Source organism: Nyctereutes procyonoides, unplaced genomic scaffold (genome assembly GCF_905146905.1).
Source record: "Nyctereutes procyonoides isolate TBG_1078 unplaced genomic scaffold, NYPRO_anot_genome, whole genome shotgun sequence".
NCBI classification, from domain to species: domain Eukaryota; kingdom Metazoa; phylum Chordata; class Mammalia; order Carnivora; family Canidae; genus Nyctereutes; species Nyctereutes procyonoides.
The window spans coordinates 32,022,746-32,135,239 of record NW_026575020.1 but is presented as its reverse complement, the minus strand read 5'-3'; the positions used below and the strand labels follow the sequence as shown (position 1 = coordinate 32,135,239).

The following is a 112,494-nucleotide window of genomic DNA, read 5'->3' as shown; positions in this document are numbered from 1 at the left end:
CCATTTGGGTGGGAGTCATCCCTAGCTCCACCACTCAGGCATGTTCTTCAGCTCATGAGCCTGTGTTTCTTTACATAAAGGAGATAAAAAATGAGATTCTGGAGAGGGTCTGTGGCCTGTGATAGAGAAAATCAGACTAGGCAGGCAGAAACTGATTTTTTCCCTTACGCAGAAGCAGTCCAGACAAGGTAGACTGGGGGGCTTGGTGTCCCACCTTCCAACCCAGGTTCCTCCCCTCTTTAGCATGTGTCTCTATTCTCACTGCAGCCTCATGGTCAAGGGTGGCTGTTAGAGCTCCTGCCATCAAGGCTATGGGCAGAGGCATAGGTTGGCACAGTGCTTCCCCTTCCCCTCCTTACCGAGAGCTGAGGCAAGTAGCCACTCCTGGCTGTGGTGGAAGCTGGGGACTGCAGGACCTGTGCGGCACACGGGGCTGCACTTTTTCGCTGTTACTGTATCCATGGGGTGGGTGACCAGCCCCAGGACTCACATCCGGGTTGTGAGGATAGAGTGAAACTAGGAGCCTGGTGCACAGCTGGTGCTCAGCAAGGGTCATATTTTGTTGCAGACCAGGGAGGCGAGTCCAGATGTTTGAGGTGACACAGAGGGTGTTGAATCCCACCCCAGCCCCAGTTTCTGGGACCCAGAGCCCCAAAGTCTGGCTCACTCTGATGCCCCTGAGAACCAGATAGGAGACCTGCCTTTTCTGGAGCAGCTCCCTCTCTGAGCGAATTTCTCAGGCATGAGGCCCCGAGAGGCCCAGTTGTCCCAACACCACCTCCCCCGAGAGCCAGCTCCAGTTTGAGTTCTCACACCGTGTAGGGGATGAATAGACTTGGACGCTTGCTCAGCAGTCCCTGGGCCAGAGGTCCCTGGCTGTTCTGAGCGGAGCTGAGCAAGCCAGGGAGAGCCCCAGGCCAAGACACACAGAGAGCCATGGTGGCTGGAGGGGAAGTGCGGATGGACATGGGGTTGCTGGGCGCTGGGGAGCTTAAGGGGTGTTGATGGTGTGGAGACCAGGAGGGAAGAGGAGCCTGTCTGCTTGAGGTCACCCCAGAATGTGGGAGAACAGATTGGAGCCTCACACTCCTGGCCAGAGGGCCTGCTGCCCATAGGGCTCTCAAGGCACCGAGGCATCATGCCCTTTAACTCTGACAAAGTGGACTTCCCTGGGTGGGGCCACTGCAGAGGCCGTTGCTTGGAGCTTTGGAAAAGTTCCCTGGACAAGAGATGGGAGCCACTTTCTGAGATAAGACGGATGCTTCTCTCCATTCCTGCACCACAGACATAGGAACACCATCTAAAACACAAGAGAGGGATCCCTGGGTGGCGCAGCGGTTTGGCGCCTGCCTTTGGCCCAGGGCGCGATCCTGGGGACCCGGGATCGAGTCCCACATCGGGCTCCCGGTGCATGGAGCCTGCTTCTCCCTCTGCCTGTCCCTCTGCCTGTGTCTCTGCCTCTCTCTCTGTGTGACTATCATAAATAAATAAAAAAAATTTAAAAAAAAAAATAAAAAAATAAAAATAAAACACAAGAGAATGCAAGGCTGGGCTTGGAACAGGGTGGCCTGTCCTGGGAAGGAGAGACACAAGCCAGAGCACATATGGGGAGCCGACACCAGGGTGGCCGCTAGGATCTCAGGCCCTTTGGGGCTGAGACCAGGGATTCTAACATTCAAGGCATTAGCTTCAGGATCTTGGGAGGCCAGGCCCCAGAACTGGGTTCCTGTACAAAACTGAGTATGTTGAACACCCCTATCATGAAAAGGAAATAAACACACGTGGATAAAAACCAAAGTCACTGAATGGGACAGAGGTTTCAATTGGTTTGTTAACTTTCCAGAAATAAGAGAATGAAAAGGCATAATATATCCCAAGACAAATGAACACAAAATGGTTAACCCTGAACTTTAGAAAAAAATCACAGATGTAGTCAAATTAAAAGATAATGTTACACCAAATAGATTTTAAAGCAAAGCAAAAGGCATCACTAGAGTTTTAAAAGGCTTGTTATGTAATGATATGGTTCTCATTTATTTGGAAACATCACAGCTTTAAAATAGTATGCTCTTCATCATATAACCTTAAAATAAAAGCAAAATTGACAGAACGAAAAGAATGAAACAAACTCACCATCATAAATCGGAGATTTTAATACAATTTTCTCTCCCTGTAACTGGAGAGCAAATATGGAAACAAAAAAAGAGTAAGGATAGAGAGTAGAATAACGTAGTTAGCTGTTGCAGATGCAGAACGTTGTGGCCTCTTGCAGAGTTCACATCATCCCATTAAGATCCACCTCATACCGGCCTGGAAAGATCTCCATGGATTTCAAATCTTATAGTTTAGCTTCTCTCACTCACCATGAAGAATAAGGTAAGAAATCAGAAGTGAAGGGTCAAGCCCAGGTGGCTCAGTGGTTTAGCGCCGCCTTCAGTCCAGGGCCTGATCCTGGAGTCCCGGGATCGAGTCCCACGTCAGGCTCCCTGCATGGAGCCTGCTTCTCCCTCTGCCTCTCTCTCTCTCTCTCTCTGTGTGTGTGTGTGTGTCTCTCATGAATAAATAAATAAAATCTTTAAAAAAATAAAAAGTTTATATAAAAAAAAGTGAAGGGTCACCTAGTGTCCAACTCTTTTTTTTTTTCTAGTGTCCAACTCTTGATCTCAGCCAGGGTCATGAGTTCAAGCCCCACCTTGGGCCCCACTCTAGGCATGGAGCCTACTTGAAAAAAAAAAACTAAAAAATTCATAAGAAATTTACATATGTTTGCAAATTAAGAAATCTACTTCTAAATAATAAACAGAAAATTCAAGGAAATTGTAAACTTTACTTTTTTTAAGATTTTATTTATTCATGACAGACACAGAGAGAGGCAGAGACACAGGCAGAGGGAGAAGCAGGATCCGTGAAGGAAGCCCGATGTGGGACTTGATCCCCGGATTCTGGGATCACGTCCTGAGCCAAAGACAGGTGCTCAACTGCTGAGCATCCCAAAAATTGTAAACTATTTCAAATTTATTCTTAAAATTTAAAAGATAGAGATACTTCATAACACAATGTATAGTATACTACTGAAACTGAACGTGAACCAAAATTGGTCACCTTGACAGCTTGTTTTACAAGAGCCAAGGACAAGAGGTAGGCTTTCCTTCTCTCAGGCTGAAACAAAGCATTGATTTCCTTGAACAAAAGTTCTGTGTCTCCGTTAAGCATGTTCAAATTATCTATTTAAAATGTAATTTTTCCAAGTAGAAAATTACAAATGTATTAAATGTGCGCAAATTACAGGGTTTTGAAATTGCAGCTCTCGTTCCGATGGCTCTGTCTCACCATGGCTTGTCCCCACGGTTGAGGGAGGGGGTGGCGATGGGGAGTTCCCATGATAAGATTTTACATGTGTGAGTTCAACAAGACTCCTGTTCTTCAGTCCTGGCTGCTGTGTTTATATTCCCTGATGATTTCGTTTTGATCCTTTACTTTCCCTAGAAAAGGAAAACCCGCACGTGCACATAGGATCTGTGTGGGAGTTCTGCTCACCTGGATTCTCTCTGGATAAACATGCTACATCTTGACACTCAACGTGCTATTAGGGCCATCATCACCCCCAGTTCTTTGCAGCTCCACACCAATGCCTTGATCTGTTAGGATTATGATCTGGCCCTGAGTGATGAACAGACTATAAGACAAGAGATTCTTGTTCCTTGCTCACCTAACAGTCTGGGTAGTGACCCTGGCACACAATGCCAGGGACCCAGGTCTTTCTGGGTTTTTTTTTTTTTTTCAGTACCTCCCCCCGCCCCCGGGTGTGGCCTCACAACTTCAGGGCTAAGGGTAGAGTTTAGGGGTTATTGGTTAGGGGAAGATTTAGGGTTAGGGTTAGGGTTTGTACTTGGCATCCTGTAGTTCAGAGACCTCTCCAGAGAATAAAACCTCAGACTTCTGCTTTTGGCCCCAGATGGGACTTCAGGTCCGGCCCGGAATCCACATTCCAGCCAATAGGAAGGAGAAGGGGCAGGGAAGGGACATGACCATCTCTTGAAGGACACCTGGAAGTTTCACCAACTCCCATTTGCCATAACTTGGCCATGTGGCCACACCTGGCTGCAAAGGAGGCTGGGAAATACAATTTTTCTTCTCTGATTACCGCAGGAGGACGAGAGATGGTGGGGGTGGGGGGGGGGAGGCAGGGAGGTGAATGGCGGCCGCCTCTGCCCATGAAGACCAATGACCATGAGGGGTCTATGGGGCAAAGGCTGGTGGTCGGGCCCCCATGAGGCATGCTTTGGGGATGGATGGATAGTCTTGATTTGTGGGGAAAAGAACGCTGGGCTTTCTCAGACTCCACAGTCCAAACCTACTTGGAATAATCCTCCAATCACTCACATAAACGAGCTTTACCTGCATCCTGTAGGCAGTAAAACCATGCACACTTGGGAGAGAACATCGGTTTTTGGGTTTGTTTGGGGAACATAGGTTTTTTTTTTTTTAAGATTTTATTTAAAAAAAAATAACGATTTTATTTATTCATGAGAGACACACAGAAAGAAAAGCAGAGACACAGGCAGAGAGAGAAGTAGGCCCCATGAAGGGAGCCCAATGCAGGACTTGATCCTGGGACTCCAGGAGCACGCTCCGGGCTGAAGGCAGGTGCTAAACCGCTGAGCCACCCAGGGATCCCCAAGAACATAGGTTTTTACTCCAACTGCCCTGATGGCTCTTTGGTCTGACATATTTTGTTTCTTAGGAAGAGAAATCTCTTCTGACACTACCTGTAAACCCTAAACCCTAACCCACATGCTGTGTGGGGGCATCATTTTTCCGCCCTGGTTAGTGAACTCTGCGGGCTCCACAGAGAAGGGACACATGGTGCTCCTAGGGGCAGGGCAGGCCGCTGGCCAAGGTAAGCGCCTCCTGTCTGTAGGCTGGGCTCTGCTGTTGTCACCAGCTGTGGAAGGGTCACGGCTTGGTGTCACACTCCAAAATAGGAATGTGCTGGACACCCGTGAGACATCAGGTCGCAGAAATATTGAAAGCAGAGCCATGGGAAAAGATGCACCAAGCAGGTGCCAAAGAAGGCGGATAGAACATTATTAGTGTGGGACTTAGAGCACTTTGGGGCAGAAAGCATTCTTCGAGTAAAAACGGTTCCCTGCAGCTGGCTCTGGCGGCTCGCAGGAGCCGCTCCTGTGTGTTGCTCTCCAACTCCACATTCAGTCTGACTCCTCGCTGGCAGCTTGAAACTGGCCCTGGTGGGAGTATTTACACCAAAGAAATCAGCCAACGCTCCCCACCTCAGGAGCTGATTGTTAAACATTTAGCAGCATCCCACTGGATAAAGAGGTTCGTTATTTCATGATAAAAAGGGACAATTAAATGCTAAACTATAATAATCTCGGAGCTGCGTAGACTTCACAGCATAGCCTTAAAATACATAAAATGAAAACTGACAGAATTATGGGGAGAAATGGACACATCCCACTAGGGGAGGGGTGTCTCACGGCTCCCAGAAACTGAGACAAAGCCAGCAGCCAACAGGAAGGAAGCTTCCTGCCAGGGCCATGTTCCGTGAGAAAAGTGTGAGAGCCAGACCGAGCCCGGACTGCTGGTCCTAGGGTGGACCCACCTTCCGGCCTGCCTGTGGGTCCCCACTCCCCGCATGTCCCTGTCCTGGGGCTGCGCCCTTGCTCTGGGGCCAGCTCTCCCAGGGTGTTGTACTCGTGTGACCACTAGGGCGGTGATGTGGCCTGAGAGGGCTGACCACCCCGGGGTGACCAAGCCCCCCCACCCAAGGTGAGTTGCTGCCCTCACCTAAGCACCCAGAGGGCTTTCAGATCCCAGGGCCAAAGACAGCTTTTCCCAGGCCTCTCACACTCCAAGGCGAGACCCACATTTCCCCAGCTGGGTTCTTGTTTTGGGGTGCTCTGCGCCCCCTCAATAGGAGAGAGGAAGCTGTCTTTACCTCAGGCAATGCCTGGGGTCCCGGCCAGGGATTGAAAAGCAAAGCTCCCAGACATCAGCAAGGGAATGCAAAAGGACAATTTTGCAGGGTGGGGTCAGGGGCCAAGTGGTAAAACAGGCCCACCAATGGGCCTCTGGGTGGGTCCCCAGCAGCCTGTGTGTCCCAGCTTCTCACGGGGAGCTTGCAATTCTAGATTTTTATAGGAAATCTCCAGGGTAGCACCTAGGAAGATGTAAGCACAGCCTGAATCATGGGGGAAAACAGGTTGCTGGGGAGGCCTCCTGCCTCCACCCCCTACCCCCCGGGACGGCTAGGGTGAGAACCTGGAGGGTTTGGCTGACCTATGCGGGGGTCTGGGTGGTGTTTGTGGGGTCTCGTGCCCGTGGCCACTGTGTCTCCATCCTCACCTCCCAACACCCTTGGCAGCAAGATCCTCCGAAGCTGCATTCTGTCTCCTTGCTGGACAGTCGTGGCCTGAAGCTGCACCCCCACCCCTGCCCCTGCCCCAGGTGATCTGTGAAGCAGTGGCTCCCATCGGGTCCTCAGGAGCTCAGCGGAGGAAGCAGCCAGTTCCACCCCCACATTCACTCACAATTTGTGGGACAAGCCACAGGGTGAAGTGGGAGCCCCAGGGCCCTGCACAAAGCTGCCCATAGACGCTGTGGGTGTCCCAGGACTCGAGAGACATGTGGGCCTCCCATTCCTGGGGTCGCCTGCGTACAGGTGGCCACGGCCCTGAGCATGTGCCGAGGGGCCAGGAGGCCACCTGCCTCCGGAGAGGGACCACCACTTAGCCCTGGATGAGGAAACACCCTATCTCCATGAGAACATGGGGGTCATTGATGTAGTGTATGTTAGGGTCTTTATTGGAAAAATAAAATCTTGAAAGTATAATTGCAGCCCTCAAAGTTGTTCTGGAAACTTCCGATTGCTGAATTGCCCGGGTCTGGCTACCCTGGGCTGTGTTCCGCCAGAGTCCATGTCACTGATCATTTCTTCCCTCTGAGGGGACACGTGTGAAGTGCTCAGCTCACTGCTTGCCTCCTGGAGGACCCCACCTCGCAGAGGCCCCTGGGGTCAGATGTCAGCAAGTGCTGTCATGTGGGTATTGACTGTCCCTCTTTTGCAGGGCCTTGCATGGAGCTCTGTGAAGGATCCTCCTCCCTGGCCCACCCCCTTATCCACCCTGGATGTCTGCCCAGTCAGAGGGCGGCCTGCAGATGCCTCCCTCTGTCCTGGAAGCCTGGCCAGCTGCGGGGGTGGAGGGCTGGCCAGGGCCTGTGGCGAGGGCGCGGGGGCGGGGAGGAGGCCGGCCCACCACAGCAGAGGTCCCAGGGCAGGGGGAGGGCTGCTGGGCTGGACGTCACCCCTCACCCCCAGGGGGGCAGCTGTGATTGCACTTTGCCCCCTGGTTTTCTTCAAAGTGCGCTAAAGATAGAAGATGATATGCACAGGAAAACTTAGAAAACTTCCCTAAACCTGACACTGCGGGGGTTATAGTCCGTACCTCCCAGATGGAAACTGAGGCTTGGCCAGAGGAGACCAGCCCAAGCTGGTACAGCAGGTTGGCAGCAGAGCCTGCCTCAGCATCCCTGGCTGGAGCCTGGGCACCTCTGGAGTGGTGCCCTCCACCCCCCCCACCCCACCCCACCCCCCCCCCCCGCCCAGGGGAGACTAGGTGGCCCATCCCCCTCCCAGGCCTGCACAGGGCCTGATGGATCACATACCCTACAATGCTGACCTACGGCCAGGCCCAGCCCCCAGCCACCTCCCCGGGTCCAGAGTTCAGGGCAACTGTCCCGCTCACTGGCTGGGGACGATTTTGCACCAGCTGTTCGTCTTTGAGTGTGGGGCTAGGAGAGGTCTGGGCGGCCTTGGCCGCCACCCTGGGGCTGCAGTGACCACTGGGTCTGTCGCCCCTGTGCCTCCTATCTAGGGCTCTGAGGGGCATGCAGCCATGATCCTCCTTCATCCTCCCTGACCTGTCCACCCCATCGAGTGAGTGCAGCCTGGCCCCGGGCTGCTGGTCAGCCCCCCCATCTGCTGAGGGCGCTGGGCCTATGTCCGGCACCAGGGAAGACTCACATTGCTGGGGCAGCCTCCCTTAGCAGAGTGAGTGACGGACGGTCTCTGTCCATGTGCTGGGGACAGGCCAGAGCCCAGGCCACTTCCTCAAAGATTCTGGAAGGAAGGGCAGCTTGCTCAGGAGCACCAGCGTCGTGGCAGCGCACTCTCACGCTAAATCTGTCTTCTTCCCAAACCCGGAGCCCTTCAAGGGCTCTTACTTGTCTCTGGGTCTTCTAGCCATGCTCTGCATACAGTAGGTGCTCAGGAAACGTAGAGGACAGACAAACTGGGAGCAAGACAGAGAGTTGGACAATTAAGAGTGAAATAAAGAACGAAAATAGGAACATGATTATGTGGTCATCTGTATTAACTACCGTGTATCACTCCTACGGTTGGTTCTTCTGTCAGGAGCCAACAGTACCAATCCTACCTAACCACAGTTTACACTCTAGGGTCCTTGATCCCTGGGAGGAGGAGGTCCCCTTTTATGTTGACACCTAATCTGGTTCTTCTCACACTCTTCTCAGAGGTATGGTGCGGACTCTTCCTGGGTGTCCTCTGGGTGTCTCCTCTGGGCACCGACAGGATGCGGAGACCCAGAGACAGGACGCCCGAGGCCCAGAGGCTTGTGGTCTGGCTCCCCCAACACTTGCTGTGTGGCCCGAGGCAAGCTGGCGCCCCTCTCTGGGTTCCAGTGGCCGGCGGACGCTGGCACTCTTGCCCCAGGGAGCAGGGTGCCATGCGGTGGGCAAACCAGAGGTCAGGGACATCTCACAAAGCACGGCAGGGGGGAGCCAGGAGCTCTGCAGACTTTCCCGCCTGCCTCTGCGGGCAGTGAGCACCCCTTCCGTGGGAGTGAGCAACAGGCCGGTGCTTGCCAACGCCCTGGACCACTTGCCAAGGAGCCCGCGGAATGCCACAGGGCCTGGCACAGCCCGATTGCTTACCCAGTGCTTTCTGCCCACGGCCTGTGCGCCAGGCTCATTTCGCGGCCTGGGGAGCAGGGACAGGCACCGGCAGGCAGGGGTGCCCGGGGCCACCCGCAGCATGAGGGAGTGAGGCACCTGCCCCCTCACCCTGTTCGCGGCCCTGCTCTGCTGCCAGCCTGGTTGCTACCGGGGCCTGCCAAGGCAGAGGCGGGGCGGGGGGCGGGGGGCGGGGGCGGGCCATCCCGCCCCGGGGTGGGCGGCGACAGGGGGGCGGCGGGCGGCCGGGGCGGGGCGGGGTGACGGGGAGGCAGGCGGCGCGTCCAGGGGGCGGGCCGGGGCTGAGAAGGAAGGAGGGGAGGCTACCCTGCAGCCCCTGGGCGGGGCCCCGGCAGCCTTAGGGGCCCAGGTCGGCGGGAGGTAGGCCCCTCGGGAGGAGCAGGGCCCGGGCCCGCCCCCGGGGCAGGCGGGGTTGCCCCAGGGCTTCTCTCGGCCTCCGCTGCAGAACCGTCTGGCCGGGTGGGCACGGCCGCGGGTCCCTGTGTGCGTGGCGGGGGCCTGGGCGCCGCCCTCCCTGCTTCACCGGGCGAAGGCTGTGCCAGCGCTTTTGTCCGCCAACGTCCTTCAGCCCTCAGCCCTGAGGAGGGCTCCTCTGAATCCTCCTGCTGGATTCGCCGCTCAGGTGAAGTCGCTCAAGTCCCCACGGGTCCCTCTGCCCCCGGGCCTGGGCTGTCCTGCGCCCCGACTCCTGGGGACGCGGCCCCGCTGCTGACCCGCCGGCAGGGAGTTGGAGAGGCCCGGGAGCAAGTTAACGTTGAAGCAGCTGCTCTGGCGGGAGGGGCGCCTCCAGCGGACCCCCCACTGCCCAGCGGGTCAGCCCGCGGCCGAGCCGAGCTCGGGGAGGGGCAGGGGCGGCTTCGGGGCCAGCGGAAGGAGGCCAGGCCCGAGGCGGGGCAGGAGCTCGGGCCAGGAGCTCTGGGCAGCTCCCGGCCCGCCCCGGGGAAGGTGCTCAGCCTTGACCCTGCCCTGCAACCACGTGACCCCAACTCTCCGCTGGTAGGGCTCTGCTTTTGGGGGCTCCTGGAAGATTAGGGAACTTCGAGGAAGAAGGATAAGGACACAGACAGGCCCGGGGTGCACCACCCTGTGCCCAGGGCACCTCTGCGGACAGAAGGGCAGGTGGGCTGTCAGACTGTGGGGGTCAAAGGGTGGCGGAGGGACTGAGACTCCCGGTTGCCCCCACACCCTGCTCAGCAAAGCCTCACACATCACAGCTCTCTGGCCCTCCTCTGCCCCCACTCCCCTGGGAGGGGTCTCTTTGGGGGGTGGGCAACCCTGGGGGGCCTGGGTGCTGGGCCCTCACCCCCACGGATGAGGGTGGCCCAGGTGTGGCAGTGAATCAGGCGGGTCCCCACAGCCTCCCCTGCCCCAAACCAGTCCCCGGGAGAGGCTGCAGGCTTGGCCCGTGTATGGACCTGGCCTTGCTGCCCAGTGGGGCCACAGAGCAGTCCTGTGACCTCGGCCATCTTGGAGGGCCTCTCCATACCTTGGTCTCCTGCCCTGTAAAATGGGGACAATAGTCATATGGACTTGAGAGCATCTTTTGTTTGGCATGTGGGACGCTCTTGGAAACAGAGTCCGACTCTTTAGATTAATTAGTTGATTAATATCAGTCCTGACTACAAATGCAGCTGGCCCGGCATCTGTGCAGCTTGGATTCACAACTGAATCCCTCTTACGTGTCCTGCTGACCCTGGAAGTGGGGCCCAGGAGGCCCCTCCGAGGTCATTTCCTCCCCAGGTTGGGCAGGACACACCCTCTGGGAGACACCTCTCTGGCACCTTTGCTTCTTAGGAAGTGGACTTCTTGTCACATTTTTGTAATTACAAGACTTTTCTGGCTTGGGAGGACTTCCTGAAGGAGGAGGGATTCCAGCTGAGCCCTGCAGGCCACTGGGGGACACGGAGGAGAAGGAGGTGGAGGGACAGGAGGGGTCACCCATGAACCCTGCTCCCCCTCTCCCACACTCCCGTCTGTGTTGCCCTCTGGGGGCTGCCTCCTTCCTCGGTTCCTCCCCACCTGTCCCCCAGCACACTACTGTGCCAGAGACGTCCCCAAACACAGATCTGTAGGGTGAGGCACTTGGGAAGAGACCCTGGGCTCTCAAGGCCCCTTCCCCCTCCAGCCCACCCCTCCCACTCTCGCGGTCATTCCTCTGGGTCCTGGGTCTCCCCGAGACCTGAGCTCCTCATCCTCAGCTCTCAGGACCCCTGCCCTCCCCGCTGTCCTCCCTCACTGGTGACCTTACTTCCCCAGGCCTCATCTCAGCCCCTCCTCTCCACCTCCTGCATCCCTGAAAGTGGCTCCCACTGTGGGAACCTGGTGCTGGGCTGGGGGGAGCCAGAATGTACATTCCCAGGACAGGGGGCGGGGTGAGGAGCCTCTGATTGCCCCGGTCCAGCTCGTGGCCATGCCCTCTCGATGACCTGCCCACCCCTGGGCAGACAGGGACCTCTGCCTCCCACCATGGCCACTGCGGGTCCAGCTGGAGCCGATGCATCCAGGGCCTCGTACTGAGTGCAGGCGCGATCGGCGATCGGGGCCCGGGGAAGCAGCGGTGGAGGAAGGAGGGCCTGGGGGCATCCCCCGGGTCTCACCTGTGCAGTGCCCACTGGCTCCTCCACGCCCCAGCCAGCCCCTACTCTCTCCCCAGCTCCCTGCGGTGCCGAGAACCGAGTCCCCATGGCCTGGCTGAGCAGAGCCCTGCGTGTGGCAGCCACATGCCCTCCCCCGGTCCTGGGGCCCCGCGCGCTGACCGGCCGGGCAGGCCCCACCACCGAGAAGAGCGTGCCGTACCAGCGGACCCTGAAGGAGGCCCAGGGCCCCTCGGCGGTGGCCCAGGGCCCAAGCCGGCCCCTGCCCAGCACAGCCAATGTGGTGGTCATCGGCGGGGGCAGCTTGGGCTGCCAGACCCTGTACCACCTGGCCAAGCTGGGCGTGAGCGGGGCAGTGCTGCTGGAGCGGGAGCGGCTGACCTCCGGGACCACCTGGCACACGGCGGGTAGGGGCGGGGCAGCGTGGGGGGGCCGGGAGGGACAGGACTCAGCCAGCGGTCAGTTCCGGGGTGACGACCAGAGGCCAGCTGGAGGTGGCTGAGCGGGAGGAGGAAGGACACGGGGCAAAGATGAGGGGTCATCTGAAGGTGGACAGATGAAAGGGACCCTCCTGTCCCCCGTGTCTCTGAAGAGCCGAAGTGGGGAGGATGGAGCAAGGCTGAGATGAGGGACAGCAGCCCCTCCTGAGATGGAGTCACTGGGGGGTGAGGGGCGTCTGCAGGCGGGTGTGGAGCATGGATGGGGAAGGAGCCATCGGGGTGATGCACAGCGGTGTTTTCTGTGGGCACCAGATGCCTCCATGACTCTCATCCTCCTAAGTAACTGGTGGGCATGTAGTAAGCACCTACTGTGTACATGTCGCCAGCCTTCTGCCTCAACCCTGGGCCCTGGGTTAAGTTTACCAGTTTCGGGGGGTGGGGGGTAAACATTCCCACCTTGGCTAAAATTGTGCTACTGGCATGAGGTCAACGAACAAACGTGGAGTGGGGCAGAGGTTCGGACATCACGCCCTGCACACCACTGCCTCTGCCTTCCCACTGTCCCATGTCAGCGGGGCCGGCAAGCCTCTGCCCTCACTGCCATACTGGCCTCGGCCCTGGCCACCCACTCCCCTGACTGCTCTGAAGGGAGCAGCAGCTTTGTGGGTGAATGGTCTGCATTTGGGCTTTGTGGGTCCTGGCTTGGGGTCCCCGCCCCATCATGCCCTGCTCTGTTGTCTTGGGTATGGGACTGTTTGGTGCCATTGAATTTCACTATAAAATAATCATGCTTATGCCTTGGGGCTGCCCTGTCACCCAGTGACGGGCTCAGGCCTGGGATTGGTGCATAGTAAGTGCTCGATAAATGGGGGCCCTCCCAATATTACCACAGTGTGAGCTGCCTGGGGCCAGGAGGCCTGTGCCCAAATCAGCTTTGACCCTGTGATTTCCTGCTCATCAACCTCTCGGAGTTCCCCGGGGGCTGCAGGGAAAGATCCAGGCCCTCTGCCTCATAATCAGGAGCCCCAGCCTGCCAGGAGGGAGGGGGCGGCACATGACCTTGCTAGGGGCTGATGCCGCCCTGGCCCTCCCTGGCCAGGCCTGCTGTGGCAGCTGAGGCCCAGCGATGTGGAGGTGGAGCTTCTGGCGCACACGAGGCGTGTGGTGAGCCACGACCTGGAGGAGGAGACGGGGCTGCACACAGGCTGGATCCAGAATGGGGGCCTGTTCATAGCATCCAACCGGCAGCGTCTGGATGAGTACAAGAGGCTCATGTCGGTGGGTGTGCCCCTGCCAGAGGTGGGGGGTTCAAGGTGGCGTGTGTGCTCCCCATCCTGCCGGGGAAGTGGGGCAGCACGGCGGGGGGAAGGAGCTCTGACCCATCTAGGTCACCATCAGCCTTAGATGCCCTTGCTGGTGGGCCACTTGGGGCAAGTGGCCATACCTCCCTGGGCCTCGGCCTTGTCACCTTTAAAATGGGACCATACTGGGAAGCTCCGTGTGCCGAGCCCTGGACACAGGAGAGGCCCAATGCATGGAGCTGTCACCGCCACTGTGCTCGGTGCTCACGGGAAACACGATAAATATGAAATTGCAGCCCCTGCAGGAGGCAGGACCCATGCCCTCCACCCTCCCCATCACTGACAGGCCTGGAGACCGGGAGAGAGGCTTATGCTGCAGAGGACCCTTGGATGGTGGGTGCTGTTTCCTGACCCAGAGAGGCCAGACCTGGACCCCAAATCCAAGGACAGGGGTGCACGGGCTCCTCCAGCGATCTGTCCTTTATGGAGGGCTGACTGAATCTGTGCTCAGGGCCCAGCGAGCAGAACCAGCAGACTGGCCAGCAGGAGCTTACTGTCGCAGGGGTGCCGACAGGCTGGAGGCAGGGGCCGCCGGCTTCACCAGGACAGGTCTGGGTCTCTGGGCCTTGGAGCCGGCCCCCATAATGCCTGAGCTCCAAGCTCATTGGCCAGGACAGAGGGGGAGAGTGCGAGTCCTCCAACCTTGGAGCCGGAGTCCCCAGCTGACCAGAGGCTTCCACCACGTTTCAGGCCCAGTTGTCAGACTGAGAATCTGACCACCTGGGCTCCAGTCTAGCTGGGTGGAGCCTGTACTGGTGGTGATGCCCGGGGACACGTGATTGGCTGCCCTTGGGCCAATCGGATGTGACGCTGTGGCCTGTCCTACAAAGTCAGGGCCTGGGACCCAGGAACAGGTTGGTCTCCTGGGAGCTGATCAGATTGGAGGTGCTGATTCTCAAGCTCAAAACCCTGGGGCGGTTATTTGTATTTGTTTTTAGGAGAAGTCCTTATGCACCAGAGACTGGCCTGAGTTCTCTAGGGGCATCAACCCCATAGCCCATTATCACCCCCATCCCCCCAGGGGACTTGAAGCAGCTTGCTGCAAGTCACAGGGCTTGTGTCTTACCCCAGTGGAGAGGGTGGGACAGCCCCAAGCCTGCTCCTGCACACTGGGTCATACTCCTGACCCTAAGGCAGAGATGGCCCGAGGGACAGAGGTGACTGGGGCTCGGTGACCAGCTCAGGCTTCCTGGAGCTCACCCTTGGAGGCCCAGACTGGGAATAGAGTGGCCAGAGGAGGTCTGCTCCCTGAGGGCTGGTCCCTTTGCTCTCGGTCCCTCTAGTTGGGCAAGGCGTACGGCGTGGAGTCCCATGTGCTGAGCCCCGCAGAGACCAAGGCACTGTACCCGCTGATGAACGTGGACGACCTGTATGGGACCCTATACGTGCCACACGACGGTACCATGGACCCCGCCGGCACCTGTACCACCCTCGCCAGGGCTGCTGCAGCTCGGGGAGCACAGGTACCGGTGGCTACCTGGCCCCGTGTCCCCTGCTCCCAGCCCCGAGGACGCAGAGGCTCCGGCCACGTGTGAAGAGTGTGTCCTCTCGTGATCTGTGTGTCTCACCTTGTATCCCAGATATACACATAGTTGTAGAAAGCATTGGAAAGGCCAAATGAGCAAAAAAGAAGAAATGGAAATCACCCAGAGGGGACAAACGTTGATGTTTTAGTTTTACCCCTAAATATTTTTTAAGGAAGACATACATATATATGCATAATGTGTTTAAAGATTTTATTGATTTATTTGAGAGACAGAGAAAGCAGGTACATGCAGGGGGAGCGGCAGAGGGAGAAGCAGACCCCCCGCTGAGCAGGGAGCCCCATGCGGGGCTCGATCCCAGGACCCCGGGATCATGACTGGAGCTGAAGGCAGACACTTCACTGACTGAACGCCCCAGGCGCCTGGGAAGATATATTTTTACACGAAGAACCAAGCCACACTGTTTTTTTTTTTTAAAGATGTATTTATTTATTTTATGATAGACATAGTGAAAGAGAGAGAGGCAGAGACACAGGAGGAGGGAGAAGCAGGCTCCATGCCAGGAGCTCGATGCGGGACTCGATCTGGGGACTCGATCCGGGGACTCCAGGATCGCGCTCTGGGCCAAAGGCAGGTGCCAAACCACTGAGCCACCCAGGGATCCCCCTTAAGCACTGTTATGTGGCCTTTTCACCAAAGATGACTGCTAACATCCGCTAGGGAAGTGAGCCTTGCTTTTTAAAAGTCGCTTTATGAGAACGACCCTGTCCGGTTCAAGGAGTGCACGGGGTTAGGTTCCGGCGCCGTGGTTACCCCACTTTCCTGGCAGTGTTGCAGGAGCAGGGGTCCCGGGTCCCGTGGGACCGGTGGTGGCCGGTGGTGGCAGGGGTGGTCAGCACCCTCACAGAGCCCCCTGCGGCTCTGGAAGCAGCCCCCCTCTCTCCCAGGTCATCGAGAACTGCCCAGTGACCGGCATCCGTGTGCGGACCGATGACTTTGGAGTGCGGCGGGTCGCGGCTGTGGAGACAGAGCACGGCTCCATCCAGACGCCCTGTGTGGTCAACTGTGCAGGTGGGCAGGGGTTGCAGCTCTCGGTGGCCACACTGGCTCCTCCCCCAGCCTGGCCTGTCTCTGGGAGGGGGCCTGGGTGTGATGTGCAGGATGTGCTGGGGTGACAGCGGGTCGGCAGGGGCGCCCTCTGGCCACCTGGCTGGCAGCCCCGCCTGGAGCAGCAGAGCTGACCTGTCCCTGCTCTGCCCGCAGGGGTGTGGGCGAGCGCTGTGGGCCGGATGGCTGGAGTCAAGGTCCCGCTGGTGGCCATGCACCACGCCTACGTTGTCACCGAGCGCATCGAGGGGATCCAGGTAGGTACACAGACGGCCCCAGACCCCACACAGGTTACGGGAGGTGGGGGGACCGGGCTCTGAACCCCGGCCCTGCCAGGTAGCAACCCTTGTGGGTTCCCTCTCCACCCTGAGCCTCAGTCACCTCATCTGTGAAATGGGCATCATGACACTGGGTGTTTAGGGTGGGGTGACCGTTAAATGAAGTGACCCCATGGTGCTGACCCCTGACCTTTGGGACACAGCTCCTCAGTGATGCCCAAGCCTGTCCTGAGTGGTGCAATGCATCTGGTGCTTTGCCATGTTCTGTGTCCCCAGCTGCTTCTTCAGGGGACCCCCATGTGTTTGCACACTCCCAAATATAACGTGGGTGCCAGTGTTGGGGGGCTGATTCCAGACCTTCAGTTCCTCCCCGGGGGCATGGAGATGCCTCTGCCAAGGGAGATGGGGCCTGTGCACCCCTGCCCCCTCCCTTCTCCCCTTCTCATTTCTGCACCACCCTCCCGTTGTGCTGGCTGGTAGCTTCCTGTCACCTTGTCAGTGATCACCCCTCCCTCCTTCTACACATTCATCTTTTTGTCCCTTCCTCATCAACCATCCACTTATTAACCCATGTACCCACCATTCCCGGTAACCCCCCTTCCTCTCGCTCACTGGCAAACACTGCTGTGTCCCAGACTCTGTCCTAGACACAAGAGGAAAGGACCTAGTTCTTGTCCGGATGGGGCTGGGGGGCAGGTTCCAACAGGTGAAGGAGCCGTGCCCAAGCAGGTTAATGGGGCTCTGCAGAGGCAGGCAGGGGGCTGCAGGGTCCCCAAGCCCAGGGAGTGCGGGAGCCTGGCAGCCCGGGACCTGCAGGCACTTCAGAAGGGCCCGAGGTGGTAGGGGTGGGACAGTGTGAGGTGGGACCCAGCAAAAGTGTCCTGGGAGCCGGTGGACAGCAGCGGTGGAGGATCTACGGTGAGTGCCAGGCTCCCCGCCCGCTCCTGCTCCTGTCCCTTGACACCTAGCTGCCCCTGTTCCTGGACGGGGTTCATGGAGCCAGGATAGGCCTCGTGAGCGCTGCTATGTGCCCCGTGCTCCCGGGTTCTGTGGGGCGACCTCCTGGGTGGCCGCCAGGGGTCGCCCTCAGGCCACAGTGGCCTCTGGAGGGCTGGGGACAGGCTGTGCCCTGGGGAGGGATCCTCCTCCGGTGGCCACAGGGCTGTGCTGCCCTAGGAACCCCCAGTTCTGAGGGTCTGGCCCAGTGCTGAGTCAGAGCTGAGCACCGGCCCTAGCAGTGATCTGGTTCCCCCTCCGTCTGTGGGCCTGGTGTGTGTGTCCCACGATGCAGTGTGGCCGGTGCTCTCTGGTAGTCCGCATTCCCGCCGGCCTCTGCCTGCTTTTGTAGACATTGCTCTACTCGGGCGTGAGCGGTAGGAAAGCCCAGGCTCCGGGGCTGCGATTCAGCTCCTGTATTACCCAGCCAGGCAAGTCACAGTGCTGGGTGGGCCTCAGTTTCCTTTTTGGCAAAATGGACAAGAAGAGTATTGATTGCACGGGGCTGGGCTCAGGGAGGAGCCCGTGATGGAGGGGAAGGGCTGAGGGTGGCACCAGAATGCTCCGGAGACGCAGTGGGCACTCCAAGGCAGCTCAGTGTGCTGGGCCCCAGAGCTGGAATGAAAGTCAGGGGTTTCCCCGGCCACCAGGTGTCCCCACTGTCCTGCTCTATGGAACTGCAGTTTTTGTTTTGTTTTTAGAGTAGTAGTGACAATAGAGGTAATGATATCATGATTTATATTTCTGAAGTGCTCGCTTTCTGAGAACTTCCTGCACGCTCCTTACAACAATCCCTCAGTGCAGACGTTCTTATTCCGGTTCTATGGAGGAGCTGGACAACTAGGAGACTGGGGTGGGACAGAGGGGCATCTGCCAAATTACCCCTTTTGGTCTCTCTGCGTGTCTTCAGAGGTGGGGCAGAGGAGTCACGTCCGATGTGCCCATCTCCAGGGTAAAGGTCCAAGAAGGCAGGTCCTCCAGTGCCAAAGAGCTACGGGGAATGCGGCCTCTCCCCACTCCTACCTAGTTTCTAAAATGATTTTGGTTTGTTTTTTGGTTAAATCAGTAGTCAGTGTTCACAGTATATTGACAATGTAAATGTTGTTAAGTCTTGAGCAAATAGCATCCAACTTTTGTGTTTCCTGGAGTTATTGTTTTCCAATGGCTCAGCTTTCTTTTTTTATTTTTAAATTTTTTAAATTTATTTTATATTATTTTATTTTTTTATGGCTCAGCTTTCTATGTAACTGTCAGTAATGACATCTATCTATCTATCTATCTATCTATCTATCTATCTATCTATCATTACCTTCAGCCCCCAAATCCCATGTCCATTATCTGTCACTTCCCATTTCTCATCCTACCCCCAACTTTTGATAATCACTGATTTCTGTCTCTGTGGATTTTCCTATTCTGGACATTTAATAAAATGAAACCTTAACATATATGGCCTTTTGTGTTTGACTTCTTCTTTTTTTTAATATTTTATTTATTTATTCATAGAGATGCAGGGAGAGAGAGAGAGAGAGAGGCAGAGACACAAGCAGGCTCCATGCAGAGAGCCCGATGTGGGACTTGATCCAGGGTCTCCAGATCACGCCCTGGGCTGCAGGCGGCGCCAAACCGCTGCACCACCAGGGCTGCCCTTGTGTTTGACTTCTTTCACTCAGTATGACATTTTCAAAGTTTGTCCATGTGATATGTTATCAGAATTTCATTCTTTTTAATGGCTAAATAATATTCTATCATAGACCACATTTTATTTATCCAGTCATCTGGTGATGGACATTTGAGTTGTTACTACTTTTTTGCTGTTATGAATAATGCTGCTTTGAACATTCATGTACATATTTCTGAGTAGATGTGTTTTAATTTTTCTTGGGTAGCTATCTTGGAGTGGAATTGCTGAGTCATATAGTAACTCTATGTTTAACTGTTTGAGAAACCGTCAGACTATTTCTGCATGTGCACTCTTTTACACTCTTTTTACATTCCCACCCACAGCACGGAGGGTTCTGGCTTCTCCACATCCTCGCCACCACTTGTGATGCTCTCTCTTTGATCCTAACCATCCTGGTGGGTGTGAAGTGGAGAGTATCTCATTGGAGGTTTGAGCTGCATTTCCCTACAGGCTGATGATGTGGAGCATCTTCTCATGTGCTCATTGGCCATTTGTACATCTTCTTTGGAGAAATGTCTATTCAGACACCTTGCTCATTTTAATTTGGGTTCTTGGTCTTTTTATTGAGTCATGAGAGTTGTTGTTATATGTGGGTACACGTCTCCTACCACACTTCTGCGTGCACATATTTTCTCCCTTTTTCTGGCTTGTCTTTTCCCTCTCTTGATGGTAGTGTTGGCAGTACAAAAGGTTGAATTTTGGTGAGGTCCAACCTGTGGATTGTTTCTCTTGCTGCCTGTGCTGTGGGTGTTGTATTTCAGAAGTGCATTTCCTCACCTGAGGCCACAAAGACCTACTCCCATATTTTCTCCTAAGAATTATATAGGTTTAGCTCTTATTCCTAGGTCTGTGACCCACTGTGACTAAGGTTTGTGTATGGTGTGAAGAAAGGGTCCAGCTTTCTTCCCTGCATGTGGCCATCCAGCTGCGTCGTCACTGCGTGTTGAAGAGCATCACCCTTGCATGGCCTTCCCATCCATGGAAAATCAGTGGGTCATAATTGGGAGGGTTGATTTCTGAACTGTCAACCTGATTTCAGTGATCTAGATGCATCTCCTGTGTGAGTGCTTCCCGTCTTGATTACGTAGTTTTGTAGCGAGTTTTGAGATCGGGAAGCATGAGTCTCCCAGCTTTGTCCTTTTTTCCCAAGATTGTTTTAAATATTCTGGGTCAGAATTAAATTTCCCTGTGAATTTTAGGCTCAGTTTGTCAATTTCTGCCAAGAAGCCAACAGTGATTTTAATGAGGATTGTGTGGAATCTGGATCAATTCAGAAAGCGTTGTCATCTTAGCAATAGCCAAGTCTTCATTTTGTAAATGTGGGATATCATTCCATTCACTTAGGTCTTCTGCAACTTCTTTCAAAAATGTTGCCAAATTCTTAGATTACTAGTTTTGCCCTTCTTTTGTTAAATTTATTTATAAGTATTTAAAAATTCTCCGAGGGACACCTGGGTGGCTCAGTGGTTGAGCGTCTGCCTTTGGCTCGGGGCATGATCCCAGAGTCCCAGGATTGAGTCCCATATCCAGCTTCCTACATGGAGCCTGCTTCTCCCTCTGCCTATGTTTCTCTCTCTCTCTCTCTCTCTCTCTCTCTCTCTGTCTGTCTTTCATAAACAAACAAATAAATAAAATCTTTAAAAAAAAGAATTCTTTTTGTTTTTTAATGTGGCTCTGTCAGTTAAGTTTCTGACTTTACAGCTCAGGTCATGAGTTTGGGGTCCTGGGGTCAGGCCCTGCCTTGGGCTCCCTACTCAGCAAGGAGTCTGCTTCTCACTCTCCCTCTGCTTGTGTGCAGACTCTCTTTCTCTCCCAAATAACTAAACAATATCTTTAAAAAATTTTTTTTGATGATGTAAGTGGAATTATTAATTTCCTTTTTGATTGTTCATCATTAGTTAAATGAAAAACAAGAGAATAGCTTTTAGTTGTCTGTTGTGCACTGACCTTGTATCCTGCCACCTTGTTGAACAATTTAGTTCATTGTAATAGTTTTTGAGTGCGTTCCTAGGATTTCCTATGTGCAAGATCATGTAATCTGCAAATAAAGATTGTTTTACTCCTTCTTTTCCAAACTTGATGCCTTTTATTACTTTTTCTTGCTTAGTTGCTTCCCTGGCTAGAACCTCCAGTACAATGCTGAGTAGAAGGGCTGAGAGTAGACATCCTTCCATTGGCCTAATTTTAGAGGAAAAGCTGAAAATAAGTATGTTTTAGCTGTGGGTGTTTCTTAGATACCCTTTGTCAGGAAGTTCCCTTCCATTTCTAGATTGTTGATGTTTTTGTCATGAAAGATTTGGAAATGCTTTTCCCAACATCGATTGAAATGTTTGGTTTTCATCCTACTGTGTTGATATGGTTGGTGTTTTATGTAGACTTGTTTCAGATTTCTAGATTGAAATCTAGATTCTAGATTTCATTTCTAGATTGTTGATGTTTTTGTCATGAAAGGTTTGGAAATGCTTTTCCCAACATCGATTGAAATGTTTGGTTTTCATCCTACTGTGTTGATATGGTTGGTGTTTTATGTAGACTTGTTTCAGGTGTCAAGCCAACCTTGCATTCCTTGGATAAATCCCATTAGGTCATGGCATTTAATCCTCTGATATGTTGCCGGATTCACTTTGCTAGTATTTTGTTGAGGATATTTGCATTCATATTCTAACTGTCACATTTTTCTCCCAAACATTTCAACGTATCTGTCCTGTCAACTACCTCTCAAGAGCATGTTCTGTCCAGCTCCACACATCAGGGAAATCACATACAATCTGTAAGTCCCGTTCCTTTCCCCTGGAAGAACCCTCCTGCTCTTCTGATCTCCTCTGCTCCCAACTGATTGCCTTGTGGGCTCTACTCGCCTGTGACCTTGGGACCTTCTTCACACCTCTTCTGTTTGGATTCATGGCGTGTGCTCTGGTTGCTTATTGAGAAGGGGCATGTGGGGTATAAATATTCTCATGTTCATCTATATCTGAAATAATCTTCATTATTTCCTTACACTTGATTGATGGATTGATTGGGTCTAGAATTCTCCATCCAAAACTGTCTATCAGAATTTTGAACACTTGGCTCCAGGTCCTCCGGCCTCCAGGGATGCTGTTCCATTATTTAGGACCCACTTGTTCATCTGGTGTTCTGATGTTTCACCCCAGTGTGGCCTCAGGGACAGCCTGCACCACAGCCTCCATTCACAGGGCATGGTGGGTACTTGTGGGTCCTTTATTTTTAATTAATTTTTTAAAGATTTTATTTATTTGACAGAGAGAGAGAGAGCGAGTGCAAGCAGGTGGAGTGGCAGAGGGAGAGTGAGGAGCAGACTCCCCACTGAGCTGGGAGCCTAATGTGGGGCTTGATCCCAGGACCCTGAAATCATGACCTGAGCTGAAGGCAGATGCTTCACTGACTGAACCACCCAGGTGCCCCACTGATGGGCCCTTTAATATGGAGACTCATGGTATTTAATCTGAGAAATTGTCCTAGATGGTGCCTCTACTCCAGTTCCTCTCTTTGTCTTTCTGGACCTTTAGGGCTGACCTTGTGATTTCCTTAATTTTTCTCTCCTGATATCAATTTCTTCATCTTTTTTAGGCATGTATCTAGAAGATTGTCTTATTTGACCCTTCTGTTGCATTTTTCATTTTGATAAGCATCTCTCATTTTGAGACATCTTTCTTGACCTGGGATTCCTTCCCCATGGCACCTCGTTCTGTGGACCCAATCTTGTCCTAGCACTTTAGTTGCTGGTGTGTGGTGCAGGTTTTCAGGGGGGGCTTCCACAGGCCGACTGGAGGCTTAGAGAAGGAGGACAGGAGGGCATCTTGCCAGGGGTAAGGGTGAGCTGTTCTCTTTGGCAAGGGGCCCTAGTGTCAGCATCTGGAGCCTTCCACAGACCACTTTGTGTCTCCAAAGTGGAGTCCCCAGGCTGCTGTAGAGGGGGAACAGCGGCCCACTCCTCACTACCCCTGAGTCTGGAGCCTCTGGGGACCCACTTCTCCATACCTTAGAGCTGTCCCCAGGCCTGGCTCTGGGCTGTGCTGGGTGGGGGTGGAGGGGATCTGGGTCTTTTCTTTCTGTTCACACACATACTCTTTCTCTCACACTCACACAAGTGCACACTTACACACATTCATGCATACACATATACAAACTCTCACATTCACACATATGTGTGCATGCATGCGTGCACACGCACACACACACACACACACACACACACACACACACACCATGCACCCTGCCCATCAGGCCCCTGCAGAGGGAGGTGGGTTGCCACAAGCCAGGACGCTACAGATTGGAGGGGACCAGAAGGGTAGCAAGCTGGCCCGCCCTCCACATTCTCCCCTCCCCAAACCCGAGCTAAGGTGCTGGTTTCCGCTCTGTGTCCGGCAGTGTAGATTGAGACCTCCTGTGTGCTCCTGTCTCTCCCTGGTTCTCTTAGCTTTGTGGGTTATACCTTATTCCTCCCTCCCCGTCCTTCCTCTCCTTCTTACATCATTGCTATCACCTTGTGCGGTTTGGGGAAGGAGAGACTGTAGTGAGAGGGGTTTGTCCATGATGTAACCTGAGGCCCCAGGTACACTCTGTCCTCAGGGTCCAGGGAGGAGGCACCATGAGCCACCGCAGGCCTGTGACTGCCCAGCCCTGGCTGACCCCGAGGCCTCTCTGCTCTGCCTTCTAGAACATGCCCAATGTCCGCGACCATGACGCCTCGGTCTACCTCCGCCTCCAGGGGGATGCCTTGTCTGTGGGCGGCTATGAGGCTAACCCAATCTTCTGGGAGGAGGTGAGAAACAGGGCTCAAGAGGTGGTTTGGGGCTGTGTCTCAGCACAAAGAAGACTTCTTCCAGAAAGCCCACCCTCTGGAAGCTAGCTCCTCAGGTGCTCACCTGAGAAATGGCAGGTCCCTTGGCCCCAGAAGGGTCTCACTCATTTTTCTCTGAACTTGGAACACAGGTAGATGCAGACCTGGGGCAGGGAGAGGGCTTGCCTCACAGCATTAGTGGTGAGAAACTACAGAAAAGTAAAATAATAGCATTGGAGGATGAAAACGTTAAAGCCGTGTGTCCACAGTAAATGACCCTGTGGCAGCGTCGTCTCCTCAGGTCTGGCTGCTCCCTTGGCAGCTTCGGGGGCTGTGTGAGGTCCAACGGCCCCCTCGGCCCCCTCAGCCCCCACGAGCATGGACTGCCCTTGCTCCTGGATTCATGCAGAAATGGAATCTGGGTCAGATCCTGTTTTACTTCCTGGGGACAGAGGGAGACCAACATAAAAGTCCCTGTGCCAGGGCCCCTATTTAGGTCGGGAGACCCACGACAGAGAAGTAATGGAGATCTGTGTGCTGAATGGAGCCAGTAGGTTAGGAAGAAGCCTCATAAGGGTGGTGTGGAAGGATGTCCTTCACACTGTGCTCAGGCAGGGTCCCCGGGGAGCTGATGTCTGAGCAGAGTCCTGCAGACGGAACAGGTGGGCGGTGTGGCCCTGAGGTCAGGTCAAGCTTAGCTTTCTTGAAGAACTGAAGGAAGGTCAGTGTGGCTGTGGGTTAGTGGTAGATGTGGACATGGACAGGGCCTGCCCTTGTAGGGCTTTGTGGGCCACAGGGAGTCATGGAGAACCATGGGGGGCTTGAGAGCAAGAGAGGGCATGTCTGGCTTAGGGGAATGGGTGGAAGGCGGGTGGGGGTGCAGGGTGACTGGGTAGAGGCTGCTGCGACAATCCCGCACAGAGCAGGTGGGCTTGGACCAGCATGAGGATGGGGGGCAGGCAGGCCACACCCAGGGGGGTGAATGGTGCAGAAGAGGAGGCCAATGAAGGAGGCCTGGGGGGCCTGGCCTGGCCCTCACCGGGAGCAGGCTTGGCCAGGTTCAGCTCCCCCCTGGGGGCGGTCACAGGCCACTCCTCTGCCGGCCTCCCCAGGTGTCAGACAAGTTTGCCTTCGGCCTCTTCGACCTGGACTGGGACGTGTTCACCCAGCACATCGAAGGTGCCATCAACCGCGTCCCTGTGCTGGAGAAGACAGGGGTCAAGTCCACAGTCTGTGGTCCAGGTGAGTGGGGGGGCCTTGGGCCTGGGGTCTTTGGGGCTGAGAACTGCCTGCATCAGGTGTGGACCTGGGTCGTCCCTGCTGCGTGCAGCTGGAGATCCATCACCCCTGTCCTATTCCCCCTCTGCCTTCCTGGCACACACAACGCCTCCTTAATCCTCAGGGAAGACAGAAGGTGGGTAGGGCCAGCCTGGCCCATATCAGGGCTAGGGAGAGAGGTATTGTCCGAAGGGACAGGTTTGTGTCTGAGACTCGAGTTCCCTGTGCCTCAGTCTCCTCATCTGTGAAATGGGTGACAGAGCACCTGCCCCACGCTCAGTGGGTGTGGAGCAAGGAGGAGAAGCCACATGTAGGGTGCAGGGCATGGCTGGGTGGGCTTGCAGCAGTGAGTCCCCTGAGGGAAGGGGGACAGCCAGAGGCCGGGGGGTGAGGGGTTGTCCTCAGCCATGCAGGGAGTGAGGGGCAGGTTCTGATGCCGGGAGCCTGTGGCCTACAGGGGTCCAGCCCTCTCTGCCCAGTGCACTTGGCATCCACACGACCACCAGCCACGGCTGCTTTCCTCCATTCGGCTCTGAGGAAGCCCAGCCTAGTGGGCAGGATGGAAGCACCCCAGAAAACCGTGGACTCACTGCTGCCCTCCCTGCAGCTTCCCCAGGCTTGCGAGGTGCTGGCAGTGACAAGCTCAGGCCTGAGACGATCCCAGGGGCACGAGTCACCCGGGAACATCCTCTGCTTGATTATACTGGGGAGTCATTGCCCCCATGAAGCCCTATCTGGGGGTGATGTGCATGCAGGGACATCTCGTGTCTGGTTTCCTGCCTGGGAGGCCGGGTTTGTGGGGAAATCAGCCTCCCTCCCCACCAGGGAGGGCAAGCCCGGTCAATGGCCTTTGGCTTCCGGAACAGAACTCGGAAGTCCCAGGCCCCCTTGACTCTGGGGAATCTGAGGGCAGGCAGAGCTCCCAGTCCAGGGCACGGAGGTCCCATGGGGGACCTGTCTGCAAGTCCCATCATTCCACGTCCTCGTGTTGCTCAGCCTTGAGTCATTCATTAAACATTCAAGAGACGCGTCCCCTGAAACCCTCTCCTCACATGCCCCGTGAGGCTGTTCCGAGCTTCCCATCTGCCTGCTGCCACCAGAAGCATTCCCAGCACTGCCGGGGTGCTCAGGGTGACCACACAGGGCCCCCGTCCCACGCCGGGTGGCCCCCCTCCTGCTGCTCCGGGTGCAGCATTCCTGCAGACCCTGCCCTCTCTGCCCTTCCTCCTCCATCCTCCCTTGGCCACCCTGTGTCTTCTTTCTGGCCTCCGGGGTGTCCTCCTTTCCAGCTGTTTGGAAGTTTCTCCCAGATCCCCCAGACTGGTAGCCTCTGATGCCACCCCCAGGTCAGATTTGCCTCCGGCCCCACCCGGGAGGGATCAGAGCTGCACAGAGCTTAGGGACTCAGCCTGGGCCAGGCAACCCTGAGTGGTGCACCTGCTTCCACGATGCATCACCAGCAGGGGTACAGGGGACATATCAGACCCGGTGCCACGCAGTCTCCTCATCTGTGCCCCAGGTGACCAAGGAAGGGCTCCTAGGAGTCCCTCACCGCCCCTTCTCCCACTATGTCTTCTTTTGTTTGCTGATGTGTGTGTTTACTGTGTCCTCTCCCATCGGCTCCCTGAGGGGTGGGACTGGTCTCGTTCAGAGCCGAGCCTGGGCACACGCAGAAGGGGCTGCACATATTTGCAGGTGGGATGACCCCCAGCCCTAGAAGTAAGAGCCGCGACCCCCAGGTTACGGATGAGGACATGAAGGCTCAGAGAGATGAAGCAACTGGCCCAAAGTCACACAGCTAGGAAAGGGTAAAGCAGGCTTCGAACCCAGGACTGTGGCTGCAAAGCTCTGCTCTTCATAATGATGCCTGAGGGTCCCTTGCCTTCCATGCCCTAGTCTCTGCCGGTGGCCCGCCAGCAGCAGATAGGATCAGAAGCCCCCGTCCCTCTCCCAGAGAACCTAGAATCATTCCGTCACCCAATGAACATTTATCAAGCACCTACTATTTCCTGGGCCCTGTGCTGGGCCTTGAGACACGGTGGTGAGCGAAGCCCAGTCCCTGCCCTTAGGGCTTTCATGTCTAGTGGGCAGGATGACCGGCGGTGACGCAGCAAGAGGGTGGCATGGTGAGGGAGAGCCATGCACTGTGATGGGGGCGTGGGGAGAGTCCCCTCACCAGTAGGAGAAGGGTGACAGCTGTGAGACACAGCTGGACCCTGCAAAGCAGACCGCGGTCCCAGCTGTAAATGCTGAGGAATTGGGGAATGTGGCAAGAGCAATTAGGGAGGCTCCCTGGAGGAAGTGGCATTGGGCTGAGTCATGAGGATGGGGAAGGCCCAGATGAAGGAGGCAGCTGCAGACCCTGCTGTGCTCACTGCGCTCTCGAGAGACCCTGCCCCAGGTTCATGTGGCCTGGAGCTTCAGGCCCCACTTCCTTCCAGAGTCCTTCACACCGGATCACAAGCCCCTGATGGGGGAGGCACCTGAGCTCCGGGGATTCTATCTGGGCTGTGGTTTCAACAGTGCAGGTGAGCCGCCTTGCACCCCCTACCCCCCCCAGAGCCCTTCTGGGCAGGTGGAGTGGGCATGGCTCAGAGAGTGGCAGCCCTGGGGCGGGGGTTGGGAGGGGGGAGGCCCTGCAGGGCAGGCTGAGGTCATGGTAGCAGGACCTGGGGTGTGAGATCCAGGGCTTGAGGGGTGATGCTGGCTGCGGCCCCGGGGAGGGGAGGCTCTGGGGCCGATGGAAGACCTCTGGCTCCCCTCCTGCCAGGAATGATGCTGGGCGGCGGCTGTGGGCAGGAGCTGGCCCACTGGATCATCCAGGGGCGCCCGGAGAAGGACATGTACAGCTATGACATCAGGTGAGTGTGCCCCGGGACCCGTGCCCGGGATTACATAGTGTGGAGTGCACGGCGAGGGCTATTCAGACAGGAGCCTTAGCTGGAATCCAGAGGGCTTCTTGGAAGAAGGACCCGTCAGGGAAGAAAGGGGGACGGCTGCCAGAGGGGGTGGGGCTGCTAGGGGCAGTCCAGGCAACAGCTTGGGGGGCACCCCTGAGGGTGTTCAGCTGGCTCTGCTGCTATTGCTCTGCCCTGGACAGACCACTTCCCTGGGGGACCCCAGCAGCAGTAGGGGTGGCATCAGCTTGGTGTCCCCCTGCCCCTCTGCCAACCTTGCCCCTCCCAGCCTGATGAGGACATTACACTCACTGGGCCCGGGCAGGAAGGGGGATGTCTGGCCCCTACAGGCAGACAGATACTGAGGTTCCCTGACTGCCACCCCCTCCGTGGTGCCTGGCACAGCAGTCTACTCTGTCACTGCCTCAGAGCTCGTCTGGGGCTGCGCCCACACTCTCCCAAGAGAGGAATGTTCCAGAAATGATAGCTACAAGGGGCCTCGGGATGGGCCAGTCCTAGCCCTTCCTGCTACAAATAGTGAAAGGAGGCACCGATGGGGGAGGTTGCTTGCCTGAAGTCCCTCAGTGTGGGAGCTGAGGTGCACAGGGATGCAGCTTCCGGCCTCCCTGGTGTCAGTGAGGGCTTTGGCATTCAAACAGACTGCCCACCAGGGCTCACACCAGGCCTCATACCAGGCCTCACATCTGCCCTCACACTGGGCCTCACACCTGGTCTCACCCCTGGCTTCACCCCTGGCCTCACACCAGGCCTCACAGCAGGTCTTACACCTGGCCTCACCCCTGGCCTCACTCCTGGCCTCACACCTGGCCTCACACCAAGCCTCGGTGGGCAGCTTCCAGGTACCATGGCATCCACAGCTGCAGAAGGAGCTGGCATGCCCGTACCCCTCCTGGGCTGAGGGAGGCTCTGCAGGGAGGGGGGTGTGCAGTCCTGGATTCAGCAGACCACCTTAGGTCTGGGCTGGTGGAGACCCCAACGCTGCTCTCGAAGCCCCTCCCCCCCACCTCCCTCCATCACCTACCTTCCTCAACAGGAGTGTTCTGTGACTGGTTTATGGCCAATAGTGTAGGCTGGGGCCTGGGGGTCACAGGTTGGTGGAAGGGCTGGGAGGCCCTAGAGTGGGTCTGGGATCAGTGGGGCAGAGGCATGGGAAGGAACCCCTAGGAGCTGGGGCCTGGGAGTCATAGGTTGGGCGGCAGGGGGTACAGGGATGGAACCCCTTGGAGCTGAGGCCTGGTGAGTAGAGGTAGGGGCCATGAACTAGTCTACCCACCCTCTGGGCAGGTGGTTTCCCCATCTGTGGAATGGGAGCAGTGACCCACCTCTCAGAAGTGCCCTGAGGATCACACATACAATGCTTCTTTGGGTGCCTGGTGTAGGTCCGGAGTACAGGCTGTGATTTCTAGTGAAAGTCCTTGGGGTCCCAGGAACTGGGGAGGAGGAGTCATTCCTTATTTGAGTGAGGAGGGTGGCTCGACCCCAGCCCTGGCCTTGGTCCTGGCCACAGGCCCCCTGCCCACCTGCTCACGGGAGGAACACTATAGCCAGGGCTGTGTGGCCACAGGGAGGTCCCTTCCCCTGCTGATCTGTGGTCATGCTCTGGCTGCACTTGAGCCCATGTCCCTGCCACACGTGCACGTGCAGGTGTGAGCAGAGGAGATAGGTTCTGGCCGGCTGGGAGGTTGCCAGAGGGGCCCTGTCTGCTGGTGTAGGGATCACCCAGACCTGCCCTGGGTCCAGCTTCTCTTCTTCTGTCCCAGAGGGCCTGAGGAAGGAGATCCAGCTCTCCCCAAATCCCCCAGCCGCCCCACCTCTGTCCCCCGACCCAGACGCAGACCCACCTTCCCAAAGCAGCTGGGAAGGTCACCAGTCTCATCCTGGGAGAAGCATGTCAGCTCCTAGTGACTGGGGGTGAGTCTGACCAGGAAGGCTGACCTCCTGGTCTCTGTCCTCCCCACTTCAGCCCCTCCAGAACCTGCCGTGCATTTCCAAGCTCCACGGCTCACTGCTTCTCCAGGAGCCCTCCCCAGACCCCTCAGCCGGGCTCCGTGGCTCCTGCTCCTGCAGCCTGTCCCGGAAGCTCCTGGCTCAGTGGTGGCCAGCACAAGCACAGGCTGGGTTCCCTCTCGTGTGACATGGGTCAAACCAGGGGCATCCGTGGGGGGCCACTCTGAAGCTTAACAGCCAGGGTTCTTGCAGATGGCACTCAGCCCTGGGCCTGGTGCCTGAAAGGGGCTCCGGAGATCATTGTGGTGACTAGTGATAATCTCTGTAATAATAAGCTCAATTCTGTAGCCCTCACCCTCTGCCCCAGTCAGAACATCATGCTCGCTAGAACTATGTGCAAAGTAAGAGTCCATTGGCCCCGTGGGGCTCGGGCAGGCATCAGCGAGGATAAAGCACAGGGGAGGACATAGCTGATGAGGAGGCAGGCCTGGAGAATGCACGAGGTGCCAGCAGGTGGACCGTGAGGGAAGGGACAGACGGGGAGGCTGGTCCAAGCTGGGGATTCGGAGTGGGTTTGTGTGTGGGTGGGGCTGGGGCCCTGACAACCAGAGGGACAGCAGCTGTGCAGCTACGGCTGTCCAAAGAGAGCAGATGGACAAGTCCCTGGGTGGAGGGGCAGTTGCGCTCACAAAAGGCTGGAGGAGACGGCCATGTGGTGGGGGGGGGCGGTGAGAATGCTGAGCTGCCCAAGGCTCCCCAGTGGGAGAGTAGAGCCTGGGACCCCCTCCTGAACCCAAGCCACTGTGGTGGGGAGGACTCTGGTGGAGGGACGGGGGTCCAGTTTTGCCCTGGGTCCTGGGCCAACCTTTCCCTAACAGGCACCCAAGGCAGTGACTGGCCCTTCCCTCTGGACAGGCGCTTCCACCACCTGCTCACGGACCACCGCCGCTGGATTCGCGAGCGCAGCCACGAGTCCTATGCCAAGAATTACTCTGTCGTCTTCCCCCACGATGAGCCCCTGGCAGGACGCAACATGAGAACAGACCCCCTGCACGAGGTACCACACCTGGACAGGCACGGTGACGCTCGGGGAGTCCAGGGTACTGGGGTGACCGAAGGGCATGTGGCACCCCAGTACCCAGGTGGATAAGGCGATGAGGGGGCCCATTCACTCCCAGGGTCTGGCAAATAGAATGTGCTCAGGGCACATACCCAGGAGCCCTCCTCCCCGACTACTGACGGCAAGGGTTCTGAGTGGCAGGTGCAGCGCAGGTGTGCACATGCCGGGGAGACGTGCTCCTGCTTGGGGAACCTGTTTTGGGTGCCTCTCCTCCTGGACAAACTTCTACTTGTATGATGAAACCCGCTGTCAGACGCCCTGCCCAAGGCCTGGCCCCCGACACCCCGGGCACCTGCCCTGTGCTCCCAGCCACACACTCTTTGCTTATCTAAGAGCCCTGGGAGCAGGAGCTGTGCCCCAGGTCTCTCTGGCTCCTGAGCACTGAGCACAGAGCCTGACTCTGAGTATGTGTCCAGGGAGTGTTTGTTGAAAGGGGTGGATGAGGGAGGGGAGGCGGGAGGGCAGGCTGATGGAGCAGGCACATTGAAGCTGAATAAAGAAACCTCCTTCATCTGGGACTCCAGAGCCTGGACCCCAGAGGGACCCAGTGTCCACTGCACCTCCCGGAGACTGGGGCTCCCAGGCTGCCCAACCTCTGGGCTCAGAGGGCGAGCTAGGATCTCGGGCCACACAAGTCTCCTGCTCTCTGCAGCCTGCGCGGGGCTTTATTCACCATCCCCAATCCTGACTGACAGCTCCAGGGCCTCCCCAGCAAACACGGGGCTCGCTTGATGGCTGTGCAAGGAGATGGGCTCGAAGCACCACTCAGAAGAGTACAGCTTTGCCCCAAGGGCACATGGCAGGGACAGGAGCCCCGCCCTGCCCGGGGAGAAATCTCAGTTCACCCGCGCTTCCACTTCTTGTCCACCTCGTCCACCCCGGCCATGACACCTCCCAGCCATGGATTGTTTTATTAGAGGAGCCAACCCCCCCCCTCCCGTCTTCCCTCCTTGGGGAGGTGACTTCTCCCTGGGTGCACACGACTCTATCACTCACTGCGGGGAGGGGCTGGGGTTCTGTATCCCCGATTGCTGCCCCCTTGGACATCCAAGGAGGACATTTCTGAGGTGTCGCCCGTTGGCAGGGTGACCTCGGCCACTTGTCTGCCTGCTCGGGGTCTGGGTGGTCCACGGGAGGCAGCGGACGCAGCTGGTCCGGGCCCTAGGGCGACCATCCGTCAGGCCTGGCCCTGCCACACCCCGCTTCTGAAGCCGCTCAGTCCTGGGCTCTGGGCCCCTTGGCCAGTCCACCAGGGTTGCCGGTGGACACAGGGCCCTTCCAAACATGGGAGCGGAGATTATCTTTTATTTTCCCCCCAAACCAAATTTATTTTCAAAGAAATCTGCCACAATGGTACCTGACTGTCCCTGTGATATTGTGACTTATAATAAGAAATAAGTATTTAGTCTTTGCCTGGTTCTGGGTCTGGCACAGAGTTCAGAAGCTTTGGAATTTCCTAAGGAATGAGATCCATAAAGGTGCCATTTGTTATGTTAATGGATGATTTAGGGCCCAACCTAAGGATAGAGGCTGCCCACCAGGGAACCTGGCTGGATGCTGCAGGATTAGAGGATTAGAATTTCCAGTCCCACCGGGCCAGGCCGGCTGCTGGGGAGGATGTTGGGCTGCAGGTGGACTCCATCACCAGCGGCCACTGATTCCATAATGAAGCCTTTGTAAACACCCCAAGGAAGGGGTGCAGAGACCTTCTGGGCCGGCGAGAGTGAAGAGATTTGATCAGAGCAGTTCCTGGAGCCCGTCCCCACACCTGCCCCACGTCCCCCTTGCATCTGGCTGTTCTTGACCCATAACCTACGGTACACCAGCAGTCCAACGGGTAAAACCTCTCTCTGAATCTCGTGAGCTGCCCTAGCAAATCCATCCAACCCGAGAATGGGGTCCTGACCCAGGGCTGGTCGGTCTGAAGCACAAGTGACAGCTGTGAGTGGGAAGTGGGGATAGTCTCGCGGCCCTGGGCCCCTGGCCTGGGGACTCTGATGCCATCCACGGCCAGACAGTGTCGGAATGGAGCCAGATTCTTGGCCATGGTCCTGGTGTCTGAGAATCATTTGGTGTTGTGTGGGTGGTCCTCGTGCTTGCACGTGTGAGCCGGGCCCAGGAAACCAATTTAGATCTGTTACATTTTTGCCTTATGGTAAAGTACACATAACATAAAATTTGCCATTTTAACCATTTTAAAGCCTAAAATTCAGGGAGATTAGGGACACTCACAGTGCTGTGTGACCATCACCACCACCTGGTTCCGGAAATAGTTTCCTCGCCCCTAAAGGGGACCCTATGCCTGTGATGCAGGGCTTTCTCCCTGCCCTTGGCCCCACCCAGGAAAACCACTGGTGTATTTTTCTGTCTCTGTGGGTTTGCCCATTCTGGACATTTCACGTAAATGGAGCCACGCCACATGTGGCCTTCTTTCCCTCTGCCTGCTGTGTGTGAGGCTGGCCCGTGGTACATGGCGTGTCGGGACTCCATTGCCTCCTAGGACCGAGTCCTACTGGGCCGAGCCGGCATGCTGGCTCGGTTACCCGCCTGTCCCTGTCGGTGGACACTGGCGTGGCTTCCACCTGCCGGCTGCCGTGCACATGGATGTGCCGAGACCTATTGCATCCCTGTTGCCGCTTCTCCTGGGAATACACCAAGATAGCACAGACTGGGGGTGGGGATGCTGAGACCATAGAAACTCCTCTGTCCCTGTTCTGGAGACTGGGCCCCACCCCTATGCCTTCATTCTACCCTAACCCCCTCTTCATAGGCTCCATCTCCAAATGGGGTTCCACTGGGGGATTAGGGCTCTCACATAGAAATTTGGGGGATGCAGTTCTGTCCCTAGCAGATGTGTCGGTAGGTTGGGGGCTCTTGGAGCAGGGCCGGGGGTGCTGGGCTGGGGCTCTGGGGCAGGAGTTGGATCCTGGTTCTGGTACAAGGACCTCTTTACCCTCTGCTCCCTGGGGCATAAAGCGGCTGATTTGGTCACTAGCTGCCCTGCGGGGGGGGGGGTAGTCTGGCCCCGCCTGATGGGTGCTTGTTCCTCACCCCTACCCAGGAGCTACTCTCAAGAGGCTGCGTGTTCCAGGAGCGACAGGGCTGGGAGCGGCCGGGATGGTTTACTCCCCAAGGCACAGCTCCGGTGAGTAGGCCTCCCAGGTGGGGCGTGTGTGGCTGCGCCCCCTGCAGATCGGCCTGTGTCTGCCGTGAGCGCAGGGCTCCTCCCTGCAGATGTCCCCGGGGCTGTCACTCACCACCCCAGCAGCCAGGCCTTCCATAAGCCCGGGGCCCCTGGGGAAGCTGGTGTTTCACAGTGAGGAGGCTGCAAGACCTCCCCCACCCCCGCCACCGTGTGTAGGAGAAATTAGCACATCTTCTCATAATTTCATTCGTATATTTTTGGCAACTGCAACTGTTATTTTATGTTAGTAGGAGGATTCAGGACAAAATTAGGGATTCTGTATTAGTTTGTAAGCTAAGATTTCACAGCCTCCTGGCCTCTGGGTGCCTTCCTGGGGGCTCCCCGACCCCCCAGGGCCTCCCATGGGTCCAGGGTGTCAGAAACAAAGCCAAACCATCCCGCTTGTGAAACTCAGGGGCTGGGGTTCGCTGGAGCAGGCGATATGGTGCTTTCAGCCCAATTGGGGGGATAGTTCTGATCCGGATTTTTGCAAATTGAAATCCCTCTCCTGTTGCTGTGTTTTGCAAGACCCCTTCCCCTGTAACCACCTCCCATCTCCATAGCAACCCGCGGCCCAAGGGCAGTCCCAGGGCATCCTGACAGAGGCCAGAGCTCACTAATGCTCAGAGGTCAGCGTCCTCAGTACCCTCTGTCCTGGTCCCTTCTCCGTCAGCCCGTAGAGACCCTTGCTCCCTGCCCAGGAGCACGGAGCTCCCCTTGAGGTCCTCTTCACTGGAGGGACAGGCACACAATGAGGCCCCAGTGAGGATGGAGGAGGGGGCTCTCTAAGCCAGCAGGGGGAACAGACTGCCCTGAGGGCTGAAAGGCTGAGGCCACCAGGACCCAGGACGGGATGGGGCTTCAACAGAGCCCTCTGCATCCTGCCTGGCCTGTCCCAGGAAGCCCCTGTCCCCTGGAATCCCTGGGAGAGCAGGGGACACTGGATTGGGAACATTCCCTTGGTCTGGAGATGGGCAGGTTCTGCGCCCTCTCACCTGGGAGCCATCCTGGGAGTCCAGGGCACGGGGTGACAAGATGTCCCCCAAATCCCGGATGCCCAGCCAGGCTGCAGAGAGCAGGGATGTCCCTTCTGGGGCCCCAGGGGCCAGCAAGAGCTGTGCCTGTTGGGCAGGGTGACAACTGTCTGCAGAGGCCCCTCCCTGTGGCCAGGGCTTAAGTGGGGCTGGAGAGAGCAGAGCGGCCCCACTCAGAACCGTGCACTCAGCTGTTACCTGTCACAGGAGGCTGGGCTGGGCAGGGGTGAGAGGTGACAGTTGACTGGTTCCCTCAGTAGCAGCAGGGGCGAAGAGGGGCCTCTGGGCCTGTGGGCATCTCAGAGCTGCCAACAGCGTGCAGGACAGGCCAAGGCCAGTGGCAGAGGAGGAGCCAGCCTCTGGGGCTCACCCACCTCCAGGTCTGTCGGGTACTTGCCTGGGACCTAGGGCAAGCTTTAATCTCTCTGCCTTAGTTTCCTGCCTGGAGAAAGGACCTCCTTCCCTAGAAGTTTGAGGCACTTGGAGCAGGGCGTGGTCCTGATTGCCAAGGCAATGGCATTGGCCCCTGAGATGAGGGGCCACCCTCTTCCTCAGTGAGCCAGTTCTGGGGCCTTATCCTGCTTCCTTACCCTTGAGTTGAAAGCCAAACGGTGGCTCTGATGTCTCAGGTGACCCACCCTTGCCTCCCTGTCAGCCCCGTCTCCCCCTATCTTGACTATGCCCAAGGTCTCCATCCTTCTGGGCCCCAACCAGCACAGCCCACCCTCTCTACCGGCCCAGCTCTCAGACACACCGCCACCATGGAGATCACAGTGTCATGTGTGCAAGGGGTTAGAGACATGAGCCCCTTCTCCCCCCTTCCTGCCCCTGCATCCACAGCACACCCCTCTGGAGGGCAGCCAGGTGAGGCTGGACCAGATTGCCTGCTCTATCTTTGCCTCTGCAGGACCCAGCTCCCTGCCTGCCAGGCACACGTGTGTGTGTGTGTGTGTGTGTGTGTGTATGTGTGTGTGCACGTGCGTGTGTAGGGAGGGACAGAGGGACAGAGGGAAGTGAGGAGTAGGAGGGTGGAGGACGTGATGAGCATGTCTTCTTGCAGGTTCTGCAGTACGACTACTATGGGGCCTACGGAAACCAGGCACACGAGGACTACACCTACGGCTGCCTGCTCGGGGACGAGTACACATTCGACTTCCCGCCGCACCACGACGTGGTCAGTACCAAGTGCCCCCCTCCCTGGTGGAGAGAAAGTCAGGCTCCTGGGAGAGCTGGCCCTTAGGGTCCCTCAGGAGTCCTGCCAGAGACTCTGTGGGCTCCCTCCTGTCCACCCCCATGTTGGGCTGACTCCGTTATGAGGAGGAATCAGTAAGGTTTGCCCCTCCTCCCTCTTCTGTACCAAGGCTTGGGTCTTAGGCGGGGGCTGCCCCTCTCTGAGCCAGTGTCCCTCCTGCCCTGGAGCTGCTCTGGGACTTGCCTGCATGAGACTGTGTGTGTGACCAGCTCCTCCCTCTGGGCCCAGCACCGTGGGTTTCCATCTGTGGCTCTTACAGAGTAGATTGAGGACACAGAGATCCCGGGGTGGCCCTCGAGGGGACAAACAGAGAGCCTGTGGCCTGGGGTCTGCTTACCGCCCCTCTGGCTCCAGCAGTGGGCAGGTGAGGCTGTGCAGCGCCCCAGCCCGAGTGTCTGGCCCCCTGCTCCCACTGGGGTGGGGGTGACGAGGTCCTGAGGCCTCGGAGATGTTCTCACAGGCAGTTTCTGCAGAAAACACTAGTGTCCACGCCAAGTGGCCCAGCCATGCAGTAAAGGGATTCACCAGTAGGACACGGCCCAGCCTGTGTCCCCGTGGCTCATACAATCAGTACCCCCCCATGTGGGAGTGGAGCCAAGGCTTCCACCTGCAGGTGCCTGACCCAGGAGGGAAGGCAGCTGGCCAGCTTCCTGGGGGTGTGGCCCATGAGGTCACCTGGGGTCCTGGCTCAGAAGGGCCCTGCCCAGAGCAGCACTCTGCTGTCGCCACCTTGAAACTCCTAATACTTTTGGAACCATGGCACAGGGTTCCATGTTGCCCTGGGCCTCACAAATGCTACAGCTGGACCCATGACACACACCTCCTCCCCCTCCCCACCCCACCCCCAGCCCCGGGCTTGCTCTCGTGGAGGAGTCACTGGGGGAGGGGCTTGGGACGTGGAAGCCAGAGGCACATGCATCCAGAAGCTCCCGGAGTCCCTGGCATCGCATCTCAGGAAGCGAAGGGGGCTCTGTCTGGCACTTCGGCACCCGCACCTCCTAGGGCCTGCAGGACGTCTGGCCCTCGGGGATGTGAGAGCTTGGAGGGGATGCCAACTTGGCTTGGAGGCTTCATCCAGCCTCCGCAAATGCGCCTGAACAGTCCTGAAGCATGAAACACGCATTTGTTCTCAGCGTTGGCAAGCGCCCCAGCCTGGGGAGACGAGAGTCAGCCCCGAGACTGGAGTTTTACTCTGGGCCCCCAGGTACAGCCCCAGCAGCGTCAGCGAAGGTCCCATAGCGCCCTACCAGTTGCAGGAGCTGCACAGAGGGTGGTGGTGTCTGCAGGGGGGTGGGAGTGGCAGCATTTGGGGCTCGGGTGTGACACAGAGACGGTGGGGTGCCAGCCCTCCTGGGGGAGCCCAATCAGGGCCTTGGCCAGTGTCCCTGGTGTAAATACTCTCACCACTCACTCCGACGCACCCACACGGCGCCACCGGATGCGGAGCTAGAGGAGACGTGCCACCAGACAGACGTGGTGTGGGCGCATCTATGGTCTTCCAGCTGGGTGGCGCCCCGGCAGACTGCGTCCCCTCCCTGGGCCTGGGAGGGCACTGGGCATGAGGTGGCTCATGGCAGTTTCCTTGTTGGGGATGGTGGATGAAGCACAGGATGGGAGGAGGTGATGCAGGTCCCTGGCACACAGTGAGTGCTCGGCGAGGGGTAGTTTGCTGCTACAATTTTTTCTTCTCTCATCACAATAAGGCTGGCGCCTGTGCTTGGAGGTTGGGTGACATGTTCCGAGCAAAGGAGCAGGGGCGCCGTGATAGGAGACAAGGGGAAAAACGCATGGAGGGCCTGGCTGGGGCTTTGATGACTACCAGCAGGGCTGTTCCACTCTTTTTAAAACAAAACAAAACAAAACAAAAGCAAAAAAACAACAGCTTTTTTGAGATGGACCTCACATACCGTAACCCATCCATCTGAAATGCACAAGTCCATGTTCATTAGTCACTCCCGGGGCAGGGCAGCCGTCACCACAATCTGATGTCAGAACATATTTGTCCACCTGCCAAGGAAACCCTGGGCCCACTAACCATCACCCCCATCCCCCCACCCTTGGGCACCCACTCAGCTACTTCTGTCCCCTACACATTCTCCTCTCTGGGACATTTCAGAGCAGTGGACTCATACAATCAGTCTTTTGTGACTGGCTTCTTTCACCCAGCTCGGTACTTTTAAGGTCCATCCACGTTTTAGGGCGTATCCATTACATCCTTACTCTGTGTTCTGAGCGGTATTGTGTGATATGGATATATGGCAGTGTGTCTGGTCGTCTGCGGACAGACACTTGAGGTGTCTCCACGTCTTGGCTGCTGTGAATAACGTCGCTAGGATCCTGCCTAGACGGGTCTGCGTGGACAGAGGTTTTCATTTCTCATGGGTAGATGCTAGCAGTGGCATGGCTGGATCATGTGTGAATGTGACACTTCATGGTTTGAGGACCCACCAGCCCTTTTCCAAAGTGGCTGTGCTGTTTCGCATCGCCACCCACAGCACGGAGGGTTCTGGCTTCTCCACATCCTCGCCACCACTTGTGATGCTCTCTCTTTGATCCTAACCATCCTGGTGGGTGTGAAGTGGAGAGTATCTCATTGGAGGTTTGAGCTGCATTTCCCTACAGGCTGATGATGTGGAGCATCTTCTCATGTGCTCATTGGCCATTTGTACATCTTCTTTGGAGAAATGTCTATTCAGACACCTTGCTCATTTTAATTTGGGTTCTTGGTCTTTTTATTGAGTCATGAGAGTTGTTGTTATATGTGGGTACACGTCTCCTACCACACTTCTGCGTGCACATATTTTCTCCCTTTTTCTGGCTTGTCTTTTCCCTCTCTTGATGGTAGTGTTGGCAGCACAAAAGGTTGAATTTTGGTGAAGTCCAACCTGTGGATTGTTTCTCTTGCTGCCTGTGCTGTGGGTGTTGTATTTCAGAAGTGCATTTCCTCACCTGAGGCCACAAAGACCTACTCCCATATTTTCTCCTAAGAATTATATAGGTTTAGCTCTTTTTTTAAGAGATTTTATTTATTTATTCATAGAGACACAGAGAGAGAGGCAGAGACACAGGCAGAGGGAGAAGCAGGCATCATACAGAGAGCCCGATCTCTGGGACTCGATCCAGGGTCTCCAGGATCACGCCCTGGGCTGCAGGCAGCGCTAAACCGCTGTGCCACCCGGGCTGCCCATAGGTTTAGCTCTTATTCCTAGGTCTGTAACGCACTCTGACTGAAGTTTTGTATGGAAAAAAAAATAAATAAAGTTTTGTATGGTGTGAGAAACAGGTCCAGCTTCCTTCCCTGTATGTGGCCGTCCAGCTGCGTCGGCACCGCGTGTTGAAGAGCATCACCCTTGCATGGCCTTCCCATCCATGGAAAATCAGTGGGTCATAATTGGGAGGGTTGATTTCTGAACTGTCAACCTGATTTCAGTGATCTAGATGCATCTCCTGTGTGAGTGCTTCCCGTCTTGATTACAGTAGTTTTGTAGCGAGTTTTGAGATCGGGAAGCGTGAATCTCCCAGATTTGTCTTTCCTTTTCAAGATTGTTTTAAATATTCTGGATCAGAATTGAATTTCCCTATGAATTTTAGGCTCAGTTTGTCCATTTCTCCCAAGAAGCCAACAGTAATTTTGATGGGGATTATGTGGAATCTGGATCAATTTGGAGAGTTGTCATCTTAGGAATAGCCAAGTCTTTCTTCATTTTGTAAACGTGGGATGTCATTCCACTCATTTAAGTCTTCTGCTATTTCTTTAAAAAATGTTGTCAAGTTCTTAGATTTCTAGTTTTGCCCTTCTTTTGTTAAATTTATTCATCAGTATCTAAAAATTCTTTTCGATGATGTAAGTAGAATTAGTTTCCTAATTTCATTTTTGACGGTTCATTGTTAGTGAAATGAAAAACAACACAATCATTTTTATTTGTCTGCTGTACATTGACCTTATATCCTGCCACCTTGTTGAACTATTTTGTTCCTTGTAGTAGTTTTTTAGTGGGTTCTTAGGATTTCCTATGTGCAAAATCATGTTATCTGCAAATAGAAATCGTTTTATTCCTTCTTTTCCAAGCTTGATTCCTTTTATTACTTTTTCTTGCCTAATTGCTGCCCTGGTTGGAACCTCCAGTATGATGCTGAGTAGAAGCAGCAGAGCAAACAGCTGTCCTGTTTCTGATCTTAGAAGGGACATTTTTCACTCTTTCCCTGCTATGTACTATAATATCAGCCGTGGACTTTTTTGTACATGCTTTTAATCAGGTTGAGGAAGTTCCCTCCTATTCTGAGATTATTGAATATTTCTTATGATGAAAGGGGTTGGATTTTATCAAATACTTTATCTGCATTTATAGGGATGATCATATAGTTCTGTTTTGGGTTCTATTAATATGACGCGTTCCATCCGTTGATGGAAACTCCCATTCCCAGGAGAGATCCCTCTTGATCATGGCGTGTATTCCTTTTCATGTGTTGTTCAATTTAGTTCACTAGTGTTTTGTTGAGGGCGTCTGTATCTATTTTCCTGAGGGATATTGGCCTCCTTTTCTTAGGGAGTCTTTGTCTGCATTTGGCTTTAGGGTGATGCTGACCTTGTGAAACAAGTTAGGAATGATTTCCCACTCTTCTATTTTTGTGTGTGTATGTGAATTTTGTGAAGATTCAGTATTAATTCTTCTTGGAATTTTTGATAGAATTCACCAGTGAAGCCATCTGGACTCGGGCTTTTCCTTAAAGGGAGTTTTAAATTACTAGCCCAATCTCTTTTTGTTATGGATCTATTCAGATTTTCTATTTCTTCTTCAGTTTTAGTTACTGCGTCTTTCTAGGAATCTGTCCATTTCCTGTCTCACGACGTGTTGGTGGACGAGTATGCGTGGTATCCCCTTAGAATCCTTTTATTGCCGTAGGGTAGGTAGTGATGTTTTCCGACTTTCATACCCAATTTAGTACTTTGAATCTTCTCTCTATTTCCTTTGTGAGCCTAACTGAAGGTCTGTTAATTTCATTGATCCTTTCATAGAACCAATATGTGTTTGCTGATTTTCTCAACTTTTCTATTCCCTATTTCATTTATGTCCATTCTGGCCTTTATCGTGTCTTTCCTCCTGCTTCATCTGGCTTAATCCACTCTTCTTTTTCTAGTTTCTCCAAGTGGGAAGCTGAGGCATCAGTGTGAGAGCTTCTTCTGCACTGGAGGCATTCATAGGTGTAATGTCTCTGTGAGCACGGCTCTGACTTGGTTCCCTCTCTTTCCATGTACCGCATTTCCATCAGCATCCTTCTCCAAGTACCCCTGTGAATGTTTTCTTTGATCCTTTGGTTATTCAGAAGTGTGCCAGTTAATGTCACTTACATGTGAACTCTCCAATTTTCCTCCTACTATTGACTCCGAATGAAATCCCACTGTGGTCCAATGTCATGCTGTGTGTGATCTTAATCCTTTTGAACGTACATACTGCCTTTTTTATGGCATATGAGTGTCCCTGGAGAACGTTCCCTGTGCTGGAGAAGAATGTCACGGTGTGCCCCAGCTGGGAAGGGGCGGGAGTCTCAGGGCAGGTGTGCAGCAAAGAGCACAGTGCCCCGTGCTCTGGAGGAGGCGCATCTCAGAGCCCTCATGGCATCGCTCATTCCCCGGAACTTTTCAGATCAAGAAGGAGTGTCTGGCCTGTAGAGGAGCTGCTGCTGTGTTCAACATGTCCTACTTCGGGAAGTTCTATCTGGTGGGCTTGGATGCGAGGAAGGCTGCCGACTGGCTCTTCTCTGCTGACGTCAGCCGACCCCCAGGTACGACCTCCAGAGTGCCATGCTCCTTTCCCTCTCCAGCACCAGGAAAAATTCCATGGGCACTGCCCTGGGGACTGACCCTGTCCCCACTGGGCTCCTGTAGCTCATGGCTCTGCCCCATGGCCTGACCCTGGGCTCCCTGTGTCTAGACCCCTCTGCCCTTATTGCTAAGACCCAGCCCTTAGGCCCCTGGCACCTTCCTCCATCCCTCCTCCCCAACCTCCTTCTTTACTTTGTTCCAGAAAGGGTAAAAGGCATCAGGGCCTCAGCAAACATGTCCTGGGAACAAGGAACCCATAGGAAGAGTCTCCCCAAACAGGGTTTCCAGAATTAAATGAAAATACAAGAAGCTCAGATAAATTTGAGTCTCAAGTGAAGAACGAACAATGTTTATGTATAGGTGTGTCCCATGTATTATTTGGGATATTCACCTTCTTTTTTATTTACTACCCTCCACCCACCTGTCCATCCACCTAACAACTCACCGCCCATCCCCCTCTGTATTAGCACTTTGGCGCTCCTGTAACAAAGCACCACAAACTGGACAACTTTAAACAATCAAAACATATCTGACAGTTTTGGAGGCTTGAGGTTTGTGAGTAAGGCGGGGCCATGTTCCCTCTGAGACCATAGGTAGGACCCTTGGCAGCCTCTCCTGGAGGTTCCTAGGAGTTCCTAGGCTATGGCTGCATCCCTGTCGTCTCTGCCCTGTTGTTACACAAGCTTCTCCCTGCTTGTCGTCTTCTTATTAAGGATGCCAGTCATCCTGGGTTATGTCCCACTGTAATGACCGTCTTAACGTGATTACATCTACAAAGCCCTATTTCTGAATAAGATCACATTCACAGGTACTTGGGGTTGTGACTTCAACATATCATTTTGGGGGAGGACACAGTTCAGCCCATTACACTATTTCCCCAGCCAACCCCCTGCCACCCACTTACACAAGCACCCCCTGCCCAGCTCCTCTTAAACCTCATGCTGACCCACGTGCCCCATCTGCCTCCCTATCCATAAACCCCACCTGGCACACCCCTCCATCCACCTTCCCCTTCACCCTCCATTCATTCACCCATCTGTATAGTCATTTGTTCAACAGACTTTAGGAGCCTCTGCTCAGCCTCTATGGGTGCACCAGAGTGAGACAGGAGCCCTGCTCCTGAGAACTTTCCAGCATGGTGGTGGGTTGTGGGTGGGAGGGTGATGGGGAGCATCCAGGTCCCGAGTGGAGGCATTTCAAGAGGAAAGAAGCTCCACTCTTGATCCTTGGCCGCCAGAGGATGGCCGTGCTGGGTGACTTGCCCATCCCTCCCTGGGCCCCTCGGGTGTGGCGGCATCACTGTGTGGAGAGACCTCTCCAGGGCATCCTGTCCAGCGGTTACGCAGACCTGTGTGTACCGGGCTGTGCCGAGGGGCCGCCACACCGAGTGGCTCACACTCTGGCTCTTCCTCCTGCCCCAAGGCTCGACTGTGTACACCTGCATGCTGAACCACAGGGGTGGCACGGAAAGTGACCTGACCGTCAGCCGCCTGGCCCCCAGCCCCCAGGCCTCCGCCCTGGCCCCTGCCTTTGAAGGTAGGAGATCCCCCCGGGCAGAGCAGTGTTGTGACCTCGGGCCCTGCTCTGGTGACCGTGGCCGCTGCGGGTGCCGTGGACAAGGAGGGGCTGATGGGAGCTGCTCTGAGATCACCTATTGGGCCCATGGTGGTCAGGGCTCGGGAGATGAGATGTCTCGGTTCAGGCGGAACAGTGGGCTTTGTTCAGGCAGTGGCGCTGGGCTCTGAGTACTGCATGACTGTGTCTTTGAAACTGTCCAGACTGCAGTGTTGGAGCAGCCACAGCGTGCGCACACTCAGCGCGTCTGCCCAGAGCGGAGTGAGCCAAGGAGAGGGCCATGCCTCCCACGTGGAGAGGTTAGCGCCTCTCTGCCATGAGCATCTGTGCTGCCTCGACTTTTATCTATGCTGAATCCCTGCTCAGGCTGGGGCAGGTCCTTAGTTCAGTGCTCCAGCTCCTGCTGGGTTGCCCTCCATGGTCTCTTCACTTTTGTTTGCATGCCCCCCAGTGACGGTCCACTCAGTACCTGTATTCCCTGTTTGCACAGCCCTGACTGCCTCACTGAGCCAGATCTGCTTCCTGTCACTTCAACTCCCTGCCCCTACCCCCTGGTTCCTGCAGGAACAACCTCAGCTCTAGTCCTGTAACAGTCTCTGCTGGGGGGATCCCTGGGTGGCGCAGCGGTTTGGCGCCTGCCTTTGGCCCAGGGCGCGATCCTGGAGACCCGGGATCGAATCCCACGTCAGGCTCCCGGTGCATGGAGCCTGCTTCTCTCTCTCTCTCTCTCTCTCTCTCTCTCTCTCTCTGACTGTCATAAATAAATAAATTTAAAAAAAAAAAACAGTCTCTGCTGGGGAGGAAGAGAGATGGCTGAGGTTCGCAGAGTGGGGAGAACCCTCTTTCTCTGGGAAGAGGCCCCGTTGCTACCTCTGGATTTGCAGAGGAGAAAGGCATTTCTGTGTGGCTGAACGTGCCAACCAGGGTGAGGGCCAGGAGACCAGAAGTGCTGGGAAGTGGCCCATTCAGAGAGCCAGGCAGCCCCCTGGCTCCAGGCCTGGTTCTGTGCTGCCAACAAATGTAGCCGTGTCCTCAATGTGCCCAGATCTGGGTCCCTGGGGTTAGGGGCCGGGCTCCGGCCTGGGCATTGGGAAAGGGTGGTGCACTTTAGTGAGGTCAGGAGCCCAGGACTAGCTACTGAGCACTCACCACGGGCCAGCAGCCTGTTTGAGGCACCAAGGATATTACCATGAACCAACCTGAGAAGATTCTGACCCGTGTGGCATTTATATTTCTGATGGGGAGGAGGGGTGGCGGGACAACTTCGCTTCACTGACCACAGAATCCTTTGGGGTGCATTTGGAGGCTGAGTGTGGGTGGGCCTCTGGAGTGGCTGTGGAAAACAGTGCCATGGGGTAGCACTGGCCGACAGGAGGCCATGAGCGTGGATGAGTGCTCCTGCTGGGGGGCGTAGGGCTCGGGGGGCCTGTCCCTCCTGCCCCCTGTGGTGCTGAGGCCAGAACAGTAGTGGGCTCAGCTGGAGCACATGTGCTTCATGAATGAGCTCATCTGCCCATTCCTTCTCCCAGTGCTCACTAGAGCCCTCCCTCTCAGACAGGTGTGTGCTGATGGCAGAGGCAAGAGCCAAAGGAGGCTGGCTGTGCCTCTGGGATCCCGTGGTATGGACCCACCACTGTAGAGGCAGACATGCCAGGAAGAGCCCATTAAAACACCAGAGTGGGATGGTGGAGGCCCTGGGAAGTAGCTGAGCTAGGATGGGGAAGGCTTCCTGGAGGAGGTGATGTCTGGCTGGAGCCTCTGGATGGGCAGGAGGTGCCAGCTGGAAAGGTGCCTGCAAGGAGCCGGGGGGACAGGCCAACAGGGGCCATTTGGAGAAGGGCTGGTGGGAGCTTCATGTGGCCTTGAGCAGAGGGTAAGGCCTGACAGACCGCTGCCCTCCCTGGAGAGCAAGTGTAGCTGAGAGTGCAGGACAAAGGGATCCCTATGAGAGTGCAGAGGGCCTACAGAGGTCCCCAGCCGGACCCTGCCACTGCCTGGCTCTGTGGCACACAGCTCAGAGCCTCAGTTTTCCTGTCTGGGGAATGGGGGGCATTGCTAGTTCCCTCTCAGTGGGGAGCTGTGGTGAAAGCACTTTGTAAACTGAGTCACTGCCTGAGGGCACACCCATGATACACCTTTCTGGATGATTCCGGTGGATCCCTGGCCAGGAGGGTTTGAGGAGCACCTGCCTGGCCAGGGCTGAGCGGGGAACAGACTCTGCAGCCGAGGTACGAGGAAGGGGCTAAAGATTCGGGAGACTCTGGGGCCTCCACATCAAATCACAGAGTCTCCCGAGAGTGAGCGAGGGGTCTGCGCTTGGCCTGAGAGGGGGGAAGTGTGCGCCGCGAGGGAGGCACGACAATGCCTGTGTCACATCCCGGGAGGCTCTAGCGCGTGCTGACGGGCCTGGGGACAGGGCCAAACACGAGAAAACCCGTGGTGTGTGGACCTTGTTTTATTTTCAGCCTTCAAAATTACCGCTCCTGCCATGAATATGCATGTCTGTTCAATATGCGTGTTTTAGATGGGGGTTCATTATACCTGTTATATCAGATCACCGTTAAGTCAAGAGGATGAGGTGATTTGCATTCGATCAAGGTTGTGTACACAGCAGCCGTCAGTCCTAAACGTGATCTCGATTGATCTTTCATATTGCAAGGGGAAAACCTGCTTGTAGGAGGTGTGTCAACAACACCAAAGGTGCAGCATAAAACCTGCCGCCCCCAGCTCCGCAGCTGGAACCCACGCCCCAGGACACTGTGCCCGCTGACCACCCTCTCTGTCATGTCCGCTGGCAGGCTGGGCCTGGAGCTGGGCCAGCTGTGGCCTCGGACCTGGCACTTAGGGTCTTTGGTGAGGGACAGCTGCCCCTCTCTTGGACTCCCGGTGGCCTCAGTAACCCACGTCCTTCAGGGACAGGCCTCTGGTGGCTTCAGGCCGCTGGGCCTCCGCAGAGTCACAGCGAGTGTCAGGGCCCGGGGCCAAGGACACAGGCAGTGTCCTGTAACAGTCCCCAGCCCAGGGACTTGGGCCCTTGGGGGGCTGACTGGTCTTTTTGGCTTCTGTCTCCTTTTGTCCTCATCAGTTTTAAGAGGAAAGAGGAAGGGAGGAAACATGATCAAACCTGGCCAGGACTTTGGTAGATATTTTTATCCCGTGGATGCTCTTAACAGCCCTTTGGGGGCAGGTGTGGCCCTGCCCATCTTACAGATTAGGAAACAGGCTGGGACAAGTGAGAATGGAGGCCGATGAGCCAAAAAAGCGAATCTGGGCCAGGCTGGTCTGGTGCCAAAACTTATGTGTTTCCCAAGACAGGGTCCTCCTGGGTGGGAGAGAATAGTTCCCCTGGGAAGTGTCCCTAAGGGGGTAAGTAGCAGGGGTTTGCAGAGCAGCCCTTTCTGCCCAGCCTCATAGTCCAAAAGATCCAAAGGTGCATGCAGGGTATGGTCCCGGCTGTAGGGAGATTGTGGGGTGGGGACAGATGCTGGTCCCCAGGAAACAGGCAAGAGGGCAGGCCACTGCAGTGAGGTGGTGGAGGTGCTCTGCAGGGTTGGGGTAGGGTAGGTAGGGAAATGGACTTCCCAGAGGAGGGGTTTGAGCTGAGTCCAGGAGGGTGAGGAGGCGTGGCTCAGGTCCTGGGAGGGACTGGCCCAAGAGCCCAGCTGAGAGTGCCAGAACCAAGTACCTTATGAGGGGGTGGGGGCCACAGGGCAGGCTCTGACAGGCCGGGGGGACACTGGGGGACCATCCTGAGGGCCGTGGGAGGGAGGGCGGGAGGTGGAGAGGTTGGACAGGCGTGGGATTAGAGGCTGGGGCCAGGAGGGGACAGATCCAGCCATCCAGGCCACAGATGCTGCAACCCAGACGGAGCCCCAGCCGTGGGCACAGAGAGAAGGGGCTCGGAGATGGCTTGGGGAGTGGGGGTGAGGAGACAGCATGGCCGCGGGTGACCCCAAGGTCCAGTCATCTGCCAGGAAGTGCCTCGAGCTCTGGTATTCAGGGAGGGCTTCCTGTAGGCTAAGGCCTCTGAGTCGGATCTGGAGGGACAGGCGGGATTAGGGGAGCAGAAGAGCACACAGCACATGGGGTGATGAGGTCAGGAATGTCCCTGGGCTCACCTGGACGAGGTGGGAGGAGGTGGTGGGGACCACAGCCCCTGCTTCTGCTCCTTTCCCAGCTCCAAGCTTCCAACTGGTTGCCCCCAGCCCAGCCCAGCCCAGGAAACTCCCATGAGAGCCCCGCTAACAGGTACTCTTGGAGAGTGAGAGAAGCCTGGTGCCCCTTCACCCCCAGGCCTCGGCCACCGGTTGTGCCCTCCTTTGCCAGAGAAGGATAGTGAGGCGTGCCTACTTTTCAGTTACAATAGGGGTGCTGTGCGCCTGTTATCACAATGGCTCACGGCTCTGGGGGAGCCCTTGGGAAGGGCCAGGGAAGGGCACTTAGGAGGATTCTCCAGCCTCTAGAGCCCCCTGGCCATCTCCGCCTGTGAGCTACGTCTGAGTCTGGGGTGGCACTGGGCTTGTGGGGACCGATGCCAGAGCCAACAGTGTCCAGGGCTGAGAGAAGCAGCTGCCACACAGTACCCCGAGGAGGAGGATGCCTCATGGGGCAGAACCAGCCTTGCCGCCGGCTCTGGGCCCCTACCAGGGGTCCCTCTCACAGTCACGGTCCCACTGTACAGATGGAGAAGTGGCTGGGAGGTCAGGGATCGTCCAGGTACCACCGCTCTGAGGCGGAGTTACTGAGGAAGGAAGGCAGGGGGCAGGATGCCAGGGGAGGGACAGAGATGGAGGAGGCCCCCACCTCCAGTGACCAGTGAGGCACAGGCCACGGCTGAATCTCACAGTGTCCCTGGGATGAGAGCACAGAGGCTCAGAGAGGCTGTGTGATGGGCCTGAGGCCCCACAGCTGGCCCAGCTCCCGCTCCCCAGGCTGGCAGCTCCCCCAGGACACTGGGCTGAGGCAGGCTGCCCTCCGTTCACCCCTACCCGGGGGGCAGTGAGGCCTAGGCCATGGACTCAGAGCTGGACAGAGTCTAATCTTCCACTGTGTGCCCTCTGTGAACCTCAGGCTCCTTTTCTGAACCCCTGGGAATGGTGATGAGCATCAGCCTCCTGGGGAGAGTGAAGGAGATATTGTCTGTAAAGCCCAGCCCTGGACCAGGCACCGCGAGTCCTGCTATGGCCAATGGGGGGACCTGGAGACCAGGGATCGGGGGAGCATGCAGTGAAATGAGAGCCAGGGGGGAAGAGACTTGTCCGAGCCCACCCAGCATTGATGACCAGATGGAGCAGCATCACCCTGGGGGTGGTGGTGGTGGGACCTCTGCCCCTTCCTGGGTCAGGAGCTCTTTGAGGAGTGGGTGAAAGCCTCAGAGTCTCCCAGAGAAGTGCTCCCTTGCCATGTGCAGCCCTTGGGGGTCCTAGAGCTTGACCCTGACCCCTGCTCCCCAATGAGATCCAGGGCCCCCGGGGAGGGGCCCCCATGCTCTGGCTTGTGTTGTTCACTCTCCATAAAAAAGGACATGTCTCCTCAACCCAGAGGCCTTGGGCCTCACTGCACTGCTTGTGCCACCTGCGTCCTGCTGTCCTGCCCTGAGTCTGCCCTTCTGTTTCAGGGGACGGCTACTACCTGGCTGTGGGCGGGGCTGTGGCCCAGCACAACTGGTCTCACATCAGCACAGTGCTGCAGGATCAGAAGTTTCGGTGCCAGCTTATCGACGGCTCTGAGGACCTGGGCATGATCAGCATCCAGGGCCCCGCCAGGTGAGGACAGGCCCCCACAGGGCTGCCACCCCCATTCCGAGCCCCTGGGACCCAGACCCAGGTCCCTCCAACCACTTGCTGGTCCAGAGTGGGATGTGCTGGTTAGTTAGACGCTCTGGTGAACTCCGAGACGCCACACCGGACAGATCACTGTCAAAGCCCTAGGATGCAGAAAAGCCCTTGATGTGAGTGTCACGCTGAACCGGACAGTGACTCAGCATCTGAGGGCTCAGGGGTCACAGGAGGGTCTGTGTGTGATTCGGTATTTGCGGAACTGCATCCCCACCTGCGAGGAGTCAGAGCTGGCAGGGTCCTCAGATGCGGGCTTGTGTGTGGAGCTGCAGAAGCGGCCTCGGCACAGGGCGCATGAGCTGCTGTGCGCTTTGGAAAGATCCCTACAGCTGGGCTTCTGGGAAGAGGCCTGGGGTTTGGGGTGGGAGGTGGGGAGAGGCCAGTGGGGAAGAAGAATCGTGTTCACAGCACCCACTGGGCACCTGTCATCTGCCAACCCCTGAGCCGACATCTCCTGAAACTGCTACCAGCAACCCTCGGGGGTGGTCCCAGTTGTGCTTGTTCTTCTTCAATGAGGAATCAGAGGCACAGAGTGGCGGAGATCTCTGCCCAGGGTTGCACAGCCAGCAAGTGCCAGGGTGGGTGGGCATGCACCCCGTCCTCTGCCCCCAGCTCTCGGAAAGCTGCACACCCTGAGCAGCCGCCTGTCCTGAGGAATTATAGACCCTCCGCGAGATGCTGTGCCCGGTGCCGGTGCTCTGTGACCCCAGAACCCAGGGGTGCATTGGTGGTGGGGGGGCCCTGCCAGACTGAGAGGTGCGGGAGGGGGCAGGGGAGGAGGGGAACCACTCCTGGGGGCATGTGTAAAAGGAAGGACGCACCCCCCCCCCAGAACGGTGGGAAGCGCTGGCTGCTGAGAGGCGGCGGGAGTGGGGGGAAGAGTGGATGGATGTGCCCACAGCCAGACGGCCCCCCGCCGCACCACGGACCAAGCATGCTGCATCTGGGTCCCGTCCCCATGGCCGGCAGGCCTCCTGGGTCCCTGGCTGCTGTGCCCAAGCCCCGCCACGGGGTATATTCTCCCGGTGCCTTTGAGCCGACCGAGCCAGCAGCTCCCTGTGCTGGGTCCTGGGCTGGCCCACCTCCCCTCCCAGGGGGTGCAGTAGCCGTCTGTGCATGGGCGTGGCTCGGGGCCGCACAGCAGACGGGCAGGACACGCTCGCTGGATGAATGTATAGGACCTGAGTAGATCATATAGGTCACGTGTTGGTCCAACGTGCATTAAGACAACACTTGGGGGCAGCCCCGGTGGCGCAGCGGTTTAGCGCCGCCTGCAGTCCGGGGTGTGATCCTGGAGACCCGGGATCGAGTCCCATGCCAGGCTCCATGGAGCCTACTTCTCCCTCTGCCTGTGACTCTGCCTCTCTCTCTCTCTATGAATAAATAAATAAAATCTTAAAAAAAAAGACAACACTTGGGCCATGCCCTCGAGGAAATGAGGGATCACGCTTTGGAGTGCTCTGGAGGGATGGTGTTCCAGGCACAGGAAACAGCAGGTGCAAAGGCCCTGTGGCAGGGGTGTGCCCATGCATCTGAGGGAAAGTGGTGAGGCCAACTGGAGCAGGGCAGTTGGAGACAGGCCCGCAGAGCAGAAGGGGTGGGAGCCTGTGGGTCTAGGGGCTGTTTCTCTGAGTGAGGGGGGCTGAGCAGAGCAGAGACACGGGTAGACTTGGGCCATATAGCAGGGTCTCTGAAGCTGGGCCAGGCTGCTGTGTGAGGAGCCCCAGGGGCTGGAGAAGCCAGGACTCTGAGGAGGGAGCCATGAGCTGTGTCCAGGGGGTCAGTGGAGAACCACCCACCTCCTGTACCTCATGGGAAGCCTCCCAAGGTGGGTGCAGGTGACAGTTGCCTCCTTCCCCTGGCAACTCCTTAGCTTCCATCCCCGTTCTTGCATGAGCGACAGCCTGGCCGGCACCACCAGCAGGGGCTAGACCCTCGGAGCCATCATGCAGGAAGCCTGTAGCACAGGATCTGGCCCCTGGGCCACACTCAGGGACCTGCTGTCTTGTGGAACTCTCTGGAAGCACTCCTCCATGATCGGGTGGCCCAGCACAGTCACCACTAAGCTGTAGGTGGCCGGTGAGAATGGATATTTGATGGTAATTAAGTTAAACTCTAGTGGCCCACATGTGTGTGGCTGGTGGAGACTGTACAGCAGTGAGCGGTCGCTGTCGCCGGTATCCACGTCCGGGTACATGGCATGTGCTTTCTCACGGATTCCTCACGGGCCCCAGGGGAAGCGTTGGAGGACAGGTGGTGCTAAGGGGTGGGAAGTTGGGGACACGCACACCCCGCATCATCCTCACAACACTCCGAAGGTTCTGTTATGTACGGGGTCCCTCAGCCTCGACACCGTGACCTCTGGGAAGGTCCGAGGGCATTGGGCAGCATCGCCGGCCCCCACCCGTTCAGTGCCAGGAGCAGCCCCAGCCGTGACGACCAGAAATGTGTCCCGAGGTGACCAGGTGTCCCCAGGGGGCCTGCTGGGCCGTGATGACCCTGCATGACGGTCAGGCTGGCGGTGCTCGTGGCCGGGGGTGTGGACCCAGGTCGCTGTAAGCGGGTGGGTGGATGGACAGCCGGGGTGAGGGCCCCGCTCCGTGTCCAGTTCTCTGTGTTTGCTGGGGATTTGGCCCCGGGGGGAGCATCGCTGACCCTGTTAGAGGATGGTGGGGGCGAGGGTGGGTGGGTAGGGGTGTCAGGACTTGAACCTGCATGTCTGGCCTGTGCCCTCTGGCGCTACCTGCTGCCCCCTGGCCCGGGGCCGCATTCAGTAGCCCCTTTGGCGCCCACAGGCCTCCCACCCAGGGCTGCTGAGCCCTGTCAAACCTCGATTCGGGTGGCAACTCCTTCCCTGGGACACCAGGGAGGACGGCCTCCTGGAAGTCGGGGGTAGCTCTCTGGGGGCTGGCACCATGTGGGTGCCAGAGCGGGTGTTACATAAGGTGCTGGCAGGCTGCAGCGTGCTGGGCGCCTCGGGCCGGTGTGGGTGGGCAGCTCCAGCAGTGTGGGGGCAGCGCTAGGATGGGCAGTGCTCTGAGCAGCAGTGCCCCGCGGCCCCTGCCCCCACCGGTGCCCCTGTTGGGGGCTGTCTCCTGCCAACCAGAGCCTGCCCTGGGGCACCAAGCTGGGCTATCGTCAGTCGGTTCTGTTCATGTGTGCTTTCTGCGCTGGGCACGTCAGGCTAGGAGCCCAGGTTCAGGGGGTGGGGAGTGGGGGGGTGGTCCAAGGACAACCCATGTGAGAGGTGCCCTGGCGGGAGATGTATCACAGCTTTACGACCCGCATAAAAAGGGCATCGGACCCAGACTCAAGGGGTCAGGGAGGGCTTCCTGGACAGGTGGCAGCTGAGCCAAGACCCGAAGGATGACAAAGGATCTCACAGGGGCGGGGATCTGGGTGGAATGCCAAGGAGTACAGGAGGAGTAGATGAAGGCCCCAAGGGAGGCAAGGGGGGGGGGGCAAAGTGCCCAGGAAGTAGGGTTTCCATGGATACTGAGGGCTTTGGGCCCAGCGAGGTCTCAGGTGACCCGTCAAGCTCCAGAGCGGGTGGGGGAGGTGAAGGGAGTGGCCCCTGCCCCCAGGGAGCTCACAGACTAGCCCTACCCATAGGACCTGGGGGCATAGGGTCAGGTCGTTGCCCCTGGAGCCCCTGTAGGTCTGGCCGCCCCAACCCCCAGGCTGGGCTCACGGCCCCCATCGTCGCTCCTGCTGACGATGTGGCTTTTTTAGCCGACCGTATTTTTGGGCGTGTGCTCATCTTGACGCACTTTTATTACCCCCCTGTGTGTCATCAGTCTGCCCCGTGAGGACAGGGACCTGCCCTGTGCACTGCTGTACCTGCCGTGTCTTCCTGGCCCAGAGCCTGTGCCCAGGAATGCTCAGCAAGGGTTTGTCGACTGGCTGAGTAACCAACTTTCTTCTCACGCACAGCCGGACCATTCTCCAGGAGGTGCTGGATGCAGACCTGAGCAATGAGGCTTTCCCTTTCTCCACCCACAAGCTGGTGAGAGCTGCCGGGCACCTGGTAGGTACCAGCTGGTTGCTGCCTCCCGGGCTGTGGATGGCAGCAGTGTCCTGAGGCCAGGACCGGGAGCCTGGGTGCCCTTGTGCCAGTGGGTCGACTTCCCTAAGCCTCTGTCCCACGCCCCGAGGGAGAGACGGGCTTTTGGGAGCACAGAGGGGTGACAGGTCAAGTCAGGCTTCCCTGGAGCTCTGCCCAGAGCCTGGCACCGACTAGGGGGCTCGCTCACAGGCTTCTGCCCCAAAAGACAGCCTTGGCCTTGCCGCCTGCACAGCCACCTGTGGTGTCCCCTCCTGAAGGCACAGGGCATGGCCTCTCGAGTCAGGGGTGGCGTGTACTCCCCCCACCACATTGGGAAGCACGGGGCTGGGACGGCAGAGCACCTGGGGCTCACGCAGGGCCCTGTGTTCTCTGAGGAGGTGCTTGTCCTTCCCTAGCGCCCTCCTGCCCCTGCCCACCCAGCATTGTGGGTGTGGGATGAGGAGGGGCTGCTGGGGCAGAGGGGGGGCGCACCCCCTGTCCCCAGCCCCAGGAAGTCCAGGTTGCGCGGACCCCTGGGGACGGTGGGTGACTCCAGGGCTCCATTGGACCCGGGTCTGGTGGGAAGCTTCCTCAGAGACCAGGGGCTGGGGCGGGGGAGGCTCTGGGTCAGCCCATCCCTTCCCTGTCCTCGCTGTCCTTGTTGGAAGTTAAGTGTCCTGACTCCCCGAGGCCAAGGGGAGGAGCAGACAGTGAAGGTGCCCTCGGCCGTGATTTGCTGGGGGCTTGTGGGCACCGGACGCTGCTCTGAGCACACACATGCCCTGCATCATCCTCACAACACTCCGAAGGTTCTGTTATGTACGGGGTCCCTCAGCCTCGACACCATGACCTCTGGGAAGGTGTCCTGTGCTGGAGGCTGTCCGGGGTGTCCGAGGGCATTGGGCAGCATCGCCGTCCCCCACCCATTCAGTGCCAGGAGCACCCCCAGTCCTGACAACCAGAAATGTGTCCCGAGGTGACCAGGTGTCCCCAGGGGGCCTGCTGGTCCGTGATGACCCTGCATGACGGTCAGGCTGGCGGTGGTCGTGGCCGGGGGTGTGGACCCAGGCCCTCAATGGCTCATGATGCAGGAAACTGAGTTCAGAGATGTCAGCAGGACGTCTCTGGCCCGAAGCCCTCAGCTAATGAAACACAAAAGCACATAAATACGTGTCGACGAAAGGGACGTGGCCGTAAGCGGGTGGGTGGATGGACAGCCGGGGTGAGGGCCCCCCCTGTGTGCTATTCTCCGTGTTTGTCAGGGGTCTGGCAGAGAAAGTGCAGAGGAACGCGGGTGAGCAGTGCGATCCCGGGCAGCAGAGGGGCTGCAGCGCCAGGAACCCCCGGGGTCCTGTTAGCAGACAGCGTAGCACTGAGGCCTGTGAAGGCGCTGCCAGGCAGGGTGGGGGGCAAGGGCAGCTCTGCCTAGCAGGGGGCGCTCCTGCCTTCCCTCACCGGCCGCAGGTGAGCCGAGGGACTGAGAGCTGGGGCAGGGACATGGAGGTCTCGTCTAGCTTGCGTCCTGCCTCCTTGGTGCAGGGCTGTCTGTCAGGACCAGAGAGGTGGCTGTTTTGAGAAAGCGGCACAGCTCGACCCCAGGCCCTGGCTGGCACCCAGCAGCCCCTGACCGCCGGGGGATCCTGGGCCTCCATGGGGATGGGGCTCTGGCTCGTGGAGGCATCAAGGCCTGGCATCTGCTCGGCCTGCACATGGCTCGGGGGTAGTGGGAGAGAGGACCAGGTGGGAGCCCTTCCCTTCCCGGCCCAGGCCACTCCAATGATGCACCTGGAATGGGACTTGTGTCTGGCCAGCGGGCTCCAGCTGCCTCCTACCCTTGGGTGCTGGCCCATTGCACTCCTAGCCCGTGGCTGGCTGCTTGTTGGACAGCAGGGCCTGGGTGTCAGGCGGGGTCAGGCCCCGGACTGAGGGGAAGCGAGGCCAGCCTCCAGGATGAACCCTTCTCTAGGGCAATGGGCAGCCCAGGCAGGACGTGAGGTGCGGTGGATGCCAGGTCAGGGCACAGGACACCCAGGGGGCTGCTTGTCCTCACTACCTCCTCTGGGACTTGTCTCCTGGTTTCATCAGAAAGTATTCTATTGCTTCGTGAACCGTGCTCAGTTTCCAACTGTAAGGGTGGCATGGTGGTGAAGAGGGTCGGCTGGAGGCAGAGCTCCCTCTCAGCACGGCCCCTTGGGGTGCAGCCCTCAGCCCCTCTGAGCCTTCCTCTCTCCACATGGGCACCTAGAAGGCTGGTGCACCAGCAGGTCCCTGGGGCAAGATGCCAGCCCCTCCTCAGCCAGGCCACGGGCCTCATTCAGGGTGCCTCACCGAACCTTCTCTCCCCGATCTCTGTCCACAAAGTTTAAAAACAGGAACGAGGCCACCACCCGGCTTGATTCTCTGATGGTGGGTGTAACAGTTTTCTTTCTTTTTTTGAAAAAAGATTTTATGTATTTATTCATGAGAGACACACACATACACACAGAAGCAGGGACACAGGCAGAGGGAGAAGCAGGCTCCACACAGGGAGCCCGATGCGGGACTCGATCCCGGGTCTCCAGGACCAGGCCTGGGCTGAAGGCGATGCTAAACCGCTGAGCCACCCGGGCTGCCCAAATTAATTGAGAAGATTTTCTTTCTTTCTTTCTTTTTCTTTTTCTTTTATTTTTTTTTAAGTAGGCTCCATGCCCAACATGGGGCTTGAATTCACAACCCTGAGATCAAGAGTCACACACTCTACTGACTGAGCCACCCTGAGAATGTTCTTTTTTTTTTTTTTTTTAAAGATTTTATTTATTTACTTGAGAGAGAGTGTGGGAGAGCACAAGCCAGGGGAGGGGCAGAGGGAGGGAGAAGCAGGCTCTGAGCAAGGAGCCCGAGGCAGGACTCCATCCTAGGACCCTAGGATCAAGACTTGAGTTGAAGGCCAATGCTCAACCGCTGAGTTCCCCAGGCACCCGGGTCTAGCAGTCCTCTGAGTCCTCTAAACACACCCTGAGAACCCCTTTGACCCTCTCTCAGCTCCTTGGGCAGCACTCTGGGAATAGCCCAGTGATGAGCTCCCCGTCGACGGTGCTCCTTCTATGAGTCTGATTATTGACCTACGGCAGGTTCCTCAGACCCAGAGAGACAGGTGCCCCAGGTACACAGTCCTGGCCTTCCGGGTCATTCCATGCTGTGTTCTTGCTCATCATTTGGTGTTTTCTGTGTGTCCACCCCCCACCCCACGCCAGCCTGGTGCTCTCCTAGGCCTTTGGGGGAGCGCAGGTACAAAAGCACAGAGCCCCCTATGCCGGGTCCTGCCCTCAGGAGATGGACACCCTCGGCCCATAATGGGTCTGTCCTGGTTCTCATCTGAGCTCTTACCCTTAGTCTAAACCGTGGATCTCTTCCCAGGGCTGGGCGGGTCCTCTTCCCACCTCCGCCCTCCCTGTTTCCCCCCACCCCTACCTGGCTGTGGACTTAATTTGGGACATGTTGGCTGGGAGACCCACAGATGCCAAGCATGGAGCGGGGGCCCGGAGGCTCTGGGATGGAAGAGGTGGGCCCCCTCCTGCCATGAGCTCTCGCCCCAGCTGGGGTGGGGGTGGGGGTGGGGGCAGGTGCGGGAAGGACCCTGCAGCACAGCCTACCTTGTGTGGTAGAGAGGGCCCCAGGCAGCAAGCATGGGGACGTGGAAGGTCCCAAGCATTCACAGCAGGGAGATAGAGTCTTGGCAAAACGAATGTGAGGAAGACAAGGTGGTGGAGAGGATGGTGGCCTCTGGGCTGGGGAGCAAGCATGCCTGTGCTGGGCAGGCAGGAGCTCTGCCCTTGGACGGGGGTCCCCCAATTCCCTGCTGCCTGGCCACCTTGGAACACATGTCCTGGGGTGATCAGCAGAGACGTCTTTGTCTCTCCTGCCGGCTGGAAGCTCATCCGCCTGCAGGGGACCCTGAGAACCAGCGCCCAGGGCCGGGGCACTGCCTCACTCTGTACAACACCCAACCCTGCAAACACATGGATTTACTGTCCTGCAGTGAATTTTACTGTCCTGGTCAGTGCCCAGCTGGAGCATATTTATGCAGAATCCCAACATGGCACCTGGCAGTGTCACACGCCCGTCGTCTCATCCCTCCTCCTCCCCCTGCCACTCTCTGCAGGTTGCTGCTGCCTGCTGTGTGGCCTGCTGGGAGGATCCCGTCCTGCCCCAGGGGGCTGGGAGTCCCCAGGAGCCCTGGGGGCCAGGGGTAGGTGGGAGATGAGCTCCACAAGGGCGGGAGCATTCGAAGATGGGGTGCAGCTGAGGGTGTGGTCAGTGGGCGCCCCATGTGTCCCGGAATCCTGCCCCAGGATACTTCTCGCAGGGGCCAGGGAGCTGTGGGCAAAACAGAGCAAAGGCTTAGTTTCCTTGGTGTTGAAGTTACGGGTTTTGCTGACCTCAGAGTGGGCCCCCATCCCGTGTTTTAGGACCGTACGAGCCTAGGGTGCAGGGGCTTCATGGCTCATTGTCCAGTAGGAGGGGTGGGGATGTCAGCCTGGCTGGGCCTCCGGCTATGGGGCCTGGGCTGCCCTAGGCTGCATGGTGGCCTCACAGGCAGGTGGGGAGGTGGGAGCTGGATCAGCCCGGAACACACATGTTCAGGAACAGAGTCACCCTGGTGCTCAGCAGAGCCGGGGGCCTGGAGGCCTGGCTTCTAGACTTGCCCCAGGCCTTCCAGGACTGCCTCTCCTGGACTCGGTTTCCCCACCTGCAACAGAAAGTGCAGACAGTATCTAAAATCCTTCCTGGGCTGTCTTGTGAGTCTGCCCAGACAGCCTGAATTCTCTCTGAATCCAGGGGGATTTCACATTCTCCCTGATAATATCTTGCACTGGCTTCAGCAAGTCCTGGCGCCGTATCCCTCAGTGCGAAGAGGCGCTAGGGCGGGAGGACGGGCCGGGCCAAGTTTTATGGGAGGTAACTGGATCCCAGCCACCCAGATGCTGGAGAGGAATGTGTGTCTGTGCAGCCAGCAAGGGCCTTCTGGTCGCAACACACAGAATGATGAGGCCCGGGCCCAGACTGCACCCCGGCCAAGGGTTGGGGAGCGGGGCCCTGCCACAGTCCCCCGCGACCCACACTCGCAGCACACAGGTGGGTGCACAACCCTGGCTGAGCAGCGTCTTCGTTTTGCAACAATCTCCCCAAGATGCTCAGGCCCCAAGCTTCTGTGAACCTTGCATTTTTCGAGGAAGAAGGGGAGGAGAGAATTGTCCCCTTGGCAGCCAACTGAGCAGATGTCCTTACCTCCCACACGGTGGCCTTGAGGTCCCTGCGTGGTGTTCCTGGTGCCTCGGCCCGAGGACAGCCACCCCCCTCCCCCCACTGCCGGAAAGTGGCGAGCACTTTGTGAGGCACAGCAACAAAGCAATTTTCTTCTGAAAACGAATTTCAGGTCAAAAGGAAATTACATTTCTTCTGATGGTGTGGAGTCCTCGCCGTGGCACGTTGGGATTCAATTCGCTCAGGGTGGAATGTTCGCCCACCTGCACACGTTGTGCAGATGGTCGGAGGCTCGGGCCTCCCAACAGAGCCCCCCGGGCCTTCAGTTTCCACCACTGCCTAAAAGCGCTTTGTAGGACCTGTGCAGTTTCACAGTGGCTCTAGAAAGTTGGGGGGCTATGGGCGGGACCCGTGGGTGTAGCCCAGAAATCCGTGTGGCCACAGCAGCGGTTCAAGGTGTCCCCTGGGGGATGTCTGCTTGCCGCGCAAGTGTAAGTCAAGGCGTGGCTAGAGTGAGCATGGATGGCCCTGAGGGACCCTGGGGCGTGAGCGTCAGAGATTCCAGAAGTTCCTCCAGGGCAGGACTCCAACCTTTTTCTGCAGGGAACGCTGGCCGTTCTCACTCTGCAGCTGCGGCCTCGCTCTGTGGGTGCAACAGCCAGCCGTCTTCCTCAGGGACCGTCCGTAGCTCTGATCAGTGGTCCCAGGGGCTCTGAACCTGTGGTCCCAGGGGCAGCTGGCTGGGCAGGGTCTGCGGCCTCCCCGACGTGCCCGGGGCCTGGGACCGGAAGTCTGAGGGCCGCACAGTTTCTACGGAGCTTTTCAGATCCTTAGGGACGGTCAAGTTTTTGGCATATGATTTGAGCATCGTACCTTTTATTTATTCTTATTCTTGGAATTGAGTTTCCAGTCATCCCCTTCACCACACACAACCCCACCACCAGCATCCCTACCACTCCCCCTACGACCGCACCACCATCTCCACCATCATCCCCATCACCACCATCCTACCACCACCATCATCCCCACTATACCATCTTCACCACCACCGTCATCCCCACAACCACCACCATCACCATCCCCACCACCAAGCCCACCACACCATCCTTACCTCCACCACCGTCCCCATCACCCCCATCACCCTCATCAACATCCCTGCCTCCACCTCCACTCCCCCCACCAACTACTGCCATCACCACTATCTTTACTACCATAATTACCTCCATCACCACCACCACGCCACCGTCACTGTCACCACCACTGCACACTTGTGGACTTGACCACTGGGAGAAATTGCACATCCCACTAGCAGAACATTATTAGAATCAAAGATATATTGAGAGCCTCCAGGGGGTTTGAAAAATGAAGATCCTTGAACCTATTTTCCCCCCCTGGGTTCAGGGCACCAGGCCTCTGCAGAGGGCTGTCCAGGCTCTTATCCCTGGGATCAGATCCAGCCCTTGCTTCCAGGGCCCCTGGGATCCTCACTTATTTAAGAGATGACTGAGTTGGAGGATGTGCCTGGTGTCAGTGGTGCTGTTACACAACCAAATGCCTGGAAACTTGTAAAACTGCCATGAGCTAATGTGATCTGAAAAGGTTGGACATGCTGGCCTGTGTCCGTGGGCGCATCTGCTTGAGCCCTCCTGCGATATTTACCCAGAAAGTCACACTCCAGGCTTGTCCGGATGACGCACATGCCCAGGGCATCCCACGGGAGCCATGTGGCCTCCCCTGCCTGGGCATCCACTGGGCATCCACGAGGCCTTTGATCTGAGTCCAGGCAGTAACTCAGCATCTCCCTGGATTCAAGTCATGTCCACAGAAAGCTGGTGGGAGTGCAGTGAGGCACCAAGCACGGGGTTGAGCTCCTGAAGCACATCTTACAAAAACCTAAGCACCCAAGATTTTACTGAAACCCAGCCACCCAAAAATAGTCAAATGAGTCAGTCTATGGCAGGGAGCATGCGCATCTTATGGCTTTGCACACGTGCTCTACAGTTGGAAACACTGGTTGAGCGCTTGCACAGCTGCTTACTAGTCCTGAGGCCTCCTCTGGGTGTGCTGGAATGGATTTGTACCAGCTGGAGAGCTGGGAGTTAAATCTGTGGGAAGACTGGTGAGTGCTGGTAAACTCATCAGTGGCCTGAAATGGGCCATGTGGGGGTATTTACACCACAGGAAGTGGTAAATGCTGCAGAATGACACCCCCGCCCCTGGTCAGAGCTGATTATCAAATGTTTCCCAGGACATCAGTGGGCCTGGGGCAAGTGACCGGACTCTCCAGAGCATCCCAATTCCTCATTTGTGAAATGGGCATGACGGTAGCACCGCCTCACCACCTGTGAGCACCCTGCCTGGGGTTTCATGGGGACAATTCTGCTGAGCACTCCCAGGAGCCTACGAAGGACACACCATTATCATGTAGGGCTTGCGGAAGAGACCCAGAGGGAAGCAGTCACTAGGGATGCAGCACTGGGGACTCAGATTTAAACCGGAGCCCACACTCTCAGCCACCACGGTGCCTGCTGCTTCTGCAGGCAGCTGGCGCCTCACCTCCCTGTGTCAGCATCTGCCGCCCGCCCCCCTTGCTCCTGGCACCGAGAACATCAAGAAAGTGCAAATCACCGAGTCCCTCGAGGCTTTAGGCGCCCATCCATGGAGAAAAGGGTGTTCTGTTTTTATCATCTCAACCTTTTTTAAGCATGTACTTCAGTAGTGTTTACTGGGTTCACATTGTTGTGCAAAAAGATTTCCAGAAATTTTTCGTCTTGCAGAACGGCAACCCTATGCTCCGTAACAACCCCCATTTGTCCTTCCCCCAGCCCCTGGTAACCACCATGTGCTTTCTGTCTCTTATGAGTTTGACTAATTTAATTCCATGAAAATGAAATCATGTAGGGTTCATCTCTGTGTTTGGCTTATTTCACTCAGCCTCTTGTCCTCAAGGTCTGTGCATGTTGTAGCAGGTATCAGGATCTCCTTCCTTTTAATAGTCGAATAACATCCCATTGTATGGACAGACCCCACTTTATTTATCTATTCATCTGTCAGCCAATACTTGGGTTGCTTCAACTTCTTAGCTATTGTGAATAACGCTGCTGGGAACATGCGTGTGCAAACATTTCCAGATCTTCCTTTCAGTCATTTTGGGCATCTACCCAGAAGTTGAATTGCTGGACGTGTGGCCATTCTATTTTTCATTTTTCGAGGAATCTCTGTACCGTTTTCCCTAGCAGTTACACCAGCTGTGCCTACAGGTTCAGCTTTATCCACATCCCTGCTAACACTGCTTAGTTTCTGGTTTATTTTATTTCGTTTTATGGCAGCCATCCTAGTGGGTGTGAGCTCGTATCTCATTGTGGTAGTGATTTGCATTTCTCTAATGATTAGGGATAATGACCATCCTTGCGAGTTATAATTGTTGGTCATCTGAGTATCCTCTTTGGAAAAAATACCAATTCGAGTCCTTTGCTCATTTTTTAGTCAGGTTATTTGTTTCGTTTGGGGTTGAGTTGTAGGAGTTCTTTATGTATTCTTGATATTAACCCCTTATCAGATATATGATTCATAGATATTTTCTCCTACTCAGTTGGGTGCCTTTTCACTGTTGGCAGTTTCCTCTGATGCACAGAAGTTTTCACGTTTGATGTAGTCCCATGTGACTAATGTTGCTTTTTGCTGCCTGTACCGTTAGTGTCATATTCAAGAGGTCATCTCCAAGTCGGGTGTCGTGAAGATTTCCCGTTTTCTCCTGGAAGTATTATAGTTTTAGGACTTACACTTAGGTCTTTAATCCATTTTAGGTTAAAATTTGTATATTAGGCAAGATCAGGGTCCATTTTCATTCTTTTGCAGGTGGATATCCAGTTTCCCCAACACCATGTGTTGAAGAGACTGTTTCTTCCCCTGTTGAGTGGTTTCAGCAGCCTTGTTGAAGATGACTTGACCATATATCCATGAAGGCTTATTTCTGGGCTCTCTTTCTTATTCCACTGGTTTATGTGTCTGCTTTTATGCCAGTATCACACTATTTTGATTACGGAAGCTTCGTAGTAAGTTATGAGGTCAGAAACTGAGAGTCCTGCAGCCTTCTTCAAGATCCTTTTGGCTATTTGAGGTCCCTTAAGATCCCCTGTGAATGCTGGAATGCATTTTCCTATTTCTGCAAAAAGTACCTGGGATTTTGAGAAGGATACGTTGAATCTGCCGATCACTTTGGGTGGTATTGATATCTTAATGATACTGTCTTCTGATGTGTGAACAAAGGATGTCATTCCATTTACTTGTATCATCTTTCATTTCTTTCAGCAAAGTTTTGTAGGAGTCTTTCACCTCCATAGTTTGGTTTACTTTTAAGTATTTTATTCCTTTTGATGCTATCATAAATGGAATTTTGAAAAAAATGTCCTTTTTGGATATTTCCTCGTTAAGGTAGAAGAATGCCATTGAATTTTGCATGTTGATTTTGTATCCTGCAACCTCGTTGAATGTGTTTATTAATTCCAACAGTATCTGGCGGGGGGCGGGGTGTCTTTAGGGTGAGAAGAGGCCTTAAATAAAACCCCTTTAAGGCCCTTCCTGATGACCTTCCATGATTTTGTGACTCCATCCAGAGCCTGTGGTTCCTGTAAGAGAGTGGGGCTCTTGTTTTGCAAGGGAATTTGCTTCAGTTCGGGGCTTGCTTTTAAGATCAATCCAATGCAGTCTTTACTGGCAGATGACTGTGTACCAGGAGCCATGTTTCCCATGAACTTGAGGAGCAGAAGCACTGGCCTCCTCTGTCTATCGGATGGGGGCATGGAGGCGGGGAGAGGTTGACCACATGGGGTATCCTCATTCTCAGCTCTCCACTTTTACTACATGTCCCTGCCCAGAGGAAATGAGGACTCCCCTAACTCTACTGCTTTAGTGGAGACAAATGCAGGATATCTCGAGAACCAATAATCCTGTGAATTTAGGAAGGCACCTGGAGTTCCCCAGACTTTCCCTCATTTTGCCAGAAGCAGAGGTCTATCCGCCCCTGTTTCCTTCCATCATTCAAGAAGTATTTCTTTAGCACCTACTGTGTGCTGGGCCCGAGCGCAAGGGTGCAGTGGAAAGCCAGGCTGGCCAGCCCCTGGCCTTTTGGGACTCCTAGGAGCTGCAGGAGGGCCTGGGGTAGCTCTATCCCACCAGTGAATTCAAGCTGAGCCCCAGTGCCTGACCCTCTCACTTAACTGGGAGCATGTATGTCTGACATGAACCTGCCATCCTTGGCCATTAGTGGGAGAGCTTTAAAAATGATTTTCCCTTTTTCAAAGCGAGATTGGCTTTGAGCCCCAAGCTCCTCCGTGGGCTGTCTAAAATTAGAACCCCGTTGACAAGGCAATCTTTGTCAGGGGCCCACGGCTTGCACTAGGGAAGCAGGGAAATGTCAACAGTACATTTTCTGTGTCAATTTTGAGTTTTCTGAGAGGCCTGGGCAAATGGCAACTCAGAGCAAATGTTCACTGTTTCAAAAGCTTTCAGAATCCAGCCCCTCAGCAGCAATGTGATTAAAGTGTCAGGTTTATAAGGAGCTGGGTCAATGTTCGGGAGAGTAGCCTCCACTCCCTCCTGTGTAGACAGGATCCCGGCCAGAGCTGCACAGGTGGGCTTTCCACTCATGGCAGTGATGGGGTAAGCGCTTCTGTCTCCATGAGCTCTGCATCTTGCTGTGCTCTCCTTGTCCCTTTTGTGACCAGGGCAGTCCTGGGGCTGACCTCACCTGTGGGAACACAGTGGGCTTCAGGATTTGCCCAAAGGCCAGGAAGCAGACACCTGTAGCTGGGTCTGGAAACAACAGGCAAGCAAACCAACTCAGCGGGACAAGTCCCCGGCCACCAGCCATCGGCCATTGGCCAGGGAGTTGTGCCCCCTGCTGCTTGTGGCCTCTGTGGTGCTGCTAGCCCAGTACACAGGTGTGCCCGCCACACGTACAGAGAGACCCGCTGCCCCATCCGAGATGTGTGTGCTCAGGCTCTGCATGGCGCCTCTGCTTTTGTGTTGTCCCCTGGATATTGTTTACTTCAGTCCCCACCATTGTGTGGGGCTGAGAAGGGCTCCAGTGACGTAATGTGTGAGAACTTTGCCCAGGGACACTGTGTGAACAGTACTGTCTTCTCCATGGGGTTGGGGGGCCCACCCAGCTCTCACTCAAATGACTGACAAACATCTGCAGCCTAGTGGCAAGGTCCTTCCAACCCCATGGCACATCTTTCTGTCCCACCCTCCCAGGGCAGGGAGGTAGACATGTGGTTCCCAGGCCTCAACTCTTCTAAGTCACTGTGTGAGCAGGTGTCCTGGGGAACTCACCTGCTCCAGCTCTGCACCCTGGACCCTGCTCCCCCGGAAGGACTTTCTGCAGCCTCCAACTCTGCTAACCTTCCAGCCGGGCCTGTGCCTCCCAGACAGGGGCCTTCCTTCCCAGCACTTGCACACTCTGGGCGTGGTTGCCCTAGAACTGGCTTGTGCTTCTGGCCAGGTCCTTCTAAGACTCGGGTCCTGGGGCCCGAGGCTGACCAGGCTGGGGAGCAGTCACAAGGACAACCCAGCGCCTGTCTGCTTCCCCTCCTGGTACCTCTGCACCCCTCTCGGGTGCAGCCATGGTGAGCCATGAGCTGAGCCACCGTCCTCCCCCCAACTCCTTCACCCACATCCTCAGCGCTTCTTAAAACAGACAAGGCCAGGCTCCTGACCCCATTTACAGGTGAGGAAGTTGAGGCCGGAGGGAGTCCGGGACACTCACCAAAGTGGTGATTGAATGGTGGCCTCCAAAACAGATGTCTGCATCTTGGCCCCCCGTCCAGAACCCGTGAACATGGCCTTAGTTGGAAATTGCATCTTTGCAGATGAGATTAACATAAGAATCTTAAAATGGGATCATCCAGGATCAGGGTGGATCCCAACTCCAATGGCAAGTGTCCTGATGACCAAAGTAGAGGAGACACAGACACAGAGCAGAAGCCATGTAACAGAGATCAGAGGGGTGTGACCACCAGCCAAGGAGCACCTGCAGCCACCAGAAGCTGGGAGAGGCAGGAGGGACCCTCTCCTAGAGCTTGCTGACACCGTAATGTGGGGCTTTGAGCCTCCAGAATTGGGAGACAATACCTTTCTGCTGTTTGAAGCCCCCATCTGGTATGGCCACCCCAGGACACTCACTCACACAGAGACCTAGAAGAGTTGAGGCCTGGGCACCATGTGTCTACTTTCTCACACTCCTAGCATTGACACTCCTTATTCTTCCCCTTACAGATTTCTTTTTAAAATATAAATATATATTTTTTAAAATATATATATATATATTTTTTGAAGTTCAATTTGCAACATATAGTATAACACTCAGTGCTCATCCCGTCAAGTGCTCTTAAGGATTTCCAGAGCCTGGAACTCTGTCCTCGGAGACCCCACTTCTTGGTGGCAGGCCGGCCTGGGCCCAGGGCCAGCTAAGGAGAATGGTGACAGTAGGCAGTGTCCACCAGTGAGTGGCAGCTGGGCCTTGACCTGGGTCTCCTGACCCGGGCCCAGGTCTGAGCACTGCCCTGTCCTTCCAGGTGCGGGCCATGAGGCTCTCCTTCGTCGGGGAGCTGGGCTGGGAGCTGCATGTGCCCAGGTCGGCCTGTGTGCCTGTGTACCAGGCTGTGATGACCGCAGGCACCAAGCACGGCCTTGTCAACGCTGGGTACCGGGCCATCGACTCCCTGAGCATTGAGAAAGGTATATGCAGGAGCCACACGGTGCCCAGAGCCATGCTGCAGGCAGGGCAGCTGCCGCCCCCTGCACTTCTTTCCAGCCCCTCTCTGCCTCCCCTCTACCCCTCCGTGTCTTCCTCCCCAGCCGACACCCCCCAACACCCTTCCTGCCCTGCCCATGAACTGCCCCACAGTCCTGGGGATGGCACTGGGGGTCTCTGGCACCTGTGCTTGGAGGGCAAGGGGGGCAGGTGCTTACCTGGCCTTGTGGAGCTGAATTTGGACTCAATGCTTGGGCTTACCCAGGAGGTTTGAAGAATATCTGGGCAGTGCTGCCCAGGTGCCTCTCCAGCGCTTCAACGGGCAGTGCAGAAGTCGGAAGGGGCATCTGTTCCTGAGGGCTTGCCCAGGGGACCTTTGGCAGCAAGAATGACACACACCCCTGGGGTCTTCGGATGAGCCTGTCCCCCACCTCTGCTGGGTGTTGAGCCCGGGTTCTCCTCCCCACAGGCTACCGGCACTGGCATGCTGACCTGCGCCCAGATGACAGTCCCCTGGAGGCAGGCTTGGCCTTCACCTGCAAGCTCAAGTCAGCTGTCCCCTTCCTGGGGCGGGAGGCCCTGGAGAAACAGTGGGCCCACGGCCTCCCCCGGCGCCTGGTGTGCTTCACGGTGGATGAGTGAGTATCCCAATGTCCTGTATCCGTCTGGTAGGGCAGGGTCAGCAAGGCCCCAGGAGATGCAGCGAGGGCACACCCTCCTCAAACATAGCTTTTGAAAGAGAAAGGTGTGCCTCTAAGCCACCTCCCTGCGGGTACATCTACACTGAGGGTCTGGCTTCCCAGTCACTGTGACCTCCCACTGTGTTCTGGTGCAGTCCTCCCCACGCCCTGGGCTGGGGCCACCATCCCCACTTCCAGCTGAAGACCTCAGGTGCCAGGGGACAGGGTAGCTCAGCTCTGTCCACTCAGCTCTGTCCTCAGGAGCTGGGCCCCTGCTGTCCCTGGTTTCCACTTGGGACCAGCTACTCTGAAATGACAGTACCAGGCTGCAGTCAGCACCTCCGTGGCTCCGCAGGACTCCAAGTAGCAAGAATCTCCAGGACGGTGGCGGCCGGGCCTTATTGATCTGCTGCTGACAGGCAGCCGCAAGTGGAGCCACTTCTCCCAGATTTCTGGAGCCATCAAAAGAAGTGTCAAGAGCTACAGGGAGGAGAGGGGGGAGGCAGAAAGGGAGTGGAGCTGTGGCTTGTCATCGTCCTGCTGCTTCTCCCCAGGCTCCTGTCAGGCTGGCCTTCCGCGTGCAGCTTGTCTACCTCCTGGGGAGCAGCTTAGCTCCAGTTTGGGGACGCAGACGGAAAAGGGGTCTGCGGAGCTCCTCCACCCCCGGCCCGCCAGAAAGCACCTGCAGCCTGATGCCAGGCTCTAGGAACAGCCTCGGACAGCACCTGTCACAGCCTGGCTCACCCCACCCAAGGGTTCTCTGCTGGGCTGCCAAATCCACCCGGTGCTGAGGCTATGGATGGTCTCCATCCCGAGGAAGGTCACAGCCAAGGTGCCAGCTGTGGAGCCGCTAGGAGCTGCCCCTCTGCTCTCTGTGGTGGGCCAGGCTGGTGGCCTCCCCGAGCCTGTTTCCTCGCCTGTAAACAGCATGTAGCCTGCAGGACGAGGGTGAATGAAAGAGCAGGGGTGTGCCGTGGAACATCCATCTGTCCCACCGTCTTCTCTCAGACGTCACAGAGGCCCCCAGACCCTGTCCACACACCTCAGCTCAGGGCGGGATCCACACAGCCACATCAGCATCAGAGGACCCAGCCTGGCTCCCCTGGGCTCGTCCCTCTCCTGGGGGGCACGTGGGGCTGTACCTGGTGTGGCCCTGGGCACCCGTCAGGCTCTCCCTACACACCACGAACGAGGCCCCTGGAGGGCCGAGTCGGAAAAGATCCACGTCCAGACTCACCGGTTACTTACGGGGGTGGCGCTGCGGTGACTACAGGTTAATCTGTGTTTTCTGTTCTGAATTTTCAAAGACTTTATAGTCAGCACTCATACCTTATGTTCTAAAGAAAAGGACTTTTGCGAGATTATGCGTCGTACTGTGAAAAGAGAGCCCGGAGGCGGAGGAAAGCAGGCCTAAGGGCATAAGGTTTTACATTGTTCAGAAGTCGGGGGAAACCAGTGGAAGGTGGGCCTTCCCCAATTCCCGGAATACCAAGGCCTGTCTGCAGACTCGGGGGCAGGGCCCGTTCCCGTCTTTTCTACTCGGTCGTCCAGGGCCAGGAGCCTGTGCGCTGGCATCTCCGGGGCGCCGAGCTGGCCCTGGGGTCGTGGGCGGGTGTGGCGCAGCACCCCTCTGGAACTCCAGGGCCCCAGCAGCCATCTGTCTTGCTTTTTCCAGAAAAGTGCCCATGTTTGGCCTAGAGGCCATCTGGAGGAACGGCCAGGTGGTAGGCCACATCCGGAGAGCTGACTTTGGGTTCTTCATTGACAAAACCCTTGCCTATGGCTACATCCGGGACCCCAGTGGCGGGCCGGTGAGTCCTGTCCCCTATCTCTGCCAAGGAGAGCCCGGTTCCTCGCTGGGCGCCGCGCTAGCACCTCTGTGCCACACACACCCCTGCAGCACCTGGGCGGGGGTGCCCGGGGTCACTGCTCATGGGGCCACATCTCTGGGTCGGGAGCACTTTCTGTGTTTTCTGTCTGGAAGAATCTAACTTTGGGATCTCCAGGATTCTGTTGGTCTGAAAGTCTCTAGGCCAGGGACTTCGGCTCCTACAGCCAGACACAGACCTCCAGCCTGGGGTAGACGCTGGGGTGAGCAGAGGCAGGGTTTGGGTCCTCTAGGACCATCGTCTTCTCTTTCCTACCTTCATCCCAGAGGCATCCCAGGCATGGCGGGCACACGCATCAGTGCACACGCCTGTATGCACACGTGTGTAGGCATGCACAGATGCATGTGCAGGCACATGCACATCCTGCCACGTGACCCTTTATAAGCCGGAATAACCCCCCACTGAGCCTGGTTCCTCCCTCCACACCCGGTTGGGGAGCAGGGGCAGAGAAAGGGCCCTTCGAGGCCCGGCAGGGGTCGGAGTCCCAGATGGCTGGAAGCTCTTGCCAGGCCAGCTGGTCACAGGGGTGAGGGGGCAGGGGTGGGAGAGGAGGTCAGGTGGCATGGGCCAGGCCAGGTGGTGTGAGAGCAGAGCAGGAGGAGCTGGAGTCAAAGTACCTTTATGGCCAAACCTGCTCACTTCCCTGAGTGTGCCCCATGAGCCCCGTAATAGCTGGGAAACTGGGGCCCTCAAATGCTCGGACTGCAGGGGCCAGGGCGCCCATTCAGCTGGCGCTGAGCTTTCTGGTTCTCTCCAAGAACTCAGGCTGCATCCCCCTACCTGTCCCCAATAGAGACTCCAGAGGGAGAGCCACCTGGGAGGGTCAGCGAGAAGGAGGAGGCAGGGTGTGGATGTGAGCCCAGGCAGGGTGCAAGGGATGAGCTGGGCCTGGCATATAGGCCTGGGGAGGGGTCAGGGCATAGCGGCTCCCACCCTGGGGGTCCTGGGGAACCTGGGCCCTGGGTGTGGGCTCTGTGCTGAGAGTAGGGTCCCTGAGCGGGGCCAGCATGCCAGGGGTCCAGCACATGGGCTGTGTACTGCTCCCGGGTTTCCCAGGGATTAGAAGTTTCAGGAACCGGAGGTATACGGCCCTGGGGGAGAAACCCCAGCTCTGCTGGGCCCCAGGCAGGCAAGTCCACGTCAGGGAACCTACCCACTCAGGGCAGCTCCCCAGTTCAGAGGAGGCTCTTGGCACAGAGAAGGGTTTGCTCATGAGGAGGAAGTAAGGCTGAGCCTCCCCTTTGGAAGCAGGTGGGCACGAGCCCAGCAGCCACCAGATAATGAGTGACCTGCATACCCTCTTCTTCTATAACAGGTCTCGCTGGACTTTGTGAAGAGTGGGGACTATGCTCTGGAGAGGATGGGGGTGACCTACCCTGCCCAGGCTCACCTGAGGTCTCCCTTCGACCCTGACAACAAGAGGGTGAAGGGAATCTACTGATGTGCCCATGGGGCGGAGTCTCAGCTGGCCGGGAGGTTGAGACCCACTCCGTCCCTTGCTGACCATCCGCACGGGGCCCGGCACCCTGACCCGGGACCTGGACCCCAACCAGACCATGGGCCCGCTAACCCCCCAAACAGGCACAAACCGAGTGGCCACAAGACCCAGAGGGCCCACCCCTCCCCCTCCCCCCTCCCCCCTCCCCCCAGAGCAAACCTGTAAGGCCTTGGGCGCAGGGAGCACGCAGGGAGCGCGGCGTGTGGCCTGCTACCAGCCTCTGAGAAGATGCTCGGTCAACCCTTGGTGAGCCCAGGGTGGATGCAGGGGGCAGAGATTCACCTGCCGTCCCGGCCTTCCTGGCGGGCGGACTGCCTGGAGCGCCACCGGAGAGTTCCCAGGTGCATCCAGAGCTGGCGACCGCGTGAGGCCCGACTGGTGCTGTCTGCCATGAGCACAGTGTTGGAAGCAGGAGCAGACGTGCCAGCGTGGCTTGGTGGCTGCCGTCGGGCCGTGTCCCAGATGCTGGCAGCCGGGACAAATCTAGAAAGCAAGCTCTTCCTGCCTTGACCTGCTTTTCACATGGGAAAGCCTTTTGACCATCACAGGGGAGCAGAAGCCAGGGGTGGGAGGGGCATCACTTGGGTGCCCTCCTCAGCCACATAGGGCCCCACCCAGTGCCTTGATTTCCCCAAGGGTGCCTCATTCACTGGGCCTGTAAGGAGGGCGTGCTGCTGGCTAAGAACTTGACGGGATCCTCATGCCTTGTGGCCTCCATTCTTGCTATTTGACTGGGACCCAGCTCCCGTGCTGACTCTCTTGTCTTGCGGCCCTGGGGAGGACTGTGTACAGGGTCTTCCAAAGGGGGTGACTGCCTTGCTCCCCTTCTCTGGGCCGCCAGAACTCACTAACATTGACCTGTGTGAGCCTCGTCCCTGCCTCCCTGGCTGGAGTGGGTGTCCCTCCTGCTCCACGCCCAGGTCCCAGGTCCCCCTCCCTTCCACCTTCTGGACTCACACCAGCAGGATGTCCCTGCCCAAGTATGCCTGAACCTTTGGGGAGCAGGGGACAGGGAGGACAGGGTTCCTGCGGACACACACAAGAAACAGCGTGGGGGGCGGCTGCGGGCAGTCCGCAGTGGGCCCCGGCTGCTGTCAGATGCTCACATACCACACAGCCCTACTGCAGACTGAGCTGGAACCGGTCAGGCTCATAAAGTCAAAGTCGTGGGAAGACGTTTGGGTTTCAGATGGCCTTTGGAACGCTTTCTGGCCCCCTCGCCAGACCGCAGGTTGGGGAGCTTGGGCCCCTGGCTTTGACATGCCTCAGGCAGTGGAGCACCTGCAGCCTTTCCTGCTGCCCACAGGCAAGGCTGGCTCCTGCCCGAGAGAGTCTGGGGGAAGCCAAGTGGACCTCGAGGGGCCAGAAATGGAGGGGTGGGGAGACAGCTTCCCAGAAAGCCTTGGCCCACTTCCCCAGGCTCTGTGGTTTGGCCCCAGAGCCCTGGATTGGGCCGGCACCTGTGTACCCCCGGTCCCCCAACAGCCTGTCCCGGGTGGGCAGAGGCTGAGGGTGTGCATGGGGGGCAGACCCAGGTTGCAGTCCTACCCCTGCCTCCTGGGCTGGGCCATTGCTGTCATTGTGCATGTCCCTGTGCTGGGGAGAAATAGCCCCGGTCCCTAGGAAGGGGCAGCAGGTCACCACGTGGGAGAGGCTGTGAGCCACCTCCCAAGCTCTCCTGCTGCATCCTCCAGCTCCAGGAAGGTCCAGGTGGCCGAGGCCCCAGGTGTGCTGTCTTGGTGGCTTAGGAACGGCCCCATCACCATCCCCTCCCAGTGCCCCCAGGTCAGTTCCCTCCTTGCCCTCCATCTGGTCACCTGTTGCCCTGCATGATCTTGAAGGTTTTACTGGACAAGCAGCCCTGTGACCCTCACGGTGCCCGAGCGCTGCCCGTCGGGAACTCTGGGCAAGCTGGGCTGAGCTTGGCTTGGGGTCAGACAAGCAGAGAGGAGGCCCCCATGCCCTCAGACTCAGCCTGTGTGCTGGCCTCGGCAGTCCCTGGGGCTCAGAGGGCACAGGGGGCACCCTGCCCCTCTGGAGGGCAGGGTCCTGTCTATGCAGTGGGCTGTCCTGCACTGTCAGAGACCACTCGGGGCCCTGGTCCCTGCACACAGCACGGGCATTTGCACCAGAGCAGCCGGCACGCTGCTTCTCTTCTTCCAGGGGTAAGTGGGGAGGAGCCCGGCTGGCAGGGACGAGGTGCCTGCCTCCCCAGTAAGGACCGACCAAGGGCCCTGGAGGGAGAAAGCACAGGTGAATCCCTGCTCCTTCCTTTCCCAGATGCCTCACATGCCAGGAGCTGCCACGTGCCCTCCTCCCTCCAGCGTGGCAGACAGAAGGGACAATGGAAGCGTCAGGGGAAGAGTGGCACTAGAAACACACCAGAAGTGGTCGTAGACAACAAGTCCATCATATGTTAAGGTCCTGGGGTGGGCCTGACCTGCCACGAGACCCAGTGTCCTACCTCACCTGAGCCTCAGCTGTTTGGTTTGCAAAGGGGAGTGGGGGGCAGAGTCATACTACTCTGTGCTTTGCCTCAGCCTGGGGATGCCCCCAGCGGGAGACCCTTAGGACCCCGTAAGGTCCTGACTCCTCTGAGAGTCCCTTGCCCAGAGTTCACAAAAGGGAGAAAATGGGGAAAAGTCCTGAGGAGGAACAGGAAAAGTCCTGAGGAGGAACAGATGCTGGTGGCCGGGAAGGGCCGGGTGGAGCTTGGCCACCAACTGCCGGGGTGCCATCAGGCAGGGCGGCAGCCAGCAGCTCCACCCAGCGGGAAGGGGGGTGCCCACCATCCCCCTGATTCCCCAATGGAGCCCCAGCACAGCGGCTCAGCACATGCCCCACGCTCTCACCTCTGTTCTGCGGGCTCCCTGGTTAAATGCTTACAGCCCGAGGCTCCCCCTGCAGACGTGCTAACCCTGTAAATGGGGGTGAACTTGGGAGCCCTCTCTGACCAGGTCACCCAGGTCACTCTGCATGAGCACCCAGGCCCCCCCTAGCTCTGCCACCTTGGGCCCTAAGCCTCTACCTTGGGCGGCCCTCCCCCATCCCCTCTTCCTCATCCCCCTCCTCTCCCTCCCCCTTCTCCCTCCTCCCCTCCTCCCCTCCCCCTTCTTTTCTGCCCTCCTTTGTCCTCCTCCTCATCCCTTCCCCTTACCTCCCTCCTTCCTGTCCCCCTCCTCCTCTCTCCCCCCTCCTCTCCCCCACCCAGAAGAGACCCTGTCTGTCAGATGAGGAAGGAGCAGGAGCAAAGTCCAGGACAAAGCCTCCATTCCTGACTTGGGAGAAGGACAGAGGGCAAAGGTCCCCAAACAGAGGCAAAGGTGCTGGGCCAAGGACAGAGGGCGGGAAGACAGAGCATGTCAGGGCATCTGGCACCCTGTCACCCGCCTCCATGGCTACCTCCCTGGGCCACATCACCACCCCCTGCCCCTGGTTATTGTGCCAGCCTCTGTGGGCTATGGCCTCCCCACCATGGCCTCTCCAGCCTCATGCTTGTCCTCCCATCACCCTTGCCCACTCTGCTCAGCCACACTGGTCTCCTCCCTATTCCTTGCTGGTGCCTCAGGCCCTTTGCACGGCCCTTCCCTGTTCCAGAAGATCCTCTCTGACATCCATGGGACTCCCCTCCTCAGGTCCTTCAGGTCACTTTCTCCTTTGTCAACAAGACAGTTCCTACTGGCCACCTGGGCACCCTGCTCCCTCTCCTGATCTACTCGCTGCTCGCCACCATCCACATACTGTGTGTTTCTCAAGTACATGTTGGCTGGGTGTCTCCTCCCTGGCTGGAATGCAGGTAGGAGGACCAACCGGGTCTAATCCCAGCGCCTAGGCTACCCTAGGGCCTGCTCCACAGCTGGGACCGGATGAGTATGTCAGACTGGAGGAAGGAGAGGGGGGTGGCAGCAGCAGAAGACCCAGGACCAGAGGGACAAAGGGGACGAGGGACAGGGGACCCACCTTGGGGGCAGTCATGATACTCCCAGGTCCATTCTGGGCCCATGTAGGTTGGGTTTTCAAGGGGGTCATGACCCAGCCTCTCTGAAGTTCCCGAGCAGGGAGCCAGGGCCTCCTGGATTCTAGTCTAGAATCTTCCCTTGAAGGCTCCCCAAGTCCCTGTTAGGAATCTTCCACAAAAACAGAGGTTTCTGGCCTGGGACTCCTGGGACATCGTGGGCTGCCTTCCATCCCAGAGCCTGCTGAAAATGCAGGCAAGTGTGGAGTGTGTGCGTGAGGCCGGGTGGGTATGTGGGGAGAAAATAGAACGAACAGTGCATGTCCCAGGGAGATTGTGGTTTTCAGTGCGTGTTACCAGGGCTGGAGGGGATGAAAGGAGGGGGCTGCTGTGCAATAATGAGAAGCTTTGTCTTTTGCTGCAGTGGAGACAGTGGGAGCACCCAGGGGTCCCTGAAGCTTGGTGTGTCTGTCTGCACGATGGGACAGGTGGGTGGGGGCTGGGACCAAGAGACCCTTTAACAGCCTGGCGGTGGGAGGGGAGGAGCAGAGAGTGTTCTGTGCCTGTCCATGCCGGGCATTTGCAGGCCCATGGGCACTTCTGGTCACAATGGGGTGTGCTGCTGATGCTTTGCATCGGGTGCAGGTATTGGGGGGCCAGGGGGGCCAAACCATCCGTAGTGTGATGGATTCTAACCATCAAGACGGCTCTTGCCAAAATGCCCCCATGGAAAATCCTGGCACCCCGGCGATGGCCCAGATGCTCTGTGCAGGCCTAGCAGACTGGGCCCCCCACCACCTGTCAGGTGCACCTGTTCCCCGGTTCCCCGCACCCACGCAGCTCAGCGAGGCTGGGGCGGCCCAGCCCGGTGGCAGAGTGGCCACGGCCACAGGTAGCTGTGTAGCGTTTCCCATGTGGCAGGTGTGACCGAAAAACCCAAATGTTCTCTTTTGCATCATTTTAATTCGTCTAAGGTTAAGCCTGAGCAGCCGCATGAGACTAACAGTCACCAGGCAGCACAGCCCTGCCGCGCGGGGACCAGCTCAGGCAGACACCCCTGCTTTGCTCTGAGCCTATGGACAAGAACGCCGACCTGCCCCACCCCCAGGCCCTCTCAACGTGGATCCTGGGAGAGCATAGCTCAGGCCGGGACTTGGGGCACTGCACAACTGATGGGTGCCGTCACCCTAGCAGCCCCTGCCCCTCTGTGGGCAGCGAGGGCGACAGGCCCAGAGGAGGAAAGCAGCTTGCCCAGGGGCCACACAGCAGAGAGAACAGGAACGCAGCCTGCAGGACCCTGGCTCTTTCACCAGCCAACAGGTCAGAAGAGCCTGGAGGGTTGTTGGAGGGACTTTGCCAAGGTAGCGCGCTGGCCCTGGAGGGTTGTTTTCGGATAATAAAGGGTTCCTCCCATGTGCACTTGCTGAGTCCCCCATGGGACCATGCACCTAATTGTAGGTCTGTATGCCTCAGTTTCCCTTCCTGTCAACGGGAGCAGAAACAGCTGTGCTGTGGCTCTGCTGGGCGTGCTGGCCCAGAACCAGTGTGTTCACAGTGGCAGCTCTTAGCAGGAGCAGGGATGCAGTCGTCCTGCTGGGGCAGGGCTGTGGGTGCTGGGAGCCAGGGTGGGCAGGGTATGAGCAGGGGTCCCTGCAGGAGGAGCACAACAGGCTGTCCCCAGAGGCAAGAGGATGACCAGCCTGAGAGGGTGAGAGTGAGTGAAGTGTGTGGGGAGGGGTCCTAGCCCTGTGGGCAGTGGAAGTTTCTGGAACTGAGTGATTCCCCATCACCACTAATCCTTGGGGGATCCTGGGTGAGACATTTCTCTTCTAGGGGAGACTAAAGGCTGCAAGTGCCTAGCGGGGGGGGGGGGGCTCAGGAACAAAGTGATGGTGGTCAGGAAGGGCTCCGTGGGTGGGAGGCTGGCCTACTGTGGCCTGTGGGTCTCCCTGGCACCCTCTCCCACAACTCTGGGCTCACCAGGACCCTTGTCCCAGCTGGCAGTCGTCCCTGTCAGAGGGAAGGGGTCTCGCTGGACCTGATGAAGAAGGCCTGAGGCTGGGTGAGCTCGGGGCCATCCTCCCAAGGCCTGTCCTGCAGGGAGGGGCTTTTCCTGCACCTGTCACCCGAAGCTATAAAGATGACTGAGGACTGGCGGGCTCTCCAGCCTCCGTCAGGGCCTGGCATTTCACAGCGATCATGCACTGTGACTTACAGCGCGGGAAGCCGTGATTTATACGACGCAGTGCGGAGCGTCTGGGCCCGTTTGTCTGCGTCTATAATGAAGTGGCTCTCAGAAGGAGAGGCAGCCGCTTAGCCGACGGTTTCGGAGGCAGGAGGATGGGTGTGGGGGGGGGGGGCATCCATCACCCTCTGGCTCCCCTGGAGGCCGTGCAGCATTTCTGCTGAACTGGCTGAACAGAGTTGCATCTGTTACTCCCTGCAGAAACCATCCAGGAGCCAGGCCTGGCCTTAGATGGGAGGCAGCCCAGAGGGGCGCGAGGTGCTTCCATGGAAGGAAAGCCCAGACAAGGCTTTCTCCTGTGGGGGCGGTGCCACCCTGCACTGCCATCACTGGGCACTGGCCCGTGTATGAGCCTCATGGGCTCATTTCACCCAGAGAGCACAGGCCCTGTTTCATAGGTGAGAGAGCTGAGGGTCAGGGAGGGGGATGTTCTAACACCCCCAGTAAGAGTTGGAGCAGTGCCTCTAACGCAGGCCTCATTCTGGAGCCTGGTCTGCTAACCACTAGGTTCCACCACCGCCAAGGAAAATAACCCCCCTGCCCCAGGGCTGGTACTTCCATTTCCCCAAAGAGCTGGCACCCAGATCCTTGTCTGGGTCTTTGCCGACTCATCTTTTAGTGGCAGTGAGAGTTGTTAGCATTTCCCTTGAGGTGGGCGAAAATATCTATTTACCCTGCAAGGGAGCAATCTCCCCAGGCAAATCTCTAACTAGCTAAATGGTGGTCCTGCCTCCGTGGCAGAGAAGACGCCCACTGTGACAAACGAGCCACTCTGCAGGGAGATGTTTAAGTAGCACGTGTACCCACAGCACACCAACACAGATCGCCGTCGGCAGGGGCTGGGGATGCGGAGGCCGCGTTGAGGGGGCTGCCCCACTGCCAGGCATGGCTCATCTCCCAGGACCAGCCCCTCCCAGCGAGATAGGCAGGGCTTTCGGGGACAGTGGAGGGGCACACTGGACTCCAGACCACCAAGGGTGGTGTGGGGAAGGTGTGGGTCACCCCAGTCCTGGGTGGGTTGACAAGAAACTCTCGTGGGACCCTCTCGGCCTTGCAGGGGTGGGGTGTCCTTGAGAGGTGGAGGCTAGAATGGACCATGGTCTCAGGCAGGGGTTCGGCCCAGCCCATTCATCCTGGGCAGCAGAGCTATTCTACAGGGGTTTTCACAGGATGGGGGTGCACGGAGCTGGTGTGAGCCACAGCCACAGCGTGGATGAGGGAGTGAGAGACAGCCCCCCACTCAAACTTTGCCCCCACCGATGCTGACCACAGTGAGGCTGGAGGAGATCTGATCCCGGCTGGTTGGGCACCTAGGGGTAGGCTCTTCTAGCTTGGAGATGATCTCAGGCAGGGGTTGCAGATCCCATTCACCCTGTATGGAAAGGACCAGGAGGTAAACTGAGGCCAGAGGGGTGAGACGAGGCACTGCCTTCCCAGCTACTTTCCCCCATGACCTCTTGGGTTCTTGGCCCTCACTGTCCTCCCCTCCAGCTGCTACCTGGGTGTCCTGGCCTGGTGTTGTCCTGCCTGCCCCTCGCTTCAATTGCCACCCGGATAAAACAATCAGAGCCCCTGCGTGCGGGCTGAGTTCTAGCCCTCCTCCCCAACAAGGCTGCACCAAATGTCATGTTTTGCACCACATCAGATGTCCCTGCCAGGTCGCCCTCGCGAGCCAGCCTCAGGCCCACCCTTGGTGCTGGGAACGTAAACCGGCTCCCAAATGCCTGCAGGAAGTGTGTCTTCTAGGCCAGCAGGCTTGCAGATCCGTCCCCTGCCCCCCTGCTCAGCACCAGCCCAGCCTCCACTGGCAGCTCCTCACTCGCTCACTCAGGAATAAATGAGATGCCTCTGAATCCCAGCAGGTCCCAGATACAGAGACAAGCCCAGCGACAGCTTCAGCCTGTTTGACTTCTCACCTGCCCCTCCCCCTGCACTCTGTGTTTAGGCCCTGGGGGAGCTGCTGGCCCCCCCTCACACCACCGAGATGAGCCCTGTGATGTGATGTGGCCCAGGAGCGGGGAGCTTGGCCTGCCCGGCAGTATTGTCAGCTCTCCCATCTGCAGGCCGGCTGTCTGTCTGGGCCTGTCTGCCGTCACCCGATTTCTCCAGCCGTGTTGAGTGAGCACTTTGCGCTGGCTCCTTGGGGTGGAGCCCTGTCGCTTGGTGCTGGGGACTTGGGTGAGGCCGGGGGCGCAGAGGGGCAGGCACCCGCGGGACTTGCTGCTGGGTGAGCATCTGGGAGGGCTGAGGGCGGCCTGCTGCTGCTGCGGGCGCCTCCCAACCCACCCACGGAGCCGCGTACCGGGAAGCGGACGGCTGAGGACTTGTTGCAGTGCACGGACACGGGGACGAAGTCATACAGGGCCTTGAGCACCACTCGGCTGAAGGAGTTCCAGGGAACCGAAGCAAACTGCTCGGGGACGGAGGCCCGGGGGCAGGTGGTGCGAGAGGCCTGAGGGCAGGTGCAGTATTCCTCTAGGTTGGACCTGGTGAGGGAGGAGAGACAGCCCAGCTGTGGCGGCGCCGGTGGGGTGGCTGTGGGCGACACTTCCCTGGCCCTGATGCCACCAAAGTGCTGTCTGGGCTGTGGCTCCTCGCCTGCAATGGCTGGTCGGCTTCACCTCTTGAGTCCCCTGCAGGGGCTGGGAAGGGCCACTCTAGGGCTGGGCCGAGGGAGCTTCTTGGGCCAAGTCCAGGCTCGGTTGGAAGAGAGTATGGGGCTGGATTAGCGATGTTGACCTCGGCTCTCAGAGGGAAATGGAGGCACGGCTGCTCCCAGAACTCAGCCTGGATTCCTCACTTTTACCCAGGGACAAGCACCTCCTATGTCGGGGTTCCTCTGATCGCCCCCCCCTCCCCACCCTGCCTCGGGGACAGAGGGCATGGCAGGCACACGCCCGCGGAGCTGTCACCTGTTCACCAGGTGGAAATACTTCTGCAGGAAGCAGGAGTCTATATGGCTCTTGCAGAGCTCCAGCTGTGTCTGCGGGTAGTAGTGGATGTAGTTGACGCACATCTCCTCCTCGGTCCCCAGGCCCCCCTGCAACAGGGGGAAGGTGCCCATCAGGACCCACACTGCATTCGTTCATGGTGCAGGGCCTGCTAGCATCCTGAGCAAGCAGAATGCCTGCCTCCATGGGATCCAGTCTTCCTCCAGAGGGAAGACAGGCAACGAACAAGTCAGCTGACACACAGGTCTCAGGTGGCAACAGTGTGAGGAAGGAAACGACCACAGGGTGAGCTGTGGGGGTTATTAGTGTGCTCATTTTATGGGTACAGAAACTGAGTCCCAGGGAGGGGAAGAGGCACAGCCTCTCAACCCTGGCCAGGCATGGGGAGGCCTCCCCTCACACCACGGGAACCTGGCTTTGAGGGGAGATGGTGGCCAGAGGTCTGCACTGCAGCGGTCTCACGGCAGCCCTGCGCTTTGTCATGTGGGAGGGGGTGGAGTGGGCATTCCCTGGTCCTGGCCCTGGTCTCAGAGCCTAGACCCAGGAGGAGCTGGGTGGAGGACACCCCGCACGGCAGAGGCCATGCAAGAGAACAACAGCCAGCCCAGACCCCAGCAGGGCAGGGTGGGTGCAGGGCAGGTGCAGGGTGGGTGCCTTTGGCCCACCTTTGCTGCATCCTGGGCTCCCAGCTCCTTGTGACCATTGGTGTGGGTCTGGGGGGCTATTTGGCCGGCGGCAGTGTTCAAGAGAAGAGAAGCATCTGCCTCTTGACAGCAGAAAGACAGCAAAGAGCCCAGCTGTGGGCTCACCTCAGCCCCCGTCCCAGTGTAGACGCTGCTCAAGGATGGCCCGTTTAAATGGGAAATGTCCTCTGAGCAGATCTGTCTGGTTCCTGCGTGGCCCCCACTGGACAGTGTCACCCACGTTGTCCTCTGGCTTGCCAGGCCCTCGGAGGCCCTGCAGGTCATATCACCTGGCCCAGCCCGGCCTCAGATGGGGAGGATCTCATTTCTCCTCCTGTTCTGGGGCCTCTTAGGGCTCTGCACCTCGGAACCCAAAATAGAATCCTGACCCCGGGAAAGCTGTGCTCCCGGAAGCTGTCCCTTTGTCTTCATCTTGAGGTGGGAATCACACTGCACAGGCCTCTCTCTCTCGGGTGCGAGGGTTTTCAGATGGGTGGGGGGTGGGGGTGGGGAAGCTCTGCCTGCCTGTTGGGAGCTGCCCAGCTGCCCTCTGCCTGGGTCCCGCCACGCAGGTGTCCCTGAGAGGAGGGAGCAGGGCGCAGCTGGGGCCTCGGCCTGAAGAGCCTGGCATCTGAGACATCGGCGTGCTCACTCGGCCTGAACACCCAGGACAGGAGGCCAGTTCCCCTCCATAAGGCAGGGAGAGTGGGGGGTAGGGCCCCCATGGGAGCGGCGCTAGCTGGGAGTGGGCCCCCCCGGGGGGGTGCAGCAAGCACCTCCCCTCCCGCCCTCGGCCCCAGGGGGCTCACCTGCAGAATGGGGAGACCCTGCTGTCCTGCCTCTGTACTGAGGGGTGGCATGTGTGGCTTTGGTGCCCGGAACTGCCCTGCTGCCTGCTAGCTGAGGGCTTGTGGTGGCTCCACCTCACTGTTTCCCGGTGGCACCGCCTCACAGGGTCCTCAGGAGGCATCGAGGTCCCTCAGCTTGGATAGGGCGAGTCGTTAATGATTAACGAGCGAGTAGCAGGCCTCTGTTAGCCACTGGTCTCTTTGCCAGGACAGCCGAGGCTGGTGCCCACTGACTGACCACGCATGGCCATTAGCAGCGCTGCCTCTCACTCTCCAGATCAAGCCGGCTGGGTGACCGTGGGCAGCCACCTGGGGGGCTAGCCCTGAGGACGTGGTGCCTCCCGAATGGACCCTCTTCTTGGGCTACCCACAGCGCAGCCCAAACGCATCCATGTCACACCCTTGCCGAGCAGAGGCCACCACACAGCTGGTCTTTGTGAGAAGCCTCAAAGGGGATGGTGTCAAGGTGGGGGGCCCTGCAGCCTGTGGATGTTGGCTATCGACAGTGAGCGAAGATCTGAAGATGTTCTGGGGCCTCGGGGCCTTCCTGCATCCTCCCCTCTGCCGGGCACTCACTCACCTTGTCCCACCCCCACGTTGTCCCCCCTTCTTCCTGGCATCTGCACTCAGGTGCTGATGCACTCACTGCAGAGGCTCTCAAACCCAGGCAGGTGTCAGAACAGCCCGGGGAGCTTCTCAGACCACAGACCCACAGGCTGCCACGGGCCACCACCCACAGTCTGACGCAAGGTCTGGAATGTAGCCTGTGAGTCTGCGTGTCTACCACGTTCCCTGGTGGGGGGGGAGGGGGGCTGCTACGGCGGTTGGTCCAGGGACCACTCCCTGGAACCGCTGGTTTATTGAATGAATGAAGGAGGGCACCCCCCTGCCCTCCAGCAACCGACACGCTAGGTGATGACTCAAGACTTGTCTTCATTGGGGGCACCTGGGTGGCTCAGGGGTTGAGCTCAGGGCGTGATCCTGGGGTCCTGGGACCGAGTCCCGCATCAGGCTTCCTCGCAGGGAGCCTGCTTCTCCCTCTGCCTGTGTCTCTGCCTCTCTCTATGTCTCTAATGAATAAATAAATAAAATCTTAAAAAAAAAAAAAAGACATCCTCATGAAAGCATAGGAAGCTCCGAATGGGACCACCGTCAGGCCTCACATACTCTGTAGGCAGGCAGCAGGGAAAAGTCAGGGTGACTTACCACAGTGGCCTCATTCTTGTCTTTCGTGTTATATGTACAGGAAGTGATGAGCACATCCCCCTGGGGAGCCAAGCCAATAGACGGTCATCAGCTCCTGCCCACCTGGGGGTAACAGGTGCCCTGGGCCTGTCCCACATTTGACCAAACTACCGCATATGCCATGGCACGTGGTCACTGGTCCATTCCTGAGGAATCTCGTGGTGGCCTCTGGGCCCCCACATGTGCGGGCCAAAATCTGGGTGTCCCCAGGGACTGATCACTCGCTGGCTCCTGGGGCTCCTTAGCCCACAGGTCACAGGCAGGCAGGCCAGTCATTGTGCAGACTGGTTGGCCATGTCACAGCCCACGAGTGAACTGCATGATCATCAGCTCCTGCCCCACCTGACCTGGGGTTCCCCTTCTGCATGATCAGGGGCCTCACCAGCGACACCCCCCAGGCCCGTGTCTCTCCCTAAAGCTCTCAGGGTTTGTGGTCGGCTGATCAAGTGGGAGGATGCACATCACTCCGGTGCTGCCTGCTGGGTCCCTGGGAGGCCTCTCTGTGACGTCCTGGAGAGTCTCACAGCCCCTGCCTGGCGTGGAAGACCTTGCCCATGGCCTCTGTCATCCCCCACCTCCCTCAGTCTCTCCTTTGAGGGGCTCTCCCGGCCTCCCCATTCCTGAGTGGGCACTCACCGGGTTGACAGACACAATATTCTTCAACATGCGGATCTCCTGGGTGGACAGAGAGAAGACTTCAGAGGTCTGCAGATCCAGCTCCCAGCCGCCTCTCCTGCCCCGCTTTCTGGGGCTGTGCTCCCGGGGCGGGGGGTGAGGGGGACGCTCTTGAGGGGGCTCGAGGGGGAAGCCAGGTCTGGCCGAGCGTGGCCTCTGGCCAGGAAGATATCAGAACAAGAAGGTGGCACCCAGGACAGACTTTACGATCGGGCTGCCTGGGCCACTAAATTCTTCAATCAGCCACATGCTGGAATCTACCCCCCAGAGTCCCTCCCCTTGGATTGAGTCCCCGAGGAAGGAAGAGCTGGCGGCTCTGTGCTCTCAGGTGAGTGTCGGGGCCTGGCCCAGGAGGGGAACCCAGCACAGGGGTGTTCCCAGGTCCACAGCCCTGCAGCTGGGTGCAGGCAGCCCCTACCTGGAAGTTAGGGCTGTAGTGGTCATCCCTGTTCACGATCTCCGTCTCTCGGCCATCCCGGACCAGCACGGTGACCACCTTTGTCCCAGTCAGGTGTGTATGGAGCTGAGAGGCAAAGATGTGGATCCCTAAAGGAGGCAGGGCCTGCAGGGCAGGGGGTGGCAGAATCAGAGCCTGGCACGTGGGAGACCCTGGCTCCTGCCCTCCTGCGGAGGCTGCCGGCACCGACCACAGGCCATGGATACAACACCCAGTTTGCTTCCCCAGAACGTCTGCATTGCCCAGCCTCGTCCTTCCCCCTGGACAGCTAAGTCCCCCTCTGGAAACTCAGTACGGACTGAGCTGCCCACAGAGTGATGTCATTGTCACAGCCCTTGTCACCGTCACAGCCCTGGTCTTCCAAAGCAGCAGCCCTGTCGGGTGCCCCCAGAGGCTCGTAGGGGGTGGGGGGTGCTTCCTTCAGTCTGGAGCCCCCGAAGGCTGCTCAGTCCACTCTTCATTTGCTCAACGGACTTTAAGGGGAGCCCTCCGCGGGCAGAGGCCACCGAGGCGAGTGCAGTGTGACCTCTTCTCTGCAGGCTCAGGTCTGGGACCAGGCTGTCCTGTCCAGCAGGCCCTTCAGCTGCCCTGTGGCATGACCTTGTGTCTCCTGCACACGCCCCAGGAGATCTTCCATTGTCTTACAGCCGTGGCGCTGACCACGGTGACTGTCAGCTGGCTCCGGCAAGAGATGGGCCAGTGGTCACATCAAGACAGACACCTTGCTCCATTAGGGCGTAAGGTGACTTTCCGGGGAGAGGAGGTTCCCCCTTACTTCACGTGAACTTTGTTTAGACAAAACATTCCCTAAAGTGGATCTCACGCTTCAAGAGTTTCCTTCACACCTGTCTCTCCCTGACTGTTCACCACTGCGCTGTGCTCCATGTCATCCACCCCGTTGGCAGCTCAGGGAGCTCCCACCACCGTGGCCCTGTCACTGAGTGGTCCCGGGTGGCCAAGCCTTCTGCACATCGGCTGATGTCACTGGATGCTTTCCCCCGTGCCCTCCACCCGCTGCTGTCCAGCTCCCAGCGTCGCAGAAATGTTGGGACCCCTTGCAACGATTTGAGGACTGGGAAACCATGCAGCCACACCTGTGACAATGGGGAGCGGGGTCTGGGGGCCTCTGCTTATTCTCGGGACCCTGGGATTCGCTGTCTACGGCCCTGGAAGCTGGGCGCTGGCCCCAAGATGCGGGTGTCTGACGAGTGGACAGAGGTGTGCTGCCCTGGGGCCCTGGTCCCACCACACACTATACTTGTCCTGGGATCGTCCATTGTCCCTTTTGACAAGGAAATCTCGACCATGCCAGCTTTTCAATTGCCGATTGCAGGCCCCCTGGCGATCTGCTAAAGGAGAGGCAAGACCTGACTCCATGCTGTCCCTTCAACGAGCATTCCACATGATGCGATTTTCAAGAAGAACTCACTGTTTGACAGGAGAGGAGAGGACGTCGAGTTCTTTTTCTTTCCTCTTGGTAAAGCATTTGGAGGCAGGTCTGTTAGCCCAGGCTGCCTAGAGGTGTTCCCCTGGCCAGGGCTCCCAGCACCATGGGGCCACCTTCCCAGGTGCGCCCTGAGAGGTCCCTCCCCAGCTCCAGGCTGGGACCACGGAGCCTTTCATGTGGCAGGAGGTGTCACATGACATAGGGACATGGGTAAGAGCACAGAGGCTGGCCTCAGAGAAAAGGAGCTCATCTCCTGTGTGGCTAATAGCTCCATCTCTCTTCAGCTCGAGGACGGTCTGCTCGCCCAATGGAGGTGGGGGGGCCTGCACACTTGGGGAGCCCACAGGGAGAGCAGGTCCATGTGGAGAGGCAGCTCACTGGAGAGCCACATCCACTCTCCGCTCATCAGCCTGCGGCGTGGGCAGAGCTTGAGGGGTCACGCAGGGCCGTGCTCTACTCCGCGCCGGCACCTGCCAGCGAGCACGGGTCCTGGGCCGCAGAAGGAGGTGTCAGCACTTACCTAGCGGGGCGCTGTGGGAAGCAAAGGTACAGCGTGGGAAAAAGTGTTGGCACATTCCCAAACACAAGATAAAAAGAACCCCCAGAAGCCGACAGCAAGACAAGGGAAGAGCCTCAGGGAAAATCGGACAAAGGTCATGAACAGACATTCGTAGAAAGGAACGTCCATCAAGAGACGATGAAAAGATGCTCAATCTCTACAATTTAATCAGGGAAATTCAAACTGGACAACAGTGAAATGATTTTCCAGGCAATTGAGGGAATATTTAGAATATTGATAAGGTGGTGAGGGGGTGGGGGTGGGCAGAGGTGGGGCTCCCGGCACCTGCTTGGTGCTGTGTGTGGGGAGAAGTATCAGATGAGCTTTCTGGAGGGTGTTTTGTGAGATTTATTCAAAGGGACACTCCTGTCCTCTTGTGTGCAGCAGTTTCTGGAATCTACCTGATAAAGCGTTTTCCTGGTGTACAAGGAGTTCCGTGCAGCCTTCTCCCCACAGGTGAGAAGTTGGCAGAGGTCTGCAAACTAGCGACGACTAGGGGGCAGGGCAGCAGAGGCGGGGCTGGGTGGGGCAGGGGAGTCCCAAAGGTGCAGACTCTGGGGAATCTGTACTGCTCCTTTGGAAGCTAGAACCCCCATCATTTGCTCTGGGGTTTATGTAACGACCTGCACCCCACCTGCCGTCACAGGGCCCTGAGAACAGTGCCTCACCCCCCCGCCTCAGCGGTCTGGCTCACGGTGAAAGTGTGCTGGGCGAGGGTGCGTGGCGGCCAAAAGGCAAGTCACAGGACAAATGTTTCCTGTTCATTGTGTTTGCTTTTGGACACAACGTGTCAGGAAGGGCACGTAGTGATTTATACTGTGGCTGTCTGGGGGACAGGGGAGTGGGTGCTGCAGGTGACAGGGGCTCTATCTGTAGCTGCAGGGCCTGTGTTGTTGGTGGGGAGTGCGTGTCTATTTTACTCACAGAATGAAAGCGTAGTTTAAAATGCAGCGCGAGAAAGCGCTGGCTGGCGTGTGGTGTAGACCAGGTGGGAGCCAGGCTATTGCTGGAGCAGGAGGCCCATGGAAAGGGGGATGGCCATAGGGGAGGGAGGGCCGCAGTGCAACTGTGGGGTGCGGTGACCAAAGCCACGAAGCTGCCCTTCCTTGGTCACCACCTGTAGGACCTGAGCTGGGTGGCCAGGCCGAGCAAGGGGAGGTGTCTGGTCCAGCCCCACTCACCGCCCGGGTGCACTTGTCCGTGCAGTAGCCAGTGAGGACGAAGGCCGACTCCTTCGGGGGGATGGCCATCACGGGCGTGTACACCAGCCCCAGCTCCATGATCCCCGCGTTGAAGCGCCGCAGCTTGGCCGTGTAGTGGAGGCGGATGCCTGAGTTGTCATAGCGGCCTGGGGGAGAGAAAGAGGGGGGCGGAGGTGACCCCTGCAGGTCAGCCCTGTGTTCCAGCTCCCGCAGACAGTCCCCCAGTGTCAGCCAGGCTGGCACCCCACAGCTGCTCCCACCAGCGGCCCGCCCCCGAGGCCAGCGGCCTCTGCTCCGGCACCTATTTGTGCCAGGCGCTCTGAGGCACACCCACAGGGGAACAAGGAGCCACTGTTTCTATGAAAACTGAGAGGATGCTTTGCAAAGTCTTCATAAGGCCGGTAACTAAAACCCAGCATGTGGACTCAGTGGGGCTGAGCTGCCTGCAGGGGGGTCTGGGAGACCCGGGAAGCCGGCGATACCTCCGAGGGCTTGTTCCTCCCCTCGCTCGAGGGAATCTGACCGGAAGTCGCCTGCAGGGCAACCCATGGACGTGTCTGTGCAAACAGGAGGGCGGGACACCGCAGCCGCCCCGTCTCGCAGGGGAGTCTCAGCACCCCCCACCCCAGCCAAGGTGGGTTGGCAGGCGCATCTGCACGTTCAGGTCGACAAGAGGCACCTACCACACATCCTTCTCTCAGTTCTCCCAGCCCAGACTCCACTTGGTTCAGCAGTGGTATGCTGTGTGCTCTCAGACAAGTCACTGTCCCTCTCTGGGCTCCTCCAAAGGAGAGCATAGTGCTTCTGCCCATCGCAGCCCAGCCACACCTGCTGGTTCTTCTTGCCCTTTTCTAATTGGAGAGTCCAGAAGCTCCCTGCACAGGCCTCCGGGCAGTCACACGAAGCTGATGGCCAAGGTCAGGGATGCTGGCAGCCACACGCACAGCCACGCAACCATGTGGATGCCAGTCACCTGGGTCTACCCCTGCCAAGTCCCTGAGTGCTTCAGGCCAGAGCTGAGGTCTCAGAATGCACAGGGGAGCTGGGGCACAGGCAGGGGAGCCCATGTAACTGGAGGCTCACCCCCCCACACACTTTATAGATAAGGAAACTGAGTCTCTCAGCCTGAGCTGAAGAGCCTGCTCGAGACCACGGGTCCAGAAAGTGTCAGGTCTCTCTGCTCCTTCGCCCCAAGGTGGAGCCAAGAACTCCCCACTCTTGCCTCTGCTTCCCGCTTCCCTCCTCCAGCCGCCCCCACCCCTGCAATGTCCAAACTCAGCCTCTGTATCTCTGGGCCCAGTTACATCAGAGGATAATAATAAAAAGGAGATGCAATTGGTTAAAATTCAGATGGGGATTAAATAATGAAATAATTGTGGCATTTTGATATTTATAGCCAAGCGGCCCATCTCCAGATTCGTGAAGTGACAGAGCATCCTTATATTTGGCAAAGGATCCATAAATATAACTAGATAATCAGGGAGAGCCAGACCTCCCTGACGTTTAAGGAGTTTTCAAAAATCCATTTGCTTCCAGGTTTTAAACGAGCAATAAATCCCCTATCATGCTAAAGCCCCAGCTGACTTATGCCCGTCCCCGTGCACGCTGTAGATAATTCCAACGGTGGCAGAAAGTATTAGTTATGCCGCCAGCAGGAAGATTGTTGGCAGCCCTCGGCAGAGCACATCCCGGTGCCCACATGCAGCTGGGAGCTGCGTGCCGGAGCTCTCCCAGCCTTGGGACTGCTGTGGGGGAGGGGGGTCCCCCCCGCCAGTGTCACGTGGCTTCAGAGGGCCCACCTAGGGCCCAGCGTGGAGCTCCCGTGCTCATCTCTTGAGCACTTTCTGCTCCTTCCTTCTACAAATGAAAATATGCACCCTTTTTAAAGAAAGAGAGAGGGAGAGGGGCCATGTGGCCGCATGTGGTGGAAGAGGCTGGTGTTTTTGCTCCCGAATCAACTGTCATCACCATCCTAAAGATCCACTTTTATTGTCCACCTGCAGGCCCAGGGTGATCCTGCAGCTAGTGCAGCATGGGGCAGACCTCACTAATCAATGACAGCCCCGAACGAACGCTTCTCCAACAGGGAGTCCCAGGCCCCTGCGGGGGGTCAGTTAGAGGAGCCCCCAAGCACAGCCTGTTTGCCAACACTGACACCAAAACACGTGGATAGAAAATCCCATACAGAAGCTCCAACACAAGCATGCAATTGCTCTGTTGTGATGGGTTTTGAGAAGGGGGACGAGGGTGGTGGGTACACAGCCAGAAAGGCCCTCAGTTGAGCTAGGGCTCTTCCTTTGACTTAAAGATAATCCTGGAGGCAGTGCCTCCCAAGGGTCAGGCCATTGGCGGGGGCTCTCGGGCAGGGGCCTCGCTGGCTGTGGGGCAGCCTGCACCTGCCGTCCTTCCCACCGGGGGCCCTGTTCCTGCACAGTCACAGAAGCAGGGATCCCAGGGAACCAGGACAGCGCGTTGGACGTGTTGACCCCACTACAGAGCAGGGAAGGGGTGTGGGGAGGAAGGTGGGCCACGTGGACTCCAACCAAACTGGCATCTAAGTGATTCCTGATGGCTCGGACCCCCAGACGGCTGTGTGACTGAGGTCACGGCCAGCCCAGACCCAGATCTCCTGGCACCGCCTACTCCCTTTGGGGCCCAGCTGGGGGATCCTTCACCCCTGGGCCTTAATTTCCTCATCTGCAAATGGGCATGCAAGAAGCCCCTGGCTGCCTTTTCCGGAAGTGGTACCTGGCAGTGGGTGCTTGCCAGCAAGAATGCCAGGAAGATTGGTGGCAGGCCTCGAACACACGCCGGTGCCCACATGCAGCTGAGAGCTGCATGCCAGAGCTCTCCCAGCCTTGGGTTGCTGCAGGGGTGTGTGTGTGGGGGGTCCCCCTGCCAGGGTCACCCACTGCTTGGGGTCCAACAATGAGCCCGCGGGCTGGGCCCTGCCCCAGGGAGCCCACTGGTGCCTTGGAGAGGAACACGCACTGCTGTGGGTCACATGAGGAGGCTGCACCACGGGGCGGCAGTCCAGTGCCAAGCAGATACCCCAGCCACCTTCCAGACCAGACATGTCTGAGCCCAAGGGCTTGAGGAGAGGATGGAAGCAGGGGCAGATGCACACTTAGAACTCCCTACCTTGGATATTCGTCGGGTTGTGGTAGTGAATTTCCAGAAGGAGAAATCTGGAGGACTCGGAGCCCCCAAAGGCAAGGCCTGCTTCCTCTGGGTAGTAAAATGCCTGCGGGGGGAGGGGGACAGGACACGTGTCAGGTGCAGCTCAGACAGGCAGGCTGGTGTCTCCCAAGGGGCTCCTCCCAGACCAGGATGGGGGATGGGGGGGTGTGGGGGGCCGTGCAATGGGATTAGAACAGTGCTCTCCGGAGGACAGGCAGCTCACTACCGCCCACCCACCAGCTGGGACCCCTATGTGCACAAACCGCCAACTCCAGGGGGAACACAAGTCAAAACTCACAAAGTACCTATGCTCACATTTTGCATTTTTACAGAAAAGCCACAATGGCTCGGAAAAGCCTTCGTGGCCCAAGAGCTGTGAAACAGACAATGTTGGGGGATAGGGTGATGTGGGCAGGATAGGGGGATGGGGGGATGGGGGGATGGGGGGATGGAGGTGAGGTGGAGGTGGGGTGAGGTGGGGATGGGGGTGAGGTGGGGGGTGAGGTGAGGTGGTGGCTGGAGTGAGGTGGGGGTGGGCCCTCTCTGGTGGCTTTGCAAGCACCTTTTGGGGCCCTTGCTTGGAGGCGAGGGGACACAGGTGAGGAGGAGCCGGGGCCCCCAAACTGCAGAGGGGGCATAGGACACGCACCCTGGCGCCCAGGGCCCAGGCGGCCAGCACGTGGCGGCAGGAGTTGAGCTCTTGGGGCTTCTCCTTGGAATCACAGGACCCGCTGAATGAGGTGATGTTCTGGTACTGGCCGGTGCACTGGAAGATCTCTATGTGGTGGACCAGGGCCTCATTCCCCTTGGTGATGATGGGTTCGTACTGGGGCGGGGGCAGGAGGGCACTGAGCCTGGGGCCTTTGATGCCCACCCTCCCACCTGCTCGCCCCCTGGAGGGGGCTCTGCCAGCGGCTCCCCCCACCCCGGCCTCGGCTTCTCCATCTGTAAAATGGGAGGGTTAAGGGAGACAATTTCCAGGGGCATTTCTGGGGCTTTGAAGGGGGTACCACCAACCCAGAACCCCACAGAATCTGCCAGAAGCCCACAAGAGCTCCAGAGCAAAGGGTGTGAGGACCCTGGGGAGCCATTTCTCAATAAGGTGGGGACAGGAAGACAGCTGTCCTCGTGGGAACGTGGCCGTGGCCGGGGCAAGGACAGAGAGGCTTCCCTGAGGCTAGGCCTGAGCCCAGGGGACCGGGTGGCCACCCCTGTGTGACTTTGAGCACTCACACCACCTCTCTGGGCTGCACTTTCTGTCCTGGAAACAGGGATGACAATACTACGGTGTGAACGCGCTGTTGGGGAGATGGAATGAGTCCCCACCTCCCCTTTTCCAGGGCCAGGAAAACAGGGGTATCCGACAGCTGTTGTTCTCGCCTTATATTTAGAGCAATTGAGTGTTTAGAGCAATTGAGCTGTGAGTTGAGCTGCTTTTTCACGGAAGGGGATGTGGCCTGACAGACGGCCCTTCTAGTCCCAAGGAAAGACAAAGAAGTCTAAACATCAGTGTCCTTTGGCCCCATCTAGGAAGTTGGGGCACAAGGGTGCTGGGAATGAGCAGAGGGTCCGAGTATGCTAGTGGCTGCAGGAAGTTGGGGCACAGGGGCACTGGGAGGGTGGGGAGTGAGCAGGGGGGCAGGGGGACGGGGATCAGAGCATGCTAGTGGCTGCAGGAAATTTGGACTGTGCCTCAGATTCAGGTAAGAAGAGGGCCCTGTGTCCAAGCTGGACCATGGATGGCTCTCCAGGTCAGGGACATCTCTCTGGCAGCCTCTGTGGCTGCAGGAGGGAGGTAGAGATGGGATGAGGCCCCGAGACCCGCTGCCCCCCAGGTACCATGACGATGTGGTGCTGGGGGAAGTCTTGTGGAAGCTTGGTGAGGTGGCACCAGTACGTGGTCTTCTTGCTGGGGATCAGGAAGTTGTGGACTTGGATGTCCATGGTGCGCCTGTCTGCCGGCAAGGCTGGGACGGAGATGTCGGGCTTCAGCAGCTGTACCCTCTGCAGCCCCTTCTGCAGCCCCGACGTGTTGATGGCCTCCAGCGACCCAAAAGGCTTCTCCAAGACCCCGTACACCAGGTGGACGGTGCCCTCCTGCAGCCGAGACATGCCAACCCCCCAGAGCTGGGCTCCTTCGTAGCCGGGCACTGCCAAGTCCCTGCCACCTCACCTGGCGGGTGACATGCCTGGCTCTCGTCTCTGTGAAGGTGGGGGCCTTTGAGGCTCCCCCTGGACCCAGCTGAGATTCCATCCCCAGCTACTCAGCCCAGGGCCCGCAGCTGGCACCGGGCATCAAAAACATGTTTTCTTTACAAATACCTTCTATCTACATTTGCAAAGTATCTGCCCAGCTAGCTCCTGCTGGGCTGCCCCGTGAGCCAGACTGGCTGGCCCCCCTCAGACACTGTCCCCTCCACCGCCCCCAGGGGCCCTGGGGACCAGGTGTGGGTCAGCTCGGTGGAGGAGCTGATGCCCCTATGAAGGAAAAACCCCCAAACGGAGGCTTCTCGACAGTAACACAGAGCTTGGACAGCTGAGCTGTCCCATTGATGCTGGACAGTGTAGACACAGAAAGTTCCAGTGGATGCTGTGCTAGAGGTCACAGACAGACCCAAGGACGCAGGAGTCCGGCCTGGCCTTCTCCCGCCGTGCTGCCAGGAATGTGAGCCTGTACCTGTGTGTGGGATGTGGTCCTGAAAATGCCTTTCGTGGTTTTCTGGGCACCGGTGCATGTCCGTGTGTGTTTGTGTTCATGGTGGGCACCCCCTTGGCCCTCTGAGTTTATGGTTGCCCGAACCTGGGGCCCCTGTGACCCCCTCTCGCCAGAGGATACATCTGAGCCTCAGGAGGGAGGCACCCCCACCCCTAGCCCCAAGGCTCTAGGCTGAGAGCCTGTGCGCAGTGGCTACACCCCAAGCAAAATTCTTGGAGAGGGTCCTCTGCCTATCTTTGCCTCATCCACGGGGACGGTGGGTTAGGAAATGAGGACTTTGTGAGCTGTGGGAAGGACACCTGGGGTCTGGCTCTGCCCCATGCCATGGGGCCCCGAGCAAGCCCCTCTGTCGGGCCTCAATCTCCTTGTCTGGCACACGGACAGCTGGTCACTGTCATATTGCAAAAATTACACGCAGTGACCAACATCCAAGTGCACCGGGAAATTAAAAGCATTTTACCATCAAGGCCAAGCTGGGCTGTTTTTCCTGAGCAGGTGTGTTGGAGCAGTGCGGGAAGCCTATGGTCTTTCAGGTCTTCTGTGGCTCTGAATTCCTAGACAGAGCTGCCAGGGCCTTACAGCTCATCCCACTCTCTCCTGCACCTTATAGGGCAGGTCAACCAAGGAGGTCTGGAGGAGGAAGGGACCTGGCCCAAGCCTCACAGCCCGTTGACAACAGGGTAGTTTGCGAAACCAGGCCTCCTGGGCTCTTTTCAGAATTCCACCTGGAAATGATGAACCAGAAGGAGAGTCGGGGGCAAGATCACTGTGGTCCCAATCTGAGAGGCTTCAGGGCAGGACTTGCATCTAGAAACATCTCGACTACATGTCAACTGGGAGTGCTTGGAAAGACCAGATGCTGACAGCAGAGTTGGTCTCTTGTCCCCACCCAGCGCCTCTAAGATCCCTCCCTGGCTCTCTCTCTGTGCATAAGGGGCCTAGGGATGCCGCCTTAGGAGGTAGGGGTGCTCTACAATCTCCTGAGCACACAGGGCCACCACCCACCTCAATGAAGTAATCCTTGGGGTCACAAGTGCCAAACGGCCTCTTGAAGAGTAGACATAGGCCTTTCGGGGTCCTCTGTACCCACAGCAGCTGGTAATCCTGCTGGGAATCCAGGTGGATCTGTCCCCGCTGGTCACTCCAGGCATCCTGCAGAGACAGGTTACAACCCTGAACACCAGGGCCAAGCAAGTAGGGCTGGAGCTCCAGGCTGGTTGCTCACAGTGTGGCTCCCAGCTCTGTGGATCCCGAGGGTCTTCCTGGGGTTGGAGAGGATCACTCTCACTTTCCAAGTCTGTCTGGAGATGGCTGAGTCAAGCTCGAATCCCACTTGCTTCCTCTGCTCCTTGAGGCAGGGCTCTCAAATGCCAGCCAGGATTCATGGTGGCTGGTTAGGGACAGGGACATCTCTCCACAGACCTCTGAGCCCCCAGGCGAGAGGCAGAGCTGGGATGGAGACTCAGCCCTTGGACACGCCAGTGTACCTGGAGAACCCATCCCCAGGCAGGTTCCAGACCTCTGGGCATGACCCAGGAACCTGTATTGCTAAGAAGGTGCCATGACTGGGAATGGGTGCCTTGGACAAGTACCGCTCCCCGTGGTCTGCAGAGGGAGGGGTCGTGACAGTACATGGAGCCTTCGAAAGGGGACTCAGGGAGACCAGGCCAGATGGGAAAAGCCAGGGAGAGACCAGTTGGGGGTTTAAGGTGGCAGTCTCTCCCCAGTGCCCACCCAGACCTTGCACACCCCTGCGAGTGGGCTCCATCATAAACACTGTGCCCCAGGCATCTTGCTCCCCTCGCTTAGCCCTGGCCCTGCCTAGAGAGGGTAAACTGAGGCCCAGGGAGAAAATGCACCTGGGGCGGGTTAGCAGGCAGCGGATGTGGCCCTCCTCGGCCTTCCCCTACCCATCCCCTCACTGCTTGGGCTCCTGCGTACCTGACTCTCAGGCCCAGCTGTCCAGGGCCCTTCAGGCCTGTGCAAGGGATGCTGGGAGGAAGGGAAGAACCCTCCCGATCCCCTGGAACCCCCACCACAGAACTCTGTTTCCCTTCAGGACCACCACAACCCTTTGGCCTTAGAATTTTTTTTAACCCTGTATCCAGGCCTGAAGCATATTTTCTTCATTTCCTTGAGAAAACAAAACAAAACAAAACAAAAAACCTGCAAAAGATTTTGCAAAATTTCCCCTAGAGGAAAGCACGACAGTGAAGCTCCTGCTCCGGGCCACTACTAATTTTCAGGGCTCATTTCAAACAGAGGCAGAAAGTTAGTTTGCTACTTCAGCTGGAAATCTAGAATATATTTGTTGAACATATGGCTAACAGAGGAAAAACAAGTCTGACATTTGTTTGCACAGGAATTTGTTGTGCAAATTAATCTTGCTGTATGCGGGAGGACGAAGTCACCCTGGCTCTCTTGGCAGCCAGGAAAAGCTGCCCCAAGAGGAGCTAGAGTTCCTGATTCAGGGGCCCGGGAGCTCCTCTGGGAGTGGCGGGTGGCTCAGAGCTGGGGCTGCCACAGGTTTTTCTTGGCTGTGACTCACCCCCACCCCCACTGCCAGAGCCACTGAGCGTCCTTGTGTGGGGGGCGATCGTGCTGCCCAGCAGACCAGATCTGGACCCCAACTTGGCAACTGCACCCCATTCTTACCCGGGTGGCCCCAAGCATCGGGCTCTAGCACCTGCTGAGTTGTGCTGGGGGCTGGACAGAGCACAGTTAAGCTCCAGAAATACCAGCCATTGTCAGCTCACCTGAACTCACAACAGCCCAAAAAAAGGTAGAGCAGGATTATTGTCCCCACTCCTCAGATGAAGAAACCGAGTCCTGGGGCCAGGCGCTGACTGCACTAGCCCTGACTCCCAGCTTGAGTCCCCGTTTAAGTCGTGTAAAGAAGAGCCCCTCGGCTCACACATAAAGAAAGTGACCCCAACTTAAAAAGAAAAAAAAAAGTTTAACCCTCCCATGTCTGTTTTTGTGCAGATAGGTGGGTTTCATCCCCAGAGAGGCCCTGGAGGCCAGGCCCATGTGGGGCAAAAGGTGGGAGGGGCGGCTCAGGGCACGTGACTCCCCCCCCCAGCACCTCCCTTCACCCCAAGGCCTCTCCACCTCTGGTCTGGAGGGAAGCTTCTCTCTCTCTGCACTTGGCAGTAAGAAAAGGGGTCAATTTTGGAGGCGGGGAGTGAAGAGCATATCCTGTTTCAGGTCTGCTTGGTATGTTTGTTCTGCATGCGGCGAGGGCACTGGGGTGGGGGTACACCTGCTTGCTTCACCCTCGTGTGCAAATCAGGTGTGTGAGTCCTGCATCCTGGGCAGCGGGTGTGCATGCCAGGTGCTGCGCTTGGGCCTATGAAACCCCTAGGCCAGCAGGGGTGTGCTGGGTGTTGGTGGTGCCAGCGGGGGAGGTGGGGCCTGCCCTCATGGTCAGAGACCACAAAAGGCATCTAGTTCCCACTTTGTCCTAAGATGGGCGTCCCCCAGACTCCCCGATTTCGGAGCACGGATTTCGCTGAGATCAGGGGAAACAGGACCCGAGAGGCAGGAGAGCTTCCCTGGCCAGGTCAAGGTGGGAGGAGTGGGATATAGGATGAGGGCTGGGCAGGGGCTGAGGAGGGACAAGGCCAGGAGCCCCGGGGTGGAAAACAGCTTACCCCAAAATAGGCTTTGTCCCCGTCGGTCCAGAGCACGACCAGGTCAGCGTTCTCCAGCTCCCCACGGTCCGACATCCCAAACAGGACCCCAGCCTTGAGCTTCTGCACCAGGAGCTGGAAATAGATGGTCTCCTGCGTGTAGCTGACGTTCCAGGAGAGCTCCAGGTCCCCCTTGGGGTCCAGGGGGATTCGGTAGGGGAGGGGACTCTCGGGGGGTGCCGAGCCCTGCAGCACGGCCACCAGGAGGACCAGGAAGACGGCCACCGCCGTGCCGTACATGGAGGCTACCTCGCGCGCGCTGGGGCTGGGGACCTGCATGGCTGCGCGTGAGCCCGGCCACCCCACAGGGCCATTTATGTCCTGGCCCTCCAGGGGGTGGGCCCAGGCTGCACTGCTAATCACATTTGTCTGGTGGGGAATTCAATTGTCCAGGTGACCCTCCCACCAGCCTGTGCCCTGGGGCAAAGCCTTTGCCTCTCTTGCTCTCCTAATTGGCACTTATGACACATGGGCATCATCAGGGGGAATTGAAGCAGACTGGCTGATTTCCTGCCCCCGTGTGGTCTCTACAGAGCTGTCTGGAGAGGGGCCCCTCCCCGCACCCAGAAGGCCCTCCAGATGCCTCCGGCCAGGCACCGAGCTGACCACAAGGCAGGAGGGCTGGTCCTGTCCCCGCAGCTCCATCTGCAGACGGGCAGACTGAGGCCCCAAGGGCTTATTTCCGAGGTGACGGTGAGTAATGAGATTTTGCTGCTGAGGGCCCAGCCCAGTGAGCCATTTCTACGATGCTGCAGGGTGGACCGGTTTCAGACTAAAAATAAAAGACGGTCCCCACATAGTCCCTGTGTTTAGACACTCTCTCCATGGCCTGCTGTTCCACTCTGGGCGCCTGTCTATTTCCTCACACGCTCCAGCTGGCACCATGGCTGCTCCAGCAGGAGTGGGTGCATTGCTGGGGGGGGGGGCAGATGGCACGGGATGCATTGCTGGGGGCTTTGCAGAAAAGGGTGCAAGTGACGGGCCTGCTTCCCTGTCACCAAAGCTCCCAGACCTGTGACATCCCTTAGCCTAGCATGGACCCAGCCTGAACTTGAAGGCCCCCAGGCCAGCTGGCCGATAGCACCATTTCTCCCACACCTACCACAGGGACCTTTGCACAGTCCCATGGGGGCTCATAGCCCTGGTGTAGCACCCCGACTCACTCTCATCCTTCTCTGCAGAGAGAACTGACTACTCATGCTGCAACCTCCAGAAAGTTCTCTGCGATTGCCCTCTGCTCTGAGGTCTAGCACCTCCCCCTGGGCACCTGACTCGGTCTCTCCCTCCCCCCATTCCTTCCTCTTCCTCTTCCTCCCCTCTTTGGAGAAACCAAGAACTCAGCCATAGGAACACAGGGATGTCACCGGCTGGCCCCCAACTTTTAGTTCTCAGGTGTCTGCAGAGGCCAGCCTGGAGGAGGTTGCGCTGGGCTCAGGTTTGGCTCCAAACCCTGTTCCCTAGGCAGAAATGACTGCCCAAAGATGGACTTTAGGGACCCTTCCAGCCCTCCCTGGGCCCTGCCTCACAGCAGCTGGGCCACCCTGCAAAGCCAAACCAGGCAAAAGACACAACAAAGGCCACGGAGCCCTCCCCTCTACCGCAGGCCCATCCACGGGCCCAGGCAAGCGAGAGCTGGACACATAAGGCCCTGGGTGCATCACTGTCCACGTGCAGGGCCATCTGCCCCATCCCCCAAAGGGCCCAAGCCCCGGCAGTAGAGCAGGGGCCAGACAGGTAAGTGCTGAGTGAGTGTATGAGACAGGAAAGGAGGGTGGGTGACAGCACAGACCCCCCACCCCCAGGCTTGGGGACAGATGTGCAAGGATGACAGTCCACCAGATCAGGTGCTGTGGAGCCAGAGAGGTCAGAGACACTGAGAGTGAAGAAGAAGTTGGGGCTCAGGGAGGCCCTTGGGCCTGGGAGGGTGGCAGGCAAGCTGCCTGGAGTCTGGGAGGATGGTGTTCTGGTGGTTGGGGGCCCCCGGGGGGTCTGGATACAGGACCAGTCCTGGGGGGCCTCAGGCAAAGTTGCCTTGCACAGAAGACAGGTGGGCCCACCCGAAGGCTTCCCCAAACTGCCCTGTAAGTAGATGTCTGGCATCTGAGATCAAGCTGCATCCAAGACACTGCCCACCAGGATCAGGGAGTGACCATGGTGAGGGAGTGAGGCTGCCTTCTTGGGTGCACACATGTGTCTGTGCCAGCAAAGCGGGAGTGCCCTGGTGGTGGGCAAGCCTCCCAGCGGCCTTGGTGCCACCCAGCAAAGTGGCTCCAGTTGGAAGACAGGCAGAAAGAGCAGCGGCTCCCAACTCTGGGGCAGGGAGACCCTGAGGCCCTCATGGTGCACCTCCCTGGGCACCAGCGCTCTGCGTTCGCATCCTTGGGGAAACACTTCTCCACCCAGGTCACCAGAGGAGTCGGGCACGGCAGTAATTTATCTTCCAGCTGCCTTCAACCCCACGGCCTGGGAGCAAGGGCCCAGATTGGGGTCGGGGGCCCTGGGGACACACTGTCAGCCCCGAGCAGGACCTCAGGCCGCCGAGCACACCTCCATTCCTCCCTGGATACGGGGAGACCAACAGACGCCCGGAGCTGCCCCTCCTCAACAAGGGAAGGTCTGCGCGTCTCTTAGTAAACAGCAGAGTGCTATGTACACACGTTTATTTTTACCAGGATTCCGAAAGCACTGACTTTCTCCAGCTCAGAACGGGGCTGGAGCGCCAGCGTTCCCCATGAGCTGAGGCGGCCGATCACAGAAATCACAATTACCAAGGAATAGTCATCAGCAGGAGCTGGAAAGCATGTCCACGCCCAGCCCACCCAGCTTCCTTGTATTTCATCCCCACCAGCCTGGGGGCCGGGGCTGTGACTGTCCTCAGGCGCGGGGAGCCCAAGCCTCAGAGAGGTCACAATCTGCCCATGGGACCGGCTGGGCCAGGAACTGGGTCAGGGACCCCAGAGTGCACTTCTAGCAAGGGGCAGGGGTGGGGGGAGGGTATCGGACCAGGAGGTGGCCAAGGTCAGGGGCATTCTGCCCGAGTCAGGAGGAAGGGACACTCAGGGACACTGGGGTGAGAAATGCAACCAGGGAGAAAAGCCGGGGAGGCTCCGGGTGGCGCAGGGGGTGGGAGGGAGCTGGGCCAATCCCAGGGCCTCTGCCGCGATGTGCCGTTCCTTGCATTAATGGATTTTCACAAACAAGCAATTCGACCCGAGCTAAGGAAGCAGCGCTCAGCTGTCCTCCGGCCTGGCCGCATCGCATCCGGGGACTCACCTGCCCGCCCTGGGGGGCCCATGGACACCTCAAGTGCTGAGCTGCACAGCCCCCTCCTGCATGCCCTCTGACCCCATGTTCCCATGCCTGCCTGGCTGGGCGCTGGTGTCTCGGTGCCACTTGCCCTCCGAAGGCAGGATGGGTGGGGGGTGGCGCCCAGGGAGTCGCCGGCACCCTGTCAGGAAATAAACACCGCTGGCTGCTCAGTGCCTGGCTCCCCTCCAAGGCGTTTCGATGGCTGACCTCATTTGGAACCAATTTCAGCGTTTTAATAAGCCCTTTGCTTTTCCGCATCTTTCCGACGCTGTCATCCTCGGCGTGTAATCCCCCATTGCCTCTGCCACGTGAGGCCGGCTCCAGCTGGCTCCCCAGGCCCCAGTTGTAGTGAGTGGGGGGATCTGAAGCTGGGTGCGTGGCTGCCGTAAGCCACAGGGGCCAGGCCAGGCCACTTCCCAGTGACCACCGGGCAGCTGCGGGCCGTGCTCCCTCGGCTCAGGGAGGAAGTCCAGCCTTCTAGTCAATGGAAGAAGCAGGACACAGGGCTGTGAAGGGCTCTCTGCGGGCTACCTGCAGACCAGGCTGGCAACCTGGTGACACATCCCTCACGTCCCTTCCTGGTCCTGAGCAGCTTGGTGCTGCCACAGCCTGAGTGACACTGACGACTCCCACGAGCTGCTCAGAACACCAGGGATCGGGCTGGAACCACCCATCCCAGGACTCTCTGGCTTGCCCCCCAACTCCTTTGGCCTCAGCCCAGAAAACACAAGTTGGGCCCCGGGGTCGGAGCAGCCTGCACCCCAGCCCCTTGCCTCCCAATGCCCACATGAGGGCAGGTGACTTTGGAAATCAGATCAGAGATGCTGCGTGGCAGCACCTTGCAGGCTCAGCGCGGACCACATCCAACATCTTGCCCGGGGGGACGATGATGCTGAGGAGCCACATTTGTGTCCAGGGGTACTAGGGTCACAGCTGGGGGATGGCTGTCCCTCGACATTTAGATCAATGTCACCTGCAGGAACGGGTTCTTGCTCCCGTGAGAGTGATAGAGGTGGAGAGGCAGGCACACGGGACTTAACCTCTCTGTCCCTGTTCGCTGCTCTCACGCAGGGGGAGTGACGCCTGCCCAGATCCATCACTGTGGGCTCTCTGTTATTATTCAAGGGCACACGCCCCCAAATAGGTCACAGGGCAAGTAAGAGCCCCCAGAATCCCTTTTCACCATTGAAATAGGTTTTAAACTTTTATTCGTTTTGCACAAAGCACATTCTCATTCTCACTGTCATGCTGCCGTCCCCTCCGGCTGTCTCCTGAACTTCCCATCTTCCCAAACTGAGCCCCATCCCCATGACACACGGACCCCTCCCCTCCCCCAGCCACTGGCCTCACCCTCTACTCTCCATGTCCACGGATCTGACCACTCCAAGGTCCTCAGAATCATACAGGATCTGCCCTTGTGGGGCTAGCTGCCTTATTTCACTCTGCCTCATGTCTTCCAGGTTGGTCCCCGCTGTGGCAGGTGTCAGTGATTTTCCATCATATCTGTGCTCCAATCGATGTGACCAGCTCCCTGTTGGTAAATATTTGGGTTGTTTGCTTTCGAATTGAACTCGGAGGGGCAGTGGTGCACGGTGCTCGTGCAAGGCTATCCTTCATCCTCGGACCTATCATTTTTCAGTATAAATCCCTGGAAGTGGGACCCTCAGTGGGAGGGGAGGGGGGATAGGGCAAGGGCAGCTGGATTTCCTAACTGGAGACACTTCCAAGGGCCTTGATCAAGGAGACCATTCAGCCACAGGCTGCTTTCTGCCACCCACCGAAGACAAAACCGCCTCCCTGGAACAAACAGCTTCTTACAGGTAAGTAGGTTTCGGCCTCGTTGATGGGCCAAATTTGCTATTGGGCCAGGCAGCTGCCCTCCGGCTACAATCAAATGCATCACATACACAAACACAAATTCAATAAAGCCCAAGGCTCGCCATCTGCTTTTCAGAGAGGAAGCTGTAGAAATGAGCAGGGCTCCACGCCTGGGGGCCTCTGACATTCACGTGGTAAGAAGGGGACAGCGATCTGCCCACTCTGATCCGATTTTCCCACCGCTGATCGAGTTAGGGACAGACTCGTCCAGTATCGCATTGGAGTTGTGGGGGCGAGGGGAGGTGAATTAAAACGACCAAGACACAGATCTGCCCCACGTAGGAGGCGAGGGGGCGGCATGAGCTGGAGGGCATGTGGAGGGGGCCTCTCTCTGGTGGCGCTTGGTCAATATGTGGAGTGACGGGCTGTCCTGGGAGGGCTAGCCTTATGCAGAGTGTCACACGGCCAAAGGGCTGTGTCATTCCAGATGACAGGTCTGCACGGAAGTCCTGCAGGGTTGGGGTGTCTGTCCCTGTATGGTCACTGTTGAGGGCTCCAGGTCCATTCTGGAGCCTGTGGAGGAACACGTCTTGCAGAGTCCGCGGTGTCGGTCTCCTGGTTGTTTGCCATCACGGACAACATTGCAGCATGGAGGCCAGTCTTTTATTTTTTTTTAAAGATTTTATTTATTTATTTATTCATGAGAGACACAGAGAGGGAGGCAGAGACACAGGCAGAGGGAGAAGCAGGCTCCTGTGGGGAGCTCGATTTGGGACTTCATCCCGGGACCCACAGGGTCCCTTCAGCCCTGAGCTGAAGGCGGACACTCAACTAACTGCTGAGCCACCTGGGTGCCCCAAGGCCAGTCTTTTAAAACCAAGACACCAACTGACCTCAAAGGGCAAAGGAGATCCAGGGAGGCTGGCCTCTCCGTCCAGAGAGCAGATGAGCATCCTTCACCCTCAGGAAGGCCCTGGAAGCCACCAATAACTTTTGTGGTTTCAGCATTTTGGTATTTTCTGTTGTTCAGTCTCAGAATGCCAGGGAGACCCAAATTTTTGTCTCAACCTGAAAGTACCAGCTGCAGAAAAGGGATGCCATGCGCTTCAGTGGCTGGCACATGCCCAGGACCTCCCTGTTCTGGTGAGGGGACTAGGCATCCAGGGCGAACATGTTCCTCTGAGGCTTTTCAAGGAATCCGAATTCTGTAGGAATCACAGAAAAATGCAGAGAAACAGAGTTGGAGGGAACCACATCTCAGAAGATGTCCAGATTGGGCAGCTGCTGACCGGGCTGGAGACCACCCTGCCCCCATCCCAGAGCCCAGGAGGCGAGGCACAGGGGTGGCATGGGACAGCAGTCAGGGTGCCATGGGCAGCAGGGAGCCCCTGAGTCCCCAGATTAAGGCAGAGGGTGGTCACCACAGGAGGACAGTGACCAGGACACCATAGACCTTGGGGAAGCTAGGGACCCCAAACCCAAGGGAAGATTTCCCCGCCCATCTCGCCTAGGTGCACAGCCTCCCCCATCTTCCATCAGAGGCTCAGGAACAGACACGGCGCCATGGATAGATAGACAGGGCAACTAATGCCGATATAGACACACTGCCCACATGACCAAGCATGTGAGGAAAAGCAACCCCCTAAAAGAGAGCCATCACCTCAGAAACAGAAACCCAGGGAAGCCAACAGAAGGAGACTTTAAAATACGCCTAATTACTACCTTTAGAGAGATAAGAGGGGTTATCGGATCTGTGAAACAAGAATGGGCTTTTATATAAAGGAACTAATTAGATATCTTGGAATTTAAAATAGATGGGCTGAAAGCAGAAAGGAGACATCTGGGGAGCAAATCAGTGAGCTGGAGGGTTGGGCCAGGTGCCGCGCAAGGAATTGGTCTTAAAGGGCAAAGTCATGGAGAAAGCACGAGGCAGACGACGGGGGCTTGGGGACAGCTCTGGATGCCCCTCGGCCATCAATGGATGTTCCCCACGGGGCCGCGGGACACAGGGGAAGAAAGTGGAGCCACCGAAAGACCCAGAGCCAGAGAGACACCCACTGCCGGCTCCAGGAACTCACCAGGTGCTGAGCAGAACCAACGACCCCAGGCGCTGTGGAGACGTGTGGCCCTCTTTCTAGGTCAGCAGAAGCAGAGCGAAGGCTCCTGCGCTCCCGGAGACAGAACAGAGCGCTGGCACCTGGAACCACCGCGAGGAAGGGAAGGATGGCTCCCATGCAGGGGTGGGGGCCGGACCCCTGTCCCTTCTGGAAGCAGCAGCGCTGGGTGGCGGGAGGCACGGGTGTCTCCTTCCCCATCTGGAGAGAAGATGGTACTCGATCCCAACTCACCATCCCAAATCCGGCGCTCTGGCATGGGAGCGAAAGAAGAACCCTCGGGTGTCCAAGGACCCGGGACCACCCTCTCTGAAAGCCTTATGTCAAGTGACTCTGTCTGACAACAAACACGGAAACCTTAACCCGAGGAGGAGGAGGGTGGGACGAAAGAATCGATGGGGACGTGACATTTAATAGAACGTGGAAGGGAGCCCGGGTGGTTTTGTTGTTGTCAGGAGTGGGCTCTGTCATCATCTTTGCATCAGGACGGGTCTCAAACACAAGAGAAACACAGACATTGACCCTGAAAATGCCCACATGCCCACTGCTCGGACCTCCTGTGTGACTGTCATGCCACATCTGCTTTGTTTTTTCAAAATGAAGACCAATCACGGATTCAGTTAAGCTCCCTTACCTCCCGTCAAATCAAATCAGCCTCTCATCACAGAGCTAATTGGGTTATGGTCACCGGGACAAAAACATCAATTTTTTTTAAAAAAATGTTTACTTTGTAGCTGGCCGCCTTATTCAACTCATAATTGTCTTGATATATCTTTGCTGGGTCCTCTTGACTTCACCAAGCAGAGTTTCCCAAGTGTCAGGTCAGGAAGTCGGCACAGTGCAGACTCTCCTGGTTCAATATCTGTCTCTTTTATTTCTGCCCAGGGTTCTCGCCAGTCTTCCTGGCCTGGGGACGCGGGGACCGGGCAGTTTAGCCCGGTCCCCGTGAGCACTTCCTGTGCTTATGGACACGTGGGGAGCCGGCTGCTGCCCATCGATCCGTGGTCAGTACCCTTGGATAGGTGAGCAAGGTTCTCCCCTTTTCTTTTCAATCAGCAAGAGCCATTGACTTCGATTAGCTGCTTTTCCAGCATCCGTTCGGATCGTCCCAAGCTGTCCCTGCCTTTCTAAGTATGCAGAGCTGTGCTCCTCAAACTCTGGGGCCTCGAGATCTCTTTAGCCTCCTAAAAATTTATGAAGACCCTAAGGAGCTTGTACAAGGAAGATTCTCAAGTTTTCCTGTGGGACAAAAAGTGAAAAATCTACATAAGCGAAGACAAACCCCCAGCCTCCAAATGGGAGCCGTCACAGCATAAAGACGATACTCTCCCATATTGATTCTAATAAACACACCTTCCGTCTTTGAACATCTCTGAACCAGGGTAGACCTCACAGTCGAGGGCACATGGCAGCCCAACTGGCCGAGTTTTGTTTCCCTTCCTGGTAGTAAGCACAATAACCATTTATCTTACAAGAGACGATGTCTGATTTCATACATGCTTTTCACATGATAGCTCATTTATTTTTTTACACTGACCCTTGGAGGGGTATGGGCGCCACTGGTACCTCCATTTTACAGCTGAGGAAGCTGAAGCACAGAGAAGTCAAGCAGCTCATCCAAGGCCACACAGCGAGTAGGGGAGGCAGTGCTAGGATCTGAACCCAGGCTATTTGGTCCTAGTATCTCCCGCTGCTCTACTGGCTCCAGGTGTCAGATTTCTCTGAGCTAATCTACAGTTCAATCTGATCTTAATTAGGGCCCCTGAAGGGGTCCCAACCTCACGAGCTGATTATACAGATCATTCAGAAGAAAAAAGCTCAAGAAAATTGTGACCGCAGGATAAGAGGGTATTGACAGGCATCTTATGTACGCGCCCCCCCCCGCCCCTCCCCCAGGTGACAGTGGCTCTGCGGAGCTGTCAGGATTGCAGGGGAACAGACGTGAAGAGACAGGGGAGTAGATCGCAGGATGACAGAGGCTCCAGAGCCAGACCCCTGCGTATCTGGATGGATGCAATTTCTACTTCGACAGGGAACTGGTGGCAGCTGGCTATTTGTGTGTCAAAACAAAATAAAAACCCAAACTGGGAATCCCCTAACTCACAATCCACAAAAACTCGACACAGGTTAAACACCAGACAAATATCGCAAAGGCACAACCGGTAAGGAAGGCATCGAGCTACTTTTCTGAGCCTCCCAGCAAGCCCGGCCGGTGCGGCCCGTGCGAGCTGGCCGTCTTGGCCCCGTGGCTGCCCCTCCACCACGGTGCGGACCCACGCCAGCCTTGAAGGAAGGAGCTGCAGCCCGTTGTGCAGATACAGGACTCCTATCCTGAGTGCGTGGAGTGTGCACATGTCAGCGTGAAGCAGAGGACTCAGGAATGGGAGAAAAGGGCAGACGTTAGGAGAAGATGTATGGAAGGTTCTCAGCCTCACCTGTGGGCAGGACAACGCAGCGCCAACCAGTGAGATGCAGTTTTCTGCCGACAAGTGGGAAGGAATAGAACGGCTTACTGACACCAAATGTCGGTGGGGATGTGGGGAGGCAGCCCCTGTCCAGGGCAGCGGGGAGGGGCACGTCGGGGATGGCGGGGACCCTCAGAGGGCACTGCTGCAGCAGGAAGGGCAGTGCCCTCGTGTGTGATGAGGGTTTGACAACAGGGGCCCTTCCCTGACCCATGAGCAGCCCTGCACACTCAGCTCAGCCGTGGGGAGGAGGACTGGAGGGTTTAGTGGGGGCAAGGACTACTGACCTGGAGGGCTCCCAGGCAAGGCCGTCCCCCTCTGCCATGTGCTGACCCTGTTTTGGGGTGCCAGGGGCCAACGACGATTCCAGGGATGGTGGCGGGGGGAGGCACAGGGAGGGCAGGCCTTGCGGTTAGCACTCCCCCTCCCCACCACGTTTTCTATGGTGCTTCTCGGAGCACATCAGTGGCACAACGCCTGGCATGGGCCGGCGGTCAGGCATCCGGGTGTCAGTGGACCCTGGTTTGGAGGAGCATGCTAATATCCCTCCAGATGTTATCCCCAAGCCTCATGCGCCAGAGCGTCACCAAGGGAAAGACAAGAATGCAAAGGCCTCTGCAGCACTCAGGGGAGGGGAGAAGGTCTGCCAGGGGGCAATCAGGGGGCAGCGGCCACAGGCAGGGGTCACAGGGAAATGCCAGCCCCCACTCCAGGCTCCACTGGAGGTAGGAAACCATCTCGCCAAAGCCCCTACCCACCCATCCACTCAGAATGGAGGAGGCTGGCAGGGTGGGAGCTCCAGACAATGGCCCCCAGGCCCCAGGTCAGGAGAGGAGGTGCGGTTTGGTGGTCAGAGGCCTTGCTGCCAGCATGGCCACACCCAGCCTAGCCTGGGTGAGCCAAAGTCACCTCACCCTCACCCTGTGAGGTAAGCACATCTGTGTAGCCCAGGACCTCACCTGGAGAAACTGTGGCTCGAAGGGTACTGAGCAAAGGGCCTGTATTCACCCACCCAGTGAGCAGGGCCAGCGTCCAGCCCAGTCCTTTCTGCCTCCAAGCCCTGGTTGCTCCACCACTCTGCCCCACGGCCATGTAGAGCTTGGCTCTATGGCTACCACCAGCCCCGACTGCGGGTCACACCCGCTAGAACATCAGTTCTGACCTGGAGGGCAGGGCTGGGCCTGCACAAAGTAGGTGCTCCATAAGTGAGGCAGCCTCACCTGGCCCCTGGGGGTTGAGGTGCTCATGCTCAAATGGAGTTCAACAACTGCAGAAAAGGTGAGGTTAGAACATAGATCAAAGTGTTGTGTGAGCACAGAAGACATAAGAGCTTGGACCCTCCTGGCGTCCAGGAGGCTGCCACACTCGAGCTTGGGTCTTGTGGGGTGCGTAGGAGTTTGTCAGGTGGTGACGGGTAGAAAGGGCATCTCGAGACCAGGGCGTGCAAAGGCGGCGAGAAGTAGACAGTGTGCTTGGGCATGGCCAGATGGGGGGTGACTAGGTTGGCGGCCTGGGGAAGGGCGGTGGGCCCGGCCAGCACTGAGAGCGGAGGTTGTACCCCAACCCCCCAACCAAGGTGCAAAGGGGACCGCCCAGTGACAGCTGCAGCAGAGGGGCCCTGGTTGAGTGTGGAGTGGACCGAGGGGGACAGAAGCTCTGCTGAGGGGTCTTGTGGTCCGTGAGTCCCCAGGGCTAATGGACTCAGATGGGCTCTGCCTGGGAGGCCAAGGGAGGAGGTGCTTTGAGCAAGAGTCACTCCTGAATTGCTCGTGAGCTCTGTAGCCCAGCCAGTCACTTGCACTCCCTCATCAGTCCAACGGGAAAAATCACAGTGGCCAGCGGTCTCCAGTGAGGCCGTGAGGAGCTGAGGGACACTGCACTTCTGGCCACAATCCAGGACCAGCACAGAGCCTCCAGCCGGTGCCTTCCTACCAAGGCTGGCACTGGGAGAGAACAGGAAAGACACAGCTCTGTCCTCTTGGCTCCTCCAACCCAGAGCAGAGGTGCAAGGACAAGGCCGCCCACATGTGGGACGGTGCCTGATAATTGGGACCAGAACGACAGGCTGAGATGCTGGATGGAGAGGGATGGGGCGGGGGCGGGGGGAACCTGAGGATGACATTGGTCCTCCATGCTTTCTTGGGAGGTTGAGAGGGCCATGGGCATCTCCGGGGCAGCAGGGGTCATCTGCTGGAGCACAGACCCTAGCTGAGGCTCTCGAGCCACCTCAAGGCCACCCTGCGGTGGGGGCGGGGGTGGAGCCGGAGGGAGCCTCGGGACTCTGTGCCACCCGGGGACACCAGGCCCGTCCATGTCCTGGGTCTGCATGCTCGTTGTGCTTCCCCACACTCAGCCCCACGGGTCCCCCTCACCCTCCCTCCTCCTGGCCCCCAATCCAAATCTGCCAGGGCATCAGGAGCTGGTGCGGGGAGGGACGGCCAAGCCCTCAATTTCAACTTTTGTGCCCCAGAGAAGGTCATGTGCTACCAGGACCTGGGTGGCATTGCCACACCCGGGAGGGCCCTGCTCACCCTTGGGGGCTGCAAAAGGGTTCCACCCCACTTGACAACTTATACCATCCATCCTCATCCTTCTGTTCATATGAACAGCATTCCGCGGGCACCACAAGCCCGGGCTGAAACAGACAGGTTAGGGGAGATGTCTTCCATTTTAGGATCCCTCCATCCCTAAACAGGCAAGGTCTTATTTTTATCTCCTGTTTCTCAGCAAGAGAGACTCGGGGCCGTGGGGCAGCAGAGGATGCGCTTGGCACAGACTTGGGAATCAGAAGGGGTCCGGCGCAGGCTGCTCCCCTTCTCCATGGCTCAGGTCCCTTAGTTCCAAACGGGTAAAACCGGAGAGTAGCTCTGGTGTCCCCGGGGTTGTCAGGAGAGCCGCCATAGGTATCAGCTGCCAACAGTACAGTCCTGGGGCCAGCTCCGCGTGGCCGGGGATCCCCGTCTCCTCAGCCTTTGGAAACCTCGCCCATTCCGAGCTCCCCGACGCCCGGGGCCTTCAGCGCGTCTCCGCACCCACAGTGTGTGGCACGTGAATGAATGAAGGAGTGCGTGCGCCCGCTGCCTGGATTCGCTCAAGCTGTGGAGAGTGGGCTGGCTGGGAAGTGAAGATGAGATCACCAGAGCTCTTGTTCATGCTTCTCCAGAGAAACATTCCCAGAAATGCAGGAGACGAGAATCCTCCGGAGCCCCCGCCTCACGCCCCACCCTCGGCGGGACTTGTCGCCGTGAACTGTGATTCACCTGAGGAACCCTGAGGGACCTTTGACTGCTCCACAGCACCTCGCTCAGCACCACCTTGTCCTCATCCATCATCCTTGAAGACTCCTGAAGAATGAGCATATCAAGCTTGCTGTCACAACGTTGTAAAATGTTGCAGTCATTGGAAACCACCAGTAATTTCTGTTCAAACAGATGAGGCTGCCTTTTCAAACCAGGGCAGTGGAAACACCGCGCACGCCACGGGTGCCCGAGCAGCCGCAGGCGCCCCCACCCCGCCCACCCCCGTCCCCCTGCCCGCTCCGTGTCTAACTCTCTTGCTTTCTCCTGCACGCTTTGATGCCCTGTTATTCTCCTGGTCACGTCCAAAAGACACGCAATCCAAAGCCCTTGATCCAGAATGTGAGTGCACCCTGCCCAGCCAACATCACAAAACGATCGCAATGTCATGGCTTTGCTCATCTCCCAAGGCAAAACAAAACAAAACAAAACACACAAAACCACCACAAACCTATTCTCTAAATGGATGGATATTTTGGAACTGAGTAGACACAGGTTCAGTGCCATAAGTGGATCCACAGAGCCCATTCAATCAACGGCAAAACCCCTCAAGAGTGAAGACAGGGGTGGGGGTGGGGAACAGTTCAAAGACCAAACAAAGGTTAATTCAGTAATTGCCCATAGGCACTGGCAATCTCCACGAGTAAGCGCTGGTGCAAACAGCAGCCACGGGGGTCATTTGGCTCAGTGCCCATTTGGGAAAAGAAGACCTTGGAGGATTCCACGTGGAGCCCCCTTGGGTGGCCTGAAAGCCATTGGGCAGCTGAAACAAGGGCCGGGCAGTGGGAGTGGGGTGTCCGCTCTGAGCTGCCATCAGCCACCCCCTCTGAAACCTCAGGGACTTCCTAGGCCGGAGAGGGTTCCCTGGGGGCCAGTTCAGCCAGCTTGTCTCTGCCAGGAGTGGACGGCCAGCTGCTGTTTGGACACGTCTGGAGATGGTGAACTCTCCCCCTCTCGAAGGTTCCCAGAGGGGAATGAGAAAGTCTCTGGGCCCTTACTCTCCATGTCCTGGCTGAATCTTCCCTCCTCAAGCACTTGGCTCCTCTGCCTCTTTGCCGGATGAGACTCTGGTCAGAAGCAGCAAGCTGGGCACATACCCTTTGCCTCCAAGAATCCACTCCATCTGAACTGATACGTGACTATCTTTGACCTGTCACCGAGCTGTGATCGGAGGGCAGAGGCCCCTGCGGTCACCGGCATAATTTGTTCTTGCTCGTCAAGTCAGGGAGTGCATGTTGAACACATACGTTTATGGGGCCCTAGAGAGAGAGAAGCAGGCATTGGTCATCACAGCCCCTCCCCTACAAGCTATCCACCCTGGCCCCCAGGAAGCAGGTGGACGTAAAGGTCCTGTCTTTAGAGCCCAGGGCTGATCTTACAAAAGCCCCATTTGCCCCCAAAGGAAAATGAACCCTTGTAAACAGCCACACATGTTCCAACGTGTTGGGGCTTTTTCAACCAACTCAGCCATCTGTTGGATCTGAGTTATATCCACGAAGCTTTGTGCTGGGGAGAGATGCTGGTGATGGGGCCACAGTAGCCGCCATAAACTGAAGTTGCCATGAAGTCGAAAGCATATGGTAGTGAAAGGAACACCGGGGGAGGGGAGGCCGCTGAATCGTCCCTCCCACCCCCAGGACTGTTTTTGGCCAACCTGGAAGAACCATGTGTAGCTCAAATCCTTTCTTTTTGCATGAACCAGGAGAGCCGGCTATTTAAGGAAACGTGACGGCGAATTGTTTCTACGAGATCAGACCAGTGACTCCTCAATTTCCCCCCTATTTTTATGTTTGGAAATGGGGTTTTTGCTTAAAACCAGGCCATGGTTTGGTCACACAAAGAGTGTGCTTGGTGTTGACCATCGAGCACCATTCTCCAAATGAAATCGTCCAGTTCAGCCACCCTCTTGTTGCCCGTATGACCAGTGGTAAAGCCATGTCAGGCCTCTGCTACTGTCAGTAAAGTGAGACTAAGAAGGGTCTCTACTTTATATGTTGCATTTTCAACCCGGGATTAAATAAAATGGGCTCAGGTTGCAGCATCACTAGCCCCAGGAGCCCACGTCTGTAGGGCCTGGGGAAGAAACCAGTGCTTCACAAGGTCAGGAGCTCCAGAGGTCTGCAGCCGCCCAGACCATGGCTGGGGAATTCTGCAGCATGTGAATGAAGTGCAGGCGTGGGAAGAAGTGGAAGGGCATGGGAGCTGGTTGGTAAAGAGGATTTGGCAGTGATGCTCCTTTTAAAATTCTTGGCACACATTTGCCAGGATCTAAGCAATCCTGGAAAAAAAAAAAAGAGAAAGAGTGGCTCAGTTGTCATAATGGGGATTTTGACAGAAAATGTCAATTTAAAGGATTTCTAAGCTGACTCCTAGGGCACCGATTGGCTGACTGGCTTGCATTGCACGCACATGCACTCCCCCCCCCCCAGCCCCACTGTCCTTTAAATGGAATTTCTATTAATGTTTCTGTATGTTTTCTAGGTTGGGGAGGACATTGAAAATCTGGAAGGAGGGTGTAAGGAGCACAGGTTTGGGATTTAGTGTAGCCCAGCTCTGGTCTACGGCTCTTCAGCCTCCCCAAGCCTCACCTGCAAAGTGAGGGCAATAGCACTGTCTTTCTCCCTGGATCGTCGTGAAGATTTCAACAAGACAATGCGGGCAATGTGTTTATCCGTGTGTCTGGGATGTACTGAGCACATAATAAGTGATGTTTATCATGAAATAAAGTGCCTGGTGGAAGAAGGTACTGAGCACAGTTAATTAGTGCATCAAGCACCATCACTGATCCCCTAGGAAAAGAAG

At 57.4% G+C, this 112,494-nt stretch overlaps 2 protein-coding genes across 3 annotated transcripts; one reads left to right on the top strand and one right to left on the bottom strand.

The window, feature by feature from the left end:
* Window positions 1-9,324: 9,324 nt before the first annotated feature.
* On the top strand, window positions 9,325-71,536 carry SARDH (sarcosine dehydrogenase). Of its 2 annotated transcripts, XM_055318361.1 has the most exons (22): window positions 9,325-9,634; window positions 10,013-10,131; window positions 11,666-12,013; window positions 13,146-13,324; window positions 14,691-14,870; window positions 15,839-15,962; window positions 16,155-16,255; window positions 23,632-23,736; window positions 24,867-24,996; window positions 27,474-27,560; window positions 27,803-27,893; window positions 30,813-30,954; window positions 34,079-34,162; window positions 36,296-36,409; window positions 42,133-42,271; window positions 43,734-43,847; window positions 49,504-49,651; window positions 53,657-53,750; window positions 66,590-66,752; window positions 67,238-67,406; window positions 69,124-69,259; window positions 70,653-71,536. In XM_055318361.1, the coding sequence occupies exons 3-22, from the start codon at window positions 11,695-11,697 to the stop codon at window positions 70,776-70,778; spliced, it is 2,745 nt and encodes a 914-aa protein (XP_055174336.1). In that variant the 5' UTR covers window positions 9,325-9,634; window positions 10,013-10,131; window positions 11,666-11,694; the 3' UTR covers window positions 70,779-71,536. The 2 variants fall into 2 exon arrangements, with proteins under 2 accessions (XP_055174336.1, XP_055174330.1); XM_055318355.1 differs by lacking the exon at window positions 10,013-10,131.
* Window positions 71,537-78,275: 6,739 nt separating this feature from the next.
* On the bottom strand, window positions 78,276-96,969 carry DBH (dopamine beta-hydroxylase). The gene is made up of 12 exons (XM_055337562.1): window positions 96,652-96,969; window positions 94,004-94,150; window positions 92,122-92,379; window positions 90,932-91,108; window positions 90,244-90,346; window positions 87,082-87,248; window positions 83,856-83,999; window positions 83,399-83,437; window positions 82,724-82,783; window positions 79,948-80,075; window positions 79,338-79,521; window positions 78,276-78,407 (listed from the first exon to the last, which is right to left on the bottom strand). Exons 1-12 carry the CDS (start codon window positions 96,967-96,969, stop codon window positions 78,276-78,278), a joined length of 1,857 nt encoding a protein of 618 aa, XP_055193537.1.
* Between the last annotated feature and the right edge of the window lie 15,525 nt (window positions 96,970-112,494).

Excerpts from the sequence above, each read along its gene's own strand:
- SARDH (XM_055318355.1), top strand. The coding sequence starts at position 11,695 with ATGGCCTGGCTGAGCAGAGCCCTGCGTGTGGCAGCCACATGCCCTCCC. Across the intron at positions 49,652-53,656 it reads AGCATCCAGGGCCCCGCCAG|CCGGACCATTCTCCAGGAGG; the intron begins GTGAGGACAGGC and ends TCTCACGCACAG. Across the intron at positions 69,260-70,652 it reads GGGACCCCAGTGGCGGGCCG|GTCTCGCTGGACTTTGTGAA; the intron begins GTGAGTCCTGTC and ends CTTCTATAACAG.
- DBH (XM_055337562.1), bottom strand. The coding sequence starts at position 96,969 with ATGCAGGTCCCCAGCCCCAGCGCGCGCGAGGTAGCCTCCATGTACGGC. Across the intron at positions 91,109-92,121 it reads CCCAGCACCACATCGTCATG|TACGAACCCATCATCACCAA; the intron begins GTACCTGGGGGG and ends CCCCCGCCCCAG. Across the intron at positions 80,076-82,723 it reads ACAAGAATGAGGCCACTGTG|GGGGGCCTGGGGACCGAGGA; the intron begins GTAAGTCACCCT and ends CCCCTGTTGCAG.